The sequence below is a fragment of the Caretta caretta genome, chromosome 1 (genome assembly GCF_965140235.1).
Source record: "Caretta caretta isolate rCarCar2 chromosome 1, rCarCar1.hap1, whole genome shotgun sequence".
In the NCBI taxonomy this organism is placed as follows: domain Eukaryota; kingdom Metazoa; phylum Chordata; order Testudines; family Cheloniidae; genus Caretta; species Caretta caretta.
Genome location: NC_134206.1, coordinates 306421698 through 306565876, shown reverse-complemented (window position 1 = coordinate 306565876; position 144179 = coordinate 306421698). Strand labels below are relative to the sequence as shown.

General features: G+C 40.1%; 1 protein-coding gene across 3 annotated transcripts; it reads left to right on the top strand.

Annotated features, from left to right (window-relative positions):
* Positions 1–82604: 82604 nt before the first annotated feature.
* On the top strand, positions 82605–128394 carry TFEC (transcription factor EC). Of its 3 annotated transcripts, none has more exons than XM_075124437.1 (7): positions 82605–82797; positions 84733–84828; positions 104610–104724; positions 105636–105689; positions 109590–109665; positions 124776–124923; positions 125824–128394. In XM_075124437.1, the coding sequence occupies exons 1-7, from the start codon at positions 82717–82719 to the stop codon at positions 126202–126204; spliced, it is 951 nt and encodes a 316-aa protein (XP_074980538.1). In that variant the 5' UTR covers positions 82605–82716; the 3' UTR covers positions 126205–128394. The 3 variants fall into 3 exon arrangements, with proteins under 3 accessions (XP_074980538.1, XP_074980537.1, XP_048692091.1); XM_075124436.1 differs by having other exon boundaries at positions 105633–105689; XM_048836134.2 differs by lacking the exons at positions 82605–82797; positions 84733–84828 and adding an exon at positions 92110–92221 and having other exon boundaries at positions 105633–105689.
* The last annotated feature ends 15785 nt before the right edge of the window (positions 128395–144179 follow it).

Here is a 144179-nt window from a genome sequence, read left to right as displayed (position 1 = left end):
TATTTCGCTAGGGAACAGGGGGGAGCAAACGGGAGTCTGAGAGGGAGATCCCCTCATGAAGAAGGAGCAAGCACTAAATCTTGGGGTGAGTGAGCTTGTTTGTCTGTTTGGTTTCTCTTTTGGGTTGCTTAAAGTTTACAGTGTGGTCTGTTGGGGATCGTGTTTTTGAGGATGCGGGGGGCAGAGGCTGAGTGTGCACTAGCAAGGCTCTAGCCTTCTATCCTTTGACCCTTGATCATCCTTGTGACTTCCCTTCTGCTGGTGTGTTGATCAGGGGGCAAGGTTGACCTAGGAGAGAAGGGGTAAAAGTCAGATGCTAAGCGACCAAGGGGAGCTAGTAAACAGGAGTTTGAGAGGAAGTTTGTAGGAAGGAGAGAGAATAAAATCATCCTGCTTTGGAAAGGTGGCATTATCAATGCCAACACTGCTCTTGGCTCCTGCACCTGTGTCCTAACAGAGAATCTGACCATGGATACCTCTACCCAGGTCCTGGTGTGGATTTGCAGAGACTGTGGCCTGCATTTCCCACTCACAGAAAGCCAGGCTGCAGACACCTGCAGACACATCTAGTGTGAGAGGTTCCTACTGGTAAAATTTCTCAGGAAGTAGGTGGGAGAGCTAGAGGAGGAGGTGGCGAGGCTGTGAGCTCTGTGCACATGAGGAATTCATTCATGATACGCATATGGAGACCCGCATGGTTGAGGAAGCAATCTAACTGGAGAGGAATGCAGTTGCACCACTAGGGGTGGAGAGGGTGGGGGAAGAAACTGCTACTTCACAGGGAGGAAGCTGGCTGCTGATTACTTTTGGCAATAAGTAGTACTCCACTCCTGCTCCCAGTCTACCCTCCAAAGAGATAAATAGTCTGTATGCTGCCTTAGTAATAAGGGTCATGAGGAGTCTCCCCCAAAGATGGAGGAGGAGGAGAAGCCATGTACCCCCGAGAGGGAAGAATCACGACCACCACTCCCCAAAGGAAACAAAGGGCTGTGGTGGTCTGTGACTCCCTTCTAAGGCAGATGGATGCAGCCATCTGCTGGCCTGACCTGGCATCCTGGGGTATGCTGCCTGCCAGGGACCTGTATCTGAATCATTACGGAAGGTTTGCCAAGGATCATCCAGCCTCCTGACTACTACCCCATGCTGCTCATCCATGTGTGCTCTAATGATACTGCAAGGTATGACCCTGGGTGAGGGTGAAGGAGGTGAGGGCACAGGTGGTGTTCTCATTGATCCATTCAGTCAAGGGTAGGGACTCAGGCAGAGCCAGACACATCCTTGCAGGTGAATGCTTGGCTGTGCAGAAGATATCACTAGAAGGGCTTCAGTTTCCTTGATCATGCGGTGCTGTTCCAAAAAGAATGACTGCTGAGCAGAGATGGGGTCTACCTATCAAGAAAGGGAAGAGTATCTTTAGATACAAATTAGCTAACCTAGGGAGGCAGGCTGTAAGGTTGGTTTGATGGGGGCAGAAGACAAAAGCCCATAGGTGAGTTAAAAACAGGGAGGCTAGGTGAAGGGTCAGAACATTGGCAATCATAGCAGGGACAAAGGAGAGACAAGAGGGAATGCAGAGGGGAAATCAAATGAACACCTTAAATGTTTGTATATTAATGCAAGAAGTGTGGAGAATAAACAGGAAGAACTAGAAATATTAGTGAAGACAACTATGGCATAGTTGGCATCACAGGACTTGGTGGGATAATTCACATGACTGGAATATTGGTATAGAAGGGTACAGCTTGTTCAGGAAGAACAGGCAGGGAAAAAGGGAAGAGGTGTTGCCTTCTGTATCAAAGATGTAAACACTTGCACTGAGGTTGAGATAGAAAAGGGAGGCAAACCTGTTGAAAGTCTTTGGGTAAAGATTAAAGAAATTAAAAACAAGGGTGATGTCGTGGTAGGGGTCTACTATAGACTGCCTAACCAGGAAGAAGAGGTGGATGTGGCTTTTTTTAAACAACTAGGAAAATGATCCAAAACACAGGACTTGGCTGTGATGAGGGAGTTCAGCTACCCAGACATTTGTTGGGAAAATAATACAACAGGGCACAGATTATCCAATAAATTCTTGGAATGCATTGGAGACAACTATTTATTGCAGCAAGTGGAGAAAGTGACTAGGGGAAAGACTATTCTAGATTTGATTTTGACAAATGGGGAGGAACTGATTGGGAATTTGAAGGTGGAAGACAGCTTGTGTGGAAATAAGAGTTCACATGATTCTAAGGACTGATAGGAGAGAAAACTGCAGAATAAAGACAATGAGCTTTTAGAAGGCAGACTTTAGCAACCTCAGAGAATTGGTAGGTAGGATCCTTTGGGAAGCAAGTCTAAGGGGAAAAAAGAATTCAGGGGGGTTGGAAGTTTTTTAAAGAGACATTAAGGGCACAAGAGCAAACTGTCCCAGTGTGTAGGAAAGATAGGAAGTATTGTAAGAGACCACGCTGACTAAACCAGAAGATCTTCAGTGACCTACAAGTCAAAAAAGAGTCATACAAAAATTGGAAACTAGGTCAAATTACAAAGGATGAATGTAAAAAGAACCAACATAAGCATGTAGGGACAAAATTAGAAAGGCCAAGGCACAAAACGAGATCAAACTAGCTAGAGACATAAAGGGTAACAAGAAAACATTCTACAAATACATTAGAGGCAAGAGGAAGACCAAGAACAGGGTAGGCCTGTTACTGAATAAAGAGGGAAAGATAATAACAGAAAACAGAGCAACGTCTGAAGTGTTAAATGCCTTTGTTTCAGTTTTCACCAAAAAGGTTAACAGTGATCAGACAACTAACATGGTGAACATCAGTGTAAATGGGGTAGGATCTGATGCTAAAATAGGGAAGAACAAGTTATGAATTACTTAGACAAGTTTGATGTCTTCAAGTTGGCAGGGCCTGACTAAATACAACCTAGAATACTTAAGTAATTGGCTGAAGACCTCTGAGTCATTAGCAATTATCTTTGAGGACTCATGGAGGACAGGAAAGATCATGGAAGATTGTAAAAGGGAAAATATAGTACCTATCTATAGAAAGGACAATGAGGACAACCTCGCTTAACTTTGGTACCCAGTAAGATAATGGAGCAAATAATCAAAAAATTAATTTATAAGCACCTAGATGATAACCAGTAACAGTCAACATTGGATTTGTCAAGAACAAATCATGTCAAACCAACCTAATAGCTTTCTTTGACAGGGTAACAAGCCTTGTGGATAGGGAGGGAAACAGTAGGTGTGATGTATGTTGACAGTAGAAAGATTTTTGATATTGTCTCACATGAGCTTCTCATAAACAAACTAGGGAAACATAGCCTGGATGAACCTGCTATATGGTCGGTGCACAGCTGGTTGGACAACTGTACACAGAGAATAGTTACGATTTGTAAGGATCCATGGATTAGAGCCTGGGATGGCTGATGTTCTCACAGTGCCACCAGGAGGCCATGCAGAGTCACAGCCAGGGAGCACTCTGGAGAGTAGGCGCCTCAGGAAGTACAGCCCAAAGGACCCAGAGTGACGGTACTCTGCAGCCCTCTGATTGGCCAAATGTCCTATTTAACCCTGGAGGGTGCCCCACGAAGTTGTCATTCAGGCCTGCTAGACTCCAGACCACATCGCGTCTCCCGATCTCCAGTATCTGACCCCAGGCTGACTTTGACCCCAACTCTTGCTTATTGAAATTGGCTCTAGCAATTTCTCCAACCCCTGCTAACTGACTACTGTCCCTGATGTGTGGACCTCAGATCAGTTGTGAATGCTAGGCCAGACCGCCTATGCCCTGTCCCTTACATCAATGGCTCACAGTGAAGCTGAAAGGGCATATCCAGTGGGGTCCTGCAGGGATTTGTCCTGGGTCCAGTTCTATGCAATGTCTTCATAAGTGATTTGGACAGTAGCATAGAGAGCACACTTATAAAGTTTATGAATGATATGAAGCTGCGAGGAGTTGTAAGTACTTTGGAGGACAGCCTTAGAATTCAAAATGATCTTGACAAACTGGAGAAATGGTCTGAAATAAATAGGATGAAATTCAATAAGGACAAATGCAAATTACTCCACTTAAAAAGGAATAATCAATTGCACAAATACAAAATGGGAAATGACTGCCTAGGAAGGAGTATTGCAGAGAAGGATCTGGGGGTTATAGTGGATCACAATTTAAATATGAATCAACAGTGTAAAACTGTTGCAAAAAAAGCCAACATCATTCTGGGATGTATTAGCAGGAGTGTTGTAAGCAGGAGACAAGAAGTAATTCTTCCATTCTATTGATAAGGCCTCAGCTGGAGTACTGTGTCCAATTCTGGACTCCACACTTTGGGAAAGATGTGGAAAAATTGGAGAAAGTCCAGAGGAGAGAAACAGAAATGATTAAAGGTGTAGAAAACATGACCTATGAGTAAGGCTTTGATTTAGTCATGGGTATTTTTAGTAAAAGTCATGGACGGGTCACAGGCAATAAACAAAAATTCACGGCCTGTGATCTGTCCATGACTTGTACTATATACCTCTGACTAAATCTTAGCTTGGGGATGAGGGGCGCTGCTTGGGGGCACGGGAGGGGGGGCAAAGGGCCAGTAGCTGACAGGGGCCGCCTACCTGCCACTGCTGCTGACACCCCTGGGACTGCTGCTCAGGGCTGCTTGAGCAGTGGCTGGTGCAGCTGGCTCCAGGGCCGCTCCAGCATCGCCAGTGTGGCTGGCCCCAGGGGCCGCCCAAGTAGCTAGCCCCGGGGCCGTTCCAGCAGCAGTTGGTGTGGCTGGCCCCCAGTGCCAGCTGCTTAGGTGGCCCTGGGGTCAGCCACACCGGCTGCTGCAGAAGTCATGGAGGTCATGGAAAGTCACAGAATCTATGATTTCTGTGACCTCTGTGACAAACCCGGAGTCTTACCTATGAGGTTACATTGAAAATACTTGGTTTGTTTAGTCTGGAGAAGAGAAGACTGTGGGGAGACATACGTCTTCAAGTATGTAAAAAGTTGCACTTATAAAGAGAAGGGTGATAAACTGTTCTCCTTAACTACTGAGGACAGGATAAGAAGCAGTGGGCTTAAATTACATTAAGGGAAATTCAGATAAGACGTTAATAAAAACTTCCTAACTGTAAGGGTAATTAAACACTGGAACTTAGTCCTGCCTCAGTTCAGAGCACTGGACTAGATGGTCTATTGAGATCCCTTCCAATCCTACATTTCTATGATTTCTGTTTGTAATCTAGTACTGCCTAGAGGTCCTAAGTAAGATTGGGCCCCATGTTTGCTAAACACTATAGCATCATTATAAGAGACTACCTGCCCCAAAGAAACTATAATCTAAATAGATGAAATGCACCAGCTGAGGGTTTTCCAGGGTTCTTGAAGGTATGCATGAAAAAAGTGAAATCAAAACTTCAGATACTCAAGAATTGTAGTCAATTGTAGTCAGCCAGCTCTCAGCTCTGCTGTCATCTCTTTATGTCCTTTGTCCCTGGTTACCCTCTGGAACCCCAATCCTGGGCAAGCTCACTGTTCCCCACTGGAGTTGTGCTCACTACCACTGTCTTCTCTGAGTCTAATTACCTCCAGTCTGTGACACTGGTCCTCAGGTCCAGCTACAGGGCACTGAGGGAAAGAAGATGTCCAGAGCAGCCCCAATCAGGGCTGCAGTGTTTCTCTGCCCTAAATAAGGGGGAGGGGCAAAGGGGAGGTTGGGCTGCCCTGATTAGTGGGCTCCCTAGCAGCCTCTCCTCTTGAGCAAATTTCTCCCTGCTTTTTGGCCAGCTTCAGCTTTAGAAGCTCCCCTTCTTCAGGTAGAACATGCTCTGCATGTGCACCTAATTGGTGATGCATGAATGCAGGGGCACTTAGGCTTGCTGGCAGTGGGATGAGTGCATGCCCCATCAAACCAATTCCCCAGGCATGTTTTTCTTCATTTTGGATGATGTACTTCACACAAAATCCCACTCTTGCTATACTGGGCCAAACACTCGAGAGTCTGCACTATATGAGAATTTATCTTTTATAATTAACCATAGCCACCTGATTGTTGACACCTCTCCATACCTTACTATAGACACAGAAGCTAATAGAACAGCTGCTTTGATTCCCCCACGTAGATAGACAGATATAGCCTAAATCCATTGCTGTCTGGAGGATGCATCCTACTCAAAAGTTTGCCAGATCCAAGTACAAGACAGTTATAGATGAGTCTGCATAATATGTTATAGCTGTGCTGAAGGCAATTCCTCCTTTGTGACAGCATAGCTACAGTAACAGCACACAGGAGCAAAGGGTTATTTATAATGGAACAGACGAATGATCCACCTAGTCCAATATGCTGTTTTTGACAGGTGCCCAGTGTCAGTTGCTTTGAGGGAGGACAGAAGCCCCAATTCTTCTTGATTCCAGTTGATGATCTGTTTAATAACCCATATGATATGAAGTTATTCAGGCTAATGTAACTGGGGTTACATTCTTTTTAAAATCTTGCCGGGCTATTTGCTGAAATAATGTCCATTGGCCATGATTCCCACAAGTTTTTTGATATATTGTGTTCACATCTATTTTCGTACGATATTCATTTTAAAATAGTTACCTTTCACCTTCAAGGAGGGCCCTTATTCTTACATTATGGGAGAGGACACATAATAGTTCCTGCCTCGTGTGCTCTATCTCATTCATTAATTTGAATACCTTTGTTATGTCTCTTCTTACTCCAAACTACATAGGCCTAGTCTTTTTAACTCCTCCTCATGTGAAGTTCTCTGGTCCCACCATATCATCATTTTTTTTGCCTTTCTTTGGACCTTTTTATTTTTGTGATGTCTATTTCTGCTCATGGCTCCTGACACCTGAGCTGCTGTTGACCCACTTCTGGGCAATAATTCCCATAACATGGAGATCACCAAATCTAGCTCTTTTCTGTCCTCTGATATTTCTGCTACTGAAAAGGAGAGTTCATCATGATCTTCACCTTCATCAGATGAAGAAGGCATTAATGCTGGATCATGTCTGTTCAAAATTTACAGTCATTTCTCTCATGAAATAATTCTCTAAGGATATAAAACTGGCGCCTGTTAGGATGACTCATTGTGAAGCACTTTGTGATTCTTTGTATAAGAGGTGATGTACAGTGTAGAAGAAAGAGCTGAGCAGAAGAGGAAAAGATTTGATCAACCACAGGATATGCTGCCTTCCACCAGCCTATCCCCTGTTCAGAGTCTCCAGTAGCAGGTGGGAAGTCCACCAAGAGTGCACCACAAACCTTCTCTGCTGAGAGTCCTGGAGCTGACTGGTATACACCACAAATGGGTGGTGCTAGCCCAGAAGGAGCCTGGCCACGGGTCCAACAGATGGAATCATCCAGGACAGCCATTCTTTAAAGCTAGACAAGCTGGGTGAGGTAATAGATCTGAAGAAGAGCTCTGTGTAACTTGAAAACTTGTCTCTCTCACCAACAGAAGTTGGTCCAATAAATGATATTACCTCACCCACCTCTCTCACTAATATCCTGGGACCAACATGACTACAACAACACTCCAAACATAGTTTAAAGCTGTCCTCCCACAGTGGAAGTAGAGAGTGATGGTGAAAACACCATCTGCCCTTCCTGGTCATGAATCCGTCTCCTGAGTTACAGCAGTTTCACTGGTGCAGGGAGGTGCAATTTCCACCTGTCCATGACAATGAGGGTAAATCAGGCCTGTGAACTTGCAGATCAGAAGTGTACCAACAATAGGCACTTGGTGTGATGGATTAGGGCACCAACCAAACTGCACTAGTGATATATCTGAAAAACACCAGCTCAAGTTTTGGACTTGTACAGAGAAAGTTAAGTTGAAGGAGCATAGTGAAAAAGAGCTTTGCAATTACAGTACTGCTGCTCTGTGGCAAAAGCTATGGTAACTGAATTTTTGAAGAGACCTGACTTCCAAGCTATTAAGTAGCATTAATTGAATTAGTAACTATATCAAATTTTGAAGGATAATATTAATGAGTCTTATGCAAGTGTTTGTTAAACCCGCAATTCAGATTTAATGGATAACCAAAGGCCTTTATTATAACGGAAAGAAAGTTACACTTCACTTGTGAGATTAATCTTATTTAAAACCAAAATCTCTCTCTCTAGAAAGCTGGTGATATTCAGCCTAAATTAGCAACTAGTGAAGTGAGTGGTTGAGCTTCAACTGACATTTATTAGGAAAAATGCATAAAGGCTGTGCTGTGGTGATCCCATTTCATTGTCAGTGCAATTAGTTGCCACTTTGGATGCCAGAACTATCGCTGAATAAAAAAATCAAATGTAGGGAAATAAACTATTGGTTACTGAGATCCAATGAATAATTGATTTTTTTTAATTTAAATTTTGTGGCAGAATTTTATACTGTTCATGAAAGTGAGAGACTGAGCTCTCAGGCTAGATCTAGGCATAATGGGGTGGGGAGGTGAAAGTAGTCATATTAACAGTGGTTGGTCTTCCTCATATGACTGCAAACCAGCTCTGACTTTTCCAGAAAACACTGAAATTACTGGATGTGTTTATAGTTGCCCACCTCCTTAGAAGAATCAGGATTATTTATTTTCTCCTGCTTGAATATATTAAAATGAAAAAATCCATTTTGTCCTCGTACATTATTCTGAGCTTCACCTTGTTAGCTCAGCAGTTTACCTAGGGCTCCTTTAACAAATCAGACATGAAGTTCATCTAATACTTTGACTGACTCCTCTTCTTATAAGAGCTTTCTTGTTTTCTAACATATCCATAAACCTGAAACCATAATTAAGCCCTATCCTAAAATGCAGAGATTACAACTACCCACTCCAACTGATGCAAACATGAATGTAAGAACGCATCATTTCTTGTTATGCTCTTTTCAGTTTGCAAATCATGTGTAAACATTATTCCTTTCAAATTAAATTTTGTATATATGCCATAAAATGGAGCATTATTAGGGGCCCAAGAATGGTCCAATATGAAGAATTAACTCTCTCCCATTGAGAAGGTGGTCCCTTCATGTCAGGTCTCAGATCACAAGCAAAGCAGTGTCTGGCAGCATGCACTGTGGCTGCTTGTACAATGGCTGGCCTTTGGATTAATAAAGGAATGCAGTTTTTAAGAGCTGCAAGTTCCTTAATCTTTATAAAGAATGACAATCATCTCTAAATGTCTGATCTTTTTCTTTTGTTTTTTGCTTTTTCCTGTTGGGATCTGTCAGCTAGAAAGTTATTCAGATAAACTTCTGTATCTTGAAGTTTTCATGCACTGGTCAGTGGTCTGAGACTATAATTTTGGTGGGTGGTTGAATCTCTGTCCCTTGAAAGGTAGAAATTTGAAATGAAGTTCTTCTAATTAAGTCACTAGAGTAGAACTTGGGAATTTGGGCTTCTGTTCTTTGGCCACACAATGAAGAAATTACTTAGACGTTGTCTACATGAGAAATCTGATATATTAACCACCATTTGCTCTCCCTACCACGCCAATAACAAATCTCATACCCGCACATACAGTTATTTCTAGTGATGAACAGGTATTCACACCACTGTTTAGATTAGGCTTGCTTTGAGCAATACTAACAATCATGTCTTCCTCTGTCCTGGTGATCTCTGCCAGTCCAGTGCCAGGCTGAGCATAGTGTAATAGCCTGAAAGTTGTAAACATTCTTCCTCTTCAATGCATCCAGTCACATAAGTTGCCTGTCTAGTTTACTTTCTGATCTTCACGGCCCAGAGTCACGTTACTGTACAAATAGTGCTGCATAACTCCTATCTTCTGGCAGAGATCAAAGGACTTTAGGGTCAACCTTAACAAAGCCTTGGACAGTAGTAATAAGTCAGGCCAGAAAAAAGGTCTTTCTTACCCCCGCCCCCCCCCCCAAAAAAAGACCAAATCTTTGCAATTCTCCCTTCCACTCAGCTTGAGATACCTTGCAATGCAGTCGTGAGGGGCAAGAAGGATGAGGAGAAGAATATAAATGCCAGGTACTCTTCAGGAGTACTTGAAGTCACATTGGAATACACCTGAAACGTTGCCATGATCTCATGATTTATCCGTGGGACTGAAGAGCCAGACAGAACAGTGTAGGCTGTAGTCAAGCTGGTTCAGAGGGACAAGAAATTGGTGGACAAAGAGATTTTCTGCAACAGATATGCAGCCTTTTATTGGGGCTGGAGAGGGAATTTTCCTGGTCCTCATGAACGCTGCCATTAGTATTTGTAAAAGGGTAGATGTATCCTTGAGTATCTCTTTGCCTCTGCCCCATGAAGTTTCTCCTTCTTTAGTCTCCACTTGCTTCCAATATTCATCCCTCCTATTGTCTCTACTGCCCAAGCAGAAGCTATCATGCATGTTCAAAAGCCTCATTCATCTCTGGCACATTGGCCATGCTATGTATTGATTTGTCCACTTTCCTGAAAACATCACCCACTATGAACTTCCTAACCCCAAACTGCTTCCCGATTGGCCAGTAGCCAGCCAGGGTAATCAGCTTTCCTCAGGAAATTGCCACTTACTTTTCTATAGCGAGTAGAACTCTCATCCTGGTTGGTCTGACACGACTAGGTTGGGGCCAATGAAAAAAAATCTTCCCAGATTCTGGAGTTATAGAGCCATTGCTACTCATTCCAGATGTCTAGAGCAATTTGCTTCATCTGTCACTGTGGTTCTCTCTCCATTTGTACCATACTGCATGGAGTCAGCTATTCCAGGCCTGGGGGAACATGTCTAGAGCAACTTGCTTCATCTGTCACTGTGGTTCTCTCTCCATTTGTACCATACTGCATGGAGTCAGCTATTCCAGGCCTGGGGGAACATGGCCATTACAACCAGAACTCCATTAGCTGCTGGTCTCTGTTCCTTATCTCTACACGTATTGCTTGTACTACCTTGCTGCAGATGACTTGCCTCCTTATGACTGCTTTACTGAAGTTCCATGCAAAACCTTTCTTGCTGAGCAAGGAATGAGTACAGACTATGTATCTTGGCCTCTGTTTTGAGACAAGGACAAGAAATGGCACTGGTACTTAGGGGCAGACAATTATGGGAGCTTCCCAGTGAGTTATGGAAAACTGATATCTTCTGCCACAATTCCTCAACCCACTGATCCAGGGAACTGTGCAGTAGGTACACAGAGGACATTGAAACTGCAGTTGTGTAGCACACAGCAAGTGTGGATGCAGAGTAAACATGCATCCAAAACTGCATGGGTAATATGAACACATGCAGCACTAATGGTACTCACATCAGTGCTGTCCACTGGCTCGAATACCAGTGTTTCAGTTCTCTAGTGCAGCTAGATACACAGCTTTAATTTCTGCACCTCACTTGTAAAATGGGTATACAAATAAAATTCATTTATGTCTGTGTGATGCTCCGATATTACAAAGACAAGCACCATAGAAAATCCTTTTAATAAATAAAAATGTGATGAGCAAAACTGGACACTATTTCAGCATAACAAGTTGCATCATAGTTGCATGTGAGGAAACCTTCTTTGACTGGCAATATCTATTTCAAGAGTGCTTAGGCCAAATGGAGAAAAATACTATTCTAAATTAATCATAATCCACAAGTTGTAAATTGCAGCAGTTGTCAAAAAGAAAGCTTCTCCCCTCCCCCCCCCCGCATTCTACATTCCACTTATTTTACCCAAGACTGCATATTTATTTTGAGATTAATTTGGTACTGCAGTGAGTATTTGCCAAGGTTTTCTTTTTTCTATTTAAATCTTCAGTTCCAAAGCTATGTTTTAATCCTATTACTGCTAATTGAGTGAAGTCTGCAGTCTTTTTCAGTTAGGTGAAGTTCAAGTTGTAATTGGTATCAAAGAAAGGCACAATGCAAGAACTAAATATTAATATTTAACTCTTGCCATTTTATATTTCCACTTGAAAATCACAGCAGTGGTTAAAAGACCATTTATGAGTTCATGAGGGCAGTGAATTGGGATGAGATTTTCACTTAGGCAGTGAGATTAACAAAAAGATTGCTAGCTTTGTAAGAAGTGTAAATTAAATATTATACTGGTGCCCAGTAGTATTGGTTATAGTCAAGGGTCTGGCAGTATTCCCATTATGAAGCTCTACCTCAAGTTGAGTATCTCCGCTGTAAAAATTTGCTCGAGGCTAATACTTGGCATACAGAATTCCAGCCCAGGAGCTATTTTGTTTCAGATATTCAGTTTGGCCTTTCTGAGATAACAGGAAAAATGTGACCATGTGGGATGCTGTTTTGGACCTTAGTAGTTTTTAAATGGCTGTGATTTTTAAAGCAGAATATATTCGGTTATGAGTGTGTAATGTAGACTACTTGATTGTGATACTGAAAACAAAAATAAGGAACTGTATTCTGATCTCCAATGCTTACACTTGAGCAAATTCATGTTGCTGAAACCCAAGGATGGTTAATTTGCTCAGTATTTGCATAGGACCTAATCCAAAGACCACTGAAGGCAAGAAAGACTTTGTGGCTTTGGAAGTAAATATCACCTTCAATTAAAGAACATTTGCGAAACTTGTCAATTAAGGGAGGTTTCTGCCTATATGTATGTCCCCTCGTCCCTTATCCTAATTTTTCATAGTTAGGGACATTTATGTGGTTACAAGACCTTAGATCCATAAGCCAGAATCCTACCTACAGTGTAACATCCCCCAGTTCCTACAGTTGATCATTTGAAATCAGACTAGATGTGTTCCACCAGAGAAGAATCATTCCTGTATCATTTAAATTTTTTAAAATAATCTTCTGAATGAGATGTTCCCATAATATTATGAGTGCCAGCAAAACCACTGGCTGATAGGGAGAAAATTGATAGGGAGTAAGGCTGAGAGTTGGAAGAAAGAAACAAATGAGATCAATGTACAGAATGGAGAGCAAAGAGAAGAAAGAAATAAGCAGAGTGAAAAATGTAGAATAAAAATGACAGATGCAGAGCAAATAAGGCACACAGAGAAATAAAGAAAGAGACTGAAGATGGAAATAGTACATGCAAGTCAAACAGCCCCTGGGTACACTGATATATAAGAAAAGAAAAAAATCCTCATTATTATTATTTATTTGTATCTACTAAAAGTGATGTTAAGCACCTTATTGGACATAGGGACAGACAAGTTCTTGCATTGCAGACTTTACAGTCTAGGTTAGTCACTTGGTATAACTAGCAGTAGTAATAAAAATGGTCCCAACTTGAGACTCATGATCCTAACCACCCTTCCCTCGAACACTGTGATTTCAGGACAAAGTCTAAATAATTAATAAAATAAGAGTAGTCACTATGAGGTTTATTCTCTCCTGGAGACACAACTCTCATTAGTTTATTGGGGAAATTAACCAGATCACTAAGCTTTCTACATTATAATTCCACTTGTGTCTCAAGCATAGCTCAAAGGCTTCTACAGGTCTAAGAGTCCTGTGACATTTACAGTACATTAATTTGTCCCTAATAGACCCAAACTTTACAGAATCAAAGATTCTAATGACTCATGGCCTACTGGCCTCCTAAAGCCAATGGAAGATTTTCCTGATCAAGGATAATGGAACTGGAACCAGAGTGTGTTTGGATGAATATGAGCCTGTAGCTCCCATTGATGCTACTGGAATGTATATATATGTGTGTGTGTGTGTGTCAAAGGAGAACAGAGCCCATATTTTAGTAAAAAATATTTGACATATTCTCTCTATATAGCACAATGTCCATTATTGTGAAAGGCAGGTCAGAACTATGTGCCAGAGAACTTGAACTTACAAACAACAATCTAAATAGACTGTCCTATATAGGCTGTAATATCTAATAAACATATAGGGAAACAAACTCCTTGAACCTGGTCTTCCAACAGTAAACTCCTAGTGAAACCAGTGGGAGTTCTGCATGGAAAAGAACTGCAGGGCCAAGTGCAAGTTAAGGGTGCAGTGAAATTGTCGTTACTGGGATCCTTGATTTTTGTGGCTAAAACGAAACTAACATTTGTAATGTGGTTTATATGGATCTTTCAAGTCTGCAGTATTCCCAGCCTGCTCCACAAATGCAATCTACACGCTATGCAGAGTCCAAATGAACTCTTTCCCAGGGATTTAGCTTTATTAACAAAGAGTAAGATTTTAAAAAGTTTTGCTCAAACCTTTTACCCAGGATTGGGTCCTGGGGGCCTTCTCTACCTATCTAAATACCTATCTTAAGTACTTTTGTAATCCCTCTTACCATAACATCCAAGTGTCATATAAGCTTTAATGCGTTTGGCCTCACAATAAGAGCTAAGTGAGTTTGTTTCAGTAAAAATAATGATTTGTTTTCACCAAAAAATGTATTTTTGTGGTACCAAAATTATTCACAAATTCAGGTCAATTTGAATAAATAGTTTTGGCTGAAATAAAATAAGAAACATTAGAAAAAAGACTAAACATTTCACGTTGACTTTTTCATTTTAAATGTTTCATTTTGAAAATGTCTAAATGTTTCATTTCAGCTTTTCATTTTGAAATGGGGTTTTGTTTCCAAATTTGGCCAATTAAAAAAAACACACAAAGGAGGTTGAAAAAAACACTCATGAACAGCCAAACTGAAATGAAGAAATCAAAATTATTTTGAATCGAGTGAAAAATTTTGGTCAATTCAAAATGAATTTTTTTTCAAGTTTTTTCAATTTGATGATTTTTTTAAAAATTGGTTTTGATTAGAATCTGATTTATTTTTATTTTTCAGTTCTGCCCCTAAAACAAAAACCTGTGCAGCTCTACTCACAACACCTCTGTGTGAGGTATTCCCCATTTTACAAATGGAGAGGTCCACAGAGACTAACTGACTTGAGCAGGAATTCTGTGGTCGAGCAAGGAATTGAACCTCTCTCAAGTGAGGTCCTAGGCTTGCACTTGATCTACTGGGTCATTCTTCTTTCATCCTGATCTCTGTTTCCAGAGAGCCAGTCCTACCTGACTTATCTCCAGCTGAGGTAACTAGTTACTTGTCTCAGCAAGTCAGCAGAAGCTACTTAACCCTTTCCCAGCAGGATCAACACTTGGTACCAGGGAGGTGTGTTTCGTGCAAATACTACTTGCTATTATGGTATCTGAGCAAATTTTACTAAGTAAAACAATATGTGATATTAATTCAAGGGTAGAAATTGAGTTGCTAGAGCTATCATAATTAATTACACCAAATTTTTAGAAGGGATATTAAACCTTGTACTTCAGAGCTTAAGCCAATTTCTAACTATTGAAGAGCAGAATGAAATGTGTGTGGGAACAGATGATCCCACATCTGCCTACCATGAGGCTCTTACACCTTCATCTGAAGTATCTGATGCTGGCCATTGTCAGAATCAGGATACTGGACTACATGGATCTCAGGTCTATGTTCCTATGAAATGCAGTCCCTTAGGATATGTGACCTGGTATGATATTGCTATGATATTTTTGTTCTGCATAAAATAAATGTTGCTTTCCTGCCTGCTGTTTGAGAACTGCCATCTGACCCAGGGCCTGTTCCAAAGGACATTGAAAACAATGGGCAGACTCCAACTGACTTCTACAAGCTTTGGATTAGGCCCTAAAAGAGCAGAATTTTTTTTGTTTTTTAGTTAACAAGGAAAACTATCATTCTGTTTTTAAAAAGAAAAATGACTCTGAAAAGGTTTCTAAAGCAGTCACATTAGTGATACCACTGTGATGAGATTTTGTCTCAGCAGATATGCCTCTTATTCTAAAAATTTGCATAAAATGAAGGGTATAATTTTGTTTTTAGGAAATGTAACTCAAAGGGAACCTAAACCTGATCAAACATAAAATGGAAAAAATGTATTTTTTTCTTTATATTAAGTCATGTCTCCGTGCATACAAGGCTATTTTAAGCATACTCCCTAGCAGCAGAAGTGCTGATGACATCTCCAAAGTGACTCCCACACTGCTGTGCTAGTTATCACCACAGCTAATGGGCCACTCTTGTGATAACGGCAGTATTGCTTCTAAAACTGTGATGACCTCTGCAGATAGAAACCTCCTCCCCTGCATTATGCACATTGATTAAAAAAAATACTAAAACACTTCTCCATAGAAAGGAGATCTGGAAGAAATGAGGCTTCACTGGGCTTTTTTTTTAATGATTAAAAATAGAAAAGAATACAAAGAGAATCTCTTTTTAAACGGGATGGATTCTTGTCCTTTCTTTATCCTCCTCATTATTAATAATATTGAATATATATACATGCATATATATAAAATCTGTCCTTTTCCATATCTATATCTATATACTCCTATATGCATGGTGGCCTGACTTAGTATAAAGATTTCAAATAAGGTACAGTAGTATCCAAAGGCCTCACTGTGTCTGACATTGTAAAAATACATATGAAGACCCAGTCCCTGCCCCAAAGAGATGACTATCTGATTCTACAAGATGCTTCTGGTCGAGTCTTGTTGACTTAATTGTGGGTGTAGGGATCCTTCCATGTGAAGCCACTTGCAGGCAAGAAAGGTAGTGACATAGAAAGTTGGAGAAGATGGTTATATTCAAATATTTATATTTTTATATGCATTTGTAATTTTAAAAGATGATATAAGTAGATAGAGTAAATGTTACTAGCCACCATTTTCAAAAGCAGGAGCCTAAAGTTAGTCTCCTAAATATATATTTAGGCACCTTCCTAGAGCTTGATTTTCAGAAGTGCCAAAGGATATTTTTGCATTGCATTCAGGAGATGTGATTGCAGCATGTGTAGACATACCTGAGCTAGCTTGTATCTAACTAGATCAAAGCTAGCTTGAGTAACAATAACGGTGAAGCCACAGCAGCATGGGTGGTGGCGGTTGAATTATGTAGACAGGCTTCCAGGCGGATGAGGCTAGCTCCTGCTGCTGTCTGTCAGCACAAGTTCCATTATCTTAAAAGAAACAGTAACTAACAGATGGTGTGGGAAAGGGTGTGTGTCTGGAACTTTCTTCATCCCAAACCCTCTAGCATCAACAGCATTGTTGTAGTTAGCTCCAGCCAGACTGCGGATTATTTCTTCCACAATTGGAGGATGAAAGTGATTATCTTTATAGCTTTATTAAGTTCCTCTGAATCTGGGCATATTCTCAGACTCTTGTTTGCTTTTCCTGCTACCACCATTGGCTGTACTCACTCATTTGATTCAGTAGTTTTCTTTACAACTCTTAAATTCACCAGGCATGTTAGGTCTTTCAGAAACCAGTCTCTCAGTGGAAGTGGAATTTTCCTAGGTAAAGCAATAAATGGGGTTACCTTAGGGTTTAAACAAATGTAATGTATGTCTTTTAAGCAACCACATTAATTAAAAACAACGAGGAGTCCTTGTGGCACCTTAGAGACTAACAATTTTATTTCACTTCATCAGACGCCCACGAAAGCTTATACCCAAATAAATTTGTTAGTCTCTAAGGTGCCACAAGTACTTCTTTTCTTTTTGCGGATACAGACTAACACAGCTACAACTCCGAAACATTAATTAAACACATTACTGAAGTCTTCTATTATTGCTTGTTATTTAGACAGTAGATCAAACAAGGCCTTAATTACTTGTTTGATCAATTCTGTTTTTTCACTAACTTTTCATTATTTGAAAAGGTTGAGCTGCTACACCCTAACTCTCAAAACCAATTGGCTGTGCAATTTTTATATCCATACACTTGAGATTTGAAGTCTGGTGATTTCCCTCCACGATCTGTTGAGAATATTTATTTTGTATTTTTCTCTCTGAGATTGGCTCCTGATTTTCTGGTATTCATTTTTTGGTAATACATTGGCATGGGCTCCTATATCAAGTTTCATAGAATATAGAATCATAGAATATTAGGGTTGGAAGGGACCTCAGGAGGTCATCTAGTCCAACCCCCTGCTCAAAGCAGGACCAATCCCTAATTTTTGCCCCAGATCCTTAAATGGCCCCCTCAAGGATTGAACTCACAACCCTGGGTTTAGCAGGCCAATGCTCAAACCACTGAGCTATCCCTCCCCCCGTGTCAGGGTTTCTATTTGCAGTTACTTTCTTGTTTCTATTTTCCTCAGTATTGATATGAGGCCCCATTGTAATAATAGTTAACTGAGGCACCAACTCATGAAAGCATCCCCATTCAGTACAGTGGTAAGCACATCCTTAAAGTTAAACACGTACTTAGGTGTTTCCTTGAATCAAGGCCAAAGTGTTGTAATCTATCAGTTGCTGTAACTATACGTGCAATGCAACAACTGTGATTGTGCATGGTGATGATTCTTAGTTTTAGCTGACTTTCCCACACATAGGACATTTCTTACTAGGATGTCTAGTGCCATATTTCCTATAGTCTAACTTTTGTGTTATGTTACTAATCATTGCTTCTGTTGATATTTTGTGAAATGCACTTTTTCTAGGAGCTATTTCATTTAAAGCCATCCACACCAGGTACTACTTTACTTTCTCCCTGATTTGGGAGAGATTTTACTTGATATTGTGAAACAGTTTTTCAGCTCTGCAGAAGCAGAAGTTCATTAACATTGTTGCCACAGGAAGGACTACTGCTATATCTTATTTATTGTTACTGCACTGACTCCTCCCCTGATTTGTCAGCCCATGTTCATTTTGTAGTGCTTTGCTGCTCTTCTTCCACAATTATTTTTGTGCTGTAAGTTGTTGTAGCAGAACACCAAATAAATGGTTTTGCCCTGTGTGTAGAAACTTGTCGCATTCAGTAGCAAGTTGCTGTGCTTGTGATGTGCGTGCCTTGGAAGTATAAGGCTCTAGTTCTCCATATACTGTCCTGAAAACCTGTAGCATCTTATCTGTTTCATGTGAGTCTTGTGCAATGTAAGCACGGCTTGGAAACGGCTGTGAGATCTTCAGATGAAACACACTGTGGAAAAGCAAAGTATTAGTTTTATTATTAGGCAAAATCCATTCAATGGAAACGTTCCCTGAGCAGAAGTTAAGGATTTGGCAATTATAAATAAAATATACTGCTTACTAGCTAAGGGAGAGGATCTAAGAATAAGATGCTATTGACAGGGGAAAAGCCCAGTTTCTGCATCACATTGTTTCAAGAAGAAAGATGAATGCATAAATATATATGGTTTCAAAACCATCTAATTGCCTTGCAGTATTCAGCAGTAAGATAACTTAGGGCTACACACTTTTAAATGAAGAATTTAAGGTAGTGGTTCATATAATCCTTACTGTAGCTCATGTATCTTGTTTTAAAGAGGGTTTTTAATTTGTTACCACATTAGAAATGCAGGGTGTTTTCGCCTAATGATGTACAGTTCACAGAGGGGTCAGAGAGTAAAGCTTCAATTCACAGGGGCTATTTAGCCTATATTCACAGACAGTAGAGAACCTAGTCAAGCATAACTTAGACCCTTTCTCCAAGTTCTTTTGCTGCGGCTTGCCTGTTACTTCAAGTTTAAACTGATTGCTCTTTTGGGGTACCAACCCTCCCTTTCTGTTGCTGTCTCTGTTGTGTGACTAGAACAAGAAGAGCTTAGTCTCCTCTTGGAGACATTTTTATAAAAGTGTTTTGAATAATGAGCTGACTATTTATCTGTAAACTGGAAAAACCCTATTCACACCTGGATTTGTATTCTTCCCCAACTTTTGATTGTTCAGTGAAGAAATCATTTACTGTTCCTGTATTTAAAGAGAGTATAGGGGTCTAGAAAACTGGGCCTTCAGTGTACCTCCAAAGTCTTTTATGGAAAGTCCCACCTGAAAAAGAAAGGCAGATGAAGTGGGCTTTCTAAAGAACCCAGGCTGTGTCTTCATTACAAATAACTTTGGTATAGCTTACATTGCTCAAGGTGTGAAGAATCCACACTCCTAAGAGACGTAAGCCATACCGACCTAAGCACCGGTGTAGGCGTCTCCCACCGACATAGCTACTGCCTCTCACGGAGGCAAGGGTTATTAAGCCGACGTGAGAGCTCTCTCCCATTGACTTAGAGCATCTTCACCAGAAGTTCTACAATCGCTGTAAATGATGTGGCATAGACATAGCCTCAGTGTTGGCCTAGCTCTAAGCCAACTGAAGCCGAAGTCGAAGGGAATTTCTATTGACTTCAATAGGAACAGAATTAGGCCAATGCTGAATACTTTTTAAAATCTCATCCAGGGTTGAAAGAGTTCATTGCCATAAGAGCAAAGGACCATCATACTGGGTCAGACCAAAGGTCCATCTAGCCCAGTATCCTGTCTTCTGATAGTGGCCAGTGCCAGGTGCTTCAGAGGAAATGAACAGAACAGGTAATCATCAAGCGATCAATCCTCTGTCACCCATTCCCCGCTTCTGGCAAAACCGAGGCTAAAGACATCATCCCTGGCTCATCCTGGCTAATATTCAGATGATATAATTTATTGCTTTACTGCTTAGAGATCTCAGACAGGTCAGGGCCCCACTGTACTAGGCACTGTACAAATATATGTAACCCTTCTGCCTGTCAGAGTTGGCAGCAACAAGGGCCGGGTTCAATATCTAGGGGATCCATTCCAATAACACAATGCAAACCGTCTCGAGCCACCACCCAGTGACCTGGGACAAATATATACCACCCCCGCTGGGCGCCTCCAAGAGGCAATACTTCCCCTCTCGCAAGCACATAGTCTGAGTGTAGCAAAAAGCCTTTTAATAACAGAGAGAAACAATGTGGCATTATGTTGGGGAAACACCACCAACAGGATTCATAACACAACCCATGAGCAAAAAAAACGCACCCCAATCAAACTGGGGCATGCCCTTTTCCCTTTGGTTCTTGAGTCCAGCAACCCCAAATCACCCAAAGTCCCAAAAGTCAAATGACCCAAAAGTCATTTCGAAAGTTTATCTGCGGAGCTTTACCTCCCAACCTGGCTGGAGATAGGACGGGGGTAAGAGGCACCTTACATGATCTGAAGCTGACAGCTCCATAGCTGCGCTCCGCTCCGCCAGCCGCCCCATGAACTCCTTCGCTCAGCTGCGCTCAGCTCCGCCAGCCGCCCCACAAACTCCTTCGCTCAGCTCCGCGGCCCACAAGCAGCTCCTGCCATCCACAAACTGCTCCGTGTCGAACTGCTTCACCAGCCTGTCCACAAGGCACTCCAGCCGTCCCGCAAACTGCTCCACAATATATCTTCAGGCTCCCCCACTACTTAACACAACACTCAGTGATTTCAGCTCTTAGGTGAATTCAGCTTGTAGTAGGGGAGCCCCAGTGCTGGTGCACTCTTAGCCCAAAGTGAGCTCAGCAGCCCGTAACTAGACTTCTAATGAAATCAAAATTAGCTCTGATATTCCACAGTGGAGAGAGGAGGAAGTGCAATTAGCATGTAAGGCCCTCACCAAGGGGCCTATGCCACCAAGTATTAATACTTGTCCCCACCCTCTCTCAATTCACAGAGTTTTGGAACCCATGACCCTTGCCTAGCGAGTGCTACTTAGTTGATGGTGAATCCCTCCATCATAACAAAAGGCCACGTATGGTTCCAAGCACAGTTCCCATAATCAGGGTAATAACAATTTATTCTTCCTGCCCCAATAACAGAGACACTGGGGATCCCACAGCAGCCAAAGTGACCATTTGGGCAGCTATGGTCTCATTCTAGGCGTGGTGGGTGTGCCTATGCAAATGAGATCGGCCCCTGAAGTTCTTTTCCACAACTTGCCACACCTCGCCACCAGATGTCAGGGTGGAGCTCATCCTGACACTGCTTACATATATATGAGCTCCTGCACCAATGAGCTTATAGTCTAAAGATGCCACATCCAGACTTTCAAGATCTGGGTGTTAAATCTAGCGATACATTAAGAAGAAGAATGGATCATAATGTAGCCTAGGCTCATATAATCCAGTATGAAGATCATGTTCAGCCCTGTTGGAATGGGCTTGTAATTTGTACCTCTTTACTACAATGGGGATGCTCCACCTGCTGCGAGAGTCACCCTGGGAAGCCAGATGGTGTTTATACCAGCATCCTGCCTATGGATTCTGCTGGTGGAGGCCATCTTGACCGGGACTCCAGAAAAGCCCTGGTGAAACAGAGTTCAGAAGCAGCCCATTGCTCAGCCACACTGGCCATAATCCTTCCTTGACCATTCCTTTCCACTTTTGGGGCTTCTCTGTCCAGCTCTGTCCCTTAGCAGTGCAGAGGTAGGTGGGGAACATTTCCACACAAATTGACTGCTGTTGGGAATCTTGTGTCCTAAGATATGTCAGCAGTAGTAATTTTTCTCTCTCTCACACACGCACACATATATGAGCACACAAGCTGCCATTGCTGAATCAAGCCAGGATCTGTATCTTTTGTAGTTCGAAGGATTCCTTATATGGATTCTTGCATGTAGTGAATCAGCACAGTATGTAATTTGGACATGAATCTTGGTTTATTTGTTACATTGGACCTAATTCTGCAATGTCTTGCCCCTTAAATAGTCATTTACATGTCTGAAAACTGGATGTAAAATATGACTAGATTGGAATGGGAGAATTTTAGATTCACTTTGCATAAGTTTAAACATCTACCAAAGGTGCAAGGCAATGGAGAATCAGGCTCCTAGTGTTTAAAGTGATAGGGTCAGATCCTCCTCACACCTCTGCCGCTCCTCTCCTCCAGTGTTCTAGCCCCATGTGCTGCTCCAGTGGCATAGAGAGGCCAAATCTATGTTGCAAGGGGCCAGAGGAGAACTCAGGCATAACAGAGCCCCTTCAGAAGCACAGGGCGGAAGTCAATGGGCAAGGGAATAACGGCAGTGCATGCTATAATATGGAGATTCTCCCATGAGTATCTCTCAGAAGTTATCTATACATTCGAGCAGCCATTGGAACTGCTTTAATTTATGAGGGGGAAGGAAGTGTCATTTTAGGTTGGAATAGTCCTGAATTCCAAAGGCATTCCACTTTTGCCCTATTCTTCCTGGTCTGCACTTCCTGTACTGTGCCTTCTGGACGGCAGCACAGAATGTTAACTATGGTTGTGCCTATTAGCTAACGTATGCAGCATTGCCAATGTCAACCTCAAGCATTCAAAAATGAGGAGTTAGTCCCCTAAAAGTGATGTGATTGGTTTAAAACTTGAAGAGATTTTAAAAATAATAAATGTAGGACTCTTCTGAATGTTTAGGGTTGATGTTTTCAAGCTTTTCTCTGTAGCCAGGAGGGATCACAATGAAAGCTGAGATTCCCGCATAGATGATGCCAGGTGCTGGGGTTTAAGAAAAATGCCAAATATTGTGAGAATTGAGATAAAATTACAATATAGTCTAATCTAGTGTGTAGTTTTTACTTAGTCTCAACCCCAAGTCTGTTTAAGTAGCATTGCTGACTCAAGCTACTTCCTGTTTTACAATTATAGAACACTTTATCGCTATGTACTAATTTTCATTTATAAAAAGATTGCTGTACTATTGCAGAGAAAACTCAAATGTCTTGGTTCTTTAAATCACATATTAATGAGATAGAAACCTTATGCTTGCTCCTTTTAATGAGGAATAGGTAAATCATAGAATGTGAAAGATGTCTACGTTATGCATGGATATGGTTATGTAAGAATACATTAATTCACAGAACTCTTTTTTGTCATCCTAGTTTTGATGTTACAGTATCTTATGAATCTGCATTTGAAAGTGAACACTTAAGAAGTCTGAGTTCATGAATAATGAGTTTTTGTGTTAGCCAAGCCAACAGGTCAATCCAAAAAGAAAGGTCACTCATAAAATCTTGGTTAGACTAACCAGAAATATTTTACATGAGCTATCACCTGAAGATAGAACCTGAGTGGTTCTGAATGCATGTGTAAAATATGATGAATCTAAAAAAGGTATTAATAATAATCTTGTATTCTGGAGTTTGTGTTCAAATGAGGGGAAAAAGCACCATCCTGATCTTATTTAGGTTCTTGTGGCAGAAAAATGAAATCTATAAACAAACTTTTTCCTTTAATCTTTTCAACTAGCTTATGCTCCTGGGTGTTAAACAGATTCTTATGTAAGACTCTTAATTATTGGACTGTTCTTTTGACCTGGTTGCTTGTAGGGTATTGGATTTCTGTTATTTGTGGACATAGATTAGCATTTTGACAGGTTTCAGAGGAACAGCCGTGTTAGTCTGTATTCGCAAAAAGAAAAGGAGTACTTGTGGCACCTTAGAGACTAACCAATTTATTTGAGCATGAGCTTTTGTGAGCTACAGCTCACTTCATCAGATGCATACCGTGGAAACTGCAGCAGACTTTATATATACACAGAGAATATGAAACAATACCTCCTCCCACCCCACTGTCCTGCTGGTAATAGCTTATCTAAAGTGATCAACAGGTGGGCCATTTCCAGCACAAATCCAGGTTTTCTCACCCTCCACCCCCCCACACAAATTCACTCTCCTGCTGGTGCTAGCCCATCCAAAGTGACAACTCTTTACATAATCAAGTCGGGCTATTTCCTGCATAGATCCAGGTTTTCTCACATAATAGCTCATCTAAACTGACCACTCTCCAAGTTTAAATCCAAGTTAAACCAGAGCATCTGGTCGGAGAACACTTCAATCTCTCTGGTCACGCAATCACAGACATGAAGGTCGCTATCTTAAAACAAAAAAACTTCAAATCCAGACTCCAGCGAGAAACTGCTGAATTGGAATTCATTTGCAAATTGGATACTATTAATTTAGGCTTAAATAGAGACTGGGAGTGGCTAAGTCATTATGCAAGGTAGCCTGTTTCCTCTTGTTTTTTCCTACCCCCCCGCCCCCAGATGCTCTGGTTTAACTTGGATTTAAACTTGGAGAGTGGTCAGTTTAGATGAGCTATTACCAGCAGGAGAGTGAGTTTGTGTGTGTATGGGGGTGGGGGGGATGTGAGAAAACCTGGATCTATGCAGGAAATAGCCCGACTTGATTATGTAAAGAGTTGTCACTTTGGATGGGCTAGCACCAGCAGGAGAGTGAATTTGTGTGGGGGGGTGGAGGGTGAGAAAACCTGGATTTGTGCTGGAAATGGCCCACCTGTTGATCACTTTAGATAAGCTATTACCAGCAGGACAGTGGGGTGGGAGGAGGTATTGTTTCATATTCTCTGTGTATATATAAAGTCTGCTGCAGTTTCCACGGTATGCATCTGATGAAGTGAGCTGTAGCTCACAAAAGCTCATGCTCAAATAAATTGGTTAGTCTCTAAGGTGCCACAAGTACTCCTTTTCTTTTTATAGATTAGCATGCCAGTTGTCAAAAATGCCAAAATACTGCTAAAAATTTGCTTTGAAAACTGAGATATTACAAATATCTCCATTTTGCTGCTGTATTTTGAACATCCCAAAAGCTTAAATTTTCAACTCTATGTCACTGTACTTCATACCTGTTAATTATAAAACCACCTCTAATAAAGGGATGCTATTCCTTAGTAGTTAGCTGCACAGAACCCCATAATGACAGCATCATGTAATATTAAAAATGAATGGCACCCCTAAAAGTAATAATTAAATATCTGAAAGGTTGCTTAAGTTCCTAGTATTATGATTATATTTAAGATGTTATAGCATGTTCCTTGCAACTGCTGTATTTTTTGTTTACTTCATAGTGTGGACCTCATTTTAAAGGGACATCCTTTTTTGTGCACATGTGAAATGTGTACATTGAGGGCCTGGTTTTCAGCTGAGCCTCAGCACAGTCTTTAAGGGTATGTCTACACTGGAGCTGGATGTGTAATCTCCGGCAGGAATAGACATAACCACTCTAGCTCTGATTGTGCTACTGTGCTAAAAATAGAAGTGTAGCCACAGAGATACTAGCAGCAGGACAGGCTAGTTGTCCAAATATGATCCTGTCTGAAACCCTAGGCACATATTTGCACCATCACAGCTACACTTTTTCATGCACTAGCTCAGACAGAAGTATTATGGGTGCGTCTACTTAAATTGGAAATTGCACCTCCACCTTCATTGTAGACATACCTTAAGGGCCCAATTCTGCCACTCTTCCTCAATATCCAGCTCCTCAAGTATTCCTACTGATTTCACAACTCACAGCCATATTGCAGTAACTCTAATAAATTAAGAGGCAACATTAAGGCACAATAATTTGATTTCAGTGGGAATTTTTGAGGAAGAGGGTACTACTGTGTGTGAGTAATGGTGGAAGACTACTGTTCTAATTTTGTGAGTGCTGTCTTGTTCCTGCAAATTCCCCTGTAATTTTGCATTCATAATTTGTCATCATGATTGTGGCAATGTGGGTGCAGGTATTATGACAGAAAAATTACATCCATATAATTAGAGGCCAACTCTAAAAGTCCTGGGTATACCTATCCACATTTGAGACTACAAACACAGCAGTTAAGCATGCATTTACTAGATCTGGGTGCTGAAAGATGGTGACTGAGAATACCAACAGATACACACACCGTTTGATTTCACAGGAAGAGGAGGCCTTTTAAGCATTTGATTCTCTGTTTTTATTTCCGCTGTTAAAAAAATGTCCCTTTTTTCAATTATAACATTTTAGAATTGGAATGTTTCAACTAGCTCTAATCAGGAAACAAAACAACTTGATTCTTCTTTCTAACAATGAGACTATATCCAAAAATTATATATTATAGATAGGTATACATACATCTCTCTCTCTCTCTCTCTCTCTCTCTCTCTCTATGCATTTATCCATGTATCTATATAAAAATTTGTACAACTCAGTGTAGTTACTGTCTGACAAAGATAAAAAGGAGGAAGCAGTCCATTATTATTTGGTTGCTGTTAGTGGCTTCCAGGAGGGAGAAAGAATGCAATATTGTAAAATTTTCGCCAATTAGTTGTTAAATCTGTCTGTTCCTTTATTGTAAAAGATCTAGTCCAAACATGCAGCAGTTGTGAGAATGGATGCAGCTATGTGGGGAAGAAAACCAGGTTGTTGTGGCTTGTGGCCTCCATGGAGAAAGGAGAATACAATTATAGAACATTACCTAACAAGTTCTTAAATCTGCTTTGGCCTCTGTCATAGGAGCCCTAGTGAAAATATTTTAGGCAAAGGTTTAAAAGAACCTGGAAGGCTGTACAAAAATGCTAAGAATTGGATTAATTGGCATAATACAAGGTGGCTGGGCACAGTTGGGGAAAGTGTCAGTGTAGGGAGAATCCCCACCAAGTAAGACTGTCTGTGCAATTAGCTATCTGAACTCTAACCCTTCTAGAATAATTAATGAATAACAGAGGGGATCAAGACAAAGACACAAAGTGATTTGGTGGGTGCTAGCAAGTAATACATCAAAGAATGCTGGTAATTGGCCCTGTGGCTTTCATTCTTTGCCCTATTTCTTTCAATTCATTGACTCAAAATAATGGGTTCAGGTTCATTATCAACAGGTTTTAGCTGTAAGAGCACAACACTTCAACAAAGCTATGATTGTAGCAGTGCTGGTGGCTAAGTAAAAAGTTGTAGACTGCAGCCCTTGAAAGGGAAAGTAGCAGCATAGGCGTGCGCTTCCTATTACATGAAACAGTTGGTATTCACAAAATTATTTTGAATTTCCTAAGGCTTGGTTTCCCTACAGTTACAATGCTGGAATACAGTTGGTATGGGCAGGTATGTATAACTCCACTTAAAACAGTCTTATAGCAGCAGTGAATATATTATGTTCCTTGAGTTGTAAGAAATAAAACTGAATTCTTGGCATCGTGTCACATGTATAGGTCACTATTTACATACTAATTCAGGCAATTCCTTATTTTCTTTCATTGTTCTGGAAGTATGGTAGTAAATTGCAAATAGTTCGTTTTCAATCCCTAAAAATGTTTTCTTGGTCTGTAAATGTTATGATGGGTTTTTTGGCCTGAAATGGACATAAACTATGTTTAGCCATCTACAAAGGTTTTATTCTGTACATTCATTGGAAAGATATTGACCTGACAGAGGAGGATCTTTCATTAAAGGTTTATAACTTGAGGAAAAAAATTCAAGACACAGCAGACTATAGGGCAGGTTCTCTATCAGGCATTTCAGATTGGTGAATGATATATATTGCTTTGCTAAGGCTGTTTTCCATCACTGTTCTCATATTTTGCCCAACTAGTTACAGACTGTATTATATGTTGTCATTTTATAAGTAGTATTTGAATTAAAATTCCATTTGCAGCAAGTAGTGTAATGATAAACTTTTCATTTTTGTCTAATATTTGAGAAATGCATTCATTAATTATTTAAGTTACATAAGCACGAATGCTGTAAGGAATCTTCGTTAAGGTAAAATGTTGTGGATTTGTACATAGTGAATGTGCAAAATGTGTAGGTGCTTAAATGACCACATTGCACTTCCAAACTGCTTCAGAACACTCAACATTTCAAACTGTTGAATAGGGAAAGGTACGCACCTTACATTCTTCATTAAATTAACAGGCATTTTATTGCTATTACAATCCTAGGACCTGATCCAAACCCTATTAAAGTCTGTGGAAAGACTCCCACTGATCCCAATGTGCTTTGGATGAAGCCCCTAGTTAAGAAATACCTGCTGTTGCAACTATTGGCTATTTGAACATTCTGGGTCAGATTCTGAACTCGTTTACACCAGTGTCTCTTTGGAGTAGCAAGCAGCACTGGCTTCAGTGGAGTTACTCTGCATTTACACTGTGGAACAGAAGTCAGAATCTCATCCTATGGGTTTTAAAGTTTGTAGATGTTAGATCAGAAACTCAGTGGTTAACTTCTTCATTTGCTTCACAACATACGATCTTGTACAATAATAACAGGTTTCAGAGTAGCAGCCATGTTAGTCTGTATTCGCAAAAAGAAAAGGAGTACTTGTGGCACCTTAGAGACTAACAAATTTATTTGAGCATAAAATAAATTTGTTAGTCTCTAAGGTGCCACAAGTACTCCTTTTCTTTGTACAATAATAGAGATGGATAAAAAGAAAAGGAGTACTTGTGGCACCTTAGAGACTAACAAATTTATTTGAGCGTAAGCTTTCGTGAGCTACAGCTCACTTCATCGGATGCATACTGTGGAAAGTACAGAAGATCTTTTTATACACACAAACCATGAAAAAATGGGTGTTTACCACTACAAAAGGTTTTATCTCCCCCCTACCCCACTCTCCTGCTGGTAAAATGTTGATATGGTCTGATGGTATTTTATGTTGACCATACTTATTCTTTTAAAATGACATTTGTTTGTGGAGCATTCAAATATAGGTATGATGAGTCAGACTGTAAATATAGCAATCATAATCCATCCTCCCCCTCAGTCACTTGTGTGTGTGTGTGTGTGTGCATATACACACACACACACACTGATTTTAACAATGCAAGAGATCTATTTATAGGCATTATGGACAGATATCTCTATCATGCTTTCAGTCTGAGCATGTATCCCTTCTCATTTATTGCATAGCATGAGAAAAATCTTTTATTCTGTAAAACTAATGCTCACATTTGTATGTCTTCTGTATTAATCAGCCATCTATTACTTACCAACAAATAATTTGCAGCAAAAATGTTGCTTGACACAGAAAATATTTTCACCAAACTATTCAGATAAAACTGTTAAGCAACATTTTTGCTTTTTATAATTTTTTCCCTCCCAGCTGATTTTATTGGAGATTTTGAATGTAAAACAGATAAACAATATGTGAAATAGGCTTGGTCTAATGGTCTGAGACAGGATCAACAGCACTGTACTCCTGAGTTCAGATTCTATCTCTGACACTGGCTTTTTATGTGGGGCTTTTGACTTCTTGGCCTCAGTTTTCCCATCAGGAAAATGGGTGTAGTAAAATTTAATTGTATCTTCCTCACAGGGTAGATACTGTTATCTTTTTAAGAGCACTTTGAAGGTGATGAACATTGTATAAGTGTTGGCTGTTATTCTTGTTATTGGTCTTAATGCTATCACCTAGTGGTAGAATAATAAGAAATAGATACAATCATAAAATAAAATTGTATAGCATATGATCTACAGAAAAGTGATCCCCCATCCAAATAATCTTAGGAACTGATAGATTAAGATAGCAGTTGATTCCCCCCCCCCCCAAGATATCAGCATGCTTTTTAGGACAGTTTCTTCTCTCTATGTATCTTTGTAACCTTAAAATGAGTAAGCAGTAAGTGTGCATGTATTGGAAAAAAAGTGCAGGTTATAAAAATATCTTTGTCTTGAGTGATGAGAATATTTATTAACCTCCTAGGACATTTATTTTTTGGTGTACAGAGGGTCTGAGGCTTGAGGACACTGATGTTGATTTGGAAAACTGGAGGCTTTATTTTAATTTAAATTTGCTTCTCAGTTTTCTTGATAGCCATATTGCAAGCTCCCTATGGGTACAGATTTACATGAAGTCTTGAGATATATGGTTGGCAAATATCTGCTATTGTTTCTACTTGTGGAAACAAAAATACATCTGCTCTGTAGGGCTAACCTAAACTGCTCGTTGCTCATGGAAATATGAGGGAAAACCCATCTTCAGTGCCTTGCTACCATGTAGAATGTTACCCTCACCTTTCCAAAGTTAACAACATTTTCCTCTTTAGCCTACAAGGAGGTATTTTTTTCTACTACTGATAATGAGTTCTGTACATGCATATTGACAGGAGATTATATTTGGTAGCAGAAAGTGTCATATTTTGGTGGTCCTATGAAGCCATTTTTTGCCCTTCAGCTGTAACCTATTCCTGTCCATTATTATGAACAGGGACAACTTAAAGATTTTAAGGAACTTTATCAGACAGTTATTTCAGCTGTTTTATTTAAAAAGTGTGCAGAGGATGGAAGGGATTCTTTACATGGATTAAGATTGGTTTCTGTTTTCCAGTTTTCACAAAGTGGATAGTAAGCTCTTTTAAAAATGAAAGCTGATACACTCTTTTCAGTGTCTAGTCTCCCCAACACAAGGGACCCTGTGGCTGGTAGCCGTATGGCTAATTCTGGCCTTGATTCAGAATAGCTCTTAAGTATGTGCTTAACCAAGTCCATCCTTATTCAGGAAAGCAGATTGTTTATGCACGTTTAAGTTATGTGCTTAAAGTTAAAGACCTGTTTAAGTGCCATTCCTGAATAAGGATGGCTTCCTATATCAGGACCTCAGTTTGGCAAGTATTCATGTGCTTAAATATCTCAAACTTGTAAAAGGATATTGGGCCAGATTCTTGTTAAGTATAATTTTATTGCCTTCAGTGGGGTCACATGGGGTTTAATTTTCCAATTATCTATTGTAGATCAAACACCAAATTAAAAAAAAATCACAATTATTACATCCCTTGAAGTCATGTTGGATCAGGTAGAGGGAAACACAGGGCATCAGTAGTTAGATCAAAGGTCTGGAATGTGTACTTCTGGGTTTCAATCCCAATTCTGCCACTGACTAGCAGTATAACCTTAGGTAAATCCTTTAATTTCTCTATGATGCAGATTCCACATCTATCAGACAGAGATTACAATACTTACTTACCTGCATAATGCCTCTGAGATTCTCAGATGGAAGGCTTTTGCAGCAATGAATTGATTTATTCTCATGGCCATTAGTAGCAAAGTTAGTTTGATGGGTATCTTTGTGAGCTGTCTCATTGCTAAAGTTTTACCTATTTTCATGATGTACTCCTCGGGTATGTCGATAACATCCTCTCTTGATTTCAACCAGGAGGATGTGAGGAGTTTGTCAGGTGACAGAGACCAGAAGTACTGATCTGCACTGTGTGCAGTAGAAAGCCTCTCTCAGCCTCGTTGTTACCTAGCCCCCCCCCTCCCAGCTCCATATGGATTTCATAGAAAGCAATGACTAGAGGTGAAGGGAAGATGCAACATTGGGCATGTGGGGTGGGAAAGGGGAAGTATAAGATATTGTCTCTACCCTTGATGTTTCATTGGCCAGTTCATGGAAACAGGGTGGCCCTATGAGCTTTTCCGCCCTTCCCCTGGCCTCTAAATGGCTTTTCCCAGGCCATCTTTAGGACCTGAACTGCACCATTCACCCTCCTTATATGGCTTTTGTTGTAGTATACCTGCGTTGGTTCTCCAGGATTGCTGTGGGCCTGGCCAACTTGGGGTGTCAGGATTTTCTCAGAGGGCAAAAAAAAAGCATGTGGGCTTTTTCACCTCATAGCATGCTGGAGTCCTGGTTTTATTAGGGATTTAACTGTGTTGAATTTATCACAAAATGTGCCAGCGTCTTAGTGTGGTGAATGCTGGATTGTAAATGCTAGTTCATTAGGTAAACCCAAGCATGGGACCCAGGAGACTTTTGTTAGGTCCTGTATTGCTTGGAAGACAGAGACCCCTCATTCATACCCTCATCCTGCTACAAAGGGAGAGAAGTTACATTTCCAGCATCTGGGCTGAATCCTTTGTTTGGAAGGCTATGCAGGGGGCAGCCTGCATTCCTGCTGGTTTTAGCTTGAAGATGATTTTTCCCACACTGGATCTATTCCTGGCCAGGTACAGTTAGTCCCTGTTGGCTATGTTACAGTTAAAAGAAGTTGTGGCATGTTGCTTAAACCGATTCTCTGCCTTGTTTGCTTATATGTTCTGAAAAATGTATCATGCACTTGTTTGCAATGGAGGCAAATTAAAGCTAGCTTAGTGTCATCTTAATAGAAATAAATGAAAAAACCCATGAAAATACTGTACTTGTTACTTTAAATTACTCATTTGCCTTTTTATTTTATAGTCAGCAGTTCCCTCTCTCCTCCATTCCATCACCTATGCCGCATCCCTTCTCCTATTCTCTGATGTAATAATAGGGTCCTTCACTGAAACATATCTAGAAAAACTGAGTGGGAGAAGGTGCGTGTCCTTTGATTATGAATCTTAGACTTTGGTTGGACAAGTGGGTGTAAAACCACCTTTTTGGAGGCAATTGAATCACTTCAGATACAAATATAGTAGTAGTGTCAACTGGGCCCAAAAGTGAGAAGAAAATGCGTCTCTGCAGGCTTCAGAATATAGCCCCCCCCCTCCCCTTTTAAGAAAACCTCATAAAACTTACGATTTTTACAATTATTCATAATTCTGAAGAGATTGCATTACAAGAAGATCCTGATAATAGCACTTTTTAATCTCAGTCCAACAAACATTTCTGCATCACTACATATACCTTAGTTGCCCTTTTAAATAACTAAGCCTTGATCCATATTCAGGGCTTTTTTTAACTTGAGTGTGCCTGCTGAGATGAAAGAGTCCTCTCATCATGTATTAATTTTGTCTGGTATATGGAATATCATTATGCTACAGCTTTTGGGATAGGCTTGCTGGTACATTGGAGAATGTCTCACCTTTAAAGTAATCATTAAAGTTTTCCTTTCAGCTCAAAATAATATTTTGGTTGGGGTGGTTATATGGAGTCTATTTCCATTTTTCATTTACTCCATGCAAGTTTTTAACAATTACATGAAGTTAATTTTGTGAGGAAACAACTGATCTTTATTAAGTCGCTGCTTGTTTCCCAAGACCCAGATCATATCCCAATCTCTATGTCTGCAAACAGCCCTTGTCAAGTGAAGTGGGTGCTGCCTTTGTGGAAGAAGGGGAGCTGCAGACTTCTGATCCTTAAGTGCTTCCTGGGGAGTCAGGCAGGGGATGTGAAACCACCTGGATCCACTCATGATTTTCTTCCTTGTAAATGGAGCATACTAGCCAGGTGGACAAATGCAGCACCAGAAGATGCAGTAATGGCTGCTCAGCTGCTGCTCCACCCCTGTGGGGAGCCGGAGCACATGGCCCAGCCAGGCAGGCTTCACGCTCATAGACTTTAAAGCCAGATGCAAAGGGACCATCACAATCATCTAATCTGATGCCCTGAGGCCACAGAACCTCACCCACCCACTCCTGCAATAGCCCCATAATCACTATCTGAATTACTGAAGTCCTCAAATCATAATTTAAAGACTTCAAGTTACAGAGAATCCACCATTTGCACTAGTTTAAACCAGCAAGTGACCTGTTCCCTATGCCGCAGAGGAAAGTGGAAAACCGCCAAGGTCTCTACCAATCTGATCCGGGGGAAAATTCCTTTTCGACCCCAAATATGGTGCTCAGTTATACCTTGAGCATGTGGGCAAGACCCACCAGCCAGACGCCTGGGAAGGAATTCTCTGTAATAACTCAGAGCTCTCCCCATCTAACCCTCCTCTGTCGCCTCCAACTGATATGTCCCCAGGTTATAGCAAAACTTGTTGTTAGTCCCTAAATGCATGACCTTGCACTTGGCACTATTAAATTTCATCCCATTTCTATTACTCCAGTTTTCAAGGTTGTCCAGATCTTCTTGTATGATATTCTGGCCCTCCTCTGTATTGGCAATAACTCCCAGCTTTGTGTCATCCGCAAATTTTATTAGCGCATTCCCACTTTTTGGGACAAAGTCATTAATAAAAATATTAAATACGATTTGTCCCAAGACTGATTCCTGAGGAACTCCACTAGTAATCTCCCTCCAGCCTGACAGTTCACTTTTCAGTATGACCCGTTGAAGTCTCCCCTTTAACCTGTTCCTTATCCACCTTTTAATTCTTACATTAATCCCCATATTCTCCAGTTTAACTAATTTCCCATGTGGAACTGTATCAAATGCCTTACTGAAATCCAGGAAGATCAGATCTACTGCATTTCCTTTGTCTAAAAGATCAGTTATCTTCTCAAAGAAGGAGATCAGATTGGCCTGGCTCAATCTACCTTTTGTAAAACTATGTAGTATTTTATCCCAGTTACCATTTACCTCTATGTCCTTAACTACTTTCTCTTTCAAAATTTGTTCCAAGTCCTTGCATACAGTTGAGATCAAACTAACAGGCCTGTAGTTTCCCAGATCACTTTTCCCCCTTTCTTAAAAATAGGAACTCTGGTTCCAGCTGTAGGGGAGTACTAACTAAAGAACAGTGTTTAATTGTTTAGACATTAGTAATTGATTTAAATTCTTATGTTTTAACTGTAGCTGAATTTGAAGTGCTTTTTTGTAACAGGAACTGATTGAAAATAACTTGTTAACCAGTGCCTCTGGATTTAAATCATGTCACAATTGAACTATTGTACCTCTAGGGTTGTTGTATTGCACCATAACTAACAGGGGTTAAGCTAGGCTATTAACCTAACATACTACTTACTGAGGAGACATGAACATTATATTTCCCAGTTTGCTAAAATTATTTTGTATGAATCAGTAATATAAATGACTCAGAGTATGATCTTTCACTGCTTACTCACACAAAGCTCCTGTTAAATTCAGTGGAAGATTTGCCTGCATATTCAATGCAAGACTATGTTCTGGTAATTGTATATGCACTGTAAGCTAGCACACACTTTTCTCTTCTAGTATATATTTATGCTTGGCACAATTTTAATAATTTTGATGGATAATATTATTTAAGCTTTTTTGCACTTTCAATTTAAATTTTCACAGTTGTGTAATATAAATGGTCAATATCACATGTCATAATATGCAAAGTGAATATCCTTAAATCAAACTCCAAGAAGTGTTCAAGCAGCGTTTTTCTTACTTTGCCTAAATATAAATTGTGATCATTGTAGATGGATATATTTTTAGTCAGTTTGTGTGACTATGGTGAAAATGAGGTTTATTGACATTTACCAATAAAAAACTAATCCTTCCAAGTAAGTATTTATATATCACTTGCATGTTACTTCATTATAAATTTTAGAATTTCTGTTATGGAATAAAGAGTAAATAGCATGTGAACATTATGTATGATTACATGTCTTTATTTGCATAAATATATGAAGATAGACTGTAATTTAAATAACCATGCATACTGACTGCTGAATATAACTTATTTGTTCCCAAGGGGGGTGGGGGGGAACCGCATAAAATGAAAGAAAGCTATGATCACCAATTAGAGAATCTATTAGTTTAATAATTGCTTCCAAGGTCATGGCCAATTGTTTTCCAACTTGAGTGCCTAAAATTAGGCACCTAAGATGGGATTTTCAAAAGCACTCAGATGACTTAAGAGCACAGTTCTCAGTGAAAATGAATGGGACTTGTATTCCTAAATCACTTTAAATGATTATGCACCCCTAAATGCATATTTTGGCACTTAAATCAGTGTCCTGTTTTTCAGCTGAGTTATACATCCAAAGCTCCAATAGGCTTCAGTGGAAACTGAAGGGGCTGAAGTGCTCTGAAAAATCAGACTGCTTATTTAGTGGCCTAAATGTCGATTTAAGGTCACTTTTTCAAAAGTGCCTAAATTGCTTAGGAGCTTCAGTCACATTTTCAGAAGTGACTTATGCCAATATTTTTTTTTTAAAATAAGGAGTACTTGTGGCACCTTAGAGACTAACCAATTTATTTGAGCATAAGCTTTCGTGAGCTACAGCTCACTTCATTGAACTGTAGCTCACAAAAGCTTATGCTCAGATAAATTGGTTAGTCTTTAAGGTGCCACAAGTACTCCTTTTCTTTTTGTGAATACAGACTAACACAGCTGTTACTCTGAAACTTGTCATATTTTTAAAGGCATTTAGGCACTGCTGTGCTCAGCATTGCAATGCTTAACTGATTTAGGAGCCAAGAGCGCTTACATGCCTTTTAAAAATCAGATGTAGGCTCCTAAATCAGTTAGGGGTTGCAAGGCTGAGCACACAATGCCTAAATACTTTAAAAAAAATCTGGGTGTAGGATCGTAAGTCTCACTGATAGACAGTGGAAGATAGGCTCCCAAGGGCTAGATTTTCAAACGTATTTAGGCATCTAGAGATGCAGATAGATGCCTAGGGGATTTTCAAAAGAGCATAGGTGCCTAATTTCCATTAGTGGTTGTGACATTCTCCAGGGTACAATCTAGACTGCTGGACAGCTGTCCCCCCTCAATTCTCCAATCTGGGGTACTTTTTACACTGCTTTGCTGTGAGAGCAACAACTCCTGGCCTTGCTCACACAGCCTCTAGCATGAAAATTACTGCCAGCTGAGTTATGAGTGCTTCTAGAAAACTTCTGGAAATCCTGAATGATATTGCAGAATGACACCAGCAAATTCCCTTCTGTGCAATACAAGCTGATAGAAAGTCTGTAATTTCATTAGTAGAAAATGATGTGCAGAAACCCTGTTATCTCAAATGGAGGTTCCCAAACACTTCAGTCCAAACACAGTGGCTTAGATAAACAATAAAACAAGTTTATTAACTACAGAAAGATAGATTTTAAGTGATTACAAGTAATGAGGCATAAGTCAGAATTAGTTACAAAGAAATAAAAGATAAGTTAGGTATTACTTTGCATTTTAACAAGCTAAATGAATGCAAAGCAAAGATTTTTCTTGCCACAGGCTTTTCTTGGGTGAACTCCTTCAGTCAGCCCCCCATTCCCCAGTTCAGTGTTTCTTTAGGCGTCGACACCGTGAGCAGAGAGAAAGAGGAGTGTTTGGGGGCTTCTCTTCTCATTTTTTATAGTTCTCTTCTCCCTTTGAAGATCATCTCCATCTGGGGTTTAGGAGAGAGATGGTCTGGGGAACAGGAACCCTTTGCTGTTTCTTTGCTAATATGTAAATTTCTTGCTCACTGTTTTCTTCCTGCCAAAGAATGGCTGCTTAATCAAGTGATAGTCCACTTTATTATATTTACATCTGGCTGGGGTTGGCTAGCCTTTTGTCTTTGGGGAACTGGTCTGAAGCTGTTTCCCCAGACTTGGAACATGCCTCATACAGTAGAATTTTATAACTTTACATACAATGTTGCCACATGTTTTACCAGGACAATAATGTTCATCAGATTATGAGTTTTCAAATTATACCCCAGAAGACATATTTTGTACAAAATTTATCAAAGACTTGTAAAAAGGGTGACCATAAGAATACAGTCTGTCATAGTGGTCCATATCCAACAAGTGTCCATACTGCTATTTGACCTTAACAAAACTATGCTTATTCACCAACTGAAGATCTGGCCCTGTAAGTACAGAACAATGAGACAGGACATTGTTTTGGAAAAGTGTATGTCAGAGTGACTCCCTCCTTTAAGAGGGAGCAGAGTCACCATGCACCTAGAATGATTACCCACTGACCAACAGGGCTTAAGGAGGCCACCTGCACCTTGCCAAGGGGAGATTTCTAACAACTACCTGCAGCTGTCTCCCCCTTGATAAGACACAGGTACATTCCCTTAAACCCTGTTGGGCAGCAGCTGATCAGTGCAGGTGCACTGGCCCCCACTCACTCTTAAGGGAGCCAGTCACTCTGTGGCAAATATGCATCTTGCACATTGTTTCAGATTTAATAAATGACATTCCTAATATAGCAATTTATGAACACTAATCTTAATTTCTGTAAAGCTAAATTTTAGCATTAGTCTGCAATATACTATTTTTATTATGGATTGATGTTAAGATATCATGAAATTTTTTTAGAAGAATCTCAAATTTAGAATGCAAGATTTCTTTAATAGTCCCAATAAAAAAAACAGATGAACAAACCAGAGCACAATCTAATAATTTAATCCAAGTCTAATACTCTTTGTTCTGAATGCTTCTGGAAGGAAGCAAAATTGAAGAATGATAACAAAGTTAGGTTCTAAAACACACATTGCATTTTAAATTTTAGCTGTTTAAGTTTGATTTACATATAAAAAGACTAAGCATACCTCATACCTTTGAATTTCAAGAATATTCAACACCTGAACTGACAGGAGACTCCAAAGGTGACAATTAGTGATAGGAAGAACAACTCTTACAGAATTCTTATCTGTGTTAATTTCACAAGTTGTTTACACATGCTGCGGTGGGAATTGCAAATGCATTTGAAAAAATGTAAATTAAAGAAGCTGACTTGAGCTGTGGCTGTAAAAGGGGAGCAAAGGTGGTTTTAAACTATGTTTCCATAGCACCAGTCTTTGACTAATACGTCCACTTCTCCAAATTGTGCCAGTTTCTTACAGCCCTAAGGGGTGGTTCTGGCAGCCAGGGATAACTAGCCATGCTTCCTACACTGACAGCTGTTTGAACATCCCCCTGCACAGATGGGCCTGGATAAAATGACTAGGGCACCTTTGCACCAGTAGAGCACTGCAAAGCTGTCCTAAAGCAAGCTCTTCAGAAGAAACTGGCAGGGTTTCAGGATTTCCAAGCTCTGCTCACGGTTATCATTTTGTTATTGTTGCTCATATGTGCCTCATATGTATGGAGCCTATTTAGATTGTAAAAAGAAAAGGAGAACTTGTGGCACCTTAGAGACGAACCAATTTATTTGAGCATGAACTCGCAAAATACAGGCGAATACGGCTGCTACGCTAAAACCTATTTAGATTGTAAATTCTGAACTAGAGAATCTTGTCTGTTTGTAGAGCTCCTAGCACTGTGCTGGCACTCTGCGAATAGGACCAGATTATACTTTACTGTTGCATATGAACATGGAGAGTGCAAGTTGTGACTAGACACTGCCTTCAATACAGGGCTGGGTACAAAATAGAAAATCTGCCCCATAAATAGTGACATTGTAATGCATACTAAGAAACGATGGCTGCAAAAACTAGGAGTTCCAGCTGCAAAAATGCAATTGTCGCATGCAAATCAAGCACATAAATGGCTTATTAAAGTCTTCAGGTAGATGTCTGAGTGACGTAGGCCAGTTCAAAACTTGGTCGCTTGAAGTTTGGTTGGAAGCAAATTTAAGTGTCGGCTGGGGGGAGTTGTAACAAAAGTCTCAAGACTATAGTCACTTTATGAAAAATGTATAGTAATTTCTTTTTCCTTTAGCCAAAAAAAAAAAAAGTTGAAAACAGGAAAAAATGCATGTATAGCTCAGCTTTCTTTGAAGTTGGTGCACAGCCCCAAGGCAAGTGTTCATCCTGCTCTTCCCCTTTAAGGATTGCCCCCTACTCCCTTCCCCATCCTGAGCAACTGGCTCTGCTGGCCTGTGCATGCGGGGGGTGGGGTGGGGTGCGTATTTTCATTTTTTAGGTGCTTAACAAAAACTGTTGTAAAGAAATGAGGAGTGAATTTGTTCAGCGAAAATAAGTTCAGCCAAACCTAAATAAAACCTGTAATAAATCAAGGTCCTTGCTTACAGTTTAAATAGAGAAGACAGACAAAGGGAGACAGAGGAAACAATGGCAAATTGAGTTGCCCACAGTCACATAACAGGTCAGTGACAGCCCTGAAGTAGAGCCCAAGTGTCCTAGCTCAGGAGTCTACGTCCAGTGCAATCTCTACTAAAACAAATTTATTTAGTATATTTTTCTCACACACCCCATCCCCAATGCTTACTTTTGCATTTCCTGGTTCCAGCCAGGGCAGGGTTGGAAACAGTTGTCAAAATAGCCAGGAAGGGGAGACCTGTTCTCATAGACTTTCCAGCCTAACCATAAACAGGAAGTATTGAAAATATTCCAAGATGGCCAAACTTTCACAAGACTTTGAGCCAAATGTATCTGCTGCAAACCAGTTAAACTCCATGGACTTTACTGGAATTGTTCCCACTTGAACCAAGTTTGAATTTGGCCCAATAAATATGGATAGTTTTATTTTACCTTATTGTTTATTGTTAAGTGCTGCATGTGCTCAGTGCTGTAGAACAGAGGTTCTCAAACTAGTGCACAAAGCACTTGCTAGTGGTCTACAGTGAACTATCTGATCACATGGTGCTGGTTTTCCTCCATATTTCCATCAGTTAAAGTTCATTCAAAGACAGCTACAATTACACAAGACACTTGCATAGTTTTGTTTTATATAAAGGCAATTGCTGTAGTTGCTACAAGGATGTTATGTGAGTGCCAATGGAGGGGTTAGGTGGACAATGAGGCAATCTCTTTGTATTGAAATGTGGTCAGTGCTATGAAAAAATTTGAGAACTGCTGCTGTAGAAGACACATAATGAGGATAGTCCCAGTCCCAAAGAGTTCAAAGTCTAACAGAGAAGAAAGGATAGACTATAAAGTTGGGAGGTGGGAATAACTTAGACCTTGTCTCCACTACGGGGGTAAATCGACCTAAGTTACGGAACTCCATCTAAGTGAATAACCTAGTGGGAGTCAACAACGTAGCTTAGGTTGACTTACTGCGGTGTCTACACTGTGTTGGGCCAATGGCACAATCTCCCATTGACTTACCTTATGCTTCTCGTTCCGATGGAGTACCGGAGTTGACGGGAGAGCGATCTGTGGTCGATTTAGCGGGTCTTCACTAGACCTACTAAATCAATCCCTGGTGCATTGATCTCTGCAGCATCATTCCCTGGTAAGTATAGACATGCCCCAAGGGTTCTTGCCTTCCCCCCCCCACACCATGTTCAAATAAACATCCAACTTTTGGGGTGAACCTGTTAAGGTTTGCATATCACTATTCTAAAGAGACTCCAGTAGACTCCATCTTCTTAACTTGCATCATTCTATAATTTTTGAGCTAGAACTCTATTGAAAGACAGTTTCTAAAAATAGGACAGTGAAATTTCATTATCTTGAGCAACTAGGGTATGGTTTATGCTATTTCTTAGAATACACTGATGACCCCTTGTTAATTCATATTAAGCGTAGCCTCTGTTCAGTTTTAGTTGTTCACTGCAGAGCTAGCTTCTTTACAGAACTTTGGTACCTACTGAAGTGTTTTTTCTAGTATCGTGGTTTAACTTTGTTTTATAGCCTTAAATTATAAGTGGCCTACTCTTCAGTTGGTATCAGTTGCTGTAGCTACTTTAACTTTAATGGAGCTACACTGATTTACAAACGCTGATGATCTGGCCTAATATGACCAAGCTGAAAAGGTAGGGATTGTCCCTCATGGAAGGTGGAATTGTATCTGTAACACATTTGTTTTAAAATATTTAAGGGTGATAAACGGTAGTTGGCATTTTGTAAAATTTTAACCTTCATGTACCTGTTTAACTTCAGCTCTGCAATATTCCAGCCTCTGCTGATGTAGCCAAGGATGCAGGGCTCTCAGTGGTAGCAAGTCTATGTGAAGTGTGTAATAGGGTGCTCGGTGGGCTGGGCAGCCTAGCAGTTAGCACACCTGATGTTCCCAACTGTAGATGTACCCAACTATGGTGAGGTGACCGGTTCCTTACCTAAGGCCAGGAAACTTCTGGCCTCAACCCTTAAGGGTATGTTGTAGGGAGACCCAGGCCCTCCCTCTCCACCAGGTCCCAGCCCAGGGCCTTGTGTGTAGCAACACTGGCAGGGTCCTCCCAGCAGACAGCCTAACTCCACTGCCCTGGGCTACTGCCTACCCATGACCCTTCAGTTTGGGCATGGCCCCTATGGTCCAAACAGTCTGTAGTGTTTCACCTGGTGTACCACTCCCTTGTGGACTTTTAGCAGCATCCTGCCACAGCCTGAAGACCCTCTGGGCAGAGGAAGATACAAAGTTGGAGGGGGCCTAGCCCCACAATGGTCTTATAGTCAAAGAGTAAAGTTCACTCACTGCTGGGTGCTCCCTAGTGTCTTTAACAGTCTCTCTCGGTCAGGGGGCAGTGCTGCTGTCCCAGCTCTCATGCTTGTAGTTAAGCTCTCCTCCTTTAGAGAGAAGCAGTATGACCTCTTGCCTCTTCACCAGTCAGCCCTGAACTGAGCAGGTTCTCTCCTTTTCTTCCTCCTCCAGGCCTGGCATTGGCTGCAGGCATAGCGAGACAGGGCTAGCTGGCCCATAGGCTCTCTTTAACCCCTTTTCTGCTGGTGTGAGGGTTTTCTGTTCCATCGCAGTGGAGTAAGGTGTCAGGTGCCCGCCAGGATCCACTGTGCTAGGAGAGCCAGAAGTGCCAGTTCTGCCCTCAAAATGGTGGTGGCTGGGGAGAGTGTATAGCCAGAGGACACAATGGGATTTGTTCTTTCCCAGTATATTCTAGGAAGCCTCCATCAGCAGGGCTACTATGGAGCACTGGATATATTAGGGTTTGATTCTGCCAGGTACTCAATGCCTCCTGGATGTTTTCACTTCCCATTCAGGCAAATGGTGCTGGGGGTGCTTTGAGAAATATAGAAGGCATCCAGCACCTTGCAACAAGAAGCACTTTAAAATCCTTCCTTGTTAGATTCTCTGGGAAGAACCATACTCCAAATATTGACGATCTTACCCCAGGGATAAATGCTTTTGTCGGCAACTGTGGCTTCCTCAGGTGCAAAGGGCTGCAGTTTGCAACCCACATGCCACTACCTATAGATCATTCTTTGCCGGAGTCTGCAGGCTTCTGCATTTTACAGTGAAATCCCAGAAAGAATGTCTAACCAATTATAAACACCAACAGGAATCCTAGTTTATCTTTATAGTTATTAACATGATAGTAAGTTGAAATATTCCTTCTTTCTAAGCAAACTGAATTAATCAAACTTATTTTTCTCTTTGATGCCCACAACTCCTCTTCCATGATGCATTCTGCGAAATGCTCAAAGGGTTAAATTAAAGATGAAACAGCATGCAGTAGTGTTCAGCAGAGGTTCCCCCTGCCCTTCAAAAATCATATTTAAATGATAAAAAGCCTTTCTACAGGGTTAGTTCCAAACTGCAGAGTTCCTGTTATATTTAATAATGTAACTTCATACATAATGATAAAACTTAATTCTTTAAATTTAATTTCTGGAATTACCAGAATGAATTTACTATTGATGTACAAGAGGAGTTGAAATAATTCACATACTGTTTATCTGAATATTGTTTAAAGATAACTGTTTATATGATACAGCCATTTTTTCAGTGGCCTTTAATCTTGAAGCCCTCCTTTTATTTTAATTCTATTGGTTTCATTATTTTTTCTACATTGCTGTTTCTGAGTTCATATCCTGGCAATTAGATTTTATTTTAAATTTCAACTAAGTAGAAGTGTGCTCTGTTGGTATGTTATGAAGGTTTGCCAAGAGCACGTGACAGTGAGGACAGTTGCTACTTAGTTTTTGGAACAACTTCATTACATAGAATATTTCCAAAGGCAGATGGCCTGGCAGCTGCTGCATGGCTGGGAGGTTACTTTCTTCTTTAGCCTATCTCCATCAAACTGGAACAAAAGGGACGTTCAATGAAACTGAAAATGGATTTAATGGATAAAAATAAACTTTTTTTTGTTTATAAAACACAATATAACCTGTGGAACTCTTTGCCATAAGATATCTTGGAAGCCAAGAGATAAGCCAGATTCCATTGTTTTAAAGCATCTACAGTTACACTAGAAGAAAACTTTTTTAGCAGAGATATATACTTATGTTTCAGGACAAAAGTCAATCATTAACTGCTACGGCTTAGCAAGAAACTTCACTAGGGATAGGTTATTCCATAATTGTCTATGCTGAGGTTTCTTACACTTGCCTTTGGATAATCTGGTATTTGCCGTTGTCAGAGAAAGGATGCTGGACTAGATAGGCCAATGGTTTGACTTGGTATGACTTTTCCTATGTTCCTTTACTGTCTCTGGCAATCACCCCTTTTCATAGACATGTAATACAGTAGAACCTCAAAGTTATGAACACAAGTGTTACAAACTGACTGGTCAACCACACACCTCATTTGGAATGAGAAGTATGCAATCAGGCAGCAGCAGAGACAGAAAAAAAAATACCATACAGTATTGTCTTAAATGTAAACTATAAAAAAAAAAGTTTTTTTTTTTAAAAATATTAGACAAGGTAAGGAAACTGTTTCTGTGCTTGTTTCATTTAAATTAAGATTAAATTAAGATTAAAAACCAGCATTTTTCTTCTGCATAATAAAGTTTCAAAGCCATAGAAAGTCAATGTTCAGTTGTAAACTTTTGAAAGAACAACCATAATGTTTTATTCATAGTTACGAACATTCCTGAGGTGTTTGTAACTCTGAGGTTCTACTGTAATGTGTGTTCTGGTTGACCTCTTAGTTTATGCGGTCATAAATGGGCCAGGCCTACCTTGTCCCAAAACTTAAATAGGCTAACAGTTCAACACAAGTGACTGAGCCAAGTTATCCACAATCTCAAAGTGAGAGAGTGGACATTTCAGCTGACTCAAATATCATTAGTTCCAGATAGTGGGTTGATGCCTAATTCACAGGAAAGGCTTTATCCCTTAACTCCAAATCTGTCATCCTTTTTATGGACAGTTCCCTTTGGACCAAGAACCAATCATTAAATCTGGACTGAGCAGCGGGGATTAGCCAGTGGTTGCCCACCTGCCAGAAAAAGCAAATTCCACTGATCGGACAGTGCGCCAGTTGAACACAGGCAGTTGGTTTTGCAGCATCAAACTCTGCAATGCAAGGCCAGCTGAAAAGGCTACTTAAGTAGACGGATCTCACAGCAGTGAATTGGGTATTGCATTGGATATGGTTCTCTTGTTCAGTTATGGGATCTGACATAGTGTGACTTTTTAAATTGATGCCTTTGGACAAAGATCACTAAGAATAGTGGCAGTGATAGTTCACCTGCTACTGTGCAAAGATCGGGATAATATAATATAGTGATAGCTCCTGGTGAACTTTAAGTTATTGTAACATTTGTGCAAAATAACTAATACTTTCAGAATAGACCCAATAGTTTGGAAAAAAAACATATAATGTTTACTGTAAGTTAGATATTTCCCAAAGAGAGGTTTTTGTCAGGGAGCAGCATACTTGAAAACAGTTGCATTTATTTTTTTTTGTGCAATGGAGAACAAAGTACACATCTTTTTCCGATAACCTTGGCATTTTCTTAACATACATGCGTCTATACAGAATGAGAAAGTTACTGCTTGCAAGAGATTTAGAAACTAATCCAAAGTCAATTGAAAACAAAGGAAAGACTCTGATTTATGTTAGTGGTCTTTGTGTGCTACCGTAAATGTCAGTGATATGTAATTTTTAAAAAATGCATAGTTTTTTGTGTGTATGATGTTAAATGTTTAACAAAATTGGACCAAAGTAAAACCTAATGAATTTCACTGTGTAACTCATGTATCAAACTGGAATCTCTGAGAAATAATATGCCATTAATTTAATTAGAATGAAAGAATTCAGAAGTAATTTATTCCCAGAGTGCATTAGCACAGGTCTACGGTCAATGAAATGTGTAGTAGATGCCACCATCCTGCAGTGTACATTGAGACACTGATCAGAGGGACTGAAATAGAAGGATAGAATCGTAGGACTAGCAGGGAACTCAAGAAGGCATCTAGTCCAGACCCCTGCACTCATGGCAGGACTAAATATTATCTAGACTATCTCTGACAGGTGTTTGTTTAACCTGCTCTTAAAAATCTCCAGTGATGGAGATTCCACAACCTCCCTAGGCAATTTATTCCAGTTCCATATGAAGTCAATGGAAGTTAAAGATGCTCAGCACTTCAAAAAATCAGGCCTGAATTTGAATTTTTGGATCATTGGACTGGTCTAAAATGCACATTTCAAAAGAGGCCTTCATATTTGTAAATATGCCATGCTGGTTTGCATCTGTCTCCCTTTGCTGGCTCATGGGGATCACAGTCATAGATTTGCCCTGAAACCACTCCAACCTCCCTCTTTGGACCACTGTCCAGTCTACATTTTCCTGCTCCTTGCATGCCAAATGTCAAGGATTGGGATTATGTCTGGACCCTACACAGGTGCACATCTGGAAGGGGAATCTTTTTGTGCCCTTCCATCCTGGTGCACTCATACAGGAGGTCAGTCTAGCCCTTGCTGGTTTTACATGGTTTCTGTTGAGAAGGTGTCATGAATGAAGTATCACAACTAATTCACAATGTTGCATGTAACGTTTGTGTTAGTACAACATTTTGTTAACAGTGCAGGTGGAATTTGAGAATGCTATGCACTAGAATCAGATATTCAGCCAGTTCTCATGGTCCTTAAGAACTGGTGTTGTCCTTCGATCAAAGACTTTTCATTACTGGGTCTAAATCTCCTTCTTTCAACAGTAGTAACTTTATTTTAATAAACGGAGTTACACTGGTGTAAACATGATGAAAGAGAACAGAAAATTAATTTTATAATTTGAAGGCTAATACAGTGGGAAGAGACTTTTTGAGTGTTCAGTAGCTTGCCTTTTGAACAATATACAAGAAATAGAGGCATCTAGTTTATCAGTCAGCAGCAGCTTTTACCAGACCCAATGAGATAACCACATGCATATGTGTATCAATACCTGAAATGAGCCTTGAATCAGAGAGGAAATATGTTAACAATGCTGGGAATCCACTTCTCCCTCAATGTTCTGCACATTTCTGATCTGGTCATATTTAAAATTTTATTTTTATTAAAAAACAAAACAAAACAGTAATCACGTTAGGCCCTGGTTTCCCATGGCAGGATACAAGTGACATACATTGAAACTAATGAGATTAATTAATATCCTGAGTTGGAAGTATAGAGCTCATTGACTGCAGTCTGGGCTCTAAAGCTTTTGAGATAAACCCCAAGCCCTCAAAGAGCTTTCAAATCTATATTTTTAAAACTGGTGTGTGTGGGACAAGTATATACACCTATATAAAACATTTCCCATTTGTGGTGGTTATTAATAATATGTAAGTAAATGTCAACTATCCCTATTTGGCCTTTGTGGTGGGCACTCCCACTAGATCATCCCCTTCTGGCAGGAGTGTAGTGTCACCCATCATGTTTCCTGGTGGCCAGATGCAGAACTGCAGGCATGTTCCTGCCTCCACTTCCCCAATGGACTTTCAATAAGGCTTTTATGTAGTGAACAGTGAACCTTCAGGGGTCTAACTGATTTAATCAAAAGCCAAATGGACATGCATGTAAGTCTTCACCCCAGCATCTTAGCTGGGAGGGGAGGCTGAGGTAAACTTAGCCTGTCTGGTCCACGTGAGTCCAAACAGGCTTCTTATCAGCAAGGTCCTCTCAGCCCAGGAACCCCCTCTGTAGAACTCTGGTCGTCACCTGGGGAAAGGTTCCTTCTCTTGACTCAGGGCCCTGCAGAGGTCAAAAGAATAGAAGTCTTCACTAGAATGGGATGTAGTTCCACTGCAGTCTGGACCACCTGCTGCTTTCTCGTAAGGTCCTTTAACAGGGACCAGACTGCACTAGTGGCTTGGCACTCATAGCTCTTCCTATGCAGAATCTCTTACTTCTGAGAATACCTTGCCTACGTACCCTTCCCTCGTGAACTCCCTAGGCAGCTCCCCTGGAAAGACTCTCTCATCAGCCGCTTCCTGTCTTCTGGCCTCTCCTGACTGAGCCCTCATAACATTTTATTAGGCTCATGTGTTCCTGAGCTAATTGACTGTCATTCAGCCATGTGGTCAAGTAACTACTCACAGGTGGATCTGGGTTAATCCTGAGGAGAGCCTGTCACTGTTGGCTGGGTGGCTGACCTGCTGAGAGGGTCAGCTATCCTGCAACACCTTTCAGCCTAGACATCACTGATTGGTTGATTTCTCAAAACTGGCACCCTGACAGACATGGGGCTGAAGGGTAGGAGATGGGTACTGATGCAAAATGGTGGCCAGCATGAGATCCAAAGCAATCAGTAATAAGTGCTTTAACTGAGAGGTGATTTTTTTTATATTTTGTAGTATGCATAAGCTACTATATAATTATTATCTGAATGCACTATCATTTAGTTTGCTGAGTCCTGTGGCAGAATTCTGATAAGTGTATGAGATCCATTGGGAAATTCATGAATGTTGGGCATGTTTTGAACAAGTCTTTCTTTTTCTTTCTTCTCTGCAATTACCCCAAAAAAGTGGATTTGAAGCATCTCAAATTAATTTTTTATCTCCTATAAATAAGTGATTCAACAATTACTGGAACCTCAAAACGGGCATGCATCCCACTACTGTTGCTCTGAATACCTCTTATGTTGATTGTGTGGTTGTCACTCAATAAAAGTAGGCTCTGCCTTGCAATGTTTGAAACTCAACAAAAAACTTGTTTGCCCTTGTTGTTTTCTGATTGGCTTTGGGAATACTGAGAATGTTTGCATTTCACCAGGCAAGGTAGAAATAACATATGATAAAATTACATCTGCATGTGGCATAGTCCATCGAGATTATCACTGAGTGCATGTGTCTGAATAGTGGGGAAAGGCTTTCTGATGAATGTTCATGCCATTACACTATAACCAGTCGCTGGCTACATAGGAATGCATGGTTATCACTAGGTTTCACACAATGGTCCTCCAGCACCAAAAAGCAGCAGCCCTACCACTTGCACAACAGGAGACAGTTCTTCTGCTAAATTGAGTACAAGGCGTGTTATAAGTAGTTGAACATTTGTGCTTCTATCCAGAAAAGGCCAGTGGCATACATACACACAAGTCAATGTGTTTGTGTTTACAGTACTTTGTTCAGATATGTTCAGAGCGTCTTCAGTAAATTTCCTGAAGTATTGTTGGTACTTCGTTGGTAGATTGGATCTATACTAATCTACAAAGGTATGCAAAGGCAATTTTTCTTGGCTAGATGTTATTGTGAACTAGCTATTGCTATAGCTTATGGAAGACTTTCATATCTGGAGACCCAGATTCAGAAACCTGCTGTCATCTTGTAAATAAAATGTATTTGGTGATATTAATCTTGTCATAAGCAGACATTTATGCTTATCACAAAACCACTGCATAAGATTTTTATGGATGATAGAGGTAAGCCCCAGTAATTGAATAACTGTAGTGTTGCAGGTAAGGACTGAGGTGTGTGAAGACTCTTTCACAGGATCTTCCTGCATTATACCTATTTCAGAGTAGCAGCCGTGTTAGTCTGTATTCTCAAAAAGAAAAGGAGTACTTGTGGCACCTTAGAGACTAACCAATTTATTTGAGCATAAGCTTTCGTGAGCTACAGCTCACTTCATCGGATGCATAAAGTGGAAAATACAGTGAGGAGATTTATATACACACAGACCATGAAAAAATACACATTGTAAGGAGAGTGATCGCTTAAGATGAGCTATTACCAGCAGGAGAGTGGGGTGGGGGGAGAGAAAACCTTTTGAAGTGATAATCAAGGTGGGCCATTTCCAGCACATTTCCAGGAGTTAACAAGAACCTCTGAGGAACAGTGGGGGGGGGGGGGGGGAATAAACAAGGAGAAATAGTTTTTACTTTGTATAATGACTCAACCACTCCCAGTCTCTATTCAAGCCTAAGTTAATTGTATCCAATTTTCAAATTAATTCCAATTCAGCAGTCTCTCGTTGGAGTCTGTTTTCAAAGTTTTTTTGTTGAAGAATAGTCACTTTTAGGTCAGAAATCAAGTGACCAGAGAGATTGAAGTGTTCTCCGACTGGTTTATGAATGTTATAATTCTTGACATCTGATTTGTGTCCATTTATTCTTTTACAAAGAGACTGTCCAGTTTGACCAATGTACATGGCAGAGGGGCATTGCTGGCACATGATGGCATATATCACATTGGTAGGTGTGCAGGTGAACGAGCCTCTGATAGTGTGGCTGATGTGATTAAGCTCTATGATAGTGTCCCCTTAATAGATATGTGGACACAGTTGGCAACGGGCTTTGTTGCAAGGATAGGTTCCTGGGTTAGTGGTTCTGTTGTGTGGTGTGTGGTTGCTGGTGAGTATTTGCTTCAGGTTGGGGGTCTGTCTGTAGGCAAGGACTGGACTGTCTCCCAAGATTTGTGAGAGTGATGGGTCGTCCTTCAGGATAGGTTGTAGATCCTTGATAAAGCGTTGGAGAGGTTTTAGTTGGGGGCTAAAGGTGATGGCTAGTGGCGTTCTGTTATTTTCTTTGTTGGGCCTGTCCTTTAGTAGGTGACTTCTGGGTACTCGTCTGGCTGTGTCAATCTGTTTCTTCACTTCAGCAGGTGGGTATTGTAGTTGTAAGAATGCTTGATAGAGATCTTGTAGGTGTTTGTCTCTGTCTGAGAGGTTGGAGCAAATGCGGTTGTATCATAGAGCTTGGCTGTAGACAATGGATCGTGTGGTGTGGTCTGGGTGAAAGCCGGAGGCATGTAGGTAGGAATAGCGGTCAGTAGGTTTCCGGTATAGGGTGGTGTTTACGTGACCATCGCTTATTAGCACTGTAGTGTCCAGGAAGTGGATCTCTTGTGTGGACTGGTCCAGGCTGAGGTTGATGGTGGGATGGAAATTGTTGAAATCATGGTGGAATTCCTCAAGGGCTTCTTTTCCATGGGGTCTAGATGATGAAGATGTCATCAATATAGTGCAAGTAGCGTAGGGGCATTAGGGGACGAGAGCTGAGGAAGCGTTGTTCTAAGTCAGCCATGAAAATGTTGGCATACTGTGGGGCCACGTGGGTACCCATAGCAGTGCTGCTGATTTGAAGGTATACATTGTCCCCAAATGTCACCCATAACTATTTCACAATCATCATTATTTTTTCCCTGAGAAAGGGCAAACAGTTGGTGCCAACCTACAGAATGGCTAGCTATTGTTATTCCTTTTTTTTTAAACAAATGCACACTGAATATTCATAAAAAGTTGACATTGTTTCATTAGTGGTTGTAGGGATATGTATAAACCTACTGATATGTTCTCTGCTGGATGTCTGCATGAATGTTCCTAACACATGACTTTCGGGGAGCACTGCAGGACATGCAGCAATAGACAATGAATGTTATTGAATGTGTGTTCCCAACCTTTCGTTCCTTCTCTTTTCTTAAGTCAGAACTGTGCTGGTTATTATGAGTGAGATCTGGCACATGAGCTGCAAGCCCTGGCAAAGAAAAACAGATATGTGGGCTAGAAAGGGAATATTTTTCAGATCTTTTGCCTCCTTAGATGTAACAACAACAACAAAAGTTTCCTAAATGTCATTAAGACTTTTTTTATGGAATGAGGCTGTCAGGGTTTTTTCCAAATGAGCATTGCAGTATGGCAATCCCTAGAGTTTAAAAATCATGAGTCTGTTCCCCGACCCCCTCCCCAAATCACAAGATTTCAAACAAAAGTTAGAAAAATAGACAGAGCAAGACCAATTTCTCTCCCCACCCCCACCCTCATATGTGTGTGTGTCAGTTACAGTGTGACCAACTCTCACAATCTTGATTTTTCTTTTGTCCACTGCTGTAGGAGCTCTCACTAGATGACACACTTGGATCCCCTTATCCTAGGCCCTGTATTAGCACATTGCTCTTTGGGGCAGGGCCTGTCATTTTGTTCTGTGCTTGTACAGTGCCTAGCACGATGCAATCCTGGCTGACAACTAGGACACTTAAGCACTACCTCAGTACAAAGAAGTAATCATAGTGGTAAAAAGTAGTTCCTGTCCCAAATAACTTGCAATCTAGTGGGGAGTTTGTGGCAGGGGAGCTGGAATTGGGACTTGCCAAACTCATCTCATATAGGGGCTACTAACCATCCGTTAGATAGGAGTAGTTCTTAATCTCCACTGAACTAGGCAATATTCAAACTGGTGATCTCCAGAAGAAAGGCTCTATACTTCACTGGCAACACCCTGAGGTATCCAATTCCCCATAAGCATTAATGTTACACCTTAAAGAAGGACACATGGTTCCTGGAAAGGTAAGTTTATTAAATCAAGTTCTGATCTTTCGGGAGTTTACATAGGCAGGGTCTTCCATTCTCTGGCCCCACATGCAAAAATCTTCCACACCTTGCTGTCTGTCTCAAACACACTGTAAGTCTAGCACATCCCACTGTGGAAGGGGAAACTCCCATTAACTAAACACAAATAATAAAAATGCAGCAGTAAAACATGCATTAGCACACATCCAAGTTCACTTCTGAATTCGTTTTGCAATAAAGTAGAATCATCAATCTTACAATTACCCCAATTACTAACTTTTACCCATAATTTCTTTTTCTCACACCCACATGGGTTATCAGCAGGATATTAACTTACAACCTTTATATCAACAGCACCAAGGTAGGAGCCACTGGTAGGAGGAATGCATGGTGTTGTCCTCTGTGTGGATCAGTCCATGCAGGGATAAGCTCTCAGTGCCAGTGAGTTACAGAAGGAGACAGCTGGAATGCTGGGCATCAGGATTCTTGTTTTACATTCCTTGATCTGGAAGAGGAATGTGGTCTAGTGGTTTCAGACAGCATAGCTGAGTTATCTGACAGGGTAAACCGAGGACGTAAAAAAAAGTGATTTTTCTACCATTTAAGATAAAGATTCAGATCTTCGTATGGAAGCAGTTGCAGAATCCATAAATCTGTCATAATAGGTCTTATTGCAACAGTGTGGTGCAGAGCCACACTGTATAAGTCCATGCATTTAATTTGACATGCTCCTTCTGAAAGATTGTGTGGCAAAGTGGATGAGACTTAGCTCTGTTCTATTAGAGACCTGGGTTCTATTTTCAATATTTTCTGAAGTTATGCAAGCTGTCAGTTATTTTAGTTGTGAAACTGGTGAATGATATTTACTCACAGTGCATGAAATCTTGGCTCATAATAAGAGTAGTGAAGTGCACAGAAATATTAACAGCAGTCAATGGAAGAGCAGGGACTGGAACCCATGATCTGTGGGCTTGAAGCCGAATGGGGCCACTAGCAGATTTCTGTCTCCCAGGAACAGGAAAGGAATTGTCTCTCTAAGACATGCTTCATAATCTGTGCTGCTCCTGGGGGCAGATTGTAATAGCATGGTCTAGTCCTAAATTTGAAAAGAACAAGCATCTGGTCTCCAATTCTACAGGAAAGGACAAAAGAATGTCCCCCCGCCTCCACCGTGCACACACTTTTTATGGAAAATGAGTCAGTTAATTTTAGGATAGAGCTGAGATTGTGCATAATTCATCCACTCGTGGCTAATCATGTGTTGCTCTGAAGATTTTTAAATGAATGTTTTAGTGACAAATAATGAATAGTGGACATTCCTGAAAGGAATCAAGTTATCTTTGGGGATGGAGGTTTGCTGATCTGCACCAAAACACAAAGCCAGTATGAGTTCCATCAGTCTTGCACTGAGGTCCATTAGGTTTGTAGACATTGTTTACAAGGACAAGAGTCTAGTACGTCTTTCCAAAATCTCTGCATAAGTGGATGGAATGTATATGCATCAAAAAAGCTGTGTTCTGTATCTAGACAGTACAAATTATTTTATAAAATAAAGGTCCCGTTTCTCCGCTGGTGTAAGTCACTTTAACTCCATTGATTTTAATACAGCTACATTGATTGACACCAGGGGGACTTAATCCTACATTCTTGTCAGATTTCTTTCAGTTTTGCAAGCAAGGCCATATTTCGAGTCTATCTTTAAAAACAGAGCACATGTAAGTCACGTATCAGTCTATGTTAATCAAACATACTATTGAGTTTGATAGATATATCACATGTAAAGGTACATATATTGTTGCTTTAATGCATTCTCTCACTACTTTGATAAAAGCCTTAAGATGTTGCCACTAGTTCTTTGATGTTTTCTTCTGATGTTAGAGGACATCTTTTTCCCCCTCTTCTAAGTATTCTGTTTTGCATAAATAGGAGCTGGCAAGTTTTTTCTAGTTAAGGGTAGAAACAAAGTTTTATCAATGAGAACCAAAAAAAAAAAAAAGTAATGCAGACTTTTATGTACTATTGTCAAACACAAAAATGTTCCATGTGGATGTGTTTACATTGGACTTATGGCAAACATATTATTAGTTCTAAATGAAATAGTTAATGTATTTTCAAAGGTCTGTTTTCTTTTGGTACACTTGCCTACTTCCTTATAATATTTATAAGAATGATCTCCGGGAACTCTGAAGGAATAAATCTTTGTGTTTATGACCCTATAGTTCAGAGGTTGCTTGTGGATCCAATCCTGTCCATAAACTTATAGTAAGCCCCAGTCATGCTTATCAGGGGTTGAGCTGTTAGCAAAATTCAGCCCACCCTGAATTTCAACAGGTTTTAGCCCCAAAATAGTATTTTTATCTTGAGAGGAAAAAAATTGGTTAGATGGTTCTTAATTTATACAAGTAAAACAATCATGAAATATTTGTAATGATCGTTGCTGTTGTTGACTCTACAGGTCCCAACCCATATCGGGGCTCCATTGTGCTAGGCACTGTATAACGTGTCTGCCTATAGAAGGTGCGCAATCACCAACAGTGCCACCTAACAATTAGGCTGGGTTTTAGCATGGCGCCTCCCCATTGAAAGCAGTCAGATCCCTCAGTGCCCCTGCCCCAAAGGTTTCCAGTCCTCCCATTTAGCACAAACACTTTGGTGGGGCTGGCCCTTGAACAGTCAAGGCCTTTTCCAGGAGGTCTCTCACCTAGGTGAAGAATCCTGGTGTGGTAATGTCCTCTTGGGGTAAATAGGGGATCCCAGGCCCACCCTCTCCACCAGGCTCTGATCCAGGGCCCAGTGGTGGGCAGCCACACTCAACATCTTGGGATGTTAAGCTATGCCCTCCCCAGGACCACTTCCTACCCCAATCCCCTTTTGCTTCCTAGAGTAACTCACTCTAATCAAGTCACCAGCCTGCAATCTGAGTTGCCTGCTTCTCCTCTATGGGTTTGCACAGGCCTGCGTTGCCTGGTCCAGGCAATGAGCTCCCTGGTAATATTTTCCCTTCAGAGCTCAGAACAGTCCTCTGGTCCCTTCCGGGGTCTCTGTCTGAACTGCTCTGCTCCCCTTTGTAAATTCCTGCCACCAGCTTGTTCAGGGGTTTCAGGTGTGTCTGAGCAGGGCCACCTGGGCCCAGAACTTGCTTTCCAGGATGGGTTCTATATACCACATCGCACTGCCTAAATATAAATAAATAAAGGGTGGGAGAAAGGAAGTATGATTAGATAGGGAAGTGAGGCACAGAGAGATTAAGTTACTTGCCCAAGGTTACACAAGAAACGTGGTAGAGCCAGGAGTTGAAGCCTCATCGCCTATGTCTCAATCCAGTGGTATTCTATGTTATTTTACCAGTAAAAGTTGCTATAAATGGCATTAGTATGTGTAGTATTTATGAAGTACACATACAGTATTTGTGAAGACCATGCTGTCGTAGAGCTGCAGCATGGTTCAGTGATTAGAGAATATTAATTTAAACCATGAACTGGCTTCTAGTCCTGAGTGCCACAGGCTTGTTTTCCTCTGGGCTAGCCAAAATTCTCATTGATTTCCTAATGCAGTGGTCTCCAAACTGGGGTGCGCGGCAGCTCTGCATGTCCACGGCTGGTCTTCTTTCGTCAGCGGCACGCCTGCGGCAGGTCTTCCGGTCTTCTTCCGTCGGCGGCGCACCTGCGGCAGGTCTTCTGGTCTTCACCCTGGGGATGCTCGAGCCTAAAAGTTTGGAGACCACTGTCCTAGAGAACACAATCAAATTCAATGGTACATTATAGTATTAGGCTGAGATTTTCAGACTCATCTAGAGGGTAGAGGTAGAGAAGCTGCTGTGCTTTAGCTTTGGAAGGCTGGAGAGGCCTTTTTTTTAAATCCATCACTGATTAGGAGTCTTGGTGGCATAGGGTTATTTTTTATATTCTAGCAGGACTGTATGCATTATATTTTGTAACAGAAATGTGTCAGATGCCCAGCATGATAGTTTGTTGACTAAATCATAAATGGTCTGTTTATGTTAAAACGTATCTTCATACACCACTTCACTGGTGTAGTAGGGCAAGGCTACAGAACTCTCGTCCATGCTACAGCCTGTGCTCTATCCTACTCCTCCCTGGGCGTCCTTTCTTGCTTATCCTCCAGGCAGATGGTCAAGTGCGGGAAGCCTAGATTCTGAAGCCCTTTATGTACACTATTAAGACTTTGAATTTGATGCGGACATACTGACATCCACTGAAAATTGTGGATCAGAACCAACTGTTGACATCTTATCTAGGGAATTAGGAGAATAGTCTGTAAAAGTGACTCACTAGCCAGTGTACAATCTTGAGTCTGGGTGGAGGATTGTCCAAGGGCGAATGCACAGCCTGACTAACCACATTGTGTGTTGCTATGTTCCATCAGGACTAGGAGAAGGAATCCTTCCTCCTGGCTACGGAGTTGTTCTAGAGCTGCTACTGCAGGCACAGGGCTGCAATATCCTCCAGGCTCCTTTCCCTCTTACCAAGTGAAGCATGGTCAGTGGATTCACATAGTCACACTGGGCAGCTCTTCGGAGTCCCTCCACAAAACTCACCTACACAGTGTGGTACAGAGACTCCCTTGGAAATATTTCAGGATCACACAGAGGGGGTGGGGTTTTGACTTGGTTCAGTGCCATGACATGGTCAAAAGCCTTACTGAAATTAGCACCATGGTTTTTTTTCCTTCCAAAGTCTTTCTTATGCTAGTCATTTCATTCTGGCAGAACAATTTACAGCACTTTTTGGCTGATGCACTGTTTTGATCCGTTGTTCTCAAAGAGCCATCAGCACGCTTTGCTGTGCGGGCATTAAATAGAAGTTGGGCGTGCAGTGAATTTCAATTTGCAATTAAGAAAATATTTAAACAGTATGTGTCACTTATGGTATGACAAGAGTGAATTTCGTTCTGCATATTCCTGGATTTATTTTTTTAAATAATCAAAAGCCTCCCATACAAGACTACCAAGCATTCTTTTCTTGAGCCATATCTGGTTACCCATGTCTTATAAGTCTCTTTTTAATGTATCCTTCCATGTTCTCTGCTAACTCTCCTATCCTAGCAATCTACCTTGGCTCCCTTCATAACAGTTATCTATATTTCTTCTCTTTATTTCAAAACATTCTCCAGTTCATTGTCATTTTACCTTCTTCTTGTGCAATTTCCTTTACCTGGTTTTGCTTTTTTACCAGTTGATTTTTACTCCAACTATACTTTTTCCCCTGCTTTACTATCCAGCTTTGTCCTCAGTACTTTCTTGGTGAGTGCCTTTGTTTTTGCTTAAAATAACATGGCTAATAATATAAAGATACCAAAAATATCATTACAAGCAGAAATGAGACTTGCTGTTCAGTCTTCCAAAGGCTATTTATCAAGCCTTAATTCTTTTCTTGACCTCATCATCTTGCCTGGATTAGCATGCAACAGCTAGTCCAGCTTCTAATTATTTTTCATCCACAATCACAATTGTATTAAACATGATTTTGGTCCTCCACATTCATCATGAGTCAACGTTTCTTACTCTTCCTAGTAAAATTTCTGATAACTGTTTCAAAGTTTTTCAGCAAATATAATGTCACCTGCAAATCTAAGGTGACTTGGGTATTCTCCATTGATATTGCTATGCTTTTCTTCTCATTCATTCAAGGTTTATGAAGACCTTCTCCAGGCAGGAAGTGAAGTATTTTGGTGACATAGCTCAACCTGATCTATTCACTCTCCTTGTCAAACATAAATGTCAACTCAACTGCACTAAAAGTGCTTTTGAAGAGAGACAATTTACTGTAATGTGAACTGAACCTTTGGAAGTAAAAATGAAACTTTAGTGGTTAACATGAAAGTCTTGCTTCAGGAGTTGAAAATGTAGGTTACATTTAGCTAGGCAGAAGACTTGAGTGTTATTTTAATGTAATATGCTACATTCTTACACTGGAGATCCAGGCTTCAAATGCACTTAAAATTAGTGAGATTTCTTGATCTTTTGGGAAGGGTAGCCTTGTGCTATACTTGGAATGCTTACGGTTGTAGCAGTGCGCCATTTGGAAGTACAACTATGAGAAGGGGGAAAAAAATCAGTAGAACAAAGAATGGCACAGATTCAGATGTTGGGATCCGACTTACACTCACTCTGGTTTCCTGGTTTATTTTGTGAATTCTTCACCCATTCTGGCAAGCAGTTATTCATGCTCACAGTTCTATTGACTTCAATAGGATTTCTCCTGACTACTCACCAGAGGAAGTCTAGACCTTAATTAGAAAGGTGAAAACCTTATTGACCTAGGGAGAGTTAATGGAGAAGATACTTTCAGTGCCTTACCACCAAAATATGTGAGTATATAATAGTCATACCCACATGTATATAAACCTGATGGAAGAGAAAACTACTGAAGCCAACAATAATCAGAGAAAATTATGGAATTAACTTCAGAACAGTGAGTCACATACAAATACGTTGAACTGTGTGGAGGATATTTCCAGTACTTGCTGGACTGTTAGTCCTCAAATACAGGAAGTTAGTCCATCCTAGATAAGAATAAGAATATATTGTTAGGAAAATGCTGCCTTGGTGGGTTTTTTTTGCAAAGAAACAGTGATGACAGAGCAATAAAGCGATTAAGGAAAACCACTAACATGGCTATTCCATTACCCTATGGTTTCACTCCAGCACTGATTCTTCAGTTAGTAACACATTTTACACACAAATAGGAAGTGTCTTTGCTTGAAATTGCTGTATCATTTCTTCTTCCTTAACTGAAATTCCAGACTGACCATAATGTACCACTTCTCTTTTCTCTCCCCTCAATTAACTGGATTTTGCACAAAACATAGCATACATTATTCAAAGTCAGGTATTTTACTGTGTTATTCTTTTGCTTGTCCTTAGCAAGCTGCTTACGTTCTGGTAACAGGGCTCTGAGTTGATGCTATAAGAGATGATAAAACTGATAGAAATCCAATCACAGCGGGTAAGTAACTAACCTGGCAAGTCAATGTTTGTACTTTAATTAAGTGGTAAAAGCAGCCTAATCAATACTTGCTTTATGTTACACATGTAATTTAACAGAAAGTGGGATTATCTTGTTAAAGCAGATGGAAAAGATGACATTTTGCATCTTTTCCATGAGGAGGCTCTCTCATAATGCTGGTAACAAATACAGCTATTGGTAAATGTCACCCCGTTTGACATTCATAGGTCTTCAGTTGCTGTTGCACACATTCTTTGGCATTCCTTCATTGTTAGAAGTTCTGTATCTCTTGTAACTGGGAAATAGTTTAAAATATTAAAATTACTCAAAGTATAATGGAAATCAGAACCTGCAAAGACAAATATCAACAGGCCTGCTTAATAAGATGTTTTTATTCTTCTGTGATGATTTAATTTGAAATTTCACCTCATTATTACACATTTCATGGCATTAATTTAGAATCAGGTTCAGTATGATTTAATAATAGTGTTCTTTGCTTTTAAAAATGCTAGATCCATGTTTCCGATTTGAAAAATGAAGTTTAGTAACTATGAGAGTTATTTGCTAAGCAATTCTACATTTATAACTTATGTGCTTTTTCACATTAGGACTATAGTGTTTATAAGGCTTGTTAAGTCTGCCTTATTCTGTACTATAGATCTTTGAATGACTACTCTTAATAATGTCATATCCATAGTAATCCTTAATTCCTTATTCACAGAAAACTCCCCTTAAAATTAAATGGGAGTTTCACAAGCTTAAATGACAGCAGAATCAGTCTTCTTAATTTCATTTTTACTTGATTAAAATACTCTTGAGTGGATAATGACTGAAAATTATTGATTTATAAAGCAACAAATCAAGAGAACTACCTTGGATAATGACAATTAGCATTTGGATATTTCCCTAAATAGCGACTCCTACAAATTCTGACTGCTATGGAGTAGTCCGTACTCAGACAGATAGCTCCTTCCTAAAGTCTACCCAAGTGAGTAAGTGAAGGTTTGTTGCAGCAAGCTCTAAATATAAATGAGAGAGCCTAAATTTATAATACTGAATGAACAAGTACTGTCTCTAAACTGTCTCTAGAGTACATTTATGGGACTGTAACCTAAATAGAAAAGCTTTTTTTCCCAAATGGTTTCTCAAAAGCTGCTTCTAGAAGTCAAGTAATTGGAGACAGAAGTGAAACTTTGATCCGTTGCACATTAGAAATAGCCTGAATGATATCTTTTTTTTCAGCTAATTGAATGACTACTGAATGGGACATGTGGTGAACTAAGATTTGTTATTATGATGAATGGTCAAGTTCATTTGCTAAGTTTAGTATTGTAAGTACCAATTATGCTGTTTTTGTGGGATTTCCATTTAATTGCAAGAACAGTAAAACACATTATGTTGTTTACAGTCAGCAACCTTCTCTTCATGAACTTCTAACTCCTCTTCACCTCTGTAAGAGATATTCAGATTAGTGTAAGGCCAAAGAGAAGCTCTTCCAAATTCAGACATGGAGAGTACAAATTTGGGGCACGCACATACACACATATGCAGGATTAAAACATTTTTTAAGTAGAAGCTTGTGCAAGTTTACCTTGTAACTTTTGCTTACACAATAGGACCTCTATTAGTTTTTAGGATCTTTGACTCTGTTTATTGAAAATGAGAGATAAGAGAAAGAATAATTTAGAAAGAACTAAGTGCCCCTTGTAATATTTTGGCTAAGGGGAAGGGTGATAAATTGTTGTTGTTATCCCCTGAGGACAGGACAAGAAGTAATGAGCTTACATTGCAGGAAGGGAGATTTAGGTTAGAAATTAGGAAGATGTACTTTTATGTACCCGCTCGGTCTTCCATTATCCAGACTGAAAAAAGTGTTGTTTTTTTCCTTAAATCTTTTTCATAGGTCATGTTTTCTAGAGCTTTAATCATTGTTGTTGCTCATCTCTGGACTGTCTCCTATTAGTCTACTTCTTTCCCATAGTGTGGTGCCCAAAACTGGACACAGTACATCCAGTTGATGCCTCATCAGTGCTAAGGAGGGAGGGGACGGGAGGAATTACTTCTCATGTATTGCTTACAGCTTCTCCCAGCTAGCCCTCTTCTTTCTTTTTTGATGGCAAAGTAGACACGTCTGATTTGGCTATAGCCACCACCAACTATAACGCCTCACTACTAAGCACTTTATATCCTCTCACAGTCTCTGAAAGATACAAGGCAGCGTAACAGCACTTGTAAAAATAATACCTCATTCCCCTAGTGCTTTTGCTAAAGCACAATAGCTTTTTTTAACCTTAAGACAGCTGAACGTCTTCAAGTGTTTTCCTCTCGTTAGCAAAGCCGTTAACATACCCATCAAAGGTGATCAAATTGTTTCTTCTACCTTACAGAGTGTACACAGTCCATCTTGATCTATTTATTAAAAAATATTTTTGTTTTAAGGCATAATGACCAGTTAGTACTCTAAACAAAAGCACTTCATTAGTCCTAGCCAAGCCCTGAAGGAAATCACCAAACCCCCTCTGTCTAATAGTAATGTAGCTAGTATTGACCATTTATGTCGAGTTATTAGTCAACAAACAGATGCATCCATATGCTTAGTGGTATATCATAGGCAACTGAAGAGCAAGTGAGGGGTGAGGCCTCAAACTCACAATTTATACTGGCTACTGACGTTCTTCAAAAAGATCAGTAGCAAATAGTTCATGGAGCATATTTTGATAGGAATTTTTTTCAGTCCCAAAATTTAGACCAGTTCTAATCACTAAAACACCATAAGCATTTATAAGGCCATACTGTCCTTTACAATAAGGCTCCTTTACATCACTCGGGCAATGTAAAAGGAGTGTAAAATGTAAATGTAAAAATGTTTACACCTGTTTTATACTCCTGGGGGAATTCAATAAGAACAATGGGAACAATTCACTAAGCAGGCAGGCTGCTACATTCTCCTCTTCCTGAGAGACCAGAGTCTGCCCTATGCCTACCTCTTCAGAAACACCCCCAAAGCCCTGCCCCTCCACGCCGAGCATGCCACAACAGCAATTGAGAGGGACAGAGTGTCTCTCTCACACACATGACTACCCAGACTCCCCCCAGTGGTGATTTCCATCTCTACTGGCTGCTCTGGGTGCCCAAACCCACCTGCCTGCACTGCCAGGGAGTTGGCGCATGACCATTCTTGCGGTTTCCCTTTGCTTCCCCGTAAGAAGTCATTTTTCTGCGCGGAAATCTGTGAGAGTCATGAATTCTGTACACACACAGTGATGCAGAATTCCTCCAGGAGTAACAATTTTCAAAAGGTAGTCTTTTCTATACAGATAGTGCCACATCCTGAGGTCTTCACTAGGAGACTGATACCCCCTACTCTTGTTCTGTAGCCTCTTCTGCCTTAGGTAGTCCAGTTGATTTCAGTGGGAGTACTCATGGAGATAGATGATATTCAGTGTAAGTAAAAGTTTGACCAGTTAAATATAGCTACCTGTGCAAAAAGTTTCTCTCCATTTATCAACTGCAATAGCCAAAAGTTACCAATCCCTTAAATTGAATAATGTCAACAATAAAGACAAACTGGAAAAACACAGATGTGTTTTATTCACAGATCTAATTAAATCAATGGGACCACTGATGGAGTAAGGTACTGTTCAGCATGAGTAACAATTTTAGAATCCGTTCCATAATTTGATTGTGGTGGCTTGGTGAGCCTGCATGATCCTATTAAAAAAAAACGGGTTAAAGAATATTTATTTAAGTTAGTTGTATTCAAATTGTCAGGACCTGACTAAATTCATCCTAGGGTATTTAAGGAACAGGCTGAAGCAATCTTGGCACCTTTAGCAGCTGTCTTTGAGAACTCTTGGGGGACAGATGAGGTTCCAGAGGACTGGAGATGGGCAAATAGCTTTAAAAAAGGAGACCAGTCAGCCTGGAAAGCTAGTAGCACAAATTATTAAACAATCAATTTGTAAGCACTTAGGAGATAATAGGGTTATAAGTAATAGCCAACATGGTTTTGTCAAGAACAAATCATGCCAAACCAACCTAATTTCCCTTTTTGATAGGGTTACTGGCCTAATGGATTGTGGGGAAGCTGGAGATGCGGGTTGTCTTGATTTTAGTGGTCTAGATGAAATTACCATAATATGGGGTGCAAAACTGGTTGAAAGACCTCAGAGTAGTTATCCATAATTTGCTGTCAAACTGTGGGGATGTATCTAGTTGGGTCCCTCAGGGTCATTAGTGACTTGATAACGGATATACTTGTAAAATTTGCAGATGACACCAAGCTCAGAGGGGTTGCTAGCGCTTTGGAGGACAGGATTGGAATTCAAAATGACCTTGATGAATTGGAGAATTGGTCTGAAATCAACAAAATGAAATTCAGTAAAGAGGAGTGCGAAGTACTACACTTAGGAAAGAAAAATCAAATGCACAACTACAAAATGGGCAATAACTGGCTAGGCAGTAGTACTGCTGAAAAGGATCAAGGGGTTATGGTGGATCAGGGGGTTATGGTGGATCACAAATTGAATATGAGCCCAACAATGTGATGCAGTTGAAAAAAATGCTAATGTCATTCTGAGGTGTATTCATAGGAATGTTGTAAGTAAAACACAGGAGGTAATTATCCTGCTTTACTTGGCACTGGTGAGGCCTCAAATGGATCTACTGATTAGGCCTGAACTGGAGTATTGTATTCATTTCTGGGCACCACGCTTCTGGAAAGATGTGGACAAATTGGAGAGAGTCCAGAGGAAAGCAACAAAATTATAAAAGGTTTAGAAAACTTGACCTGTGAGGAAAGATTAAAAAAGAGTGGGTATGTGTAGCCTTGAAAAAAGAGACAGAGAACATAAGAATATAAAATGCCCATACTGGGTCAGATCAAAGGTCCATCCAGCCCAGTATCCTGTCTACTGACAGTGGCCAATGTCAGGTGCCCCAGAGGGAGTGAACCTAACAGGTAATGATTAAGTGATCTCTCTCCTGCCATCCATCTCCACCCTCTGACAAACAGAGGCTAGGGACACCATTCCTTACCCATCCTGGCTAATAGCCATTAATGGACTTAACCTCCATGAATTTATCCAGTTCTCTTTTAAACCCTGTTATAGTCCTAGCCTTCACAACCTTCTCAGGCAAGGTGTTCCACAGGTTGACTGTGTGCTGAGTGAATAAGAACTTCCTTTTATTTGTTTTAAACCTGCTGCCCATTAATTTCATTTGGTGGCCCCTAGTTCTTATATTATGAGAACAAGTAAATAACTTTTCCTTATTCACTTTCTCCACACCACTCATGATTTTATATCTCTATCATATCCGCCCTTAGTCTCCTCTTTTCCACGCTGAAAAGTCCTAGCCTCTTTAATTTCTCCTCATATGGGACCCGTTCCAAACCCCTAATCATTTTAGTTGCCCTTTTTCTGAACCTTTTCTAATGCCAGTATATCTTTTTTGAGATGAGGGGACCACATCTGTATGCAGTATTCAAGATGTGGGCATACCATGGATTTATATAAGGGCAATAAGATATTCTCTGTCTTATTCTCTATCCCTTTTTTAATGATTCCTTAACATCCCGTTTGCTTTTTGACTGTCGCTGCACACTGTGTGGATGTCTTCAGAGAACTATCCAGGATGACTCCAAGATCTTTCCCCTGATTAGCTAAATTAGCCCCCATCATATTGTACGTATAGTTGGGGTTATTTTTTCCAATGTGCATTACTTTACATTTATCCACATTAAATTTCATTTGCCATTTTGTTGCCCAATCACTTAGTTTTGTGAGATCTTTTCGAAGTTCTTCACAGTCTGCTTTGGTCTTAACTATCTTGAGCAGTTTAGTGTCATCTGCATACTTTGCCACCTCACTGCTAACCCCTTTCTCCAGATCATTTATGAATAAGTTGAATAGGACTGGTCCTAGGACTGACCCTTGGGGAACACCACTAGTTACCCCTCTCCATTCTGAAAATTTACTATTTATTCCTACCCTTTGTTCCCTGTCTTTTAACCAGTTCTCAATCCATGAAAGGATCTCCCCTCTTATCCCATGACAACTTAATTTATGTAAGAGCCTTTGGTGAGGGACCTTGTCAAAGGCTTTCTGGAAATCTAAGTACACTATGTCCACTGGATCCTCCTTGTCCACATGTTTGTTGACCCCCTCAGAGAACTCTAATAGATTAGTAAGACATGATCTCCCTTTACAGAAGCCATGTTGACTTTTGCGCAACAATTTATATTCTATGTGTCTGACAATTTTATTCTTTACCGTTGTTTCAACTAATTTGCCCGATACCGACGTTAGACTTACCGGTCTGTAATTGCCAGGATCACCTCTAGAGCCCTTCTTAAATATTGGTGTTTCATTAGCTATCTTCCAGTCACTGGGTACAGTAGCTGATTTAAAGGATAGGTTACAAACCATAGTTAATAGTTCCACAATTTCACATTTGAGTTCTTTTAGAATTCTTGGGTGAATGTCATCTGGTCCCGGTGACTTGTTACTGTTAAGTTTCTCAATTAATTCCAAAACCTCCTCTAGTGACAATTCAATTCCTCAGATTTGTCACCTACAAAAGATGGCTCAGGTTTGGGAATCTCCCTAACATCCTCAGCCATGAAGACTGAAGCAAAGAATTCATTGAGTTTCTCTGTGATGACTTTATCGTCTTTAAGTGCTCCTTTTGTATCTCGATCGTCCAGGGGCCCCATCAGTTGTTTAGAAGGCTTCCTGCTTCTGATGTACTTAAAAAACATTTTGTTATTACCTTTGGAGGGAGGGACCTGATAACAGCCCTTAACATATTTGAAGACTGTTATAAAGAGGACTGTGGTCAATTATTCTCCATGTCCACCGAAGGCAGGACAAAGTAAAGGGCTTAATCTGCAGCACCTGTCTGGGGTGGTCTAGGTTTACTTGGTACTTCCTTAGCACAGGGGACTAGAACACTTGTTGAAGTCCCTTCCAGTTCTACATTTCTCTAAGTAACTATACTGTTTGGTCTGATTCCTAGTTCATTTTTCAGTTCTAATCTTTCATTTAAATCACGTAGTTTGTAAAAAATAATGCCTGTAGTCTGTTTGTTTTGTTTAAGATTATGCACTATTTTTAGACTGCATGTTTTGAAACTTAAATCCTTCTGGGCTAGGGAGTTAAATTGTTCTTAAATGCCATAAAGGCTGCAAAGTTATAAAGACTTAAATTTTATTTTAACACCTGACAAGCTGGCCTTAAAGCCTTAGGGCTCCTTTCAGCAAAAGTCAGAGTTAGATTATTTTGGCCAAGGAGCCATCAGAGGTTTGTGCATCTTGACTGCATGAGTTCAATTAAGGAGCCAAAAGTCTCTCCAGTATTCCAGTGCAATTGGGACAGCAAGCTTTGATGATATCCCTGTAGTTGTAAAGTACAGCTAGTTGGCCTCGCACAACTCATTTCCTACTGAATGAATGTTGTGTGAACAATGATGTTAACAGACAGAAACAGAGGAAGGAAAGGACCCGAGCTCAATCATTGAACGTTAGCAAATACCACCTTGAGGAAATCCTGTCAAAATAATCACCTTTCCAATTCTTAAAATAACTTTGCAGGGAATGGCCAGTTCTAAGATATAGCCCCAAATGGTCACATGCTGTTGTGTTGATCTTCTGTCCATGGGAGAGCTGTTGTTCTTCTTGTACCTTTGGTCATACCTTGCAGAGAGCTTTTCCTTATGCAACACTGGTATTTGCAGTCTCTTTTTTCACATTTGATCCACACAGTCCAATTCCTTCTCTTTGCTAATTTGCTGACTCACTTTTCTTTAGCTCCTTTGGCTACATTGTGTATATTTAAACTTATTTCCTAAGATCAGTGCTCTGACAAGTGGGTGGGCTTTTGGTAATGGTCTATATAACAGTGGGCAAGGTGGGAAGTTGCCTTTCTATCTTGAGACCATGTGGATTCCTCTCTCACCTTAAGATCAAAGGACTGCAGTCATTCAGTCTTTACTTCAGCCTTTTAATCTAGCTCACTTCTCTTTCCCAGTAGCCTCTAACTTAGAGTTGAGTCAAAGTATTTTTCAAAGTATTGTGAAAAATGTCAAAATGTTAAAATTGTTTCTATTTTGCAGAGTTTGAACCAGACCTATTTTCCACTAACAAATTGTGAATTTTTGCAATGAAATTTTGTGTAAAAAATGTTATCAAGGTCATAATTGATATGACTGACATTTTTAATTTAGCAAAAGTCAAGTTTGATTGTAGGTAACTATTTTAATGATACACACATCTGTGTGTTCAGAGATAATGTCCAAGACTTTGATCCCTGCAAACACTTGTACTCAGCTTTAACTCTAACTTTCTTGCAGTCCTATTAGCAAAGCTTTTTCCTATATTTTTTTTGTCAAAAACATTGACTTGTTAAAGATTTCAAGCCATTTTGTACACATTTTCATAATCTCAAAAGTTAGCATTTTCATTGTAAAAACTTCCTGCTATGAATGTTATATTCTGCTCCAGGCCCTAGTCTTACCCAGCAACTTGTATGAGAAAGGTCCCATTGAAGTGCATTTTGTAATAAACTCTAAAAGTCAATGGGGTCGTGCATGGGAAGAGGTGTCAGTCACATGAAACAGCTTTCAGACATGGGGTCCTATTTATCGTCTTTATTTCCAAGTTTCATGTAGACCAGAATATGAAGCCTTTATGGTTGTATTTTGCCAACAAGAGCAAAACTTAGAAATGTAATGTCATTCATGTTTCAGCAGTTTGTCTATCAAATTAGAAAATTGTGTTTAATTTTTAATTAGATTTTGGACACTTAAATACTGAAAAAAATGTTAATGGGCTTTTTCAAGGTCTCACTGAAATAATGGAGGATCAGATCTTCTTGAACATCTGTGAAGCAGATGGTGGGAATAGAATACTGCAGTTTAAGGTCTTGATTCATGAAAGCGCTTAACTGTGTGCTTGGATTATACCTATTCAGGAAAGCACTGAAGCTTAAACTTGTGTGGACCCAGCTGATTACACTAACATTTCTCTAGCATGTATTAATGTAGCATTGTTTGAAACAGGACTATATTAATGTGCACTAGGGAACTTTTAGTTCACATGAGCACGGGTCTTTGTGGGCCAGTTAGTGCACATCATGCTCGTGTGCACTAGAATTTACACACCTCTAGTACAGACTAATGCGCCTTGTAGACAAGTCCCCCATGACTTCTTTGGGAATTAAGTACGTACGTAAGTGCTTTCCTGAATTAGAAAGTAAATGAAATTTTTTCAAGATAAGAGTAAATGCCTACAATCATTGTAATCTTTAAAATGAACAGAAAACGTATCATAGCCCTGATCCTATATCTGGATCCACTACTATAACCCAGGGTCCATACTGCTGAGTCCCATTGTCTTTAAGTGTGTATTACAGAATCACCTGTGTCCTTTAAAAGTTAAAAATGTCTTCCTGAAAATATTGTAGTCATTTTAAAATGATATTTTTCTTCTTTGCAGACAAAAAGCGCAAAAATGGCATGTAAACCTATTTCAAAAGAATATAAATGACAAAAATTAATAATATATTTCTTACCTAGCTATAGTTGCAGCAGATTTTTAAGGATCTTTTTATTAAATTTATATCATGTTTCTAATAATGACTGACAGCCATGATAGAGAATTTTAGAGTCATTCCCCTTCCATTTATAACTGAGAGAGCTATTTTAGGACATTGAGATACCAAAATAGAGAAGACAGTAGTGATTGTCAAAGACATGGCCTTTGCAAAAGAACTTTAAAAATGCGCTTCTTTAGTCTCATCACCCTTGAAAGAACGTTCACAACTTATTGATGAATATGATGTCAAAAGGTTAAACTGGATGAAAAATAATTCATTAGAGTCACATGAGAATTTTGTTTTAACTTGAAAGCTACTTTATGGCATCAGCTAAACACAGTTGTGGATTGCCAGACTGGATGTCTTTTCTCTTTGTAATCTCTCTTCATGCATATTAATAGAAAAGGTCCCATCTAGTCAGATCAAAGTTCCAATCAATAAAATTTCACATTACAAAAAATTAATTACTGCGTTTAGCTTAAATAATTGGCACCCTCGCACATACTTGTAGACACCAGCCCTAAGACAAGCAGCAACATTATTTGGAGATAAATTTTTAGATAACAATGGAACATTTTTATTCTAACTTTAATTGAAATTTAATTTTGGTATGAAACAAATACATGCAATTTTCAATAAAGCTTAACAAGTTTAATAAAATGATCAGGACAAATAAACAACTTATGTTTGGTGCTGCCAGCAGTTAGGAAAGGCTATTTCATCAAATATACTATCTTTCTGAAAGCTACTTGAAAACCCACAGAAAAATTATTATAATAGTCTATGTTGCTGTTGCACTTATCTTAAAATGGAATTATAGCTTTAGGTTCTTACAGAATATTTTATTAACAAAGAAGTTGTAGTTCAATGCTTATTTTCTAGTACTAAGATTGAAAGAACGTGAAATCCTATAACTAGAAGTTACTGTGAAGATTATATTGCTGTCAAATGGTGATGATGGTGTTCCCATCAGTGTAACTCTGACTACCACCAGAGAAGTTTATTTCACAAATAGTTAAAAATATGGTAGTACATTCATCTGTTACATAAGTGGGCAAACTGTAGTGAAATCCATTGAGTGTCACCCACTATATCAAGAGTGCATTTGATCCAGTGATTTTATAACAAGGCTTTCATTTTAACATTGTTTGCTGAAAATTCAAATTTTTTTTTAATCAAAGAAAAAGTAGCTGTAAAGCAGCCAAATTTATAATTTCATAGAGTAAACTTCAGAAGGGACCATTGATCCTCTAATCTGACTTCCTGTATATCACAGACTGTTAAATGTCACCCATTACCCCCTGAATTGATCCCAGTAACTTGTGTTTGACTGAAGCATATCTGCTAGAAAGGCATCTAGTCTTGATTTTGACTAGATCAAGAAATGGAGAAGCCACCACTTCCTTTGGTAGTTTTTTCCAATGATTAATAATCCGGATTGTTACAAATGTGTGTCTTATTTCCAATTTGAATTTGTCCAATTTCAGCCACTAGTAGTTCTTATGCTTTTCTTCACTAGGTAAAGAGCCCTGATATTTTCACCAAGTGAAATTATTTATACACCTCTCAATCTTTTTGATAAACTGAATAGATTAGACTCTGAAAATTTCTCACTGAAAGGCATTTTCTACAACCCTTGAATCATTTTTGTGTCTCCTTTCTGCACCTCTTCTGTAAAAGTATTACATACTTTTTAAAATGTGGATACCAAAAAGGAAGACTGTATTCCAGTATTCAACTCACCAATGCCAAATACCAAGTTCAAAGGACCTTCTTTCTCCTACCACTGCTCCTTGGTTTATACTCCAATGATTTCACCAGCCCCTTTTGCCGCAGCATCACACTAAGAGCTCCCATTGAGTTGCTTTTCCACTATAACTCTAAATCCTTTTCAGAGACACTGCTTTCCAGAATACAGTCCTCCCATTCTGTAGGTATGGCCAGCATTCCCTGTGCCTAGATGGTGTAACTTTGCATTAGACTGTTTTAAAACTCATTTTGTTTGAATGGGCCCATCTTACCATGCGATCAGTTTACTCTGCATAACAGCCCTGTCCTCCTCCCTATCCGGTGATGCCTCCTCACTATCAGCTACTTTTTGAATCATAGAATATAAGGGTTGGAAGGGACCCCAGAAGGTCATCTAGTCCAACCCCCTGCTCGAAGCAGGACCAATTCCCAGTTAAATCATCCCAGCCAGGGCTTTGACAAGCCTGACCTTAAAAACCTCTAAGGAAGGAGATTCTACCACCTCCCTAGGCAACGCATTCCAGTGTTTCACCACCCTCTTAGTGAAAAAGTTTTTCCTAATATCCAATCTAAACCTCCCCCACTGCAGCTTGAGACCATTACTCCTCGTTCTGTCATCTGCTACCATTGAGAACAGTCTAGAGCCATCCTCTTTGGAACCCCCTTTCAGGTAGTTGAAAGCAGCTATCAAATCCCCCCTCATTCTTCTCTTCTGCAGGCTAAACAATCCCAGCTCCCTCAGCCTCTCCTCATAACGCATGTGTTCCAGACCCCTAATCATTTTTGTTGCCCTTCGCTGGACTCTCTCCAATTTATCCACATCCTTCTTGTAGTATGGGGCCCAAAACTGGACACAGTACTCCAGGTGAGGCCTCACCAATGTCAAATAGAGGGGAATGATCACGTCCCTCGATCTGCTCGCTATGCCCCTACTTATACATCCCAAAATGCCATTGGCCTTCTTGGCAACAAGGGCACACTGCTGACTCATATCCAGCTTCTCGTCCACTGTCACCCCTAGGTCCTTTTCCGCAGAACTGCTGCCTAGCCATTCGGTCCCTAGTCTGTAGCTGTGCATTGGGTTCCTCTGTCCTAAGTGCAGGACCCTGCACTTATCCTTATTGAACCTCATCAGATTTCTTTTGGCCCAATCCTCCAATTTGTCTAGGTCCTTCTGTATCCTATCCCTCCCCTCCAGCGTATCTACCACTCCTCCCAGTTTAGTATCATCCCCAAATTTGCTGAGAGTGCAATCCACACCATCCTCCAGATCATTTATGAAGATATTGAACAAAACCGGCCCCAGGACCGACCCCTGGGGCACTCCACTTGATACCGGCTGCCAACTAGACATGGAGCCATTGATCACTACCCGTTGAGCCCGACAATCTAGCCAGCTTTCTACCCACCTTATAGTGCATTCTTCCAGCCCATACTTCCTTAACTTGCTGACAAGAATACTGTGGGAGACCGTGTCAAAAGCTTTGCTAAAGTCAAGAAACAATACATCCACTGCTTTCCCTTCATCCACAGAACCAGTAATCTCATCATAAAAGGCGATTAGATTAGTCAGGCATGACCTTCCCTTGGTGAATCCATGCTGGCTGTTCCTGATCACTTTCCTCTCATGCAAGTGCTTCAGGGTTGATTCTTTGAGGACCTGCTCCATGATTTTTCCAGGGACTGAGGTGAGGCTGACTGGCCTGTAGTTCCCAGGATCCTCCTTCTTCCCTTTTTTAAAGATTGGCACTACATTAGCCTTTTTCCAGTCATCCGGGACTTCCCCCGTTCGCCACGAGTTTTCAAAGATAATGGCCAATGGCTCTGCAATCACAGTCGCCAATTCCTTCAGCACTCTCGGATGCAACTCGTCCGGCCCCATGGACTTGTGCACATCCAGCTTTTCTAAATAGTCCCTAACCACCTCTATCTCCACAGAGGGCTGGCCATCTCTTCCCCATTTTGAGATCTCTCAGGGTCCATCTACACTACAGTTGGGATCGACGCTCTGAGATCGATCCACAGGCAGTCAATTTAGCAGGTCTAGTGAAGACCTGCCAAATTAACAACAGATCGCTCTCGAGTCGACCCCGTACTCTACCCTCAATGAGAAGAGTAAGGTAAGTCGACAGGAGAGTTTCTCCCGTCGACCCCCCCGCGGTGTAGGCCCCACAGTAACTTGACCTAAGGTACATCAACTACGTAGATTACGTAGCGTAGGTTGACTTACAATGGTAGTGCAGACAAGTCCTCAGTTAGTCAATTTTTAATCCATTTAACTTGTGCTTTATTGATATTGTATAGTGCTAATTTGTTAATCAGAATGTCATGTGGTACTAAGTCAAACACTTTACAAAAGTCAAAGTACGTTACATCTGAACAGTTATTTTAACTCATTCTGTAATTTTATCAAAGAATGAAGTAAGGTTTGTTTGACATGACCTGTTTTCCATAAAATAATATTGATTGGCATTAATTATATTCTTGTCCTTTATTGACTGAATCCCATATCAGCCTTTCCATTATTTTGTGAAGGACTGATGTCAGGCTAATTGGCCTATATTAACCTGGGTCATTCTGCTTGTCTTTTTTAATTACTGACACAACATTAGCATTCTTCCTTATTTGGATATTTAGAAGAACTATTCATGACTCCCACCTGCCCATCAAATATGGGCTTTTTCTTACCTTTAACATGACTGCTATGAAAACCATAGAAATTGTTTTGTTTTTCCAATTGAAAAATCCCATCAGCAAATAATCTGGTTAATGTTTGCTTAATTAAACAAATTGGAAATCCTAGCTATGACATTGTAAAAGATACTAATTTTACTTTCATTTTTTTAATCTAAATTTCATACTTGTGCAGGAATAGAATGGATATTACACAGTTTTACCACAGATTTACAACATGGTCAAGATGTGTGCTCAAATTAGAAAGAAGCGAAGACTTTTGCAGTTGCATCTGTAACTCCTAAAAATTATATTTGTACTCATAACTGGCTTGTGAATGGAATATAAATTAGAAATACAGTACATATGAACATGTGAGCTGACGGTTCAAAAACAAGACCTAAACTTTCTCCAAAGTTTGGGAGCGTTTGGATTCAAGGTTTCGGTTCAACTCAAATCATAACGTTCAGTTCTGGGTTTGGGTATGGATTTTTAATGCTTTCAGTGTTCAGGATTTGGGATTCTGGTTCTGAACCATCTGATTATGTAATCCTACCTGGAGTAGGTAAGCAGAATCAAGATAGTGGGCAGGAGATGAAGTGTTCTCTGCTAGAACTTATGCCAGCTTTTATTCATCCAAAAGTCTTAGCAATAATCGGCCTGGACTGACTATAACAGCTACAAAAGAATGTCTGGGAGGAGAATCAGTACTGGCTCATCTGCACATTTCTGCTATCCTGAGTGTTTACCAGTAACATTTTCAAAAACATTTAAGTCACTTAGGAGCCTAAATTCCATCCCATTCCAAAAGTGAGTTAGACATTCAGTATAATTGAAAGTCAATGGAACTTAGGCTCTTCAATGCTTAACAACTCCCTTCTGAAAATAGGACTTACACTATTAAATTACTTAGCTGCTTTTGAATAACTTACTTAGTCTCATTAAAAAAATCATTGGGATTTAGGCTTAAAGCCCAGATTTTTAAAGGGATTTTGGCACCTAAATAGGAAAATGGATACTTAAGTCCATCATGTAGGCACCTCTGACATTTTCAAAACGGGGAGCTCAGGTACCACCTAATTGACCCCACCGCTTCAACTAAATCTCCCAGGCACCTACATTTTGGCCAGTCAACATTTTCAGAGCAATTTAACTGCTGATGCTCTTACTAAAGTCCACAGTCTTGCTGGCCTCACTCCAGAGATGTACCAAAATCAGGCTGTGCTCCTGTGACCGTGAAGTAGCACAATTTGCAAAAGGCTTGTTCTGGTCAGTCTCTATTGCGAACTCAGGGATGGTGTGTTTGCAGCTCAGGGGTCAGAAGGGTTAATGCCGACTCACTGAGCTGCTGCAGTACACCCAGGGTGGTTGCATCTGTTTTCAATAGTGTAGGTTCAAGAGTCTTGGAACAGAGAGGACAAAGGAAGTTGGCTCCTGGGATTCTGAGATACTTTTTGGAGGACTACCAGGACCTGAGTCAAGTGGGGCTGCATCTACACTGCCTCTTGAACCTGGGTCAGGGCTTTGACCTGGGCTCATACCTTGCAGCCCCTCAGGGTCCTGGGACCCTGGGTTAGTGTGATTTGTGTATGGACAGAAGGGGACTTGGGCTTGAGCCTGAGACAAGGCTTACGTTGCCAATGTAGACACATCTTCAGAGCCTGGGTCAGCTGACTTGAGCTTGGGCTGCAACGCTACAAATAGCAGTGTAGATGTTCAGGCTTGGGCTGGAGCCCAGGCTCTAAGCCCCACCCGCTCTTGTGGGGACTCAGCCCAGGCCCGGGCTCCAGCCAGAGCTTGAACATCTACACTGCTACTTTATAGCCCCGCAGCCCGAGCCCTGTGAGCCTGAGTCAGTTGACCCAGGCCAGCTGCAGCGATGCTGGAGGGCTTTTATTGCAGTGTAGACATATCTAAATCATGTAGGCACTTCTGAAAACTTTCCCCTACCGCTCATCTTTTCCACAATTTAATCATTTACATTTCCTTTTCACAAGTGTTTTAAACAATAAAAATAGGATAAATGTAAACATAGGCCCGAATTCTGTAATTATTTACTTATAGTAGAACCTCAGAGTTACAAAAACCTCAGGAATGGAGGTTGTTCTTAACTCTGAAATGTTTGTTACTCTGAACAAAACGTTATGGTTCTTCTTTCAAAAGTTTATAACTGAGCATTAACTTAATACAGCTTTGAAACTTTACTATGCAGAAGAACAATGCTGCTTTTAACCATCTTAATTTAAATGAAGCAAGCACAGAAAGTTTCCTTATCTTGTCAAATCTTTTTATAAAATTTTCCCTTTTTTTAATAGTTTACATTTAACACTGTACTGTATAATATTTGCTTTTGGTTTTTGTCTCTGCTGCCTAATTGCATTCTTCCTGTTCCAAATGAGGAGTGTGGTTGACTGGTCAGTTTGTAACTCTGGTGATCGTAACTCTGAGGTTCTACTGAACATGAGAAACTTTATGCACATGAATAGTCCCTTTCAATGTAATGGTTCCAGTGAATTAAAGAGTTACTCATGGATGTAAATGTTCATTTTGAGCTTGGTTCTAAAACTGGATGAGGTTGTGGGGGATCCCAGGAGCAAAGAGGAATGCTTGTTTTATCCAATGATCCTTTTCCTAACCCCCTGGATTGAGTATTTCAATGCCAATGCCTTTATCAAGACTAATTAAAAATGGGCTAGAGCAGTGATTCTCCATCTATTTACCATTATGGGCCACATATGCAGCTGTATATGTGTTATATGAGCTGCATCCACACAATATATATACTACCTGAATGGCCCTGAGGATGTCACAGCTATGTGTAGATTGGTTGAGAACAGTGGGCTAGAGTGTCCAAGTTTAGATTCAGATTCAAATTTCTCCACAGTCTGTGGTTCCTATCCTTGTGGCCAGGGTTTTGTTCTTAACTGCCACAGAAATAATGAACTATACCCAACAGTTACACTGAAACTCAAACTCAAAATGAAAATTAAATAACTGTTGTCGAAATTACAAACACTAAAGAGTTTATTTTATTCTACAGTCTCAGCTATTCAACAAATCTAAACTGAACATAATATTACTAACATTTAATAATGTGACTCATTCCAGTCTTCTGACATTCCAGTAGAGAATAAATCACAGTGTCCAATCATATTGTGGTTAGTTGCTACATTACCCTCAGACTTGATAACATTTTTACCAAGTCTTGAATTTTCTCTTCTATTTCACTCATGTTGCACAGATATTCTTAATTCTTTTGAGTGCTTGACTTTGCAACCCTAATGTTCTCTTAATATAAAAAGAAAAATTTACGGCCTATATAGTAGGGTCAAGATTTTTTTTAAAAAAACGGTTGCCTAAAGATGGACTGGGTACCTTAACTTCGAGTACGCATTTTAAAAAACCCTTCCCACCCAAACAATTTTACTTTCATATTTACTGCTTTTGTAATTTGAACACTTGAGGCCACTAAGAGTTTGAAAAACTATAGCTGAAGTAATGACCATCTCCCACTGGAGGAGCTTTAAATGCTTTTCTGCTTGTGAAATGTCTACTACAAACATTGTTAAGATCTGTTGCTCCCACTGAAAGAAAACCATCCAAGAAAAGCACTGATAATGAGCCTGATTTCTGAATTACTACTGCTCCATGCTTAGTTGATTTTCATTCATGGAAATCACAATGCAATAGGACAGTGACAGAAGTGGTGGTCCAATTCGCAATCGGGTGCCACAAGCGTTCACTGATTATCCTAAAAGCCTAAGAAACAAAAAGAAAGCGTCTTCCTCCTCCACATCATCCTCCCAGGAAAGATCCTGGTAATAAAATCAACTAATTGATTAAATCTCCTTGTTTGCAAGAACAATTTAAATTAAGACAACATAGACTAATCTAATGAACTGCAAATGATTTATACATTCCTTTCTGTTTATTTTTTACATCTAGTAGTGTGGTTTCAATATTTCCTGCAGGAATGTTGAATTTCCAAGCCACTTTTTCATTCATGATAGAGCAATTGTCCTCTCAGTTTAAGAAGAAAGAATATTTGGTCCATGGTATGGAGAGCCTGTGCAAAGTCCTCCTCATCTGTTACACCATGGAAAGGGACTCTGTGGGGGTTCTACTAGCAAAACTGTTGAATTTGGGTGTCTGTGGACCACAGGAAGGGTTTCTGCACCAGCCTAGGCAGTGTGGAAGTTCTAGTAGGCTAGGAGAGGGGACATACATTCATTCCTTTGCAGTGGCTCTAGAACCGTTTGTAACTAGTATGGAGGACCTGTGGCTCTTTGTGGAATGACAGCATGAAGGAATGCTAAACAGTAATTCTGTACCCTGGTCCTGGATTGGGGTCAGTTCCCAACCATGCTGCACTCCACTCACAGAGTGTCCAAATTCCCTCGCTTAATGGGCATGGGGTAGATTTTACACTTAGGCCCTAATTCAGCAGTTTATGCTTAAATTTGAACATGGGCTTAAATCCAAATGAAGTTAAAGGGATTTAAGCACATACTTAAGTACTTTGATGAATAGGGATGGATTTAAGCACGAGTTTAAAGTCAAGCATGTCCTTCAGTGCGTTGATGAATTGAGGCCTTAATAAACAGCACCTTACATACTTTCCCAAACTAACATGAAAATTCCAAGCAAGACCTAATTATTTTTATGGGCATAAATTTGATCTAGTTGGTATTGTTGAAACCTGGTAGTATGATTTACATTATTGGAGTGTTAAAATCAGTGGTTATAACCTATTTAGGAAGGACTGAGTGGGCAAAAGGGGGGCCACTATGTCAAAAATGGCATTACCTGAGTCATTGATAACTCAGAAGAAAATGATCCTGAATGCTTATGGATCAATTTCCTAACATATAAAGCACAAGATGAGGTATTGGTGGCTGCGACAGCCAAAAATCACCTCTGGGAAGAGGATGGCCACTTCCTTACATACTTATCTATAATATATAGGAAAAAAAGCTGTGTGATCATGGGGAAGTTCAGTTTGAGTTACATCAGCTGGAGGTCTCATGCTTCCAATACTAAAATATTCTTGGAATTTCTAAACATTATAAATGACAATTTCCTAACTCAAAAAGCATTGCAGCCAGCACAGGGAAATTCTTTATTAGACCTTGTCTGAACAGATAAAAAGGAACTGACCAAGAACTAAAAATTAATGGAAGCTTAGGTACAAGTGATCATAGCTTAATCAAATTTATAATGTGCACACAGTATAAAGTCCAGACCATTAATATATATATCCATATAGAGATAGATAGATACTTTAATAAGGCCAATTTCACAAAACTGAAAACAATTATGAGCCAAATTATGTAGTAGGAAGAATTTAATGAGAATAATGTGAATGATAATCAGAATATTTTAATAACAGCTTACTAGACTGCTAAAGAGTTCACTATCAAGGAAGAAGGATGTATTAGTCAATAAGTAAATAAATAAATAAATAACTGGTTTCAAGGGGGAGTGAAGGCAGCTGTACAAAATAAAAAATAATATATAACAAATGGAAGAAAGGGGAAGTTGATAGTAACGAATATAAATCAGAAGTTAGGAATTGTAGAAAATTGAGAAGAGAAGCCAAGGGGCATAGATTTGTCCTTGTGGTCAGCATAGTTAAGGACAATAAGAACGAGTTTTAAAAATATATTAGGAACAAAAAGAATCCTGACAATAGTATTGGTCCATGACTAGATGAAAATGGCAGAATTATCAATAATACTGCAGAAAAAGTGTTCAATACATATTTCTGTTCTGTATTTGGGGATAATTAGATGAGATAGTCTCATCATATGGTGATAACATTCTTTCTGTTCCCATCTCTGGAGGACGTTAAACAGAAGCTACTAAAGTTAGACATTTTTAAATCAGAAGGTCCAGATAACTTGCATCCTAGAGTTTTAAAAGAGCTGGCCAAGGAGCTTGCTAGACCATTAATTCTGATTTTCAAGAAATATTGAAGCACTGGGAAGTTCCAGAAGGCTGCAAGAAAGCTAATGTTATGTCAATTTTTATAAAGGGTAAAGAGGATGACTGGATAATTATAGGCCTGTCAGTCTGACATTGATCTCCAGCATGATAATGGAACAGCTGATACAGGACTCAATTAATAAACAATTAAAAGAGGATAATCTAGTTAATGCAAATCAGCATAGTTTTATGGAAAAATAGATCTTGTCAAACTAATTTGATTTTTTTTATGAGATTAAAAGTTTGGATGACAAAAGTAATATTGTTGACGTAATATACTTAGACTTCTTAAGGTGTTTGACTTGGTACCACACAACAAAAGTAAAACAATATAAAATGAACATGGCACACATTAAGTGGATTAAAAACTTGTTAACAGATATGTTTTAAAATGTAATTGTAAACAGAGAATTGTCATCAAGCAGATGTGTTTCCAGTGTGGTCCTGCAGGGCCTGATTCTTGGCTCTACACTATTTAACATGTTTATCAATGTCCTGGAAGAAAACAAAATCATCACTGATAAAGTTTTCAATTTTAGAAAAATTGGAGAAATGGTAAATAATGAAGAGGACAGGTCACTGATTCAGAGTGATCTGGGTCACTTGGTGAACTGGATGCACACAAACAAGATGTGTTTTAATACAGCTAAATGTAAATGTATATCCCTAGGAATAAAGAATGTAGGTCATACTTACATGATGGGGGAACTCTGTCTTATGAAGCAGAGACATTGAAAAAGATTTGAGGATCATGATGCATATCAGCTGAACACGAGCTTCCCCTCTGATGCGATGGCCAAAAGAGCTAATTCGATCCTGGAATACATAAAAAGAAGAATCTCTAATAGGAGCATAGAGGTTATTTTATCTCTGTATTTGGCACTGGTGCAACCATTTCTGGAACACTATCCAGTGCTGGTGCTCATGATTCAAGAAGGATGTTGATAAATTGGAGAGAGTTCAGACAAGAGCCATGAGAATGATTAAAGAATTAGAAAGCATGCCTTATAGCAGTGAAATCAGAGCTCAAACCATTTAGCTTCACAAAGAGAAGGTTATGCGATGGCTTGATTACAGTCTATAAGTACCTATATTGGGAACTGTTAAAGATTCTGTGTGTAGTTCCATTTTGGTGTCCCATCTTTCACCAAATTGTCTCGCCTCTATTTAACTCAAATTTGCCCAGTCCATCAACTTAACAGAAAATTAATCAATCAGCCCTTAACTCCAGGACTTGCAGTCTTCCTTTACCTCCTTATCAGTTCCCTAGAGCCAGCCTAGGTTTGTAGCCCCTCTATCATCTCAAGCCTTTCTGCCTCCTTTCTCCCTGTTCTCCTTCCTTTATAGCTGGGGTGTTTTCCTTATTGGTCTTAGCTGTGGGTGTGTGTCTCTGGCAGTTCTGGCAGCTGTGCCAGTGTGCTCAGCCTGGTTGCCTCTCAGTGAGGAAGGCTCTCCTCTCTCCTCTGCCTATGTCCTGTGAACCCCATTACAGGAATAAATATTTAATAACGGGCTTTTCAGTCTGGCAGAGGAAGGTATAAATGATCTAATGGCTGGAAGTTGAAGCTGACAACTTTAGACTGGAAATAAAGCATAAATTTTAACGGTGAGTGTAATTAACCATTGGAACAATTTACCAAGAGGTGTGGTAGATTCTCCATCAGTCACAATTTTTCAATCAAGATTGAATGTTTTTTTTTAAAAAAAATCTGCTCTAGCAGTTATATTTGGGGGAGTTCTATAGCTTGTGTTTTACAGGAGGTCAGACTAGATAATCACAATGGTCCCTTCTGGCCTTGGACTCTATGAATATTTCTTGTGAATTAAATGACTCCAAAATATATATGAATATACAACAGCCATACATAGGACATATGTATTCATAACTTAAAATTATAGGATTGTCTAAACAGCATTCTTAACATTTTACAGAGATGTTCTACTGAAATGCAATTTAATGTCTTTAAAGCCTATCTCATGTACACTATAGCAATGTATATGTATATTTGTTATTGCAAATCTTAATTTTTTTATATGACTGAAAAATTAGTTTATGGGAGCCACAATTAAAATAATTTGCAAAGTACCAGCATAACACTATTAAAATAAAATAAGTGCTGCAATATTGTACCAAAATACAGCTAATTTAAATGCAAAAGACTTTTTGTGGGCTATTTGTCTGTGCTGATGTATGTTAGGAGAATTAAAAAGAAGTTTATTTAAGTAGAATGAAAAAATAGAGAAAATAAGGGCTGCAAAGTGAGATTTACTATTGTGTAAGAAATATTAAACATGCCTGCACAAAGGCCACTTGAGGAAAATTGATTACAAGAAATTTGTGACTAGTCATACCGTAGCATAGAAAGAGAGCCACAGGGCTGAAATGACAGTACAGTTTGTGGTGGTTGAATTGTAGGAATGTGACATTGATCTGAAATGGGACCCATTTGAAGTAGTAATTGTCAATCTGTGCAATTAAAGGATGGCCCAAAGTCTTACTCAATTAGCTCTTTTGGCATGACCACTTAGATTATAAAGTCCCATCGTCTTCAAAAATAGTCATTCTTCCAGTGGAGCCTGTAGAAGACGGTTTGGTTTGGGGTTGGTTAGTACCCATCTAGGATTGTATCTGGAATTTTCCTTTTGCAAAAATACAAAAATGCCTCATTTGACGGACTGCTCTTATTACAAGGTGAGCCAATCAAATATACTATGAGATTTGATGAATGATTGCCACTGTTTAATTACTCAAACACAGTTAGATTACATGTTGTTTTAGAATCCTTTTATCCATTAAAGGAAAAGGAGTACTAGTGGCACCTTAGAGACTAACCAATTTATTTGAGCATAAGCTTTCGTGAGCTACAGCACACTTATAAAACAATATTTTATTGTGCATACATGTTTAAACATTTGACTGCCATTTTTTGCAGATATGGTCAGTGTTTTCAGTTAGAGATGAATCATGAGTTTGAAAAAAGGAAAGGGATGTACCAGATTATGTACAGTGATTATATTTCTATCCCCTCTTTCCCCCATCCCATCATGTAAACAAATTATATAGCCCTAAGGAAGCAGGAGGGGAATAATGGTATGTGAAGTATCTAATTAATGAATAAGGGAGTGAAATCAACCAAAGATTTGAGATTTATAATAATTCTACAATGCTAATATAAGGGCCAGATTTTCACCTCGTTTAAATCAGCATAGCTCCATTTACTTTAATGGAGCTGCATCAATTTACTCCAACTGAAGATCTGGCCTTTTATGCTCTTCTTTACCGAAGTTATGCTATAATTGTACTGATGAATATAAACTTCAAAAATTATTTCCTTTTCCCCACAGGTACAAACACACTTGGAAAATCAATCTAGATATCACATACAGCAAAGCCAAAAACATCAAGTGAAACAATACCTGACACTTGACACCAAGCTCTCCAGCCAAACCCTCTCACTGTCCCACTGCCATACAGTCCAGCCTGCAGGAGCTACACCCGTACTGAGAAACGGACACATGCCTCCTGCCAGCGATATTGGCACTCCAGAAAGTCCGGTTACCAAGCTACTGGGTCTTGGAGGACAACATGAAAATGTGGTATGGCATGTATGTTTAAGATACAGGCCGGGCTGAGGGAAAGTATAGGAGAATGGTGGTTATCTTGCACACCTTGTGTTACTTGTGAATAACAATTAAATGTACGTGTACCAGTTCTTTGCTGCAGCACATCAGTGTTCCCTTTCTTATAGCCTCACTTTACAGCCCTTGTTCACTTGGGTACTCCTTGCTTACACAAGCAGTCCCATTGAAGTGCGTGGATTCTGAATGCCAGTGTGACTAGCTGCTTGCAGGATTAGACACTTAAACTTTCAGTTTGCACCTGGATATTTTGTATTTGCAGAACGCATGTCAAATACAAAGTCTGACATTAGTATATTACTGTCCACTTTTTTGGTTATGCACCTGGATTTGCAAACCTTTGTCAAATGGAAGTTATTTATGTCTAAAAACATTATTTCAAATATATAATAAAGTTAAACACCAGATCAGACTAAATTTTAGATGCAATAACCCACTCATTGATTTTTTCGGTTAATTGCTGTATTTTATATAGGCCCGATCTTCAGCTTGTGTAAATCTGTGTAGCTCCATTGACTTCAGCACTACCATTGACTTCAGTGTAGCTACACCTAGTTACACCAGCTGAGGATCTGGCCTGTACATTTTATGCAGTCAGATATAGATCAAGATGTTCTTCAGTACTTCAGTAGATTTCAAGAGATGTTGCAAACTAGCAAAAGGAGAATTCATCCAATGGCATAAGAAAGGGAGCAGCTTTATCCCATGATGGGATTTAAATAGAACAAAAAAGACTCATGAATATGCTGTTACCACAGGGTGAAATCCTTTCCATCTACATATGCCCTGAGTAGTTGAGTTCTATGTCAGTGGAGTGTGAAAGGGCTGGGGAAGTGGAATACAGTACCCCAGTGTAGGGCCAATAGGCATGGGTGGGGGGCGGGGAGCTGCAGAATAGTTACCCTCTCCCTGGGGATGCTATTGGCTGCAGTAGTGACTGCAGTCTCTCAGTGCCAGTTGCATGGAGCCCCAGATCCGCATAAATATCCCTGGATTGCTCCATTTGTGGCCTTTCATGGTAGTTGACATGTGGGAGCATGGAGTGTGCAGGCACCTCCACACAGCTGCTCCACCCACAGTTCCCCTACCAGCTCTGCTTGTACAAACCCACATGACATGAGTGAATCTTACCTATAGACAACAGAATTAGCAACAGTGTTTGACTATGAGGCCTTCTGCAGGGCTGCTTTGTTAAGAAAACAAGGTATTTGTGTACCAATCCAGATTGTTACTCAAACTGAACCTATATTGAGGTTTCAAAAAGTATTTAACTGTTTTTTCTGTTTAATTATTTATCAGTGTCACACGTTTCTGCAGTTCCTGATTCTGGCTAGGACCAGACAGGCTGTTTTGGATATGTGTCCAATCTTTGGAATGAATATCCAAACTGAGGTACCATGAATTTCTGTGCTTCAACACACAACACATTACTCAACCTGCTGAATTTTGGCAGCAGCATTATATGCTGCAGCATGAGTGACCAGGATTCTTGAACAACCACAGATTCCTGGCAGCCTTCCTGGACCAGTAGATAAATGTGTTACGGATGTGACACACTTGAGAGGGGTTGGGATTGATGGTTACTAGTTACCCACAACCCTTCTATCATCTGATCTTGGTGTGACAAGGTGGTAGGCTCAGAAAGGGGGAATGGGTAGAGGGCTGTTGTTATTCAGGGAAAAAAGTAACTTAGTGAACCACAACCACTTTTACTTTACTCATGGGAACTAATATATATGAAAATCTTGCACAGATAGGAAAGTTTATATGAGGCTTAAGAATTTGATCTTTGTTTTTAATTCACTTTTGTTGATTGCAGTTTATTTTCTCTTTAGTTTCATATTATCAAAAATATGGGTCAGCATTAATAGTTTAAAACTATTATTTTCTTAGATGGAGGAGGTTATTGATGACATCATCAATATGGAATCAAGTTTTAATGACGAAGGGATAGGTTGCTCCGAAGCTACACTACTACTGCAAAGAACTGTAAGTATTTTATGGACTTTCATCCTGCTATTAGTAATATAGATTTGTGATATAGAATTGAATTGTAAACTATAGTTTGACAGAATAAGCAGTATTTTCAAGTGGTGAAGTTTCCTCCCCATTGTCCTGAGTTATTTGTCTTTGTGCCAGGAAATGCCATAGGGGTTGAGGGAATCCACAGCCCCAGGATGTGGCCAGGATAAAGACAGAGGGTTCCAGCACAGTTCCTCTATTGCTATTATTGCAGACTCTGGGATGGAATAGTAGCTTCAGCTCCTCAATACCCCTGTGCAGGGGTTTTATGACTAAATAGATCCATGAAAGCCAGTATAAAGTCTCCCTCCCCCAATAGCATGCAAGAAGTTCAAAGATTCCCCAGTGTTGCGGCAACTACTCCTACATGCTACTCTGAAGGGAAAGATGGTGGGGTGAGCTCTATTTGTTGCAGAGACCCTTGGGTTTACCTCTAACATTGGTAAACAGCACCCATTTGGAATAATTATAAGCATTGAGGTGAGAATATGAAAAATACCAATTGAATAATAATATTAAAGCAATAGACTCAATTTTTAAAAAATGTGATGAGCAGTCTGTTTACATTGTCAAATATGTTACAAGTTTGAGGAAGGAGAGTGGACAAAATTTGGGTTGTAAATAAAATAGAGCATTACGTATTTGGGGAAATAATTTGAGTGCTCAAACTTTACTTAAGATGTCATCTGTTTTCTCCTCTCAGCCCCGACTCATGTTGTGATCCTTATTTCCAGACTCCACCCTCAAAGTGATAGTGCCCAGATTGGCAATTAGAACTTGGAGTGTTCAAATATCTCTATGCCAGTTTCAGAGTTCAAATTATTATTTTTATAGCACGTTGTAAATATGCAGAACACTTTACAGATGGTCCTTGATGAACAGAGTTAATACTCTCAGATCAGTCTGATGCACGGGAAGAGCCTTAACTGTTGCAAGATGGTATGGAGGGATGGTCAGTCAGAGTGAAAAGACTCCATGAAAAGTGGGTTTTCAAGCAGGACTGGAATCCTTCTTTAAAACTGAAGATTTTTCATTAACTAAATATGCTAATTCCAGCCTCATTAATGTTTAGCTTCAGGCATGAAGTATACACACTCTGTGTATTGTCTATGGCTACTCTCTTCTTGCAGGTGCAAGTCAGCATTTTGGTTTTAATCTGTCAAACACTATGGACCTGAGTTTTCTCTTATTTACACTGTTTTGACTGCAACTCCACAGGGCCAAACAGTGCCATTTATCGGCTGGCTTCTGTTGGAGAAGATGCTGGGAGGCCAGAGAGATACAACCTCTTTCTGAACAGCCAGGTGTGTGTCCTTTAGGATGGTACAGTCTGCTCCCCATGAAGCACCTGGCCTGCTCCAGGGGTCAAAGTGGAGAGAGGGCAGGCCATGGCTCTGCCTCCTTCCTGCTCCCTTTGGGCGGTTAGATGACAGTTAGAATCATAGACTATCAGGGTTGGAAGGAACCTCAGGAGGTCATCTAGTCCAACCCCCTGCTCAAAGCAGGACCAATCCCCAATTTTTGCCCCAGATCCCTAAATGGCCCCCTCAAGGATTGAACTCACAACCCTGGGTTTAGCAGGCCAATGCTCAAACCACTGAGCTATCCCTCCCCCCAGTGCTTGAGTTCTTCAGATACACTGTTGTCTAGCATCACATAAAGTAGAGGAATATATTATTTTCCTGAGTTAAAACATCTCTATATATTTGGTCATGTTATAAAAAGATGTTCCAGGGACAAGGAGGAGGGAGCAGCCAGAATTAAAATCTCAGGATTTTCAGTTTCCCAGAAGAGGCAGGTATCTCCCACACTAGCTATCATCTTTGTGCCCGCAAGCAGAAGGATTTCAGTTGTATCCCAGTTCCTTGCACAGTGACACAAAGAGCAGTTAGGGAGAATTCTTGTGCCTTCCCCTGTGCTTCTGCACAAGGGCCTGACGTAACTCTTACACTGTTGTCAGATGGATCAGAATCAGGCCCTAGGTGATTATGGCTCACTTAGTGGTCTTCCCTCTCCTTATTCTCCACTGTGGCAGCTGAGATCTACAGAAGCATTAGAGACACACTTTAAATTTGTGCTTCTGTCATTGTCTATGGTTTGTTCCTCAGTTCTGAAACACATTCCCTCTTACGCTCTGCTAGAACTCAGCTTGTTAGGTTTCCACATACCATGTAAAGCTCACCTTTTCAGTGAACTTTGGCTTCACAGGGTCTAATCCATAGACCATTTTCTTTCCTAATCTTAGTGGGTGGTTGATGTGGTTGGGGAATTTGTATTGCTGTCCATTGTGTGTAGTTCTAAACTGATGTTTGTTTTAGTTGGATGCATTCATGTGTGACTTAAATGTTCACATTAAAGGCTATGGGACTACTTATGTGAATAATTGATCAGAGGTTCATAATCTGCCCCTTAATTAATGAATTATAGTTGTGGTATTAGTAGGGTCAGAAAAGTGAAAACAGGAACATACTCCTTCCATCCTGTAGGTGCTCATTGCAGCTCCACCTATGCTAAAGCAGCTGGTCATCTGGCTTTTACTGAAATTTGGTCTAAATTTCCTTATATCAGAAAACCATCTATCCCTGGGCCCCTGATTTAAGAACTACTCAGAGTGGAGAATGCACTAGCTCTATTTCTTCTGCACTTAAGTTTCTACTTTAGATCAGGGGTATCTTTTATCACCAACTTTTAAAATCACTTATGCAAAGAAAGATAAGGGGACAGAGAATGTTTAATCTAGCTGCCTCAATACTTATGCAAGTATTTGTAGACCCCAGTTCTGTCTCCGACCATGAAACATTGGTTTCAAATAAAGCATATCTATTACCGTCATGTATTGCTCAAAGGAGATGTAAGACTAGCATTGTTTCAGCAGTACTACAGCAATGAAAGAATAACAAACCCAAAACACCATTTTGCTGATATAATCTAGAACTTTAGTTAGAAAAACAAAATTAAAAGTAAAACAGAATATGATCGAGACTCGTTTTTCCATAATCATGAGGATCCAATACGATGACACCTGTTATTTTGACTGTTGTTAGTGTCAGCAGCACCACCATCAGCAATTCTGGGCCCCAGGGCAGAACTGTCAATGGGCCCCCAAGAAAGGGTCGCTGGGGTGGGGAGTCACTGCCACTGCGTATCATGGAGGGCGGGCTGGAGACAGGCCCCACGCTGCTGCTGGCCTGGTGTGGCATCAGCCCATGGGCGCGAAGCTGGACCACGTGCAGCGGCTGGTGCACGCGCACACAAGCTGTGCCCATGCGGACACGGTCCACCTGACATTTGGGCGATGTTGCACCTGCACTGGCTGGTGCCCAGCGAGCTGCTGCTGGCTGTGCTCTTCCGGCACAGCCAGGCTTCCACATGCCTGCTCGGCTGCCTTCGCCTCCTGCAGTACCACCCTGCACGTGCCTAGGAGCCCTGCAACTCACATGGGCGATTTAAAAGGGCCCGGGGCTCCCGCGACTTTTAAATCACCCAGGCCCCTGGAAAATTGTCCCCTTTGCTCCCGTCGTCAGTGGCCTGAGTGTCAACTCTAGAAAGTAACATAGCGTCCTTGAGCTTTGAACACTGAGGACTGATGCGTTGAATGCAACATGTATATTAAGACAATCGGCCGACTGCAACTGTAGTAATTATTACTTAGCTGCCACCTGTAATGAAAGAAAGGTTAAATTAACTACAATGTAACCCCAGAGTTATGAACACCTGGGAATGGAGGTTGTTCATAACTCTGAACAAAATATTATGGCTGTTTTTTCAAATGTTTACAACTGAACATTGACTTAATACAGCTTTGAAACTTTACTATGCAGAAGAAAAATACTGCTTTTAACCATCTTAATTTAAATGAAAGACATACAGAAACAGTTTCCTTACCTTGTCAAATCTTTTTTTCTCAACTTTCCCTTTATTTTTTAGTAGTTTAGATTTAACACAGTACTGATCTGTATAGTATTTGCTTCTTTCTCTCTCTCTCTTTTTTTTTTTTTTTTTTTGGTCTCTGCCGCTTGCTTCCAAATGAGGTGTGTGGTTGACTGGTCAGTTCATAACTCTGGTGTTCATAACTCTGAGGTTCTGTTGTAGGTACAAGTACTGCTATAGCTGGAGATGGTCACAGATGCCAAAAAGCTACCAGCTCTCCATCTTCACCAAACTCGCACTTTAACACAAAACCTTAACAGCAACCTCAGCATGGCTGAAGTGTATTAACTTTCCAAAGACTTGGAATGTGTGACTGTCACTGTTGATATAAAGTATATGACCTCGCCATTAAGATTTTGCATCAAAGTGCAAGTTTAATGAAGTTGGGGAACACATTGCTTTTGGAATCTGTTGGAGATGGAAGTGAAAGCCTTATGGAGCCTGTTATAGACAGTGTAGCAGGAAATGTGAAAATGTCAAGGAATGCAAGAGACTTTTTATTTCCAGGCTTTTCAGGTTTTGGATCAACTGAGGTGTCGTGGTGCAATCCTAGCTATCACTAACCATAGCTTTTGTTTGTGTTACTATATATATATATATATATGCTTCCAAGACTCATGGGAACACTATACTGGTAGTTTGCCAAGAACAGTGGCCTCTATGAAAAGATTATTTGCCAATAGTTATTGTACAGGGGTATCTGAAATACCACAAATACTAATACTTTAAGAAATGACTGCAGTATTTTAGATAATCGCAGTGTATCAACTACTGATGAGCACTGACTTTTTTAATGGCTTCTACTTCACATGATTTTCACCAAACCTTACATCATAAGAATTAGAAGATTGTTAGAATCCTGCCATCTGGATTCTTATCTAAAACCAACCATTCTGCAAGGGCCTGAGCTCCACCCATAAAGTGCTAAGTTGGGCTGGCTGGGAAACAAGAATTCTAACTTGAAAAAAAATAGAGGTTTTGAAATTTTTAATTTCAATACAGAGCAAAAATGAAACCTAGACCTTTTGAATGTCTTCATGAAAAAGCACAGAGACCCACCAAAGAACAACCAATATTCTGGTGATTAGGACACTGCATTCACTTAGGAAATGCAGGTTCAAGTCTCTACTCTGCATCAGGCCAGGGAGGAACTTGAACCCAAATTTCTGATATCCTAGCTGAGTGATTTAACCACTAGGCCATGGGGTCAGTCTCTCTTTCTTTCTGTCTAGCCCAGTGAATATTTAATTATTCATGCAGTGTGAATTAGCTTCACCAGAAGAACTTGAGAAAGAGAAAGAATGACTTTTTAGATGGAAAAAAGTGTCAATTTTTTTGACCACCTCTAGTGCTGAGAAAGCCAACAAAAAAAGCCTTTGAATATTCCTTCACAATTTTTAATGGTTTTACTTTGTATCCATTTTTTCTATGTGTATTCTAGTCAATTAGTTTGCTAGCAGTAATATGTCCTGAGAACAGTGAATTATAAGCAAATACTGGAGAATACTGGTGAAAAGCACATTTTGAATTAGTAACTATAAGTACTTGCACCAGAAACATGATTGCAGGAATTATGCTCATTCATTTAAGGAATAGAAACAAACCATGTGACCTAGACAAATTTAATCTTGTTCACAGGTTACTGAAAAAAACCTCGTCTCATAAAATCTACAAGAAGTATTTGCCCAAAATATTCATGAATAAAAAAGAGGTTTAATACATCAAACATTGTGAGTTATTCTATCCGTTCTACAGTTATACCACAAGACTCATGGCCAAAAATCTCTATAGGGGTTTAAGGGTTTATCTGCCCTCTCCAAGATCTTCAGCCTCAACTGTGAGTCCTTTACACTTAAACTTTTTCTAGGGCTTCCAAGTGAGCCCGGTCCACTTCTTGGGGAACCTGGGCCCACCCACTACACCAGGAACCCAATAAACAACAACCAGAAACTTCTCAATTCAACTTGTTGCTGCTACTTCCCTAGGCCTCTTTATCTTCATCCTTATAAGAGGGCCAAAGTTATCAGATCCCTCTCTCCCTGTGCAAACCCAGCTACACAAATGCAGCCAGCAATAAACCTTGGCTAATCCTCATGCTCCTATAACCAGAGAGAAGCATGCTTCTTTAATCCTCTGGTGTCAGCCAGGGACTGGCCTACTAGGGCCCAGCATCTCCTTTTATCTGAGCTTGCTGGGCTCTGATTGGGCTCTGATTGGATGTTGGTAGCCCTAGAAGGACCGGGCCTTTGTAGTTTCCAAGATGGCTGTTTCAGTGAGGTCCCTCTAGGTAGGCCTGGAGAACTTACTTTTTGTGCACGTTTTTTCCTGTATTGCTGCTTTCTTGGATGGGATGTATTGGGACTGCCGTGTTTTCTGTAGGGAGCTGCAAAGGCTAGGTACACCCTTTCACAAGGGGATAATACACAAGTGCAGAAAAGAACAACAGAACCCACAAAAGCGAGCTAGCGTGTTACAAGGGAATAACCCATTAGACAGCCTGTAAGAGAGGAAAGGACATAGATGAGCCTTGTAGCCCTTACAGGGAAACAATTGATTAAGCAATTGTCAGTTGCCTAGTGGCTCAATCCAGGCTAGTCCTTGTGATGTTGATAACCTGCAAAGCAAAAGGAATGTTCTGTAGGGAATAATCTTACCCTGACCAAGGTTTGGACTAGATGACCTAATAGGTCTTTATTCATCTGTAATTTTTATGATTATGTTAACAGCAGTGGATAAAAAGCTCTCATTAAATCACTCTGAACCATGATGAATGCACAATTCTATCTATCTTCAAAATCCCATTGCTGTCACAAGGTCTTTGAGGTCACAATTGCTCATCATGGCATTAATAATTTGTATTCATATTAATTATTTGTCAAATACTGGTGGTTACAATTTGGTAATTGAATGGATTACAAAAAAATTACTGTCTGTCCCATTGCTAGAAACCACACAGAAAAAATATCAGGATATTTCTCTAAATATTTTATTGAATAACTACTGTGATCATTCAGGCAGGAATCCTTTGCGTTAAAGGGTGCACAAAATAATGCTGGACTAGGCAGCCCAGTGCTGCATATTGTATGGGTAGTTTTCAGTCAGTAAGCACTGATGTCATTTGGCAATTTTCATAAACTGTTAGGGTTCAAAACCATTCTAGAGAAAGGTACAGAGTAAATATTAACAACCCTCTTTGCTTACTGTGGGTAACTTGAAAAACGTGCATAACGTCAATGTGAATGCTTTGTCAATCACATTCTACACTAGATTAGTCTGAAAGTCCAAGGAAGAATCAAAGTTCACCTAGGTACATAAGCTTCAGCATAGCTCTCCTAGATATTGTTTACAAGATTACTGAAAGAGAAAAATGAAGGAGAAAGACCAAACTATCGATATTGTGGAAATTATAGACTCTTCAAAAATAAAACTGGTGAGCAAATATTTTCTTTCTTCAATAATTTTGAGTTAAAAATATATAAAGCATGTGGATCATGAGATACTAATCTTAGAACAAACAAGATAAAGTACTGGGTTAGAAACTGTCTAATATGTATAGAACCAATAATGCAGTTTGTTAATTTAGATTGTTGCAGTAAACAGTTCTGAGGCAATCTTTGTGGAGACATTTCTTGATATCAGAGAGGACGTTCTCTTGTGTTTGTAACTGAGCTGTCAAAACAAATGCTTAGTACCAGTTTTTCATGAGTTATACCAGTCTGAAGCAGGACTGTGTGGGTGAAACTCATTCATGGTGTGGAAGACTGGTATACAGCTCTCTGTCGGAGTTAATCCCTTCATAAGGGCTGCATGCGGGTTACTTTGAGGGAGTGGCAAAGCAAGGAAGCTTATGTATCCAGCCTGCCACAGAATAGGTTTTTGTAACAGCTCTACAGAGGCCAGTACAAAAACTAAAATAGGTGTGGTCCAGATGAGGGGCCACAGGTCCACCTCACGGTAGTCAGGTATCACTTCATTAGTTTGCTTTGAATTCACATTCTTAGGTTATCTTTGCACCCAGAAGGGCCAGGAACATTTTTAAAAAGGAATTAAATGTATAGCCCAGCACACAACTCTACAGCAAGGAGTTGATTCCACACCAAATTCCATAGCTGTATGGGATACATGAGGCCCTGGTCTTCTTTGCCCAAGCAGTGGCCAGTACTTCCCTTGGCCCGCGCTGCTTCCAGCAGCTTCCATTGGCCTGGAGCAGCGAACTGCAGCCACTGGCAGCCACGATTGGCCGAACCTGCGGACGTGGCAGGTAAACCAGCCCGGCCCGCCAGGGGTTTTCCCTGCACAAGCGGAGGAACAAGTTTGGGTACCACTGGGCTAGACCATGGACATTTATGTATATGGTCAGTAGTAACATTTCTTCTGGGCATATACTGTATGTGGGAATCTGAAACTAGTTCATTTTTCTCTTGTGAATAATGAACAAGCTTGCTGCTCATTATTCAAAGATAAAAATAGCCAGTTTTCATACATAATATATCTGAGCGTTAAGTACCAGGTCAAGCAGTGTACAATTATTAACCAGGTTAAAGATAAATGTAGAAGGTGCTGCAATTTGTGCTGGGTACAAGTACAGAGGTCTGAAACTTGGAGCACTTGCTAACTTGATGTTTTACATGGAAATAAAGAAAAAAGAAACAGGTATTGTTTTTATTAGTTAGCAATAAAGCAAGTTTATTTCCCAATATACAGTGATTGTCCTTTAAAAGTCAATATTTTTAATAAGTAATTATTTAAAGTTTAATTACTGGAGTACCTTTAACATCCAACTGCAAAAGGGATCCCTAGGCCCTGGAAATACTCCTAGTAAGAGAGAGCTCTTGTGCCAGAGCACTGATAGTCTAAATAGACCAGCAGACAAAGGGTTGGGCAAAGGGAGTATTGTTATCTGTGATCTTACAGAGTAAGTGGAGAGAGAGAGAGAGAGAGAGGTTTACTGAGTTTCCCCAGGTGACACAGCAATTCTATGACAAAACCAGAAGTTGGACTCAGATCTTCAGAGTCCTGTTCCAGTCCTGAATCACTAGACTATATGTCCCATCTATATATCCCTTCCATTGTGTGAGCTGTTAGCACACACTAAGCCAGATACTGAGAGGTATTTCAGATATCCCAATTTCCCCCCTCTATTTAAAAATAGGATGTATTTCTGACATTTCAGATATTATTGTATAGTAAATGTATGAGCAACAATTTCATCAACAATTTCGTCACTTGATAGTTATGGATTAAAGTGCAGAAAAAAATCAATGCATGTTTTGAAATTCATATCCATACTTCAGAGTTTAAAGCCAGCTGAGTCACCTGGTTACACTGAACAAATTAGGTAAATGATAAGGAATTAAATACTTTGTTTTTACTTTTTGAATCTGAAGGAATAAAACAAATAACATTTTACATAATACATGAAATGGACAATCAAAATGGTTCTAACTTTAGACTTTCTTCCACATTAGGGATGCAAGTGACACCAGTGTAAAAGCGTTATTAAGGCCCTGTCTGTAGCTTTAATTAGAAAGAATTAAAAAGAGTCATTTTTAAGTAGAAAGGTGCTAACATACTTTTCCTGGATAAGGCAGACCGACAAGAATCATTTTACAAAATTGTGCTATAATTTAAGGTCCAATATTAACATGATTTAAGAGGTGTATAGACAGGGTGTAAATGTGAATGACAGATTGTCCTAACATTTAACATGCAAGCACTGCAATTTAGATGTCATCTGATGTATTAATTTCTATCAAGCAGAAATGGAAATTTACAATTACAGGTATTGTTATGATACTGTACACTCAAGAAGATGGACCAAACGAGTATAGCTATTAGAAATACATGTGTTTGTTGAAGGTATCTATTCTTAACATGTATGACTCCTCCTCAATGGATGGTGACATGAATTTCAAGGTCTAATGGATCAATGATGGCTGCTCACCATATGAGTGCCTCTTGCCAGCTAATTTTAGAATAAATCAGGGATTATTGATTTTGGTCTAGTCATGTGGGTGGAAAAACATCAGTGCAGATGATTAAAGTGGAATAGATATTATAAAGAAACTAAAACTCTATTTAGAGCTGGGCTTTACTGCATTCAGTAGGACTTTACAAAAGCAAGAAAATCTAGTTTATTTTGGAAAAGAAATTACCGTTTACTTTGTGTTTGTATAAGGTCTAGTAGAATCAGGCCCTGATCCTGACAGAAGACTTTGGATGCTACTGCAATGCAGCAAAAAAAAAAAAAGTAACCTGGAAAAATAGTAATGTGATCATGCAATTAAAGACTGTATCATAATTAAGGATACAATTCTGTCATGGAGGTCATGGATTCCGTGACTTTCTGGGATCACTGTGACTTCTTCTGAGGCAGGGCAGAAGCAGCGTCCGGGGTAGGGTCAGCCCCCTTGCGGCTGGAGCAACAGCTGTCTGCCCCTGTTCCAGGAGCAGCGGTGGAACTGGAGCAGCACCTGGTGGCCAGCCCCAGGGCTGCTGGAGCTGTGGTCCCTGGGCCTGCTGGAGCTGTGGTCCCCAGAGCAGCAGTCTCTAGGGGTCAGCCCTGGGGCTGCCAGAGCAGCTGACTGGTGGGCTGACCGTTGGACCAGCAGCTCCTGGACCGAAGCAGTGGCTTGGGTTGGAGCAGCTGCCAGAAGTCAGCCCCCGACAGTGCTCTGACTTTTAGTCTCCCCCAACCCCCAGGGTATTTTTAATAAAAGTCAGGGGCAGGTTGCAGGCTTCTGTGAATTTTTGTTTATTGCCTGAGACCTGACCCTGACTTTTACTAAAAATACCCATGACAGAATCTTAACCTTAATCATAATACATATGTACAAGGGGGCCAAATTAAGGCAATCTTAATTCTTAATCTTAATTCTTTCCTAAATTTCTTAAATTCTTAAATTTCCTAAATTCCTTAAATTCTTAATTCTTAATCTTAATTCTTTCCTAAATTTTGGGTGCTTGATTTAGCAACCTTAATGTTCTTTTAACAAAGGGTTTTTTTGTGTGTGTAATATTGATATATTATATGTTTCATATATGTAGTCTCCACTGAAAAGACATCTACCAACAGTTACCATGCTGTGATATCTGGAATACCACAGTATTTCCCTACATGAGGAAATTAGTTTGCTTATCAGCATGATATTTTCCTTGGAAAAGGAACTATGGTATTTCAAATACTGAATTGTGGTAACTGCCAGCTCTTCAATAGCAACCACGAACTACATTTTTATAACATTCATGTCTGCAGCCATACTAATTCAAGCGGTAATCTCATTGGATGGCACAAATTCCTCAGGGTCAGGCATAGCTGCTGGAATTAGGAGTGCAGGGGAGTGCTGCGGCACCCCCAGGCTTGACGTGGTTTCCATTATATACAGAGTTTACAGTTTGGCTCAGTTGCTCTCAGCACCCCCACTATAAAATTTGTCCCGCACCCTGGGGTCAGGCCTCTTCAGTAGTTGGATGAGAGAGCCTAGCAAAAGTCCTGGAGCTGCAGGACTTACTACTGGGGGCACTATGGACTTGATCTTGCAAAATGCTGCTGAGTCCTAGCCAGAGACTCACTCACAAAGTTAAAATGCAGCATGGGCTGAAGTGCTTTATTGGTCTAGACTGGAGTGCACTGTTCAGCACCTTGCAGGATTGAGCCCTACAGATGAGAACCACCATCTACAGATGAGATGTCAAACCAATATTCTGATACAGTCATTGAAGATCCAGTGACACTTTTGTTATTAAAAGCAAGAGCGTTAAGCCTGGTATCCTTGCCAAATTCTAATTTGGTTAATTACGTTCTGCTTTCATTAATTCCCCTTGCAGTTTCAGTTAGATATAGTATGATTCACTTCCAGTAATACACTGTCACTGGGTGTGCCTGGTTAACATTTCCTGTGTTAACAGTTGCTATCTTTCTCCGACTGCTCTTTTTAAGTGGGTGAAATTATTATGTGTTTGTACGTGTATAGGACATACATGTCATCTACAAAGTACACACACAGACACAGAACTGAGAGCAAGCATGTATATTTTGTACAGTTAGGACATTTTTAAGTGCTTTGGATTCATCACATTTAATGGTGCTATATCACTGTAAGGTCACTTTCATACACATAATGTATAATTACATCATTGCAAAAGTATTTGTACTTTTTTGTAAGGTTACAAAAGTTTTTGTGAGGTTTAAATACAAAGTTTTGAGTATATTTGGTTCAAGCCATAATTGTATATAAACTTTCAGTGCTACATCATATAACATCATGAAATCCTGTTGTGACATACAGGATCCTGTTGTGACATACAGGGTAATATATATGCAAGTGGCCTGATATAACGTGAATGACGCCTAATAATTTGTATAATATTTTGGGGTATAATTTTTGTCTTTTGTATTTAATTCCAAAATGCCCACATTTTGGGTCACATTTGAACTAACTTCTGCAACATTTAACCAGGAAACAAAATTTCTCATCTCTCATTACAGCAAAAGTGACCACTCAAGGTTATAATGCAATTTCTATTTTAACCTCTAATTTGTTTGGTACTAGAATTTTCCATGCTTGGTATCATGCCAGAGGTGAATTTTTTTATAGAGTTTCAGCAAAATCCTTTAAGAAATTGTGGAATTTTCATATGGGGGGAAAAAACCCAAAAGAGAAATGTGTATACATGTCAAAGGGGCATCAAATTTGTCTTGCTTTGTAGATCCTAATGTGATTTAAACAAGAATCCATATTTGAAGGAAAATAGTTCAGAAGTTTTAATATTAAGAAAACTGACAATTTATTTTTAAGATATGTACAGTAGGATTTTCTGAGGTTTTTGTTGTTGTTTTGCTTCATCTATACCTTGTAGTATTGTGGACACATAGTTGCATTAAATTTTGCTATTTGTTTTTTCTGCTCTATATAAAGCAGCTTCAAACACTGTGAGGCCACTGTGCAATCTATTCTTGTAAGGATGTTTAAAATCTCTAGTAGCCTATATATCCTGATGGAGGAAGCAGAACCCCTACTCTAGAAGAAAGCATCTAGAGTACGAATGGAGGAGTCTGAACTCTGGAGTTCTACTCCAATCTTTGTTACTGACAGGCTTGATAATATTTTGTATTTATATAGCATTTACTGACATTATTTCATCCAGGCACTATAAAACCAGTATTTGACAAAAATTAATATATTTATACTCATTTTACAGATGGGGAAGTTGGCACTCAGAGAGGTCAAACAACTTGCATATGGGCACACAGCAAGTGAGTGCCAGAACTAGGATTATAACCCAGCACTTTTGATGCTGAGGCATGCTCCTAACCCCCCTAGAACATAGTGGATGACAGTCTCTATTGCCTTGCAGCATGTATAGTCACTTATATCAGTGCAAAGTGGGTGTCAAATGTTATCATTCTGACTTAGTGTTTTACATCCATTTTGTGCTGAGGTAAATGTCTACATAAAGTGCAGGAAGAAAAGGAGGACTTGTGGCACTTTAGAGATTAACAAATTTATTTGAGCATAAGCTTTCGTGAGCTACAGCTCACTTCATTGGATGAAGCTCACGAAAGCTCACGCTCAAATAAATTGGTTAGTCTCTAAGCCACAAGTCCTCCTTTTCTTTTTGTGGATACAGACTAACACGGCTGCTAGTCTGAAACCTCTCATAAAGTGCAGGGTAATTCAGAATCAAACCTAGTGTCTTCAAGCGAGATCACTTTGGGTATGTCTACACTGCAATTAAACACCCCTGGCTGGCCCGTGTCAGCTAACTCAGCCCAAGCCCTGTGAGTCCATGGGGCTGTTTCATTGTGGTGTAGATGTTCAAGCTTGGACTGCAGCCCAGGCTCTGTGACACCCTGGGGGAATGTCCTAGAGCTTGGGCTCCAAGGTCCCTGAATCACAGTATTGCTATCCATATAAAAGGGATAATGGATAATAATATTTCCCCACCTACATCACAGGAACAACCACCTCATGTCTTTTTGCTTAATACAAAGCTGGCATTTAATCTACTGCCATTTTAGTTTGCTGACTTTGGGCATTGTGTGGAAACAACAATTCACTTCACGGCACTTCTATTTGATAGAACTGATCTGACTGCTTTTGTGGGTGCAGATTTGTCTGACTTTTCTTACAGAGTTTAGGATACTTTTGCTCCCTAAAATGCTTGAGGTTTTAGGGAAACTTTTACCTGTGACCTGTAAATTGGCTTCTAGCCCCACGTGGCTTATAAATTCAAGCAGGGAGTTATGGGATGAATTATAAATCAGGATTGTTAACATCTTCTTTTGGGAGGTTAGGGTGCCATTATCTTACTGATGGTTAAGCCCTTGCTCAAGAAGCCACCTCTTCATACTGTTTTTTCTTCTCTCTATCATTTCAGTCCTGTTTGTTTGTTGTTGGGGGTTTTTTTTGCTTGAATATGGCAGAGTGTTTGGTCTAATGTTATTTATCCAATGATTTCCTAGCAAGGGACAAAGGACAGATGTCTATGCTGATTCTTTTAGGTCTATTCTCAGTCTTTGATACCATTGTCCACAAGGTTTCATAGAATCACCTTGTTCTTCAGCTGGGAACATGGTAAGTTACATTCGGGTTCCACTAAAGTAAATAGAAATTTTGCCATTGACTTCAATGGGGACCAGATTTCAGTGGTCTCTCTCTCTCTTTAATGGCTTTGTTCTTATCTTTCCAAGTGGTTTTATAGGGCGAATTGGGGCAAGGTGTTTCTCTACAAGACTTCTTTTGGACACTCCTTTTTAACACCTACATGGAGCTTTTGGGGAGATGGGGAGATTATTTGGACTGCACCGCCATCAGTCTATGAATGACTTGCAGCTCTGTATTTTTTTCACTTTTTTTATCACATACAGATAGTGTGGTAGCTTTGCTTTCCCAGTGCCTCACTGAGAATGGAACGTAGAGGAGAGAAAAACTGTCTGAAGCTTAATCTCTATGAGACAAAGGTGATGTTAGTGGGTTGGGAAATGATTCTGGGCCTTTTATATCAGTTGTGGAGACTCAGGCCTGGTCTGTACTTCAGAATTAGGTTGATACAAGGTAGCTTATGTCAATCTAACTATGTACATGTCTACACTAAAATTTCACTCCCACCGATGTAATTCGCACACTGCGCCAACGTAATAACTCGACCTCCATAAGAGGTGTAGAGTCAATGTAGTTAGGTCGATGCAGTGTCAGTGTAGACACTGTGTTGCTTACATCAACTGTTGCTGGCTTTCAGAAGCTGTTCCGTGAAACCCCACACTGACAGTTCAATCAGTTCATGCAGTCCTGGTGAGGACGTGTGCCATCTACAAAAGGAGCAAAGTGTAGACATGTACAAGTGATGTAATTTCTGCAGTAGCTGTATGTCGACATAAGTTAGGTCAACTTAATTTTGTAGTATAGACATGCCCTCAGGGAGTTTGTCCACCCTTTGTTGAGGTGATTGTCACTACAGAGGTACTTTTGAACCCCCATCTGCTCTTGGGCTGTCATGTGCAATTCATGGTTAATGCATCATTTTTCATCAGCATCTAGTTAGATGTCTGTGATCTTTTTTCTCAGAGTTGGACCTTGTCATTATAATTCATGCCTTTGTGATTAGATGGTGGATATTTGATTATATCTATATGACAGATATATAGATTATATCTATATGGCTTAACTCTTGAGATTTAGATGTGTTCTTCAATTTAACTCATCTGTTCATATCATCCATCCCATTCTTTATCATCTACACATTCTTATTTAATGGCACTGGTATCTGTGATGGGGCGGCATGCTGCACTCCTGCCTCTTCCATGAACACAGAGCACACCGAGACTGGTGATTAGGTACACCTCTGCCCAATTAGGCCTTCTCCATGGGAACCTAATTAGAATTAGTTTCTTCCTCTTTGCTCTTTTTCCTTTAATGGAGGTTCTACCAGGCATCTGCCCCTCCTTGCCCTCAGAGTCTTCATCTTGGATCCTATTACAGGGGCTACCCATTTTCCACCCACAAAAATCACATTTGGTGGGTGTGGCTCCGTCCCATAATTCTGTCTCTGTCTGAGGTCATCACACGAAGGGCAGCCTGTTGAGCTGTTCTCCCCCCCCTTACACCTTCTTTGTTGGTGGGGGGGGGGGTCATTCTTGCTCCTGGGCCTCTGTTTCCATCTACTATTCTTGCCACGGTACATTTCTTGCAATATTTATCTGTGGACTGGCCCACCGGATCCAAGATGGCTGCTTTAACCACGTTATAGTCTCTTGCATGCTCATCACCAAGAGCTGTATATGCTGCCTGTGCTTCCTCAGTTAAATAGGCTGCCAGCCAGAAGGCCCACATTGTTCTGGCTCCCACTGCCACCTTTCAAAAGTAACCAAATGCATCAGGGTAATCTCCCTGTTCCATCCTACAGAGTCCTATCCCTAGGTTCTCTTTTCCATTGTAGGACTCAGCAATTTAAACTTTGCAGGAATTGTTGCTGAACCTGGATTTGCTCCCATATAAATTCCTGCTGGATTTTTTGCTGCTCTGCCTGCCAGGCAAGCAAGGACTATTTCTCTGTGTGGTGCGATTGTTGGAAGCCCTTCAGTGTCTTCTACAGCTCTCTTTGCTGCTCCATCAGCCATTGTGGTGTTCCCACATCGCCAAGACTGCCAAAACTCGACACCAGCTTCTCTGTCAGGTTTCCAGACCACACAGATACAGGCACAATCCCAGCCAAGCCTCCAGATCATGACAAAGCAGCATGGTGCACCCCTACCTCTTCCACGAACACACTACCCTGAGATCTTCTTGCTTGTAAACACCACTGCATTGTTTATTTAGAGTTTTAATCCCTCCACAAATACATAGCATTGTCTGCACACTTACACACTGTATCTCAACTTCCTGATCCAGTCTCCAAAAGGGGGTGTGTGGGGGGGGAGGTAGGTAAGGTGTTTCTACTCAGGGGATTCCCCCTGCATTTGGCAAGCTTTCCTAGCCTTCTGTTCCTCTCTTTCTCTTTTCCCCCTGAGCACTCCTTCTTGTGCCCTTTTTTACAGCTTCCCTGTCAGAGGGGCTAATTGGTTTATTGACTATTCCCAATCTGGCCTGGTAATCTGGTGCACCTCTTCTAATTAGGCCTTCTCCAGGAGAACCTAATCAGTACCAATGGTGACCAGAGTGCTGGCTCAGTACTAGCCTTCAGCACTCTGTTACATAACATTACAAATTATAATGTATTTACCATTACTACGATATTAATACCTAGTTTTGAATATGTATGTATAGGCGTATGAGAATTTTACTGCAGTTATTTGAACAAATCACATTTGCTGGACTATTTGTATGTAAGAAAACTATTATTTTATTAATAGTTATTTTTTCCCTGTCATTTCACTAAAACAATAAGACTAAATCCCAATAAGGGCCTGATCCAAAGCCCATTGAAGTGAATAGTAACATTTCCATTAGGAAGATTTTGGATTAGGCTGTTGGAAATTACTGAGTTAATCTAGTGTCAGGAGCCCAACTTCTGCATTAATTTACAGTAATGTAATCTCAAAGGAGTCCCTAAATATACACCTGGAGCTGATACAAAATCCACTGTCATAGTTCAGTTATAGTATGACTGCAACACAGATATTACAAACTTAAAAATATCATAAATACTACAGTACTCTTTGTTTCACTGCTCAGGAATGAAATAAAGGTGCTTATGATGGGAATGTGCTTAGCTTTCAAATCCTACATATTAAACATAGTTTGTTCTTGAGTAATACTCAAGTGAATTCTGAACATTCTTTAAAATTTATTTGCACTGAGAGATCAAATATTTAAGCGGATTTTCAGAACTGACTTGGCTTGGTGATTTCTATCTGTGTTTAGGAGCGCTCCGTGCTCTGAAGTATTAGTCTTCTGATAAAGTGCTTTGAAGTACATAGGTGGTGTTATTTGTATGTATGCAACATGTGCAATGGTAGATTCATTCTACCACTGGCTACTAGGAGAATTTGCAGTGAACTGAACTCTCAAGTGGAAAATCTTTAAAATTAAAGAGATTTCTTCCCCCTAGAAGATAAATCTTCTTTGTAATTAGATACATAAAACGACTCACGAAAGAATGTAGTAACACTAGCATGGGACAGATAAGCATTAAACAAATCTTTACCAAAGTACCTTAGTCCCAAGCAGCTTGCAATGAGGTACGTGCCCAACCTTAGGGAAGGTACAGAAATAGTTAATTAGGGGCTCAGGAATGTAAAGCAAGGGAGGCAAGGGAAATCTAGAGGAGACATCCTGAGGGGAAGAGGTAGAAGAACTGGAAGTGCTTTCCCAGCCCAATCCCATGGTCAGGATGCAAGAAAGAACTGGGACAATGAAGGTCTATACAGTTTAAAAGAGACTTTTTGTATCTTAAGGACAGTTTACTTTTCCCCCAACTAAAACAAACTGTCTTTGCTTTTTTCATCTATCTTTTTAAAATGTTTTGGACCAGACTGACAAAAGCCCCTAGCTTGTTGTACATTGGCCACGGTGGAGAAATGTTGTGCACAGAAGTTGTGTGTGCAATAAAATGGCAGAATACAATATTTGGCATCTTTTCTTCTGCTTTTCCTGGACTTATTTTCTGTTGGGCTGGCTTGAGTCACATTTGTATACAGCTGTTTTCACATGGACACACAACAGTATTTAATTGTAAGTCTGGTGCGGGGATAGTGCGTGATGAAGGGTTGATTATATGGGATTGGAGTCTAAATTGCTCATTTCTAGATTTCCAGAACTGGGTTTTATTGTAAAAGGGTTTAGAATTATTCAAAGAAAGGTTGATATCTTGGGGTGCTAGCAGGAATCCATAGGAACACTCTTTCAACCTTCACTCCCTTTTAACAATTTTTTTGTTTTGTTTTCAAGTACCATATCGCATTTCACAAAGGAAGGAACAATACAATATTATGTACAGCCAGACATGGTAGAGCTGAATTAAGGCCAGTAGAGTTTCTGGTCTATCTTTGTAACTTTGCAAGATTTACACCAACAGCATGTTCTCCAGTGCTCTGTTCACTCCTCTTTTAAAAGCAATCGGGCCTTAACCTCTTTATATTGTTAAAACATAAACAATCCGGAATACTAATTCTGAGTTCAATGGTGTGGTTAACTACTCACTGGGGACTAGGTAAAGACCAGCAAGGTTATTTTCCCTTTCAACTTAACTCATGTTTGAAGTGTAGCTGCAGTAATCTTGTTATTGGAAAATAGGCTACAGTTTTATTTCAAAATCAGACACCAAGAGCCATATTCTGCCATCACTCAACATACAAAACTCACATTGTCCTCTATCAAAGTTCTGCATGTGGAACAATGGCAGGCTTTGACCCTTAACCTTTAATTTTATTTAATACAAGATGATGACAAATTCTCCTTTAGATGTATATATGCAGCTCACACTGAAGAACATGAGACATGAATACGCATCTGATAGAGAATTTTGCTCTTAGCAAAAAGAAAAGGAGTACTTGTGGCACCTTAGAGATTAATCAATTTATTTGAGCATAAGCTTTCGTGAGCTACAGCTCACTTCATCGGATGCATAAAAGTGCATTTTCCACTTTTATGCATCAGATGAAGTGAGCTGTAACTCACGAAAGCTTATGCTCAGATAAATTGGTTAATCTCTAAGGTGCCACAAGTACTCCTTTTCTTTTTGTGAATACAAACTAACACGGCTGCTACTCTGAAACCTGTCATTATGCTTACTCTTAGCATTTACTTATGCTTTTTACCTTTTAAGCTTGTAACATATTGTGATTCTTTTTTTCCTATTTTTTCCTTTGTTTCCTTAAGCTGTCCACTAGCATTTTGGATATATACAACAGTGACCAAGGATTGTCACCTGCTAATATGGGTCTTACAAATGCTTCCTGCCCATCTACTCTACCACTAAAAAGGGAAATCACAGGTAATATAGCTCTGGGATTTTGGAATGTAATAATTTAAGAGGCAATGATGTTTGTTTTAAAAATTCAGTGAACCTTACCAATAAAATATATGTGAAATACAGAGTATTTTTTGCTTAAGAATTTGCAAAGTGCATGTTGTTTCCTTTAAGGAGTTGAGCAAAGAGCAAGGGAAATGTTTACACTGGGTCCTCTACTTTAGCAACTCAGAAACAATGTGTACTCTGTCATTTTTATGAACATCATGCTTCTGATAAACCTAATTATTTTAGGAAACATAGAGGATTCTTCCACATTTTGGCTCCTAATCAATAGCATAAATAAATTATCGCCCATTAAATTTGTTCCAGGATTGAACAAATGGCTCTTTTAAAAGCTTACAATACGTCTATTCAAGGAAAATCTATATTAATGGATTAACAACTTTAAAAGTTACATTCAGTTAATCCAAAGAATGCTAACAACCATGTACGGTTTATTAGTGTCACTCAAAAGAAACAGTGAGTTTGTTCAATATGAATATCTTAGAAATCTGATTAACTATTGCATTATGGGATATACAAATCCAGATTCACATTAGTTTATTGTAAAGGTTGGGGGGCAGGGATTCCTCCCACTGTAAAGTACAGCAAATTGGAGAAAAAAGTACTAAATGTAATGTTCTTTCTTACCACTTCTAATTTTTTTAATTAAAATGCATGTTCAATAAAGTCTTAAGAAACCTGTCAGGTACACTGAAAAATGCAATACTGGTCAAAGGCACAGTCTTCTTTAGTAATGTGGGAATTGATAAAAATTCTAAAGTTGTTGCCTAAAAACTTTGCCTTAATGAAAAGGGGACACTGTAACAGGGAGAAAGTAGTAGAACTGTGACCCAAGGACTGTTTTAATAAATGTTACTTTCTGTCAGAAGCAGATACACGAGCAATGGCAAAGGAGAGACAAAAAAAGGACAACCACAACCTCAGTGAGTATATGTTCTTCTTCTATATCATTATATGTTGTGTACAGAGAGAACAGAAATGGAGTGTGCCAGCTATCTGCTGTTGTCCAAGACTAACAGAAAGGATCTGTTTCTGGGGGTGGGGGGGAGACAAAAAAGAACTCCATAAATACATTGCTTTCTTCCCAGAGATGATAAAATAATACTGTGCACTTATATAACATTTTTAACCTTTGACATACTTTACATATTTTCATGAATTAATTCTTACAGCATATACTTATAAATAACTTATAATAAATTATATTTTTGTAGTGATTAAAGGTGGCAACCAAGACTGAGGCTCCATTTTTCTAGGTGCTGTAAAATTAAATAGCAAGAGATAGTCCTGGCCTCAAAGAACCTATAGTCCAAACAAAGACTGGCAAAGGGTGGGAGGAGACATAGAGATAAAGTGACTTGCCCAAGGTCACACAGTCAGCTGGTGGCAAAGCTGGAATGGAAGCATGGTCTGCCGACTCCCAGTATGATACACTGTCCACTAAACCATGCTGTCTCCCTTACTTCTGTGAATTACATATGTATTATTATCCCCATTTTACAGAATAGAAAACTGAGACCCAACTATTCAATGACTTCCCAATTCTGTGCTCAGAATCAGACTAGCATTAGATCTCAGGAGTTCTTATCTCTCCATCTGCTCAGATAACATTTGACGTAGGTTAAGCAGGATACTTTCTGGCATACTGGGAGTGTAGTGTCATCCACCCATGCAAGCTACTCTTCACTTGCTGTAGAATACTTTTTGCTCACTTAGCCTCCCCACTCCAGAAGGTATCCTTGTTTCCACCCAGATTTTTGTGGATGGGGCCTTTTGGGGTTACAAACACACCCTGAAAATCTTTATGATGGTGGCTGTGGCATCCTTTTTGAAGCCCTGCAGCAGCCACTGCCTGTTTCACATGATTGGCCAGAAATGAAGAGTTCCTTCTGAAGGAGGAAAAGACACAGGTAGGAAACTCCAGGTGTTGCTGAGTTGTTTGGATTAATGAGAGGGAGGAAAGAGAGTAGCAAGCATACATTTGGGGTGCCAAATCTTGTCTTTGCTTAGGTTGCTCCCTCCGACTATTAGACCATAATCACCTCACGCAAATTAGTTAATTAGGCATCTCAGTGGGTGAGAAGAGTGCATTTAATTGTACACAATATTGGAGGCTGGGTTGAAGCCTAGCTATATGTCATGACTACAATATTCAGCCATGGGGCATGTTTCACATTGCTTTGGTTCTGTGTGTACACTTTAGCGCTCAGACTCTCTCTGGAGGCTAACCCGACTATCTGTTTGCTTGTATGTATTAAGGCATTAAATAATAAAGGTTTTGCTGGAGTGATTTAAAAAATAACCCTTTAAGGTAAGCTCTTTTATGAGGATCATATTTTTTTAGAGATGGTCTGAAGAGGATTTGAACTACACCAGCATTCAAATACCAGGCACAATTAAAGTTCACATTTTGTAGTTATGATCCAAATTTTACAAGAACATCTGAAGAGGAACTGACAAAATAGGCCACATAAATTTCTGGAACCAAAATCATGGAGATAGGTTTGGATCTAAGAAATCAGCTTTAACCTATATGAAACTGTAAGAGTTTCAACTGGTTCCTATAGCTTTTAACTTTGTTTATTTTAAAAATAACCATTGAAGCTTGTTACGTGTTTCGTGCCACACCAGATCAACAGTCACATCTTAGCCAGTGCCATAATGGAAGGTTTAGTGGTTGATAGCTTTATTCAGTGTTTTGTTTAGTTATCTCAAAAATAAATTCTATGTGTTCAGTTTGGCACCAAATGTTCTGTTTCCTTGTCCTTATAATATGGACACGCTGATGATATAACTGGTTTTCCTAGTAGTGCACACTTCCATTGGCAACACATAGAAGGGAGAATATGGGTGAAATTTCATGGGTGAAATTATTAACCAGTTGACTAAACATCCTATTTTTGTCTGTCTTCTTATTGTTTCAAAAGAATTAATATGATGAGGGAGCGTAAGTTGCCTGATGCTTTGACCCACTGTCATAAATATAAAGGGAAGGGTAAACCCCTTTGAAATCCCTCCTGGCCAGGGGAAAGCTCCTCTCACCTGTAAAGGGTTAAGAAGCTAAAGGTAACCTCGCTGGCACCTGACCAAAATGACCAATGAGGAGACAAGATACTTTCAAAAGCTGGGAGGAGGGAGAGAAACAAAGGGTCTGTGTCTGTCTGTAGTCTTCTTTGTCGGGGATAGACCAGGAATGGAATCTTAGAACTTTTAGTAAGTAATCTAGCTAGGTATGTGTTAGATTATGATTTCTTTAAATGGCTGAGAAAAGAATTGTGCTGAATAGAATAACTATTTCTGTCTGTGTATCTTTTTTGTAACTTAAGGTTTTGCCTAGAGGGGTTCTCTATGTTTTTGAATCTAATTACCCTGTAAGATATCTACCATCCTGATTTTACAGGGGGGATTTCTTTATTTCTATTTACTTCTATTTTTTATTAAAAGTCTTCTTGTAAAAAACTGAATGCTTTTTCATTGTTCTCAGATCCAAGGATTTGGGTCTGTGGTCACCTATGCAAATTGGTGAGGCTTTTTATCCAACATTTCCCAGGAAAGGGGGGGGGGGTGCAAGTGTTGGGAGGATTGTTCATTGTTCTTAAGATCCAAGGGTCTGGGTCTGTAGTCACCTAGGCAAATTGGTGAGGCTTTTTACCAAACCTTGTCCAGGAAGTGGGGTGCAAGGTTTTGGGAAGTATTTTGGGGGGAAGGACGCGTCAAAACAGCTCTTCCCCAGTAACCAGTATTAGTTTGGTGGTGGTAGCGGCCAGTCCAAGGACAACGGGTGGAATATTTTGTACCTTGGGGAAGTTTTGACCTAAACTGGTAAAGATAAGCTTAGGAGGTTTTTCATGCAGGTCCCCACATCTGTACCCTAGAGTTCAGAGTGGGGGAGGAACCTTGACACCCACATATTTGTCTTAAGTGGCCAGATGCATTTTCAGTGACTTATCTCTTAGAAGGTGGCAGGCATTCCCAGAACCATACCATTGGCTTGTCTACATAGTGGGCTAAGGTGCTTTATGGGGGAGTGTTTTCTAAAGCTCACTAAGGTATTGCTCATTAATTGGCCCACCTAGACCGTGCTACTGCACTTTAATGTAGTGCTGTTTGAAACAATAGTACATTAAAGTGCACTAGGGTAACTTTAGTACTCACCACTACAGTGTCCATGGACCAATGAATGTGCAACACAGTGTGCTTTAGAAATCATACCCCCATAGATTACAGTACCCCATTGGGTAGACACACCCTCATTGTGATCTTATAAGCAATATGAGCCCAATTCATTCCTAGGATTGTGGGCCCACAGTGGAGGCAAGCACACCAGCTACCGTGAAGACCAGAGATGGCCATTGCAGGCAGGAGAATGGATGTGGAGAGGGGACAATCACAGGCACCTAGTACATTTGATACTGGGGCTTCTATGGAACCCCAGCCATAGTAAATGGTGGCAACCTTAACACCATCTGCCCTGAAGTAATGGCCCTGCAGGGAGAGCTGCCCCTGTGGGTGGAGGGATATGAACTTGCTCCCTCCTGGACCACAGTGGTAAGTCAATTACATTAAAAATCAAAGCAAACCTACATTACTGAGACCCTGAGACAAGTAGGCAAAGGGATGCTGAGCGATACAGGTTTTGAATTTGACTCGGTAATTTATTATTTCTAAGCTAACTTCAGGATTAATTCTATCGTTGTAAATCAGAATGTTTTGCACTGGTCCTTATTTTGGTCTGCCTGTTTTTAACTAATTAAAATGTTTCATTAGGCCTTTTCCAAAGAATGTTTCATAATGACCATAGTAAATTGTTCTTTTTTTAACAGTTGAAAGAAGAAGAAGGTATAATATTAATTACCGAATCAAGGAGCTTGGCACGCTTATTCCAAAGTCTAATGATCCGTGAGTTCAACAGTCATTTCTATAACAATGTCTGTAGTATAAATAAAGAGGGAAAGAAGCGATAAGATAACCATGAAAACGGTTAATGGGATACAGAGACTTTTGCTTCTAGGTCACTAGTTCAAATCCAGCCCAGCTGGTCAGATAGGTAGCAAAAATCATTAACCTCTGATGGCTGTAATGAAAAGAGTTGGTGGTCTTATTGCATTTCCTCAGAGAGAAGTCTCCACACCACAAAAACCACCATTACATCTGGGAATAATTGCTATGCCTGTTCGGAGTCTCACCAGAGAGGCCACGGGTAGCATGATAATGGGGAATGAGCTACCTTCTCATCCCTAGAGATGGTCCCTTTAATGGGACGAAGCAGCATGCTCACTGCTGCTACCTGCTCTTTAGATAAACAGAATACTTCAGTCTCTGAGGCTGTTGATTTGGCACCTTTCGTAAAAACCACATCCACTGAGAAAAGAAGCTGAAAGGCAAGGGAAATTCAGGTACTTTGAATTGATACAAAAATGGCTATAATTTTTATGCCAGTGTATAAATAAATGTGCGGTAACTCAAATTTTATGCTGCTACACCTTACTGCATTCTCTTAATGTTTATATTTCCATTATCCCTTTTAATTTATTTGTAAGAAAATAGTTTGTGTTGTCAACAGTTCTATTTAATAGATTGTATCTAAAGATTAGCTTTTGGAAAGTCTTTGCAATCAGCGTGCCCTATTAAAAGAGTTGGCTTTAACTCTTTTAACATAGAAAACAGGGAGTCAATGACCTTCAATTTGCCGGCTTTCTCTGGTGCTAGCAAACTTTCAAAGCTCTGTAGTAACCAAAATGGGAGCGGGGGAAGACACACCATAGTGAAGCCTATTGCAGGATGAGCAAGAACAATTCAGTAAGTTATTTAAAGTCTAGACTTTTAGCTTTGGATTTTTCATGTCACTCAGTGAAGCCTAAAGAGTATGCACCAGTATGATTGTAACTTGGATATAATTGGTTATACAAATATTGTGGGTTTCATTTGTTCGTCAGTGGCTGCTTCGTGATGCTCAGAATAAAATTCTCTGTTGACACTTCAGCCTTTTTTCCTCAGGGCTAAGAAGTTTTTTATTAAATTAAGGATTTTTATAATAATATAAAGCTGTGTGAGACTTTCATAAGTATAAGCGTGGCATGACAAGCCACTCTGAGCAAAATCGCCAGTGAGAAAGTTAACACAGTCACAGTCCTTTCTAGGGAATGACCTTTTCACAAGCTCACCTTGTTCTCTGGCATCAACCCAAAATGGGTAAAGTGGGCATGTTGTTGTTGATGCTACTAATACAATGATGGGTGTGCCAATTGAGTTAAAGTAAGACCACCACTAAGCCGCCAAATAAGATTTTATTCACATCAGATGTCCTGTAGAGACACATTGGTAACATTGGTTTTAATTTTAGTGTTTTTTCGGACAGTACTTTAGACCATTTAAGTAAAGAATTGTGAGGAAAGATTACTCTGAGAAACAGTGGATGGCACTGTTGGTTTGCAGCTATGAAGTGCTAATGGAAGCAAGTCTTGAACTGTGATTAGAAATGGGCGAGAGCTGCAAACTCCAGATATGAATCAACATTTTCACCCAAATGTGTAGGGGTGTTTGGGTTGAATATTTTGGTTTGGATTCAAGTCTTGTTTTGATATTTCATACATTATAGTGATCTCCTGTAAAAACACATAAATTGGCCTTAAATCTGTTTTGGTGCTTCCACAAGTACATGATGGATTTAAACTCATGTCACTCAGTGAAGCCTAAAGAGTATGCACCAGTATTTTGGTGATGTTGCCTTACAGTTTTTTGGGAAAAAATAATAAACATGTCACATTTTTGTTTCTCTCAGTACTTGACTGGTTCGATGACGTGACAGTCACAAAGTGACCAGTGAATTTGAGTGCCTCCATTTTTAAGTACCCAAGTTGAGGCACTTTGAAGGGGCCTGATATTCATGTGCGCAGTGCTTTCTGAAAACCAGGTCCCTTTAAAGTGTCTCAACTTAGTTGAGCATCCCAAAATGGAGGCATCCAAGATCACTTTTGAAAATGTAGCAAATATAATAGATTATGTATATACATAATCTCCCATAATCTAACTTTACTACTGTCTGTCAGATCAAAATGTTTCAAAGAATTAATGTCTATGAACTTCCCTTTATTTGTAATCACAAATTAACCTGTGCCTGGGGCCCATCACATCTATCAATTACTTCTTCCTGGCATGGTACATTGCCAACTCCCTACACCCTCTATTGAGGCTCTTGTTCTGCTACCATCCACCTTCCTCTTCTCCCAGTCAGCCCTCTTTCTTTAAAATACCCCACTTTATACTGTCAATCTGTAACTTTCTTCAAATTCAACATTGTCACCATATTTACTGATTTTAAAAGATGTTCCTGACACTGGAAACTTGGTTGCAAAGGGAAAAGCTTGGGTGATAGTTGGACTAATAACAGTGGAGCAAATCATCCTTAGCATTGGAAGAAAGCATTGGAAGAACAATGCTACTGCAACTGAGGCAGAGTGATTAGCATGCCTATCCTGGATGGCTTCCTTTGAGATCACATTCAAAATCAGGATCAAAAAGGATATTTACAGAGGCTATCTGGAAGCCTCTTATGAGGAGGGCAAGTCTAGTGGGGTCCTGCCAGGGTCTGTCCTGGGTCTGGTACAAGTCAATGTTTTCATTAATGTCTTGGTTAACAGAATGGATTGTATACATATAAAATATGTGGATTACACCAAGCTGGGTGGGATTGCTAGCATTTCGGAGGACAGGTTTAGAATTCAAAATGACCTTGACAAATTGGAGGACTGGTCTGAAATCAACAGGATGAAATTCAGTAAAGACAAGTGCAAAATACTACACTTAGAAAGGGAAAAATCAGAGGCATAGCTACAAAATTGGGAATAACAGGGCTCCGTGGTAGTACCGTTGAAAGGATCTGTGGGGTTACAGAGGATCACAAATTGAAGATGAGCCAACAGTGTGATACAGTTGCAAAAAAGGCTAATATTCTGGGGTGTATTAACAGCAGTGTCATATGTAAGACATGGAAGGTAATTGTCCCACTCTAATCAGCACTGGTGAGGTTTCAGTTGGAGTACTGTGTCAGTTCTGGGCACCAGGCTTTAGTAAAGATGTGGACAAATTGGAGAGTCCAAAGGACAACAACAAAAATGATGAAAGGTTTAGCAAACCTGACCTCTGAGGAAAAGTTAAAAAATCTGGGCATATTTTAGTCTTGAGAAAAGAAGACTGAAGGGGGCCAGTCTTCAACTATGTTAAGGGCTGCTATTAAGAGGACTGTGATCAATTGTTCTTTATGTCACTGAAGGTAGTACAAGAAGTAATGGGCTTAATCTGCAGCAAGGGACATTTAGGTTAGACATTAGGAAAATCTTTCAAACTGTAAGGATAGCTAAGCACTGGAATAGGCTTCCAAGGCAGGTTGTGGGATCTTCATCACTGAAGATTTTTAAGAATAGGTTATGCCAGGGGTGGGCAAACTACAGCCTGTGGGCCACATCCAGCCAGCGGGACCGTCCTGCCCGGCCCCTGAGCTCCCAGCTGGGGAGGCTCGCCCCCAGCCCCTACCCCGCTGTCCCCCCTCCTGTGCAGTAACGCTGCCGTGCGGGCGGCACGGCTTGTGCCCGCCTACCTCCCAGGCTTTCAAATAAGCCTGTCCTGCCACTCTGAGCGGCATGATAAGGGTAAGGGGGGAGGGAGTATTGGATAAGGGGCAGGAGACCCTGGGGGGAAGTCAGAGGACAGGGGGCGGTTGGATTGGGTGGAAGTTCGGGGGGGGTGGGGCAATCAGGAGACAGGGAATGGGGGGGGGGGTTGGATGGGGTGGGGTCCTGGGGGAGCAGTTGGGGACAGGGGTCCCAGGGGGCAGTCAGGGGACAGGGAGCAGGGGGGGTTGGATAGTCATGGGAGTCCTGGGGGGCCTGACAGAAGGTGGGGGTATGGATAGGGGGCGGGGCAATCAGGGGACAGGGAGCAGGGGGGGTTGGATAGGGTGTGGGGTCCTGGGGGGGTGGTTAGGGGTAGGGGGTCCCAGGAGGGGGTGGTCAGGGGACAAGGAGCAGGGGGGATTGGATGGGTTGGGAGTTCTGAGGGGGGCAATCAGGGGGCGGGAAGTGGGAGGGAGCGGATAGGGGGCACGGGCCAGGCTCTTTGGGGAGGCACCTTCCCTACCCAGTCCTCCCTACAGTTTCACAACCCTGATGTGGCCCTCGGACCAAAAAGTTTGCCCACCCCGGGTTAGACAAGCACCTTCGGGGATGATCTAGGTTTACTTGGTCCTGAGTCAGCGCAGGGGGCTGGACTAGATCACCTCTGGAGGTCCCTTCCAGCCCTACATTTCTATGTTTCTATGATCGACATTTACAAGGCAGATTTTGCTTCTTAGAAGTGTTTGTATCTCACTTTTATTTTCTTGTGTCTTTGCTGAACTTGTTTTGATCCAGTTGAACTTCACAGGGGATTCACTCCTGACTGCATTGAAATCCCTTTTCTTCTTTTTCGTTTAATTTTATGCTTAGGGGCATGGATTACATTGCTTAACTGAATAGATGTTTTGAACTTGCTTTTTCAGTGGGAGAAAACTTGAGGTGGGAATATTGTCTCTATTAAGTTACAAAATACTTTGTCTTTTTAGTTTAATTTTAAGGGCTTAGATATCCAAGTGATAGGTACTTTCAAAATGCAAAACTATTAACAGGCAAGTAAAATCATTTAAAAATAAAACTGGGAGAAAACCACAACCAAACACTGATATTTTGCTGAAGATTCAAAACCAGTGCATTTAAATATATGTATTTTTTTCCATTTTCCTTTTCATGTGTCTCAGCACTTCCAAGTTCCAGTTCTGATTGGTTAAACCAGGCTCCAGATGGAACCTGGAAGTACCAAAATAATAACTATCTTTCTCATGGTATCTCCAGTGAAACTGAAGAAGAAATGGAAAGAATATTTCTGACCCCAGAGCTGTGAGCCGCAGCAGTGGCAGGTCTGGACCCCTGCCCCTCCTCTCCTCCAGCAGCAGGGCTCGGGTTCTCATCCCCGTCAGCCCTATTTTGTTACCATTCTTTTTAGTAAAAGTCAGGGACAGGTCACGGGCTTCTGTGAATTTTTGTTTATTGCCCATAACCTGTGCCTAACTTTTACTAAAAAGTAAAAGTGACAAAATCTTAACCCTACACATAATATAATAGTCTGGGGTAAGATTATTGTTACAGTAGCACACAGATGCCATGGGCAGTACTGAGGTTTCACTGTGATGGGCTAAAACATAGGAAGAGACAGTCAGGGCCAGATTAAGGAGCAGGTGACCCAGGCAACTGTCTGGGGTGCTGGGCTTGGGAGACACTGGGCTTGGGGTGCTGTTTTTGTTGTTAGCGACAAAAGGGAAAATTAGAATGTTGGAAGTAAATGTTTCAGGTATTCCGTATGTGGATTCATGTTTCACTAACCTCCTAGAACGTTCTGGATCTTTGTAGAATCTCATGGAACCTTCCAGACTTTCTGAGAACAACATTTTCCCCCATCCTCCTAGAATGTTGTTAGCCATGCACTCAAGGATATATAAGGGGCAGGATGTTGCTCATCAGGTAAGTTGTTCACTTAACATAATGGTAATTTTCTCAGTTTGGTAGAGCTCCTTGGAAATACGACAATGTCATGCGTGAGCACCTACGTCAAGTAGTTTGTAAAGAAGCTATGGACCATTACTGCAACAAAACAATTCAAAATGAATTGACTGACCTTATGCCAAGGAAGGTGCTTGATAACATATTGATGTGGCTCAGCAAAGCAAAGTACTACACCATAATAATGAACTGCACTCCTGACATTAGTCACTATAAATGACATCTTTTCACTGTAAGCTTTGTTGACAGTGAGGGTGGCTGTATCCAAGTAAAAGAACACTTTATCTGTTTCCAGTCTGTGGACGACTCTACTGGAAAAAGCCTAACAGAACTGTTTATGAACATTTTGAATGGCAGATTGGAAGAGGCCCTGGGGGTTTTTTGCCTTCCTCTGTAGCATGGGGCACAGGTCACTTGCTGGAGGATTCTTTGCACCTTGAAGTCTTTAAACCATGATTTGAGGACTTCAGTAGCTCAGCCATAGGTGAGAGGTTTATCGCAGGAGTGGGTGGGTGAGATTCTGTGGCCTGCATTGTGCAGGAGGTCAGACTGGATGATCATAATGGTCCCTTCTGACCTTAATATCTATGAATGAGAGTAAAATAAAGCTTCAGGACTGCTGCAGCCAAGGTTACGACAATGGTGCTAAAATGAAAGGAAGAAACAGGGTTGTCCAGGCAAGGACCCTTGCGCTGAATCCAAGAGCTTCCTTCATGCCTTTTGGATGCCATTCCCTCACCCTAGTTGTGTCAGATGCAGTGTCATCATCTTTAGATTCAGTATCTTCAGATTACAGCAAAGGATATACGTCCTGTTTTCAGCATCAACTATCAGGAGGAAAATCCTCATGGACAGTGTTACAAATCTGATGTGAAGCCACTAAGTGACACTCACTGGGAGTGTAAGGCCAGTGAGGTACCAAGTGCCTGAGGTTTACGACGTCTTGATGGAATTGGCACAGTCAAGTAAAACTGAGGCCGGAATCTGACACAAGATTCATAGCCTAGCAAACTAGAAACTGAGTTCAAATTTCTGGTCTCAGTTGTGGTTTGGCATGATCTCCTGTTCTAAGTAAACATTGTAAGCAAGGTATTACAAACTCAGTCGATGGACATCGCGACTGCTACTACTTTGATGAGAAGCTGCCTTGATTTTGTTGTGGCCTACAGAGACAATGGATTTGAAGATTCTATCACTGCTGCCAAAGAAATGGCAGAAAACTTAGGAGTTGAATCTTCAGAGAAACTCGTATTCATTGGAAGAAGAGACAGCTTGGCTACAAGGGAAGAGATGAGGTGATGGGAAGCCAAGAAGAAAAATCAAGAGGGAGTTTTTTTGCTCACTCGTTGACACTGCTTGAATGTTCATCGAAGAAAGGTTCGGACAAATGAAGCACCATGAAAAGACCTGGGTGGTTTTTTATGACCTTAGTAAGCTGCTGGTGGACAGGAAAACACTCTTGAACAATTGTACTGACCTTCAGTGGATGCTGACGCATAGGGAATGTTTGGATGTCAATGATAAAGACCTATATGTCGAACTAGACAACTTCTGTTACATTCTGCCACATGGGAAGCACTCTCCACTCCAAGTTCTCCAATTCCTTCATGATGCAGAGCTGAAGGACACTTTTCCTACTGTGTGGATAGCTTTGAGGATTCTGCTCATGCTGCCTGTCACAGCCATGAGTGATGAGCACAGCTTTTCAAAGCTCAGGCTCATTAACACATATCTTCGATCGATGATGGTCAACAAGAGATTGACATTGTTTGCTATTTTATCACTTGAAAATTCCATTGGCCACTATTTGGATCTCTCTGATGCTGTGCTTCAGTTTGTGTGGGCAAAGGCAAGAAAAGCGACCTTTTGAACTAAAGGACTTTATACACACAGAGAATATGAAACAATTGGGTTAATCTTCTAAAGCTGTCACCTACTGTAATACTATTTAATACTGGTCCACCCATTGTTCGTGCATAGTTCAATTTCTTGATGTTAGTACATTTCAGCTATTCTATAAAAAATTTCTATAAGCTTAGAGGAAACTAGTTTTTTATTTGCTTATATATGACATGAATAAATACAGATTTACATATCCTAGCATGCAAATTTATCATTTTATATGACAGGGAAAACCATGCATACAAATGGTGCATCCAAATTGTGAAATGGGCTACATATTACATATGCAATAAAAAATAAGGTATTCAAAAGTTTAATAAATGGAAGGGGAGCACTGAAGATGCTCCTCACCTGGGGTGCCATTAGGGCTAGGGATGGCCCTGGACACAGTCCTTATTGTGAAGAGTTTACAGTCTAAGGTCGTAATCCTGTAAGCGCTTAAGTGACCTGCTCTTGTGTCTTGAGTTATATATGTAAGTATTTACAAGACTTGGGCCTAATTTAAGACATTACATGAGTATGACAAGGAATAGAAAAGAATGGGGAAAGAGGACAAGAATAACAAATAATAACTCCCTGAAGGTCTACAGGCTAGTTATATGCACAATTTGATGGGGTTCCAATTATTTAAAATGTAGCCATTTTTAAATATTGTTTTAAAATATTATTTGCAAATAAAATAAATAACAACTAACATCAACTGCGTGACTTTGCAGATTCTCAGATGAGTTTGCAGCACTGGTAGCTAGAAAATCATAATTCTCTCTGTAAACTGAGCAAGGTTGATATAGAAATCACTGGGAGACAATAAACACAGAATTCCACAATGACACTTGCAGTCACTTTTCACTTAACTTTAACTGCATTTCAGCTTAGAATTTCAAAGTTTAAAGAACGGGAAAATGTTATGGGAATTGCTAAATTATTCTGATGTTGTTTTATTTTTTTCTTAAGTGACAATATTTTTCAGATTCCATGATTTTTTGTCTTAATGTTGATGAACTCAGCTCTCAAGGAAGTGAGGGCCAATTACTAACTAGAGATAGGCATACTGCAGGTAATTGTTATGCAACCTGTGAGGTAATTGTTATGCAACCTGTTATGCTGCACTGCCAGCAGAAGGTGGTGCTAAAGTGGGCATAGCTGTCCCAGGAAAATCACACTAGTAGAAGGGGAACCTTGTTAATTAGAGCCAGCACAGAATCTCTTTCATCAGCTCTCCTCTGTTGATGACATAAATAAGTATGGATGGAGCAAAGGGCCTATGGATGGTACTGTCATACATCAGCTGATCCCCAACCAATCTTTTGCTGTTGCATGCCTTTCCCCTCCCTGCATCAGTCCTAGTGTATGAGGGAACTTCTGTCTCTCTTTCATGCACTGGAAGGATTAGCTATAATACTCTTATTTTGTAAGACATCCCACCATATATATGCCAATTAGTTAGTACAAAATTTCTCCTATCAGGTATTGAACAATACGCTTATTGGATATCACACTTAAGAAAGTGTGACTGATGTCATTCAGTCCAGAACTTCCAGACTTAAAACCAAGGATTCAAAATTCTTTAGTAACGTGATATCAGAAGGGCTACAAGCTTTTCATCAGAGTTCACATTAGTGGGCAAGCCCCTCAAATTTGTTAATGTCACCTTATCTAGTTAACGTCACCTGTCTAGCATTTGTGCCTTAATGCTTGTGAGCCATGTAGCAGTTGACTATTTCCATTGTAAATGTGAATGTAGCAATTAGACTCTTAGTGAAGATCTAACTTAAAGAAAGAGATAAAAATAGCACCATTATATCAGTAGAAATGTCCAGCCAGCACAATTAGGAAATGTAAATAATATTCAGAACATTATATTAAGGTTACTAACATTATTCTGTTAAAAAAAAAAGATTTCCAGTTGTTGATTAGTGAGTTCAAAGTATAGTCTATAACACATGGTTTATTCTTATGTCTAGGAGGAATATACATTGAAAAAACTTTTTTGTCAAAATTTGCCTGTTTTTGAATAACAACACTTGTGTGAAACTGTTGCAAAAAATCTTGACAGTTTTGTATGAATTATTTTTCCACTATGAGGATGATGCTATCTTAAGAATTTCTAATTTGTTGAACATTGAAGTATCTTGGCACCTAATTTTGCAGCACTATATTCTTTATTTTCAAGCTGAGCCAGTTGGTTGTGAGTGGACACATAATTCTCATGGTACTGTTCTGGCTCCTTGATAGGACAGGCTGACCTTATGTGGATAGGAGGATTGGCAAAAACGCATTTTGGATGTGTTTCTCTGAAGAATATGCTATAAGTATTCTTATTTCAGTCTCACTTTGCAAAATTGCCATGAAAATTTACCAAATCAGGCACAAGATCTAGTCACTCACTCGTTTTCTTGAAAATAGAGAAAATATTAATGATATTTTCGTCACCACAGGTTAGTGGGTGAGTACAGTTTTCCAAGGCTGTCTCTGAAATAGTCAAAAGAAGTCTCTTTCTGTGCTCTTTTGGTGCCTACAGTCCAAAAAGCAATGGGAACTGATTATTTTGGGGGAGGGATAGCTCAGTGGTTTGAGCATTGGCCTGCTAAACCCAGCATTGTGAGCTCAAACCTTGAGGGGGCCATTTAGGGAGCTGAGGCAAAAACTGGGGATTGGTACTGCTTTGAGCAGGGGGTTGGACTAGATGACCTTCAGAGGTCCCTTCCAACCCTGCTATTCTATGATTGATTTGTTTTAAAATTTATATTTCATTTTCACCATTTACAGAGCATATATGAGTATACATTAATGGCCCTGATCCTGCAAAGCAGCCTATATGGGTTACCTCTTACCCCACCTCCAGATCCCAATTGACTACATCCAATCAGTGTCACAGTTCATGGCAACTGAACTAGTACTGCCCCTGTGTGGTCCACCAAGGGCACCCACTCTCAGGCTTGTGACTCCCCGGCTGTCACGTTTCTTGGGAAGAGACATGCGTCTCACTCCCTCCTGACCAGGGTATTTGCAGGTGGCAAAGTTCCTTGCCTGCTCTATGAATTCCCCAGCAAGTCAGACTGCCTGAATAGGCCTGCTTTGCTTTTCTCCTCATAGGCTATAATCAGCGTAATTGCGCATAGTTATAAGGTACCATACACCTTTTCCTAATCAAGCCATTTATTCTTAAGGTGAAAACATTATAGAGAAAATATATTTAAACAATAAAGAAACCTACACACATGCTTATCAGAGCTCACTGCAACTCCAGCAAGGGCTCCAGTCCTTCAAACCCCACCAAGGGCGTTTTCTCTAAGGTTACAAGTTCATAACCACCTTGGCTCAGAATGAACACACTCATGAATGTATGAGCCACTCCTGTATACAGGATGGGCCTCTGATCTTAGAATCATAGAATATCAGGGTTGGAAGGGAACTCAGGAGGTCATCTAGTCCAACCCCCTGCTCAAAGCAGGACCAATCCCCAACTAAATCATCCCAGCCAGGGCTTTGTCAAGCCTGACCTTAAAAACCCCTAAGAAAGAGATTCCACCACCTCCCTAGGTAACCCATTCCAGTGCTTCACCACCCTCCTAGTGAAAAAGTATTTCCTAATATCCAACCTAAACCTCCCCCACTGCAACTTGAGACCATTACTCCTCATTCTGTCATCTGATACCACTGAGAACAGTCTAGATCCATCCTTTTTGGAACCCCCTTTCAGGTAGTTGAAAGCAGCTATCAAATCCCACCTCATTCTTCTCTTCCACAGACAAAACAATCCCAATTCCCTCAACCTCTCCTTATAAGTCATGTGTTCCAGTCCCCTAATCATTTTTGTTGCCCTCCACTGGATGCTTTCCAATTTTTTCACATCCTTCTTGTAGAGTGGGGCCCAAAACTGGACACAGTACTCCAGATGAGGCCTCATCAATGTCAAATAGAGGAGAATGATCACGTCCCTCGATCTGCTGGCAATGCTCCTACTTATACCTCCCAAAATGCCATTAGCCTTCTTGGCAACAAGGGAACACTGTTGACTCATATCCAGCTTCTAGTCCACTGTAATCCCTAGGTCCTTTTCTGCAGAACTGCTGCCTAGCCATTCGGTCCCTAGTCTGGTAGCAGTGCATGGGATTCTTCCGTCCTAAGTGCAGGACACTGCACTTGTCCTTGTGCTTCAGAATTGATTCCTTGAGGACCTGCTCCATGATTTTTCCAGGGACTGAGGTGAGGCTGACTGACCTGTAGTTCCCCGGATCCTCCTCCTTCCCTTTTTTAAAGATGGGCACTACATTAGCCTTTTTCCAGTCGTCCGGGACCACCCCCAATCGCCATGACTTTTCAAAGATAATGGCCAATGGCTCTACAATCACATCCGCCAACTTCTTTAGCACTCTTGGATGCAGCACATCTGGCCCCATGGACTTGTTCTTGTCCAGCTTTTCTAAATAGTCCCAAACCACTTCTTTCTCCATAAAGGGCTGGTCACTTCCTCCCCATGCTGTGCTGCCCAGGGCCGTAGTCTGGGAGTTGACCTTATTCGTGAAGACAGAGGCAAAAAAAGCATTGAGTACATTAGCTTTTTCCACATCCTCTGTCATTAGGTTGCCTCCCTCATTCAGTAAGGGGCCCACACTTTCCTTGACTTTCTTCTTGTTGCTAACATACCTGAAGAAACCCTTCTTGTTACTCTTAACATCTCTTGCTAGCTGCAACTCCAAATGTCATTTGGCCTTTCTGATTTCACTCCTGCATGCCTGAGGAATATATTTATACTCCTCCCTGGTCATTTGTGCAATCTTCCACTTCTTGTAAGCTTCTTTTTTGTGTTTTAAGATCAGCAAGGATTTCACTGTTAAGCCAAGCTGGTCGCCTGCCATATTTACTATTCTTTCTACACATCGGGATGGTTTGTTCCTGTAATCTCAATAAGGATTCTTTAAAATACAGCCAGCTCTCCTGGACTCCTTTCCCCCTCATGTTATTCTCCCAGGGGATCCTGCCCATCAGTTCCCTAAGGGAGTCAGTCTGCTTTTCTGAAGGCCAGGGTCCATATTCTGCTGTTCTCCTTTCTTCCTTGTGTCAGGATCCTGAACTCGACCATCTCATGGTAACTGCCTCCCAGGTTCCCATCCACTTTTGCTTCCCCGACTAATTCTTCCCGGTTTGTGAGCAGCAGGTCAAGAAGAGCTCTGCCCCTAGTTGGTTCCTCCAGCACTTGCACCAGGAAATTGTCCCCTACATTTTCCAGAAACTTCGTGGATTATCTGTGCACCGCTGTATTGCTCTCCCAACAGATATCAGGGTGATTGAAGTCTCCCATGAGAATCAGGGCCTGCGATCTAGTAACTTCCATTGGTTGCCGGAAGAAAGCCTCATCCACCTCATCCCCCTGGTCCAGTGGTCTATAGCAGATTCCCACCACGACATCACCTTTGTTGCTCACATTTCTAAACTTAATCCAGAGACTCTCAGGTTTTTCTGCAGTTTCATACTGGAGCTCTGAGCAGTCATACTGCTCTCTTACATACAGTGCAACTCCCCCACCTTTTCTGCCCTGCCTGTCCTTCCTGAACAGTTTATATCCATCCATGACAGTACTCCAGTCATGTGAGTTATCCCACCAAGTTTCTGTTATTCCAATCACATCATAATTCCTTGACTGTGCCAGGACTTCCAGTTCTCCCTGCTTGTTTCCCAGGCTTCTTGCATTTGTGTATAGGCACTTGAGATAACTCGCTGATCATCCCTCTTTCTCAGTATGAGGCAGGAGCCCTCCCCTCTCGTGCTCTCCTGCTCGTGCTTCCTCCCGGTATCGCACTTCCCCACTTACCTCAGGGCTTTGGTCTCCTTCCCCAGTGAACCTAGTTTAAAGCCCTCCTCACTAGGTTAGCCAGCCTGCTTGCGAAGATGCTCTTCCTCTTTTTGTTAGGTGGAGCCCATCTCTGCCTAGCACTTCTCCTTCTTGGAACACCTCCCATGGTCAAAGAATCCAGAGCCTTCTCTCCGACACCACCTGCGTAGCCATTCATTGACTTCCACGATTCAACGGTCTCTACCCGGGCCTTTTTCTTCCACGGGGAGGATGGACGAGAACACCACTTGCACCTCAAACTCCTTTATCCTTCTTCCCAGAGCCACGTAGTCTTCAGTGATCTGCTCGAGGTCATTCTTGGCAGTATCATCTTGTCCTCATGTAACAGGCGATCAGCAGACAAAGGTCCCTCCTCAGGAACGTGGCAATGCTTCAAAAGGCTGAGTTCTTACATAACCAGAGGTATATTAGTATACACCACCCCTAGAGATTTTGTGGGAGACCCACTTAACTTTAAAAGTTCATACTTGTCTGGTCCATTGTTTCAAATAGTCCTTAGAAGCTCATAATACTTCCCAGGGTTTACATTAGCCATGTTTCCCTACTAGAAATGTTACATACAATCCCACAATAATATGCAATAATTTGCATATTTCATACAATGAGCTCCTAAAACTTAATTCAATAAGGTTTGTCCAGAATATTGCAGGAAATTATCATATCTGTCACAATCTGCTATTATATATACAGGACCCGGGGCCATGTGAGTTCTTTCCTCTGTGTGGACTCCTACAGGCATTCTGTCTTTGAAATTGGTGACATGGATTTGCTAAAATCTTGCAATCTGTATCTGTCATGCAGGCTGTACCCATACCTGTATTATAAGATTTAGAACTATATCAAAAATCTGCATGCTTCATAAAATCCATTTTGTTTCAAGGCCACAGATCCACAAAGTCCTTGAGTGCAATGTTAACTTTAAGCACATTGACTTTAATGGGACTACTTGTGTGCTTACAATTAAGCATGTGCTTAAGATCTTTGTTTGATCAGTGCCAGAGACAGTCTGATCCTTGGAGAAGAAGTATTTGGGATGTATTTTTATTTGTGCTGCTTTAACCAGCTATATATTGATTCAAGTGTGGTCAAAGGGTTTGAGTGAGAAAGTTTTGTCATATTACACTCCATGTGATTGCTAAACTATAATTTGTCTGCTTCACCATCAATGAGGACCAGCATTCAGCCCAGACAATTTTTTCCCGACAAGCATAAAAGCTACCTCATTAGAAAGTCAGGTAAAAGGAGTAGTATATTTGAAATGATCTTTAAAAATTTAGGCTTAAGTCCTAAGTAATGTATATTTCCTAGTTCATTAATGCAGAAATACTGCACAGAGATTTTAATCTTAGAGTTAATAATAAAAGCAATTTTCACTAAAAATATAAAAACTGTAATGGTAGAATCATGATATTGCATTTAGCTCTCCCACAAAAAGTCACTTTATTACTTTCTTTTGACACTTATTTTCATTCTGGGATTAATTTTACTATATAAGGGCTTCTTAACTATTCTATTAAAATTTCCATTCAGAAGCAATAATATCTAAGAGTGAATAATAGTCATGTAAATCATTATTTCATATTAATGTAAAAGATTTTGTAAGTTCTTATGAATTCTGCTGACATGCACAATTGTGAAAAGGTTATCTCTACATTCTGCAGTGATATGCGCTGGAACAAAGGAACTATTTTAAAAGCATCAGTGGAGTACATCAAGTGGCTACAAAAAGAACAACAGAGAGCTAGAGAATTAGAACACAGACAGAAGAAATTAGAGCAGACTAACAGAAGACTTCTACTTCGAATTCAGGTTTGTATAAGAATGTCACTATGAACTACAAAGATTTCTCACTACTTATCCATCATCGAATTTAATTCATCTGTATCATTTTTTTTCTCTTAAATGCCATTTATTAAAAGTGGATTGGCCTTTTTCAGGAATGGTACAATTTTACATAATTTTGCGAGTCTGTATTTATTGCTATGCAAGTTCTTTAGATTTCTAGAAAAATCCTTTGATAATTAGGCCTTATGCAAGGTAACATATTTATAGAGAACTAATACAATATTTTGAAGAAATGTTGCCTTATGTAGTATATCTACATTATAACTACAGCAAAAAAATTCATTTGTTTCCCTAAAACTATATTGAACACTAAATCCTCCTCCATATTTTCTTTTCCTCTTTGTAAAATTTCCACGGCATTGCATTGCCTTGGGGTACATTGTGCCATGTTATATTAAGTCACACATCATCTGCTCATGTGACAAAGTATCAGAATCTGGTCTCCATAGCTTGAAATGCAAGATTTAAAGAAATATATAATCAGGTAAGGTACCCGCTATCTCTCCAGATAGCAGCCTTGAATTTTTGTGGATAATTAATAAGTAGAAATATCTGCAGCATTTTTCCATCACCTTTAAGTGGTTCAGTACTGTAGGTAATGGTATTATGGGGATTGTCATCTCATATTCCCGTAGGGCGTTCACTTAGCTACAGGCTGAGAATTAAAAAGAAAACCAGCCCAGGTTGTTTGTTATTTATCATGGATTGTCCATATATTGTATTTTTAAACATATTGCCACAAGTGGATTAAGAATTTACTGTGCACGTACAATCTATATGCATATTTCTTACCTACAGTGGTTCTAAAGAAATGAAGTTCCCTTCCAAAATCATTATTTAAATCTTTTTTGTTTGAAACCTTAGGAACTAGAAATACAGGCTCGTGCTCATGGGCTACCACTCATGTCTTCACTCAGTGCTGTGGATGTAGCTGCCCAGGTCATCAAGCAACAGACATATCCAGAGGAGAATTCCATAGACTATTCTCAGCAACTGGTTCTGGTACATGGACCAAGTGCTGATCTTTGTGATGGATCCACAGCCTTTTCTGATCCTCTCTCGCATTTCACCGATTTGTCTTTTAGTGCTGCTTCAAAAGAAGAACAAAGGTTAGAAGAAATCTTACTGGATGACACAATATCGCCATTTGGAACAGATCCACTCTTGTCTTCAATATCACCTGCTGCATCAAAAGAGAGCAGCAGAAGAAGTAGCTTTAGCACAGATGATGGAGATGATTTCTAAAACTAGAAAGGGCATAATTAATTTTGATAATCTTTTGTTGGTGCTAAGAGATTGTATTATGAATTTAAGTGTGATGTTTGTACTCAGTTCTAAGAAGGTGGAGAACTGTTGTGGACATAAGCTGCTGCATGGGTAGGATGTAGGTGACTGCATATGTCACAGAAAGATGAAAGATGGACCTGGATTCATATCTCTTTGCCCAGAATTGACTACACCTGTTCAGAGCTAGCATTTGCACAGACACTTCCTTGTTCACTGGGAAGGCTTTAGCCATTTCCCCTCACATTCTCACAGCAGTATTAAAATGGTTCCCAGAAAAATGAAGACCCACATTGCAAAAACTCTGTGGAATCTACCACTCGGTTCACTCAAATTTAACAATGTTTTAGTCAGAAATATTTGTTAATTTCTTTTTAAATGAAAAGGAGAAATTTCAATATATACAACAATTGCAACACAACAATGAGGAAATGTTTGTATGTGATGTTCCTGCAATAGAGAGGTTACAAACATCAAAAAAAAAAGGGAGCACAGGGCTCTTGTCAGAGTAAAGTCCGCATAAATTCAGTGCTTCATGAACTGCATCTCCTTCTTTTTATAATGAAGCCACAAAGTCCATAAAGTTGTGTTCAGAATCCTTATCATTTCTGTTTTATTCCTATTTAGAAAAGTATCCAATATTTTATATTTATTTTCAAACGCTTTAGTGTAACTGAAGAAAAACAAAAACTACCTTAATGATACTGATTTAAAAGAATTAATCAGACAAACAGATGCAAGGTTTAAGCAGCTTCAAGACAGATTCTGTTCAGGCAACAGAACATACTAAGAGTGCAGGTATGTTCAAGACACAATGAATATATTCAGTGTTACAGATAGTACAAATAAAAACAGACATTAGTGCTAATATGGCTAACACCAGCTCTTTGTTGCAAACTCTTCTCTCTACTGCTTTTCTTGAGAGAGCTTTTTCCAGACGTGAATTGTACCTTGTTTCCTGTTGTGGCATAATAAGGTTTTTCTAAAGGGACTATATCTAAATTGATACCTACGTCTTTGAGCCAGTTGCATATGGAAGGCAATGCACTGGATTCCCATTATATGCATTTTGTCAGAGAGAATTTCACTTTAAATTCATCTCTAGATTCACTATAAAAATGAAGTAGGCAGACCTTGGAATCATAAGGGATATTCCTGATACCTATTGATATGATCCACTGCTTTCTAACATGCTAGTACTGCGCACTCACAAAACATGTGGATTGATAACCCCACAGAGGTTTGGCAGTTGGAAGGCAGGTAGAACACACTTGATTTTTGTACATAGTGGGATTTTGGAGAGTGAGGTATATACTTGGAATAGATTAAGTGCAATCATTCTAAATCTAATAGTAATACACCGGAAATTGAGCTGACCCGAGGTCTTCAGAGCTTTCCACAACTGAGTCAAAAGAGCATTGTGGGGGTCTTGGTGCAAGTCAAAAAATGATTCAAAAGTAAAAAGTGTTGTGTTCCACTTTGCTCTGCCAGAGCCTGCCTAAAAAAGGTATCTTATAGATATGGGTAGTGGAGTAGCTAAGGGAGAGTCAATCAGGCTGCTAGTTGAGTGAATGCTTTACATTTATTGTCCAAGAACGATGTCTTTATCCTGATAGATTCATTTTCTTTAAAAAAAAAAAATTGTGCCCAGAAGTCAAATGAGATCTCCTGGAATATCCATTCAGGTTACTAAATGGATCATTCCCTTAGGTAAATGTTTGTACAGGGGCCATAGCCCAGACCTGACTAGTGTGCTACAACATATCCAAACAGTTTGAGGGCTACAGTTTCCTTATCTGGTGTACTCTTGATGGTATTTTATCTTCTCATTCCATTTCACTTGGACTGACTTCAGTGCATTGCTAGGAGTTTAAGACATGGGTTTATGAATTGCATAATTTCATCTGAGGTTCTAGGAAGCATTGCAGACATGTAGTAAAACCAATCTCTGTCTGTCTAAAGGAAACATTTGAGTTTTTCAGTCAACTCAAGGAGTTCTATTAGCTAATATAAATCAAATTATTTAGCCTGTAAGTGCTTTGGGGCAGGGACTCTCTTCTTGTTATATGAGTGCCTATTACACCGGGGCTCTGATCCTTGATTGCGGCCCCTAGTTGTTACTACAATGCAAATAAACAATAATAACAACAACTGACATGTTAAGTATTTTTTTTAAAGAACATCGGGAGTGGGGATGGTAGCATTGAAGGGATATTAACCACAGGTAATTGAATACAGGAAGAAGAGCCTACTTCGCTAGAGTTCACAGCTTTGTCAGGGACTAGCTCAGCAGTTTCCAACCCACGGGCCACATGCAGCCCAATTAGCACACAGCTGCGGCACAGCTCAGCTGTGTGCTAAAGGCCAGCTCCAGGGGTTGGGGGTGGGGCAGCCACCTGGCCCTTTGAGCTCCGAGGTCCAGGGTTGGGCAGCTGGCTGGAGCCGTGAGCTCCGGGGGTAAAGGGTCAGGGTCCAAGCTGCCGCTACCTTGCCACCCTGCCCCTGCGGCCCAGGTAATGCATTGTGGGCCGCAGAAGTAGCCCACAATGATAAATAAGTTGAGAACCACTGGACTAGCTTGTAGTGAAAGTCAAATACAAAATTGGATATATCCAAAGTAACATTCATGCACAGATTCCTAATTTAGGATGGATATTGCCCATTTCAGCTGCCAAAGGGAGGGAATTGTTGGCTAATGTCAAGTATTTTCATTTGTCTTTGTACTGTAGTTTCTACTACATTAGTTTCAAATACACCAATGTGAGTTTGCTCATAATGGAGAAAAAGAAATTAAATATGAATGTGTTACATGATTTTCCCATTGAATTTTTAGACCATACCTAGGAACCATATTGACTTTAAGGAGGATCCTGAATTTAATCACTTCTACAAGTGCTGTCCTAAAAAAGGATTACAGTGCATCCATGAGTTTTTTTTAAAGTTCATTTTTATTCATTTTACAATGCCCTCAATATGAAACACCAGATGTATTTTCTGCATGAGAAATCTAACAGGCAGTGGTTCTATTTCCAGATACTGAACTGCTGTCTCTGCAAATAAATATATTGACAACAACTACACTCTCATCAATTTGTAGTCATTCATGAAAATGCTTATGTTAATGCACATGATGATAATGCTGTGTCAATGCCATCAAATTATTTTTCCAGTAGAAATTCAGCATTTCAAATAATCATTAGTGTTTTTATGAATTACTACAACTTAATAAAAGATATGGTGTCACCCCTGAAATCAGTGGTATAGAGTGGGAAATACTTCTCTGACACATCTGCTAGGGGATGAATCTTTGGGGAAAAAAGAAAATTAAGTTGGCTCCTCAGTGGCAGAGTCTATAGTTTCCTGGTTTGATCTATTAATACAAACATGTTAATGCTTACAAAAAAAAAGGGCAATGGAGACATGCCCTACTGAGTTAAGGAAGCTTCTGAGAAGGCTAGATGGCCAGAGCTGTCTACGTGTTGGTCTCACTATCCCAAACTTCCTAGAATAACAAATTCTCTGTGTCTGCTCAGCTTTAGTGAGATGGTACTAAAGCTTAGTACTTTTTAAACCAGGGCACAATGCTTTCTTCATTGCATGCTTGTGCAGAGGAAAGGGATTTGATGAATATGGGGACAAATCCTGAAGCAAAACTCCTATTGATGTCAATGAGTAAATTATGTATCGGGACTGCAGGTTTTGGTGCATGAGCAATGTGGCCAAATTATTTCTAATACAGCCTTGTTTGTTGAAGTCTTATACAAGAGGTGTGGAGTGGGTCTATGACTCAGGCCCTAAGAAAGAAAGACTTCTATAGTTCTTCTAGGATACCCACTATCCATAGATATTGGAACTGGGGGTGCAGCAGCACCCTCAGGCTTGAAGTGGTTTCCATCATATACAGGGTTTACAAGTTCGTTCAATGGCTCTCTGCACCCCCGCTATACAAATTGTTCCAACACCCTCTGCCACTATCTTCATTTTTTACAGATATGTTAAATGAGGAGCTTTTGCCCGTTTTCAGTAGCAGATATTAAAAACTGGTCGTCATATTCTTACAGTATATATGAACCAGTGAACTGATAATTATACAAAAGGAAAGGGAGTTGAAATATCATCATCTTGTTTAATTCATGAAATGGATATAGATGCTATACTAAGAAACAAGACCTAAATTATTTCACTGTCTAGAGTGGGGATACTGTTTGAAAAGGTAAACTACGTGCAAACATTTTAACAAACAGAACTGCAGTTGCTTTATCGGATAAAGGACTAAATATAATTCAATAATTTAATCTTAATAAGAACATTGTTATTATAATACCTTTTGACTTTAATAGGGCTGTATATATGAATGGAGGCTGTAAAATTATTGTAATTTAAAATTATGTTAAGTCTGTTAGATCAGTAAAGGCATTTACATTACTAGCATGAGACTAGAATATTTTTATAATAATTGCTATTTTTCATTGTTAACCATACAGTATCTTGTTTTCTAAGTAAATGTATGTGACAGAATATACTTTATTACCTACTGTACATGCAATCTTTATAAAAATACACTTGATATGTCCTGGTACTTTGTTTATTATATTAATACAATTAAAGAACTAAAATTAAAACATCTTTTTTTATATATCCCTTGTGAAATATCACTGTCCAGACTCACTAAGAACCCACTACCAAACAATATAATAACATCGGCCAAGAGCATCTGAGGAGATACCTACTAGACTTCACAACTGCTAAACATTTAGTCCATTAGGATACATCATGATCCAGAGGCCTTCCATTAATGAATATAATTGATATATTCTTTAATATGTTCTCCTGCCATCTGCTTATTCTTGCGGCTAAGGCTTTGATTTATGGAAAGTGTTTTCAGAATGTTGCAAAATTGCTAGCAGGTATGATGGTATCCGTTAAATCACAAAGATGCTCTACAAAAATCTTTTACTATACTAGAAGTTCCCCAGACAACCTAGGGTAAACAGAATATTGTGTTTTTAAGATGTAAAACATTTTTAAAACTGATAATTAGACAACATTTTGAATTAGGTTAGGATTTGGGTTTAACATTTTGAATTACTAATATCAGAAGTGCCATCTCAAGAATATAGCTGGCATTTATGTACATGAATAATACAAATATTGTTAAATAGGAATATATATTTCAGCCCCGTTTTGGGAGCATTTTTGTTTATTTCTTTGAAAATAAGGATTTTCATTGTTTTATACAGCACTAGATAAACATTTTATTTAAAATGAAGATAGTATTGTCATTTTTATTATTATTATTCCATTAGTCCGTTCATTAAGATTTCTCTAATTAATGTTAAAAACTGAACATGCTAATTATTACTTGCATACTAAAGTTCTGTGATTAGCCAAAAGGAAGGAAACTTTGCTTGTGCATACATTATACACAGATCTGATTATAAAAGATTCTCTGTGCAGTGCTAAGAGCTCTCAATTCCATTTCATGGAGGTGCTCAGCATCTTGCAGAATCAAGCTCCTAATGATTAAATAAATAACATCAGGAAATCCAATCAGAAGTTATTAAAAAGATTAGGAAAGACACTGTGTGTTAGACTGCTTGATTAAAAATGGTGATGTTAGCAAATGATAGCCAATCAGGTTTGATGTAAGCATCACTTGTATTGACAACCGATGGGAGATTAAAGGAAAACCCAGAAGTTTTGATACTAATCAGTTGCAGGGCCAAAAATCTAATTATAGCGGGGGAGGTACAGTAGTGAAGCATGCTAAAGCTTATTGGTTAAATCACTGATACCCATCAAGTTAAATATATATCAGTTTCATTAATTGGCAACCACAAGACAAGTGTACTATATTCCGGATGATGATGATTTTGATATAATCCACCACATTGTGGTTAAGTATATGATTCATGTAATAAGAAAAAGGTGCCTGCAGGCTATTGTTCCTAGCATGGATTAAAATTTACATATTGCTTCTCCTTATGTCAAAACATCTGGTGTCTGCAAATGCTAACATTTCATTAAAAAGTTTCATGAGCTAGGAATAGTGGATTGGAAACATTGCCTGTGAATCATTCAAGCATTATAATGGAATAAGAGGCTATGTTAGGAAAAGGCAGATTACTGAAAACAATACTATAGTCAACGTTGCCAACTCCTATGCTTGTCAATGTGATGAGTAACTCTATGTTTGTAGGAGAGGGGAAAATGTCCCAAATCTTAAGAATTAATTAGTAATTTTCAATGGTTATGAAAAATTTCTTACTTTCAAAACTAAACAAAACAAAATTTTCATTTCATTTAAAAAATGTTCATTGAAAATTGCCACAAAATTTGAACCAAATGAAAAATGTTAATTTCCTTTCCAATTTTTTCACTGAAATTGATTGATTGTTTCCACCAGTCCTATTCTGTAGCAAAAAGTGTAATGAGTCCTAGTGAAGGAGACTGGCAGTGTCTGGTGGAATCAGATAGACTGCGGGACGCACGCCAATAAACTGCCTATTGAAGGGAAGATGTAACTGGCTTTTAATGCCGCCTTTTCTTCAGCTCTGTGTTTTAGTATAAGAATGTCATCCTTCCTCTGAATGAAACTATCATTCCCATTCATTGCATAGGCTGAACTGTTATACGGTGTTTAGCTATCTATCATTCAGACGTCATTTTGTTTACAACTATGCATTCACTTTAATCTCTAAAGATGTTTGCTTGTGACAGTGTAGATCCAATGGAAAGTGCATTGGAACTACCAAAGCAGCATAATTGTGGCAGGTACTTTAGAGGAGGTTTTTGGCAGATGATTTGGTTCAGCCTGTCATCCGTATGAGCTAGATGTGCTGTAAAGTGTGGTACAACTCACCGATACAACTGACCATAAAACTAAGCATCAGGGCGAGTGACTGGCCAACATTAGTCTTTTTTACTGTTACTTATTGTTACCCTAGATGTAAAAAAATATTAAATATGTCTACATTTCAATTAAACAGACAGAGCTGGCTCATATCCAGCTTCTCGTCCACTGTAACCCCTAGGTCCTTTTCTGCAGAACTGCTGCCTAGCCACTCGGTCTCTAGTCTGTACCAGTGCATGGGATTCTTCCATCCTAAGTGCAGGACTCTGCACTTGTCCTTGTTGAACCTCAACAGATTTCTTTTGGCCCAATCCTCTAATTTGTCTAGGTCCCTCTGTATCCTATCCCTACCCTCCAGTGTATCTACCTCCCCTCCCAGTTTAGTGTCATCTGCAAATTTGCTGAGGCTGTAGTCCACACCATCCTCCAGATCATTAATGAAGATATTGAACAAAACTGTTCCCAGGACCAACCCTTGGGGCACTCTGCTTGATACTGGCTGCCAACTAGACATGGAGCTGTTGATCACTACCCAATGATCTAGCCAGCTTTCTATCCACCTTATAGTCCATTCATCCAACCCATACTTGCTGGCAAGAATACTGTGGGAGACCGTAACAGAAGCTTTGCTAAAGTTAAGAAATAACATGTCCACTGCTTTCCCCTCATCCACAGAGCCAGTTATCTCATCATAAAAGGCAATTAGGTTAGTCAGGCATGGCTTGCCCTTGGTGAATCCATTCTGACAGTTCCTGATCAATTTCCTCTCCTCAAAGTGCTTCAAAATTGATTCCTTGAGGACCTGCTCCATGATTTTTCCAGGGACAGAGATAGGGAGAACAGGGAGTTGAGAGCTCATGGCTGGGCTCGGTAACCAGGTTCCCAAAATGGATCCACAATCCCACATTCTCTTTATCTTCATTTTTTTTGAAAGAGTGAAGAGTATTTCCTTCTACTCTCAGGACTTCCTCAGCTTCCATAGGGTGTGGTTACAAGTGCTTCTTCCCAGACCCCTACAGCTTTCTCTCCTCTTACCCTTTTCAAACAGGACCACGTTCCTGGAGGAGGAAGGCGCATTTGATCCCAGACACCCCTCTGCTGTCTCTCTCCCCTCCATTGGGTGTGTATGGGCTGTTCCTTCCCAGGGGAAAGCTGCTCCCAGATGTAGGGAGTAAAGATACACTTTTTCCCACTTCCCCTCACCCGCAGCTGTTTGAGGGCTGCTGCTGCACCAGCTGGGCCTGGCAGAGAGGGTTAGCAGGAGACACTTAAGGTAAATTAATGCCACTATATAAATAATAATTATTAATATTTTTAAAAGATCAAGATGGGATATTTACTCGCCTTGACCCTCATTTTTATGAAATGTCATAGTCATTTAAAAATATGTATATACTCACTTTAAAGCTGGGATTTTCCAAGGGCCCTGAGGGTACCCACATTTCGCTGGGATCCAATGGAAATTGGCTACCTCACTCCCTTAGCCCTCTGAAAAACCCACTGCATTATTATTATTATTTATTTCTATTACCATAGTGCTTAGGAGCTCCAGTCATGGACCACAACACCATTATGTTAGCTCCAGACATCTTAGATGCCATTGAATAAGTGATGTTTCAAATTTACTCTCACGCATATTCCTTGATTATGGGAGGAGCCCTATTGACTTTACGGGGCATTCTCTTGCAGTAAGGTTTTGCAAAGTCAAGTTTTCAGATTCAACAGGTAGAGCAGAAGAATGTGAAAATGAAAAATGTATTGTGTTAAAAACCATTCCACCTTATTCTCAATTCAGCAAGATGTAGGGTCAGTTCTTATTTTATGCAAAGCAATTATCTCATCCTTAGCAGTATTTATATTGACTCTATTGAGATTAAATAAGTTGTAAAGGAGAGGAGAATTTGGCCCTTATAAAATTAACAAGATGGTTGGACATGCACATATTTGAATGTACATCTATCACACTCAGACACTTGGAAGGGTAACAAAAGTGGAAGAGCAGGAAGAGAGAGACTGGAGAGAAGTTGTCATGTTAACCTCCGCAGGCAGTTGGCTCCTGTCTGTTACCTATCCACAGGCCAGTAAAAATAAGCTTTTCTGTGCAGCTAACTGCCTTGTTTCACATTTCTGTAAATGTAGTATACAAACAAACTAGTACATTTTCAGCAAAATGCTTTTGCAGAATGCAAAATGCTTTTGTCTTTGGGCTTTTGCCTCTGTAAAGCCCATTTATTTGGGCAGGTGTTTGGGGATCTGAATAGAGGATGTGAGCTATTTTTTGGGGGGCGGAGAGCTAGGGTTTGGTGAGAACTGTGAGCAAAGAAGTTGGAGTTTGTAGATGAGTTGTTTTTGTGAAGAAAAAAAGCAACAGGTTTGTTATTTTTTTCTCTGATTGTACTTTAAATTCTCTGGTCAGGCCCTATAGTTTGGGACAGGTATTCTTTTCATGGCTGTATTTTGAAATCTAAGTGCCAGATTCTGCCTCCTTTATTCACACTGAATCGCCTCTTTGTCCACAAATGGGTCTATATGTGGAATAAGGTGCTCTTCAAAATGTATAAGAGTATAAGGATCTAGCCCTCAGTAAAAAATGTCAGGCATATTTTCCCGTGCTCAGAGTCCAGTAATTTTTTCCTTCTTTATGGCAGAAAATTTGTAAGCATTATTTTCCTATTCCATTACTGAGCATATCTGCAAGCAAGGGGGATGAGGAAGTTTTAGCAGCTTTTAACACCAAGTCCTAGGGCATCTTCCCCATCTGTAACCTATTGGGACCCTAGGTCTGTATTATAAATAATAATACGTGTATCTGGTACATGATTCTAATGATATAATTGAGTTTCAGGTTTTTACTACCATTCATAAACTGCTTCAGCAGACCTCTTGTAATTTATGATATCAATAGAGCCCCTTAAATTACATCCTATATTCTGCCATGTATTGCCCTATGAAACAAAATGGGTTGTATCCAACATGATTGTAAGAGCAGCATTAAAGGCAGAATGAGCCAAAAATCAAGTGTCCTTTATGGAGGATGCAAGTTGCCGCACATGACAGGGTGTAAGACAACTGTAAGCTTGAAAAAAATAAATATAATACACAACTTAATTATTTGCTTCTAAAGCACATTTTGTTTTCCAAATAAACTTGCAAGGATTATGTAACTCTGGGGGAGAGACTGTGCTAACTGTACCCTCCTAACTCCAGCTGCTCCAGGGGCTAAAATAGGGGGCTGTGTTAAGGGTATATCTACACTGCACACTCCTTATAGTTGTGTGTAGAGTACATACACTGCATGGTCCGGTGGCACAGGTACAAATAGCAGTGTAGATGGTGAGGCAGTGTTTTGGTGAGTAAAGACACGCCAGAACCTTAGGGCATATACCGTACACAGCTCAATACATGCCCAAGCAATGCCTCCCCCTGTCTACACTGCTATTTTTAGCATTCCACTACCAGAGACTTTCCCTGCTGCCAGAGCCTTTCACTGCCACGTGTAGCTACACACTACAGTGTGGACGTAGCCTGTGTTTCACTGCGGCATGTAGCTCAAATACACCATTGGCAAGAGCGTGTAGGGTGAAATGCAGACATACCCTAAGTAATATCTGACTGCCTCTGGGGGAGTTCCTGCCCAGCATCCCTAAATAGGATACAGGCCTGCCACCTGCTGTCACTGATGTGGCCCCTGTGCTGGGGCTAGCGGGGGTCAGCAGAAAGACCCTTATGGTGGCCCTACAAAATGCCTGCACCAGTAATAGTCTCTCCGCAGTGGTGGTGGGGCGTTCATGGCGCCTGTATGCTGGGGCATCCTGCAGGGACCATAGTATGACAGAGGATCCTGACAACAGATGAGATGCTGTTATAATGTAATTCAGATTTATATGCCAGTTGTTTTGAATATCTCTAACTGAAACAAACTGAATTTGTTTCTTCTGGTTTTGGGGGTTCAGGGGGAAATCCAAGTGAATCCAGTTGGGGGTGGATCACAGAAGGGTTGGCAGCACTTCATCTTGTCACCTGTCACCCCCTCTAAGAAGTTCAAGAGCTGCAGATGGTGAGGCAGTGGGCAATGGACTCTTTGCAACTCTGCAGAAAAACTCCCCAAGTTAGTGCTGACTGTGTTAGCATTAATTCAGGTGCTTTCTTGCTCTGCTGTGTGTAAGCCCTCCTTTGGGGCAGTCCTGGGGGCAGTAGCTGGAGGGGGATGCCTTGGCATGTTGGCTCCATCAAAGCCATTCTGCAGTGAGGGTTCTGCCTGAGGGACTGGGAGGTAGTGTGGAGGTGCAGAAACTCTGAGGGGAAACTCATGTAGTTTTGTATCCCATGGCTGGTTTTCTCCCGCATAAGGGATGGCTAGCCTTCAATTATTAAAAGCATTAGGAAATAATGTGTAGGATTGTATGGCACAAATTGCACTTGCAAAGCCACCAGAACTCCTCAATAACCATGTTTAATTTTATCTTGTGATAATTTCCTGACAGTGCATTTGATTGTTTGCTATATTTCAATGATGAAAGCCATGTGTATTAAGGCATCAAAGTGGGATTCAGAAGAGACACTAAACTCACTCTACTGGCCAAAACAGTTGAAATGTTAATAGGATCTTTAGTTGTTGACAGTGACAGCTATGATTTTTCAAAGCATTTTAGTGGAGTTTGACCTTGATTGTTACCGCTGAGGGAAAATGGCTTTAGACTTGAGCTTTGCTCTTGCAAAAGGAGCAAAAACAATTGCAACTTATTTTATGGATCTAGGGAACCTATTGCAGTTTCAAAATCTGTGCGATTGGTATTGTCTGAGCAGATTTACTTACCTGAAAAAATCTAAAAGGCTTGTTCTCAACATCCCACAACTTTGGAAAAAAATTGGATCTGGACCTAAACTTTTGGTCTTGGTCATATTGGTATCTAAAAAACAGAAAATGTAACTTTGAGACAAATGAGACACAACACTTGAAAATGTATAGGCTTCTTATACTAACCTTATTGTAGACGCACCTCACTATTTATATAGGATAACCTGCCAGCTCATGGGAATGTTATCTATACTGCCTTTTATCACATTTACTGTCTATTGCCCCAGGATTTTATTTAGCAAATTATTTTTTTGTGGAACTTAATTCTGGTTACATTGTGTGTTTTCTATCAACAAATGAAATGAAATGTATACAGTAGAAAATGAGTTGTGGTTTAAAATGTTCAGACCTGTCAAGTGTCCATTAATCTATAGATATATATTTTGCGTAGGAAGTAGAAAGCAATATGAGTTTTTACATTCTTTGGATTTAATATTTAGCTGTGGTCATATATGAAATAATTCTAATAAAACTGCAGCTACTTACAGTTTACAGAATGGGACTAATGCTGGCAGTTGATCCTAAACTGACACAAACCAGATATTCTCTTAATGTTACTCCAAGGAATTTTAAACTGACTCTGTTAAAGCCAAGGTTATTTGCCTTGGGGATGCCTAATGGAAGGGTTATTATAACACTGTCCGCAAATAGGTGTCTTGAGAGAGCCTGGGCCATAATACTTCATTGACAGCTAATAGATTGTGCGATTGCTGTATCATAGTGATCCTTGAGGTCAAAGGTCATATCTCTCCCTTAATATTTAAATAAAGATACTTGACTAGAGCAGAAAACAGCTTATTGCCAGTGATGGCTGCTGCTCAATTTACAAGAACCTTTACAAAGTCATGCTAATTCCTGGCCTTCTTAGAATGCACGGTAACCTTTCATAAATCCATCTTTTCTAGATGTCCTTGGAAATGACAGGTATAAAACTACAAATGATTTGTAATGCAAAATGGGACTGACAGACGTGAAGATTAGTTCTCAATGTACTAAAATGACTAAAGACTATAGCTAACAAAAGGCTTAAAATGCATCAATAAGTATCTGCCAAAACAGCTCATGACCATCTTAAACATGCTTAGTAACTGCTGGAAAATATTAAATATTTGTGTTTATGATATGACAAGTAGCAGTTTTCCTCATCCTGGAGCAGAACTTCCTCTGTTTTGGGTCAGTCTGGAAGACAGATTTTAAACAGATTACACTTTAAAACCCGGTTTCAGAGTAGCAGCCATGTTAGTCTGTATTCACAAAAAGAAAAGGAGTACTTGTGGCACCTTAGAGACTAACCAATTTATTTGAGCATGAGCTTTTGTGAGCTACATCCGATGAAGTGAGCTGTAGCTCATAAAAGCTTATGCTCAAATAAATTGGTTAGTCTCTAAGGTGCCACAAGTATTCCTTTTCACTTTAAAACCCCTGACCTTATTTTTTTGTATCATTTTCTTTATGATTGAGGCCCAACTTGAATGGCGGGATGATTGTCAAATAATTGCGGCTGAGTTGCAGACAAGACATGTAAAACTGGAAAAATAATAATGGACCTAAATTTGGAAAAGCCAGAGAAGACCTATTTATTTAAGAAAAAATTGTGGGACCGCTATAAACACTCAAGTATTATGTTATGCCTGCTAATTGTTTTGGTAAACAAATGTGGTTCTACAGTACAATGAGGGGGAAAAGTGTGTGTAACAAACTTCAAAATGTATGCAAACTTGTGGGCTGTGCAAAGTAAGTTAATTAAAATTAAAATTCTGGTAGAAGCCTAATATTGCGGGATCCGCAATTTCTGCAATATCACAAATTATAAAGGGCCTTATTTATGATGCATAAACAAAATTGTGGGACCAAATACTGCCCTAATTTACACCGGGTGCAATCCAGTGAGGTTTTCTGAGGTTTCCAGCCACATTTAGATTTAGAAATTACTACAGAGAATGTGGCTTGTTGAAATTAAGAATAATCTCTACGAAAATTTAAGAAAACACACAAAAGCCTTGCTTATTTTATTCTACAGGGATTAGCAAGTATATATGATCAAGGGTTCAAATTTTCAGTGAAATTATATAGGAACCTTCTGATTTAGTCACCTATATAGCTCACAACTAGAGGGTGCTGGCAATTTCCTATTAAGGCCACAATACCAATTGCACAGAGACATCTGAAATACGATTAAGACACTGGGTGATAAGGTTTGCCGTTACGCTGATGTAAATTCAGTGGCTTCAGATTTCCATTCAGGTAACTGAGCTCAGAATCTGGCCTTCTATTCTAGTTATAAATAAAGTTTACAAAGGATCCCAAATGACTAAGTAGAAAATACACTTCTAAATACACGCCTGGCTTGCGAGTGGTATATGGACAGTTTGTTTGGCTACACAGCTGTTTAACTAAAGCAGGTTAAAATCAGTAAAAACAGAGCTTTTTTTAAAGAGACAGGGAAATGTACAAAGGTCAAAGCTGTTTGTTTTGTGGGGAACAGAAAACTGGGGAGATAAAAGAAACATCCCCAGTAGAGGTAACAAGATCTTTTGCCCAAGTGGGTAAGAAATACAGCAGGGCAAATAGTACTGTAGCCGCACCATTGTTCTAAGATCTCTGATCTGTGGCTACGTGTCCATGTAACAAATCCCTGTGTCCTACCACTTACTATTCACCATCAAGAAACTACACGAGAAAGGAAGGGGACAGAACGGGATTTTACATGGGCATGTATGAGATAGTTTGACATAATCCATCTGACCCAAACCAGCAATTAAATTTCATCAGGGAAAACAAAAAACAAATAATAAAACACAGTAAACTGCCTCTCAGGGATGTAGTTGGTAACTTACATTAAGTTAAAGACAATATTGCTGTGCCTATTCTCCATTCCTATACTCTTAGGCTTTAAACCCAGAAGGGACCATTGTGATAATCTAGCCTGAACTCCTGCACATCGCAGGCCACAGAACCTCACCCACCTCTTCCTGTAATTGACCTATAACCTCTGGCTGAGTTACTGAAGTCCCCGAATCATGATTTAAAACAGTGGTTTTCAAAATTCGCAACCCAGTTGAGGAGAATTGTTGATGTCGGCGAGCCAATGGAGCTGGGGAATGAGGGGTTGGGGTATGGGTGGGGCTCAGGGCTGGTGCAGAGGGTGGAGGTGAGGGGGTGAGGGCTGCAGGGTGGGGCCAGGAATGAGGGGTTCACAGTGTGGGTAGGGGCTCAGGGCTGGGACAGGGGGTTGGGTGCAGGGCTGGAGAGCAGGCTTAACTCGGACAGCTCCTGGACAGCAGCGCAGCGCGGGTGCTAAGGGAGGCTTTCTGCGTGTCCTGGCACTGTGGACCACGCTGCACCCTGGAAGCAGCCAGCAGCAGGTCCTGCTTCTAGGTGGAGGCTCGCAAGCGGCTCCGCGTGGCTCTCACCCTCAGGCACCACCCCCCCCAGCTCCCATTGGCCGGTTCCTGGCCAATGGGAGTGCAGAGCCAGTGCTCGAGGTGGGGGCAGAGCGCAGAGCTCCTTGGCCCCCTGCCTAGGAGCCGGACCTGCTGCTGGCCACTTTGAGGGTGCAGCGCAGTGTCAGAATAGGTAGGGACTAGCCTGCCTTAGCTGGGCAGCACTGCTGACGGGACTTTAAACAGCCCTGTAGGCGGTGCTGACCAGAGCTGCCTCAACCCAGTGCCTTACGTTCTGTGACCCAGTATGGGGTCGTGACCCACAGTTTGAAGACCACTGATTTAAAAGACTTAAAGTTACAGAGACTCTACCATTTACTATAGTTTAAACCTGCAAGTGACCCAAGCCCCATGCTGCAGAGGAAGGTGAAACCCCCCCCAGGGTCTCGGCCAGCCTGACCTAGGGGAAAATTCTTTCCCCCAAATATGGTGATCTGTTGAATCCTGAGCATGTTGGCAAGACCCACCAGCCAGACACCCGGGAAAGAATTTCTGTAGTAACTCAGAACCCTCCCCATCTAGTGCCGCAGCTTTGGCCACTGGGGATTTTTACTGCTAGTAGTGGCAGATGAGCCAGTCCTATCGTACCATCCCCTCCATAAACTTATCAAGCTCAGTCTTGAAGCCAGTTAAGTTTTTTGCCCCCACTGGTCCCCTGGGAAGGCTGTTCCAGAACTTCACTCCTCTGATGGTTAGAAACCTTTGTCTGATTTCAAGCCTAAACTTGTTGATGGCCAGTTTAAATCTATCTGTTCTTGTGTCAGCATTGGCCCTTAACCTAAATAACTCCTCTCCCTCCCTGGTATTTATCCCCCAATATATTTATAGAGAGGAAGCATATCTCCACTCAGGCTTCATTTGGTTAGGCTAAACAAGACAAGTTCCTTGAGTCTCCTCTCATAAGGTAAGTTTTCCATTCCTCTGATCATCCTAGTAGCCCTTCTTTGCACCTGTTCAAGTCTGTATTCATCTTTCTTAAACATGGGAGACCAGAACCGAGCACATTAGGTTGCCCACCACTGACCTAGTTGGTTCTATATATAACAATCTATTTTTTCTTTCTCCAATTATGTCATTGTCGTCCAGAAAACAAAGCAATGTGTACAGCTATTTTGACCTACTGGTATTTATTTCACACAAAACTAGCTGCCACCCCAATGTGTCTATCCTCCGAATCAGAGTGTCCAGTTTTATAAAATGCTCATACGTAGGTAACCATCAGTTCCCCTTCATCATTAGCTGAGAACTATTGGTATAAGGTCTGAGAGAACTATGAATAACTTGCTTGGTAAAAAGACTTTATAAATGCCATCATCCTCCCATGTCTGAGGAGAATTTAATTAATGCAAATTAAGAAAATTAGAGGTGAGTGGAAAAATTAGGGCAGAAGCTGAAAATAAAAATAGATCTGCAAAATATTAGATCTCCCTTGGTCTCAAAAGAGATCAATAAAATCATAACAAGAGAAAAGATACTTTAAGAATTCCTTTGGGGCCAACAAAAGTCTGAAGTGTGATATTTGGAAAATGCCATAATTTAAGGACAAAACAATGTTATTTTTGTATGCTGTAGAACAGCACAACCCCACCTCACTCTCCTGTTAAAAATCATACTCAATTACTCGGAACTCATTGACACAATATCCTGGGGTTTTAACACTTTCTGCCCATTTTTCCCCGTATCACAGCAGTTCCAGAAGTCAGTCACCAGAGAAGTCATAATTATGAAATTATTCTTTACAATTCAGACAGGAATTACGGATTCCTTTTTAAATTATGTACCACACAGGATACTAGATGGTAAAAAGTGCTACAGTAAACAGGCCCAATAATTTTTGTAGGGCATCCTACTCTGAAGGTTTAAATCTCTGATGAACTGCTTACTCTATCTCTAATTAGCATTAGCACTAATAAACACTATTTACTATTCAGATTTGTTCATATCCTTATTTTAGATTAACCACTGTTTAATATGTGGTTAAAATTATTCTGCACATCATCAACTGATCTATGTGAAATAGCACAGAGAACAAAAGAAGCTTAATCTTCCATGAAGCTTCAGTCAAGTGAAACTGTACATAATCTAGAGACAGTTTCTTTTTGATAACCTGTCCTTGATACACACTACATGTCCCATATCTCCGTCTCTGCATATTTTGTACCTGTTCATAAAAAATCATGATTATCATTAATTTGCTGGTTTTCACACACACAGGGCCTGATTGTGCAAACCCTGAGTGTAGTGCTTGTTACTGTGACCTGTCCTATGGACAGCACTGTGGACTAACTACCATGATACCAATGGGACCACTCATCATAGCATTATACCCAGGAAGAAAGAAGCGGCCACAGGATTCAGGCTTTGAATAGCAATTATAATTGCAAACTCCTTGAGGCAGGAACCTGTCATTTTTGTCTGCTAAGTAATGGCACTTCTATGGTGTTGTACAAATAAACACATAAATAAATAAATAGTTACAAATTAAGAATAATAGCTGTTGACAAAAACTTACTAAATGATAAAGGCAGCAGGATTGCTGGTGACTTACTCACACGAGCAGTCCCAGTAAAGTCTCTGGTTCCCCTGTGGGATTATTCACCTCCGTGAGTGTTCATCAGTGTCAGGGCTCCATGAACAGGCATTCGTAAAATAAACAAGATTTTCAGACTAAAGCTCCTGTAGCTTGAAATATTAAATATTATTTTTTAAAAAATCACATGTAGCAGTATTGTAATTTGTCAAATTGTTATATCCCTTAACAAGTTTGGGCTAGATCCTGGCA

What these genes read in the sequence shown, in the direction of transcription:
- TFEC (XM_075124436.1), top strand. Translation starts at nt 82,717, where the DNA reads ATGCCTCCTGCCAGCGATATTGGCACTCCAGAAAGTCCGGTTACCAAG. An exon ending in GAGGACAACATGAAAATGTG is followed by an intron (nt 82,798 to 84,732) that starts GTATGGCATGTA and finishes TTATTTTCTTAG; the next exon opens with ATGGAGGAGGTTATTGATGA. An exon ending in CACTACTACTGCAAAGAACT is followed by an intron (nt 84,829 to 104,609) that starts GTAAGTATTTTA and finishes TGTTTCCTTAAG; the next exon opens with CTGTCCACTAGCATTTTGGA.